The sequence below is a fragment of the Chiloscyllium plagiosum genome, unplaced genomic scaffold (assembly GCF_037043375.1).
Source record: "Chiloscyllium plagiosum isolate Xiang-an unplaced genomic scaffold, Cpla_swu_hap1 HiC_scaffold_37, whole genome shotgun sequence".
Taxonomy (NCBI): Eukaryota; Metazoa; Chordata; class Chondrichthyes; order Orectolobiformes; family Hemiscylliidae; genus Chiloscyllium; species Chiloscyllium plagiosum.
Window position 1 is genome coordinate 60,135,514 of NW_028270175.1, and position 141,447 is coordinate 60,276,960.

Here is a 141,447-nt window from a genome sequence, read left to right on the forward strand (position 1 = left end):
GGTGCAGTTTATATACCCATTTAGTTTTTCGAGCAACTTCTCCTAATAAGCTCTGCCCCCATACTATCTTGAATTTGTGCGATTCTATTTGTGTCTTTCACTGTGAAAACTGACGTGAAATAATTGCTCAGTTTCTCAGCCATTATTTGTTCCCCATTACTATATCACCAGCGTCGATTTCCGCGTCTCAATGTTCATTTTTGCCACTCTTCTGCCCTTTATATATCTAAAGAACTCTGAGAGTCTTGTTTTATATTACTGGCTAGCTTACCCTCATATTTAATCCTCTTCCTCCTATTTCTTATTTTGTTGCCCTGTATTGATATTTGTAAGCTTCCAAATCCTCTGGTTTCGCACTGGCATTTATCATGTTATTTGATTTCTCTTTTGCTTTTACGCTAACCCTGATTTCCGCTGTCATCCATTATTGCCTCATCCTCCCTAAATCATGTTTCTTTTAGCTTGGGACGAATCTCTGCTGTGTCTCCTGACTTACTCCCAAAATCTCCCCCCATTGCTGTCTTTCCTGCTAGCCTACTCTCCCAGTCAATTCAACCCAGTTCCTCCCTCTTGCCTTTGTAGTTGCTTTTATTCACCGGTAATATTGTGAACTCTAATTTTATCTTCACCCTATCAAATTGAAGAGTAGGTTGAATGATATAATGCACACTGCATCATAAAGCTTTCTTTACCTTAAGCTCCATTATCAAGTCTGCTTCATTGCACAACTCTAAATCTAGTATTGCCCGTTCCCTCGTTGCCTGCACGATAAGCTGCTCCAAAAAGCCACCTCGTAGACATACCACAAATTCCATTTCTTGCAAACCACTACCAACCTGATTTTCCCAGTCCACCTGCATATTGAAATCCCCCCAATCACTGTAACTTTGCCTTTCCTACACATCTTTTCTATCTCCTGATGTGTCCTCCGTCCCAGCTCCTGACTACGATTTGTAGGCCTGCACATAATTCCAATCTGTTTTCTTCACTTTTTCCGTTCCTCAATTGTAACCACACAGATTCTGCAACAGCTGTCCCTACTTTGAGTTTTGGAAACTAAGTGATGGGAATATAAAATATTTTAGCGTTGTCACAAGTTCATAGTTTTGACATTGATGAAAAATATTAAATTGTCAACTCCATTGGCCACAATCTATTTATTAGGCCAAATATTCTGTCTGTATTAGGGAAGAATGCAGACATTTGAAACTGTTCGAAAGGCAAGGTATGAAAAGGACATAAGTCTATAAATAGATTAAAGTGAGTCAAGTGGACAGACAAATATTGTTGTATATAGCATCGTAAGAAAAACTGCCTGTACGCTCAAAGATGATTAGATTAGATAACTTACAGCGTGGAAACAGGCCCTTAGGCCCAACAAGTCCACACCAAAGCACAACCACCCAGACCCATGTGCATACATTTACCCCTGCACCTAACACTACGGCCAATTTAGCATAGCCAATTCACCTCACCGGCACATTTTTGGACTGTGGGAGGAAACGGGAGCACCCGGAGGAAACCCATACAGATGCAGGGAAAATGTGCAAACATTACACAGAGTCAGTCACCTGAGGCGGGAATTGAACCGGGGTCTCTGGCGCTGTGAGGTAGTAGCGCTAACCAATGTGCCACCGTGCCACCCACAAATGAAGTAAAAGGCAGTCTATTATTTCAGTGGAGATATTAGGTTGAGGAAGAAAGGAATCGGGCACTTGAATTACAAAATAAAACATTTAGGTGTGCATAAAGTTTTCAGGGAGGTAAGATAAATGTAGAAACTTGCTCAAACAGAATATATTCAAAATTAGGAAAGATTTTCCACAGTTTTGCAGGGTAGTGGCGAGTCCACATCGAGAGAGTGATGGCCATAATGACATGCAAATCAATTCAGGGAAGATTCACTCAACTAACTCCTGTGATGAACGTTTATTTCAGGAGGAAATCTTGAACTGACTGACTCTGGATCTGCTGGATTTTCGGCGAACAACATGTGATCTTGGTAACCCCAGAATATTCCAAGTAGTTCTTTCAATTTGAACTCTGAAACAATATTTCAGCTTGTGAGAGAGATTACCAGGATTGGATGGACAATAAAACAGAATAATATCTCAATAAAGAAGATGTTGGTTGTTCTAACCCACTCAACGTGTCGTGTCTTTGTGAACTCTCTTCCCAGATAGCAATGAAGGTTAAGACATTGAATATTCCTAAGGCAGAGGCAGGCAGATTCTTGACTAAGAGTGACGCACTAACGTTGTAAGATCAAAGAAGGAATGTGTGATTGAGGTCACAATCAGATCATCCACGATCTTATCGCATGATGGAGCTGTATTGGTGACTTACTCCTGATGCTAGTTTCGACATTTCTGTTGTTTCTTTTAGATACTGAAAAATTATGATACGTTTCTCATGAACATGCAGTCTTCTCCTTTCAGGTTATTAGGCACAACTTTCCACACGGGACTTTTAAACAGCCCTGGAAAATGCACTCAGGAAAGTTTCATGGTTTTGGAGAAAGATCATGGGAACAGGGCAAAGTGAAAGCCTCCCTTGAAACTGCTTTAGAAATCAGATTGGGTCGAATGGATATCTTTAATAGTACAGATTCCTTTCAGTTATTCTTGGGAAGTGAGTTTCGTTTGCAAGGCCGGCATTATGTGGCCTATGTCTAATTTCTGTTCAGAATATGGTGATAAACCCCAGGGTTTTTCGCGGTGCAGGGACAGGAACAGGTATGTTACAAAGAGAGAAACTGTGTTCTGAACCATTTGATAGTGAAGGGAGAATGATTCAAGTCGATGTGCTGTGTGACCTTGGAAATTGAAATCTTCACCATTTGATGCTCACAATCTATGGAAATAGTGAGACTACATTCTCTGTTTTCAACAATTTAAGTGATAGTCACACAGCATACAAACAGGCCATTCAGCCCAATGCATCTACGCCAGCCAGAAAACACCAACCTATATTAATCCCAGTTACCTGAAGATCAATAGCCTATTATGCCCTGGCATTTGTGCTTAAATGCTGCGTTATCTTATAATATCCATGACTTGAGCTTTTTTGTCCTTTCAATATGTGTACGAAATGGTTTCATGGAAATAGATCACACAATTCCAAAGGCAGCGACAAACCCATAAGATCAATAAAATGTCTACATTGTTCAATAATTATTGGAAAGACGGATTGTCTTTTCAATTCCTTTGGGATTTTAACGGAGCTCGATCAGCATTAATTGCCCTTGAGGCGTTCCAGTTGGTGTTTGTCCATCTAAGTAGCTGTTGAGAGGGAGTGCCAGCTATACATCTCATGTGCTGGTTTAGCTGGGATTAAATATTACTGGTGGTGGATGAAGTGTTAACCAAGCCGCCATGCTGTGATGAACAGCTCGCAGGAAAACAGGAAAACTGACTCATTGTCAAAGCGAACGTATGGGATGGAATTTATTATTTTTCAGAAAAGTAGCAACCTTACAGATACTAGTATGTGTAACAATGAATGAAAGTTGTCTCTATATTATTGGTTTCCTTAGAATAATGATGTCAAACAGCTGGAATAACGTTAGTGCTTTTGATGGACGATGCTTGCACTGAGCATGTGAATTATCCTGAATGTTTTCAGAGATGGCTGGGCTTTTCTAGGCTGAGTAAGTGCTGATACTCCATGGGATCAGGCTGGTTTGTAATCTCGCCACTTACTGAGCACAGTTCTATGGAACAAATCAACATGTCCCATTGGCTCGTGCTTCACAATATATCAAAGCTTTCATGGCTGCCACCACATGGAATCATGTAAGAAAGTAAAGGCCCATCGAAACTGCACCATCCAGTGCTCATACAAGTGCTTTATAAAGTTTGTGAGGTTGCATTCCCAGGCAAAGCATTCTTGACACATATCATCCTCTGGGTTCAAAACAGATTCACCAAAACCTCTCTTGGTATCTTCTTTTTCATTTCAAACGTAAGTTACCTTGTTTTTTAACCTTTTACTAAGGGGAACAGCTGTTGTCTGTTCACTCTGCCCATACCGCTCATGCTCTTATATACCTCTGTTAGGTTCACCCCCCACCCTTCTCTGCTCCAAAAGCAAATCTAGCCTATCTTCGTGGTTTAACTTCTCTCTTGTCTTGTTACATCTTCCAAAGTGCAGCATCTCTCATATTTCAGTGTTACCTTTTAACAGCCTTGATCTGGCCATCTGAACCATCCGTTTGTACCCTCCTGTACCCTAACACGTTCCTGCTCACTGTGATCCACCCGGTTAATCACTGTGTCATCCATAACATTGTTTATCATCCTCCAATATCCCCACCATCTCCCACATTCTGATCATCAACACTTATGATTTTCAGAAACAAACCTTGATATTCTTCCTGTTCTACAGATGTTGTTACAGAATTGGGAATTCCAGTCTCTTGTTTTTCCTATTTTGGTGAATTTACAGCGTGATGCAGTTGTGGTCTTTTGTGAGGGAGTCACAAATAGTATTTTGGACATGCAGCTGAATTCTGCTTTAATACCCCGCCCCTCCGCATGTATTATTCATAAGGTTTGGAAATCATTAACCTTGCACTAACTTTAGGCACCTTGCCCTGCAAATTTCCAATTGAAGTGGGCCTGGAGCTTGTTGTTTACAATATTTGCTGCAGTAGTCAGAGCTGAAAGATCTTTTTCATCTGCAGGATGGACATAGCTCATTTGTTAACTTTGTTTGAAAGAGCTAAGACAATGATGATAGAGATTGATTTAAATTCTGGATTATAAACACACGACAGAAGATCAATTCACGTTCTCATTTCTACGTTGAATTGCAAATTAAAAGAACAAACACCCACCGATTTGAACATTGTTTAAAAAGTGATGTCATGTTGAAGTAATGCATTAAGGAAGACCAAGCATCAATTTTCTTTTGAATATTGTGAGGGCATTGTTCAACCAAACAGTCTTTTGCTCCTTGTTCTTTCAATTGATCTTCCAATATAATTTGAGGTGAGATCAGAGTGACTTCCCTTTCAGTTGAAACAGGACTTGACTGAGAGTGGACTCAAGGACCCTGAGCAAAACTGTGATTAATGGGAATTAGAGAACATTTTGCACTGGGAATGGGAACAATGGGAAATGCAGCCTCTTCAAGGTATCTTCCAAGTTGCATGTCATCAAAACCAGGGAATAATTTGCTGTTCCTTCACAAGTATATGTTAAAAAGTTCGGAATGCTCCTACAAACAGCTCTGTGTGGATCTGCATCACTTTGGATTGAAGAGGTAAAACAGGACAACTCTGTTTTGCTTAGTTCAGAGCCACTGGGGATGACAAATAAACTCTGCCCTTGCTAGTGACTTCCCATACCCTAGATGAATATACCCTGCGACATCAGGAGCATGATAAGACATTGACAACAATTGGGATCAGTATTTCAACCAGTTACTTTCAGAGGATTGATCGTATGATGTCATGACCACCGAGTTCAACATTTCCAAAATGCATTATCACAGTAGCAATGCATTTAGGGACCTTTCACGCGAATAGTTTTTGATTTTTCATTCAAAAACCATACCCAAATACTTGAGAGTCAACAGAAATGGCAGCTTCACTGTTCCCTTTCAGATCAGACAATTATCCACAGTCCAAAAGAGTAACTACGTTGAAAGTGCTGGAAAACCATAACAGGTTCTGAGCAGAAAGAAACACAATTAACCTTTTGAGTCCAATATGAGTTTTTCAGAAAAGGATCATATCAGACTCAATATGCTCCCTATGCTTCTCCCTCCAGATCCTGAGGCATATGTGAGGTTTTGTTAACCTTTACTGTTTGAATTTTAGGTTTACATTTTGCACAGTATTCCCGAGCACAGTGACTTGTTTGTGGGGGGGGAAGGGGAGGGGGAGGAAGAGGGGCAAGTTTTCTCAGGCGATAGCACGGCTGTCTCACAGTGCCAGGGACCCAGTTTGGGTGGGAGGGGAGGGGGAGGGAGGCATGGTTTCTCAGTGGTTAGCACGGCTGTCTCACAGTCCCAGGGACGCCGGATGGAGGGTGTGGGGGAGGGGGGTATGGTGTCTCAGTGGTTAGGACGACTGTCTATCAGGACCAGAGACCTGGTTTTGGAGGGAGTGGGAGGGGGGCATGGTGTCTCAGTTGTTAGTACGGCTGTCTCACAGTACCAGCGACCCGGTTTGAGGGGGAGGGGGAGGGGGGTATGGTGTCTCAGTGATTAGCACGGCTGTCTCACTGTACCAGGGACCCGGTTTGGGGGGAGGGGCAGGTGACATGTTGTGTCAGTAGTTAACACGGCTGTCTCACAGTACTAGGAACCTGGTTTTGGGGGGGAGGGGCAGGGGACATGTTGTGTCAGTGGTTATCACGGCTCTCTCACTGTATCAGGGTCCCGGTTTGGGGGGTAGGGGGAGGGGGCATGGTGTCTCAGTGCTTAGCACGGCTGTCTCAAGGTAACAGGGACACGGTTTGGGGGGAAGGGGGGCGTGGTGTCTCAGTGGCTCGCACGGCTGACTCACAGTACCTGGGACCCGGTTTGAGGGGAGGGGAAGAGGGCATGGTGTCTCAGCGGTTAGCACGGCTGTCTCACAGTACCAGGGACCCGGTTTGGGGTTGAGGGGGAGGGGTCACGGTGTCTCAGTAGTTAGCACGGCAGTCTCACAGTACTAGGGACCCGGTTTGGGGTGGAGGGGGAGGGAGCATGGTGTCTCATTGGTTAGCGTGGCTGACTCAATGTACCAGGGATCCGGTTTGTGAGGGAGGGGAGGTGGAGCATGGTTTCTCAGTGGTTAGCATGGCTGTCTCACCGTACCAGGGATGTGGTTTTGGGGGGAGGGGGATATGGTGTCTCATTGGTTAGCATGGCTGACTCACAGTACCAGGGACCCGATTTGTGGGGGAGGGGTTGGGGGAGCATGGTATCTCAGTGGTTAGCACGGCTGTCTCACAGTACCAGTTACCGGGTTTGGCGGAGGGGGTAGCGGGACATGGTGTCTCAGTGGTTAGCACGGCTGTCTCACAGTACCAGGGACCCGGTTTGGGGGGAGGGAGAGGGGAGCATGGTGTCTCAGTGGTTAGCACGGATGTCTCACAGTAAAAGGGACCCGGTTTGGTGGGGAGGGAGAGGGGACATGGCGTCTCAGTGGTTAGCACAGCTGTCTCACGGTACAAGGAACACAGTGTGCGTCCACCTTCAGGACTGTCTGTATTGCGTTTTCACAGTCTCCCCGGGTCTGCTAGTGTTTCCTCCAGGTGGTCCAGGTTCCTCCCACAGTCCAAACAGGTTCAGTGCATTGACCATACTAAATTACCCATCATGTGCAGCTAGGTATGTTAGCTATTGGAAATGCCGGGATATGGTAGGAAATGGCTTAGAGAATGGAAGTACAGAAGTAGGGTATGAGGTGGTTCATAGTGCAATGCTCTGCAGAGGGTCAGTGTGAACTCGATGGACCAATGTCCCGTAAAATAAAAAATGGTTAAATCAAACAAAGTAAGTTTTTGGTCGATCTGAACCAAAAAGAAACAGAGTGCTGGGGAAACAGAGCAATTTTGTCAGCCTCTGTCGAGAGAAAAACAGAGTTCGCATTTTAAATCCACTCACCATGTGTCAGATCTGAAAGTAGCTGGGAAATAGTATAATGTGTGTTGCTGGAATGATTGGAATTTGTGGAGAAATAGAAGGATAAAAAAGGGATTATTGATAATCAGCTGCGATGGAAATAAAATGTGAGATTATCTTCATATATGTTTCCCTTTTTCCATATTCATGCACATGTAGGTATATATCCAAGTCACTGTTTTAAGTAAGGTCTAAACCCTCTATCTCTCTTTACTGAGTGTGGACATCTTACATTCATTAATGGGACATGGGCGTTGGTGGCTGGGCCAGCATTTATTCCCCTTACCGAGTTGGTCTCAAGAAGCTGTTGGGGAACTGCCGTTCTGAACCCGTGCACTTCGATGTGCTGTCGGCTGCCAGTTCTCAGGTCTGTCTGGTTTCACTTCTTTGAGAACTTGTAGTGTTATATCTGAATGACTGTCTTGGCCATTGCAAAGGGCATTTGAGAGTCTGCCATTCCTGAGAGTCTAGAGTAACATGTAAGTCAGACCAGTGAAGATAGCAAGTTTCCTTCTCTGGAGGACACTAGTGAGCCAGGCTTTTTCTTTAGTTTTGACATCATAAATATTTCATTAGATTGCTAATTCCAAATATTTTATTGAATTCAAATTCTACCATCTGCTGTGGTGCGTTTGAAATCCGGGTTTGGGTCATTGTATGATGTACTTAGCAGGCTGAATCACATCAACCTCTTCCTGTGTAAACCTTTAGAGGGCAGAATGGTCTCCTCCTGTCTCACTATAATGATGCTGACTGGCTGAATGGGATCCTCCTTTATCTCTGTAATATTACTGAGTGCATGAGAGAACAACACATGAGGCAGGAGCAGCAGCTGGCCATTCAGCCCGTCGTGCCTGCTGCACCATTCAGAATGTGTATTGTTGATGTGATTGTAACTAAACACCCCTTTTCTCTCTGTTCCCAATAAACATAGATTCTCTTGTTCATCAAAGTTCTATGATACCCAACCTTGAGTGTTTTCAGTAACCCAGTCTTCACTATTACATCGGCACGAGAATACCACAGATCACAGAACCTTAAAGAGAAAGGAACATCCCTGTCTCAGTCTGAAATAGGAAGGCCCTTAGTCTCAAAATGTGTTACCCTCAAACCAATCGCCAATCTTGAGATAAAAATGGATGATAATTAGGAACAGATATTGACCATTGTCCCTGAAACCTGTCCATATTCCCATTAATTCTCCTAAATCACATACTCACCAATTTGAGTCTCCACTGAACTTGCGGGAAGACAATCCCAAGCACCGAAAGATCATATCAGCAAGAGACACTGCAGCAGAATTAGGTCATTCATCCCATCTAATCTGCCATGGCATTTGATCACAGATGAAATATTTCTCAACTCCATTCTCCTGCCATCTCCGACTGTCCATCGATCACTTATTAATAAAAATTATATATCTCTGTATTAAAGACATTGTCTGTGCCTGTACGTGGGGGGTGTGTTCGTGTGTTTGTGTGTAAATGTCCATATCCACGTGCATATGTCTTGTACATGTGTTATGTGTGTTAGTGGCAGAATCTAAGTTCGTGTGCACCATTTTCTACATTTTGTTTTGCAATGTTATTTTTGAAGAAAATACATTGAAATTGGAATCAGTCCCTTTCCTGCTCTCTCTCTGTCTGTCCCTGTTGTTCATAGAGTTCATAGAATCCCTACAGTGTGGAAACAGGCCCTTCGGCCCAACACATCCTTACTTACCCTTCGAAGAGGAACACTGACCCTTCGAAGAGTAACACATCCAGACTCATTCCCTTATTATCCTACGTTTACTCATGACTAATGCCCCTAATCTACACATCCCCGGGCACTGTGGGCAACTTTGTTTGGCCAATTCACCTAAACTGTACATCTTTGGACTGCGGGTGGAAACCGAAGCACCCGGAGGAATCCCCTGTAGACACAGGGAGAATGAGCAAACTCCACGCAGTCAGTTCCCGAGGGTGACATTGAACCCGGGTGCCTCGTGCTGTGAGGCAGCAATGAGAACCACTGAGTTTTCTGAACAGATTCATATAATACTACACTCTGCTAGTCTCCCCACGCCATTGCATCAGTGGCAGAGTTTTTTTTACTCTCTGAGAAGGGAACAAATCCTTTACTGTTGATCTCTGATATTGCATGGCTGGTGGTTTTTCAAATCATATCATTGAACACACAGACCAGTTTCGTCAATATTGAGCAATATTACAACCATTGCTAGGCCTTTCTCAGGACTTTCCAATACTTTCTCACATAATTTTTAAGCATTGGAAGACACAGAAGGAGAATTACATTCTTCTCATCTCCTGACAAAATGGTTCACTCGGAGGTGAGCATTTCCATTCTGACAGGCCCAAGTATATTTATAAACCTCCATCTACCAGCATTTTGTGTGTGTGTGGGGGGGGGGGGGGGGAGTGGGAGGGGTGTTAAGTTGTGTGTGTTGATGGTGCTGTCAAGTTGGATGTTGCTGTGAGCTGCTTCCCTCCCTCTCTCCCTCCCAGACTGAATCCTCAACGGTTATCATACTCTGCCACCGTCGCTGCAGTAGGATGGGGAGGCCAGCTGCGGGAGAGACTGTGTCATTTTAAGCAACACAGAGACTGTCAGACCAGCACCCACATGTAGATACTCACAGAGTTGGGTGTGTGTTGCTGGAAAAGCACAGCTGGTCGGGCAGTATCCAAAGTGCAAGAAAATCAATGTTCCAGGTCAGAGCCCTTCATCAGGAAGTGTAAATCCTGGAAATCTGGTCTGACCAGACCCTTAGAAAGCCTCAAAATTCCCACTTTTATATTGTAGTCCTCTCGAGATGAATGATAACATCGTATTAGCCTTCTTAACTAATGACTCAACCTGCAAGTTTATCTTCGGTACATCCTGGCTTGGAATCCGAAGTCCCTTTGAACTTCAGATTTCTGAATTTTCTTCCCATTTGGTAAATATTCCATGCCTGTATTCTTCATACCAAAGTGCAAGACCTCACACTCTCCCACATTGTATTCCATCTGCTACTCCTTTTCCCACTCTCCTATACTGTCTAAATCTTTCTGCAGGCTCCCTACCTCCTCAATACTACCTGCCCATCCACCTATCTTTGCATCATCTGCAAACGTAGCCAAAATGCCCACAGTTCTGCCGTCCAAATCATTAACCTATAAAGTGAAATATTGTGGTCGCAGCACTGATCCTTGTGAAAAACTACTGGTCACCGGCTGCAATCCTGAGGACTATTGTATCCCCGTCCTGCCTCCTGCAAGACAGCCAACACTTTATCCATGTTAATACCTGGCCTCTAACACCATGCGACCTTGTCTTACTCAGCAACCTCCTGTGCGGCACCTTATCAGAGGCCTTCTGGAAGTCCACACAGATAACTCCCAGTGGCTCTCCTTGATCTAACCTGCTTGTTACCTCCTCCAAGAATTCTCATTAGCTTGAGGGCAAGGTATTTATTGAAATGGAGAGAAATCAGAAGGTCTGGGTCATTCCTACAGACAGAGTGGGAATGTTCCTCAAGGCAGTCTCTGGTCTCCCCAATGTAAAGGGGACTGCATTGTGAGCAGCAATGACAGGAGACTGGATTGAAAGAGTACAAGTGAAATGTTGCTTCATCTGGAAGGTATGATTGGGGCCATGGACAGTGAGGAGGGAAGAGGGGAATGGGCAAGTGTTACAGCTTCTGCATTTGCATGCGAAGGTGCCATGGGGGAGTGGGGACGTGCTAGGGGTGATGGAGGGTGTCACAGAGGGGATAGTCCCTGTGAAATACTGACAGTGGACGGGAGGGGAAGATGTGTTTGATGGTGCTGTCCTGCTGGAGGTGGTAGAAGTGGCGGAGGATGATTCTGTGAATGTGGATTCGAGTGCAGTAAGAAGTGAGGACAAGGGGAGGTCTATAATTGTTCTGGGAAGGAGGCGACGGAGTGAGGATGATGCCGCGAGAGATGGGGCAGTCACAGCTGAAGGCCCTGTCCACCGGAGTTAGGGGGTTTCTTTTATGAGAAAAAAGCTGGTCATGTCGGGGGCTTTCCAAAGGAATGTGGCATCATCGAACAGAAGTGGCAGAGCCAGAGAAACTGGGAGAACGAAGTCATTTTCAACTGATCATGTGTTCAGCTGTATACAGGGGTTCCCCCTGAATGATTGAAAAGAGCCAGGCATTTCAATTGCAGATTTCTGTCTTATATCTGATCTAAAACGGGATGTGAAATTAGTCAGGTAAAGGTCAGTAGATGTGTGGGGGAGACATTTCAGTAGATACTTCATAACCCTCATCAATCATTGACTCTGGTCAAAAGGAAGATGATATGAAGATGTGAAGATAACACCCTCCCCCCTCCCCTCCCCATGATGCACAAAGGCTGTAAAAGATAACTAATCAATCACAAACTAAAGAATTCAGGTTGGTGAGATCTAGCATTGGCCACATTTGGGAAGTTTATTTTATTTTCGGAATCAGAAGCAGATTTGATAAAGTAAAATAGAAAGGAAAATATGCCAAAACTGGCAAGAAATATAAAAAAAATAAAATTATCCGCAAGAGTTTTTCCATATCAATTATAAAACGTTCATGATGTGTGTGTGAGACCCTTGGAAGAAAGGCAGGAAAGTATATGTGGAACACCTAGAGGATGTGACTGGGGAACTGGTTTCATGGAACAGGCAGAGAATGTAAAATAATATTTTACATCGTTCCTCACAGGGGAAGGCACAAAGTAATTCAACAATATAAACAAAACTGTAGTCGGATGGAAGTTCTTGAACTGTCTCTAACAAAAAAAACTTTTTTTTACCAAACAGGTAAGAATAAGGGTAGACAGATTAGCAGTAATTCATAGCTGGTTTTAGAAGAAGTGGTTACACAGTGACTGGTGGCACTGTGTGAAATATTCCATAACTCTCTCGATTACAGGAGAGTTCCAGCGAAACTGGAGAAACTCTAATGTGGCGCCTTTATTCAAGAAAGGAGTGAGTCTTCAACTGTTTCGGTGCTTCCTTTGTCTGAATGGTGCAGTATATTTGAGAGGCTGAATGGTCTCATGATATACTTTCATCGCGAATGATTTAAAAAAAACCGTCTTCTCCCTCCACTGATGTGTTACAAACTGGGGGACAAACATTTGCCTGAACCTGAGCATTCCAGTTGCAGCATTTTCCAGAAGAACTTATAACCATGTCGGGGTATTGAATAGGCGAGGGAGCGAGTAGGTGCTGTTGTGAGAGTGGTGGAGCATGAACCTTGTTCAGGGATCGGTGCTATAACAGATATACAGTGAGTGTGAGGGAGCAGAGAGAATATGGTGACCTTTATCCTGACAGACCGGGAAGGTTATTGAGGCTTGTCCTGTGTTGCCGAACATTTCTTTAGATTGCAGATACTGCACTGCGCTGGGTGGTGAGCTCAGGCCAAGTTCGCTGGTTGTGGTTGTGCGGCTCCTCTGGGAAGAGAATGGTCCTCTTCTGCAACAGCGGATCCACCGTGTCCCTGTTGACAATCCGTGGTATAATTGTCCCTTATCTGCCATGCTCAGTGTAAATTGTGCAGGACAGCTCTGAACTGAGAAAGCTCAACCGTGTGCCCATGGGCCATTTAAAAATGGCACCAGTGCTCAATTTGTAAGCCCTGAACATTGTTCGATCCTGGATTGATTTCTGGCAGTACACTAGCAGTACACTTGTCTACGCAGTGTTTCATGATGAACAGATATCTCGTCTTGCCTTATATGTGTCTGGGCTGGAATTGTGAGGAGGAATGAGTATCCGATATAACTCCTGACATAACTGTCACTCCACCAGGTCGGCCCATTCTGCTGCCAAACTCCATATTTCTGCAACATGTTGTCCATTAAGTAATTACCCAAGCGAACAATGAATATCTGTCCCTCTGTTATGGACCAGAGCAGATCCCCTCAAAGTACACGGAGAAGGTAATCTCGACCCGAGCGTTTTCTTATTTTAAAGGTAAATGTGGGGTGCTGTGTTTCAGATACAATTCGATTGGTCAAAATATTCAATATTAAGCAAACCACAATCTATTCAAAAACAGTAGACAAAATATAATGAAAGCAGGAGGATCTTGGAATAACTTAATTCTTTTGGAAAACTTAACAGAATAATAGATTATTCAACTAACAGTAACTGCTCCAATATAGTAACATCCTAGAAATACTCACATGTCGAAAAACAAAATCAGGTAACAGATTGTCTCACATGCAGTTCTCCAATCCAGGAGGAAAGAACACCAAAAAGCATTCTGAGAGAAAATTTCTGAAAGAGAGAGAGTAGCAGTCGGGAGAGATTTACTGCCTTCCAACCCCACTGAGACCCCAGCAATAACTGACAAAAGGTAAAACTAAGAATCCTGGTTCTGGGAGAATTTGACCATCACTCCACAGGACCAGGCCGTGGCTGCAAGGGCCAGAAGGAATGGACTGTATCTACACCATCTGTGGCATTGTAGTCGCCTCTCAAAAATGCCTAACCCCACCAAAGCCATTAAATGATGGTCAGATATATGTCAAATTTAAATATAGCTACATAAACCGAAAGAGTGCAGCAAGCCTGGTGATCAGACACAGATGGCGTCAGGTGCCCAGCAATTCCTACTCTGCCAAAACACAGTAGAATCATCGAGCATGTGAAGAAAAAAAATTATCTCCCTCCTTCACCTCTAACTTTACAATTGAAGATGTGCCATTCACCCAATAGTCAGCGATGTCAACATTCCATCCAGTCCAAGTATTATTGGAATATGTCAGGGTGGTTGTGAAAGGGGTTAATTGGAGCTTTTTGTTCAGTGACTGATTAATATCAGTCTTCCTGGACCTAACTGTATCACTGTATGGTTTCCCTCTTCCCTAATTAGGGGCTTCTATCAACTTGTTGTGCCATCGTATTCGGGACAGCGTCATCCTCAACACGATTGGGATCAGCAGCTACAGGGAGATGGAGAGATCAGAATCTGAGAACATTAGACTGGCACGTTCCAACAATGGATCAGAATCTGAGAACATTAGACTGGAATGTTCCAACAATGGATCAGAATCTGAGAACATTAGACTGGAATGTTCCAACAATGGATCAGAATCTGAGAACATTAGACTGGAATGTTCCAACAATGGACTAGTATCTGATAACATTAGACTGATATGCTCCAATAATGGATCAGAATCTGCAAACAATAGACTGGAATGTTCCAACAATGGACAGGAGTTTATCCGATGGTCTTTACTATCTTTCTGTGGATTGGGCATGGTTAGAGTTGCAGATAGAAGTCGGACTGATGATTATTCAGGCAGGTTACTACCCCATCCTCGCTACCCATGGTGGTCCTGATAAGCCTATCTCTGTCAATTCTATAAATGATGCTGAAGGTTATTGCTACTTCGGTTATTTATATTTAGCAAAAGCATAAACTTCCAGTCATAAACTCCAATTTGTGTCCCCTTTTTACCTTAAACCGTTTTACAATTCTGGATTGTCTCTGTCTTTAATACGGTCAAAATCCGCCTCTAAAATATCCCCAGTCTCCGCTTCTGCCTCAGTGCTGTTGCTGAATGAGCTTGTCACCTACCCCTTTGTTAACTTCAAATTTTATGGCTTCACTTCTCTTCTGACCTCTGTTCCCCGTTACAAATATTTTGTCCGCAAACTTGTTCTTGTCTCTACAGTTACTTCACAGCAGGGGCACTGTATCAGAGTAATAATATCACTGACTGTGTAATTCAGAGGCACAGGCGATGACTCTGAAAGCATTGTTTCAAATCCTATCACAGCCGATGACAGATCAGAAATTCGAATGATAAAAATTGGAATGAAACCTAAATTCACTCGTGGCAACCATAACGTACCAGATTTATTTTTCCTTATTTTACTGATAACCTTTTGTAAAGATCCTTAACATTTTTGCCCAGTCTGGACGAAGTGTGAATTCTGACCCACAACAATATGATTGGCTCCATATTTTCTTGACAAATGGCCTCACAGTGAAGAGCAATTAGTGATGGACAACAAATGTTGGCATCCTGGGAAACAACAACATTAAAAGTGAATTAAACGAAGGAACTGTGGATACTTGAGATCTGACATAAAATTCTTCAGCATCGAGAAGTGTTAGAGAATCTCAGCAGGCATGTCTCTCTGTCTGGAGAAACACAGATAGCGTTTCGAGTTCAGGGACACTATCAAAACTTAATGCAACTGGGAAATAATATTATTTATATCAGGGATGGTTAGAAGGGTGAGTGGGAGGTTTGAGTTGAATGGATGGAGAAACGTTTAGCAAAAGAGAGACAGAGCAAGAGAGAGGCAAAGCAAGCAGAAGGATTGCTGATGATGAACTGGAATGAACATAGATTGGGAAGTTAATCTAACATTTTCCCTTTTCCGATATTCCTGAATATCACGGCATTATTGGTATGTCCATGTTTAAAGTGAGTTATGTTCCCTCTATCTCTCTTCTCTAAGTGCAGTGATCAATTTCATCGGCAATACTGGTGCCCCCCGTCTCGTGGCTGAGATACAGAGAAATATAATGTTACATTGTCAACAGCTTCTTTAGACAGATGAACTGTTCCTGTGGGACTGTGTGGAGACGTAACATCTTTCTTAGCTAGGAAGAGAAACTGAGGAGAGGGAGGCATTTACAACCCTGATTGGGTGCACCATGGATGTCGGGGATTTGACTTGCTGGTGTCATCAGAACGTCAGTGACGTTTCTTTGGAAGGTGTTTCCGGCTTTGTATTGTCAACTGCTCGGTCCATTCAGGGATCCCAGAGGGTCTGGGGACGCCAGCCTGCATACTGCAATTACAGAGTGACTGGATCCATGGGAAACTAATGGAAGTGAGACTACACAGAAGGGAAGCTCTGTACACGAGGAGGAGCAGGGCACTGCACTATCATCCCTGGGATTTCCAGGGTCATTTGCCTAAGCGTAAAGTGTGAAATCAGCTTGTTTCAAAAATGAGATGTTCACTGAGCTGTGTCTCCTTCTTCAGTATAACCTGTAGCTTCACACCAGGGATAGGACTGCGCTGACACTTACCATGAAGAGAAATGTTTCGATTCTGGAGCTTTCCACGCAGGAGTGGCTAATATATCCACCACCTCTGTAGTGTAGCCCTCTGATGTATTGCTAGCTGACAGAAGCCAAATGCCTGCTGAGACGAATACATTGGTTCCATCTCTGTACGAGAACGTACAGAAAGTAACTTTCAGAAAAAAACAAGGAAACAGAGTGACTGGTAAAATGATGGACTACAGGAAATTAGAATTAATGAAAAGTATGTTTTGAAAATCAAATTGAGTTGAAGTTTCATAAGTTGCTGCATCTGATGAGCTCCATCCCAGAGTATTGAGGAGGTGGCAACAGAACTAATAAAAGAATGGCTGATTATTCTTCAAAGCTGGTTAGATTCTGTAAAAGATGCTGCAGTCTGGAAAGCAGTTATTGTTGCACTAAATATTTAAAACAGGATGGAGAGGGAAAACAGAAAATTAAATAGCTGGATGTCAGCTGTGAGAAAAAGATTGTAACCTTTTATGAGGAATGTGACAACTAGACACATGGAGAATAATGATACGATTTGGTGCATTCGGACTAGATTCAGGAAAGGGAAATGATCGTTGCTAAACCTGCTGGGGGTAGTGGAGATTGTCCGCTGTGAAATCGACAATTAAGAAGCAGTGGGAGTGGAGTATTTGACTTTTCATAATACGTTTGACATGTTTGAATACGGGTGAGTGGAGAATGTTAGAGTCCATGGGTAGGTAGGGTTGGAATATATACCATATTGATTAAAGATTGGGTATTGGAGATATGAGAAGAGTAGTGTTTTTTTTTCAGGTCTGAAGGCTTGTTGGGTGGCAGAAGGAATAGTGTTTTTGCAATAGCTGTTCACAAGGTATATAAATGATTCAGATGTGAACAACAAATACCATCATTCACTTCATGTTTATTAAATGGCGAGAGGTTGGGAAGGACTTGGATGTCCTTGGTCATAAGTCACTAACAGAATTCTTGTGGGGCAGGAAGTAAGTGTATATGGCTCTTCATGCAAAATGATTGAAGTACCAGAGTTGGTATATCTTTCCCAATGGTAGTGTTTTATTGAGAGAGTATTTGGTGAATTGTTTACAGATTTGGTCTGTTTTATAAATAATGATCTTTTTGTCACCGAGACAGTGCAAAGTAGTTTCACCAGACTAAACCCTGGCATGATGGTACCATGATGAGAGAGAGCAATAACTATATGCTTAATCTGTTGCGCTGTGAGAGAATAAGAAGTTGAAACTTGATGGTTTTGGACGGACACTCATTACGTCCCAAATAGCTGAATAGGGTGAAAATTCTATATTTTTAACTGGACGATTGACTCCGAATAGTTTACATGCCTCTGCAGTGCCCTCATGTTGATTAACAGAGAGGTACAGACTCTGAACACGTTAATGCACTTTAATATATGAAACTGTATTGAATGTCACTTTGTACACAATCCTGTCAGCAGTCAGAATACCTTCATTCTAAAACAGTTAACAATTCCGCACCGCCTTATGACCTCCATGGAGACAATGGGTCAGCTATATTGGCACCTTGGAGAATGGGTAAAAAAGTTGGCTTCATTCCTACTGCCAGAAAACCATGTTAAAGTTAAGCATATGTACAATGAGTAATTAAGCCACAAGGGATAAGATGGTGCAGTCTATCTGTTGGGTTGCTGCTACATTTGTTTGTGAATTTGGAGCATCTCTGTCACCTTCCTGTTCCTGGGTTAGTTACTTGAGAAACTGAATGACTGTTTCCTGTTCCTCAGTAAGTAAATCCAGATGCAAAACACTCTCTTTCTGATCCCGTGTGAGGGAGTGAGCAGATTCCGTCTCTTACTGCATAATTGGCAAGAGGGACTGAACGAGCTATCATACGTCTTGTCCAATATTTTGATGGATTGAATGACTTCCACATATTCTTGTGAAAACAGATTGAAGTGCCGAATGAGCTGCGCCTTTGACTCTGGAAATGTACAGTGCTGTTACATGAGTGTTACCCAGACATTACCAGCACGATATTGAATGTTGTCCAGTTCTTGATGTACATGGTCAAAGACTGCTTTAAGAGCTGGGGAGAGTCAACTTGTTCTGAACATCAGTGAATATCCCCAATTCTGCTCAGTTTGCACTCAATTGACTGAATGGCCTCCTTCCACTCTGTAAGGACTCTATGATGACAAACTGGGGATGCCTGGGCTGAGGGAGCTACTCTGAAGATCTCTTGCATAGATGCCCCACGGTTGAGATGATTGATGCCCACCGATGATAAACATCTCCCTTGTGTTGTGACTGACTCCAAACAGTGGAGAGGTCCCAAACAATTCACATTCAGTGCAATTTTCCTCAGATTTCTTGATATCATCCTCGGTCTAATTCTGCCTTGAGTTCAGGGCCAGTCTCTCTGTCTAATCCCCCGTGTTTCCTCTTTTTTGTCATATCAATGGGTTACGGTGTAGAAGCAGAGAATGTTTTCTTCAAACTGAGGGTAGTGAATGTCAGGAATTCTCTTCCACAGAGAGTTAGGGGATCTAGATTATTGAAAGGGACCAGTGGTGTCCTGCAGGGATCCGTTCTGAGACCTCTGCACTTGGTGATTTTTATAGCTGACTTGGGTGAGGAAGTGGAAGGATGGGTTAGTAAGCTTGCAGATGACACGAAGGTTTCTGAAGTGGTACATGGGTCTTTGGAGGGCTGTTGTAGGTTGCAACGGGGCATTGACATAATGCAGAGCTGGGCTGAGAAGTGGCAGATGATATTCAAACTGGTAAAGTGTGAAGTAATCCCCTTTGCAAGCTCAAATTTGAATGCAGAATACAGGGTTATAGGCAGGGTTCTTGGCAGTGTGGAAGAACAGAGGGATTTTGGCGTCAGTGTCCCTAGATCACTCAAAGTTAATACTCAAATTGGTCGGGTTATTAAGAAGGCGAATGGTGTGTATGCTTTCATTAGCAGGAAGATTGATTTTAAGAGACGTGATGTTATGCTGCAGGTCTCTCGAGCCCTGGTTAGTCCGCACCTGTAATATTGTGTTCAGATCTGGTAACCCCATTATAGGAAGGATGTGGAAGCTTTAAAGGGGTGCAGAATAAATTTACTCGGATGCTGCCTGTACTGGAGGGTAGGTCTTATGAAAAAAGGTTGAGGGAGCTAGAGCTTTTATCATTTGCGTAAAGAAGTATGAGAGGTGACTTGATAGAGGTGTAAAAGATGATGAGAGGCAAAGAGAGAATGAATAGCCAGGGACCTTTTCCCCAGGGCAGAAATGTCTACCACGAGGGGTCATAATTTTAAGATAATTAAAGGAAGGTTTGGGGGAGATATCAGCTATAGGCTTTTTTTAACACAGAGAGTGGTGGGTGTGTGGAATGCACTGCCAGCAGTGGAAGTAGAGTCAAATACGTGAGGAAACTTAAGAGACTCTTGGATAGGTACATGGAAGAGAATTCTCTGGGGAAAGGAATTTCCACTTGAAAGGCCCTTTTTAGAATTTCTCCTCATCCGTCTTATATGATCAGAGATTCATACAGCATGCAAACAGATCCTTTATTCCAGGTTGCCCACGCCGACCAGATATCCCAATCTGATCAAGTACCATTTGCCCATATCGCTCTGAACCATTCCTATTGACGTACCTGTCCAGATATAATTAAACATGTAATTGTACCCGCTTTCATCACATTCTCTGAAAGCACTTTCCGTACATACACCACCCTCTGCATGAAAACGTTACCCCTAAGGTCCATTCTAAATCCTTCCCCCGTCACCTTCAACCTGTACAGTCTAGTACTGGACTATGAAAAAAAGACGAAGTAAAATGACCTTCGCCATTCAGACTATCCATACACCTTATGATTTTATAAACCTTTGCCATGTCTCCCCTCAGCATCCGATAGTCCAGCGGAGAAAAGCCTCAAACTGCTCATCCTCTCCCTGTAGATGAAACCTTCAGGTTCCAGAAAACCATTGTAAATCTTTCCTGCACCCTCTCCATCTTAACAACATCCATCCTTTAGCAGAGCCAACCAAATTGTACGCAGTATTCTTAAAGTGTGTTCTTACAGCATCCTGTACAAACGCAACATGTTACCCCAACTCCTATACTCAATGTTCTTCGCAAATCAGGCAAGTATGCCAACCGCGTTCTTCACCACCCTTTCTATCTCAACTCCAATTTCAAGGAACTTTGAATCTGCACCCGTAGGTCTCTATGTTCAGTGACATACCCCAGGGCACGACCTTGATTTAACTTAACAAAATGCAAAACCTCACAAATATCTAGATTATCTGCCAGTCTGTGGCCCTTTCATGATCAACGGTGCTGTTGTACTCTGAAATAATCTTCTTCACTGTCCACTGCACCATTTTTTTGATTTTATCTGTAAACTTACTAACCATGCCTCCAATATTTACATCCAAGTCGTTTATATATATATATATATATATATATATATGATGAAAAGCAGTGAGATCAGCACTGATTTTATTTAGTACACCGCTGGCGACAGGCCTCCAGTCTGGAAAACAATCTGTTACCTTCAAGACAATTTTGTATCCAATTGGTTAGCTTTCCCTGGATTCCATGTGACCTAACATTAATAATTTGTCTACTATAGGGAACCTTATTAAACGCCTTGCTCAAGTCTGTGAAAACAATATATACGACAGCACATTCTTCAATGTTCTTTGTCACCGCTTCAAAATACTCAATCACATTAATGAGACATGATTTCCATCACACAAAGCCATGTTCACTATCCCCAATTAGTCCTTATCTTTCTAAATGGATGTAAGTCCTATCCCTCAGAACTCCCTCCAACAAACACCTCTACACTGACGTTAGGCTGACTGAGTCGATAATTTCCTGTGTTTTTTGGATCGCTGTTCCCTTTTGTAGTCCGACTCCTCCACTGGCCACAAAAAAAAATAATTATAACTAGGATGGTGATAAAGCCAATGATATAGTTCTCAGAGTGTGTCAGGGTCAGTGTTAGGAACAAGTCAGCCAGATTTCTTTAATCTGTCAAAATAACATGTTTATGACCAAACAAAAGTTACTCAAACTATGATGGAAAGAGGAATGACGAGAGGATATTGCAAATATTTCCCTTTGAAAAATACAGTGGAACACACGAACTCTCTCTTTCTCTCTCTCTCTCTCTCGCTCTCTCTCACACACACACACACACACACAGACAGACACACTCACACTCACACACACACACACACACACACACACACACACACACACACACACACACACACACACACACACACACACACACACACACAAACATACGTTTGGTAACAAACTGAAAAGCAAAATATCTGCAGCGTTATCTTGACAGAACTTTGTCCAAATGGTCGTCGAACTCATTACAAAAGGAAATATGGGAGTTTGGCCCAAATGTTGTTCTATTTGTAGAGTCATCAGGTCCTACAGCATGGAGAGAGGCCCTTTTGCCCAAACTGGTCCATGCTGACCCAAATGTCCATCCACACTAAGTTCATTTCCCAGCACTTGGCCCATAGCCTGCTTGCCCTTTCCTGTCCATGCACTTGTCCAAATGCCGTTTAAATATTGTTAACATAAATGATTCAACCACTTACGCTGGCAGCTCATTCTTTTTGTGTATCATTCTCTGCGTAAAACAGTTTCCTTCAGTTTCCCTTTTATTCTTTCCCCTCTCACCTTAAACTGATGATCCCTCGACCTCAATTCTCCAACTCTGGGAAAAAAAGGCTGAATCAATTCACCCTATCCATACGTCTCATAATCTTGTACACTTCTCTAAGATCCCCCTGAGTCTCCTACGCTCTAAAGTAAATAGTCCTCTCTTGTCCAACCCCTCCCTATATACCATATTGTTGAGTCCTGGCAACATCTTTGTAAATTCCGTCTGCACGCATTCCAGTTTAGAAGCATCCTTCTGATCGCAATGTGACCAAAACTGAACACAACACTACAAGTGCAGCCTCACCAACATCCTGTATGACTGCAACATAACTTCCCAACATCTCTCCTCCATGTCCTGACCGATGAATGCTAGTGTGCCAAAAGCGTTCTTCACTGTCATGTCTACCTGTGACTCCACTTTCAGAGAATGGTGAACCTGAACTCCATGGTCCCTCTGCTCAACTACACTCCTTAAGACCTGACCATTCACCATGAAACTCCTACCTTGGTCTGACTTTATAAACATATTCTTCGGCCCAATTCTCCAGTTTGATGAAGGTCCTGCTGCAATTTCTGATATACTTCCTCACTATCCACGATGCCACCTGTTTTAATATCACCTTCACATTTACTAATCATGCCTTTTACATTCTCAAAATTACCATTGATATCGATAATAAACAACAATGGGCCCAGCAGCGACCCCTGAGGTACTTCATGTGTCACAGGCCTCCAGTCCGAGAGCAACCTTCCACTATTACCCTCTGCTTACTACCATCAAGCCTTTTGTGTGTCCAATTTGCCAGCTCCCTCTGGATCCCATGCGATTCTCACCTTCTAGACCAGCCTATCAAGGGTAACCGTGTCGAAGGTCTTACTGAAAATGATATAGACTGCGTCTATCGCCCTGCACTCATCAACATTCCTGGTCGCTTCATCAAAGAACTCAAACAAATTTGTGAGGCATGATCTCCCACTCACAAAGCTATGCAATATTTACAGTCTAAAAACAACTATTAATAATGATTATTTAAATTAATAATAAAAAACAATAATAAGTAATATTAAAATGAATTTTCAGTGGAGAATAAATAGCACGGTATGTGGTATTGGAACTTGCATCATAGGTGAAGGGCAGAATAGATTTTGCACCTGTGTCATTGAACTATGTTGACAAAAAGCAAGGGTGGAATGGTGGCTTAGTAGTTAGCACTGCTGCCTCATAGTGCCAATAGACAATAGACAATAGACAATAGGTGCAGAAGTAGGCCATTCAGCCCTTCGAGCCTGCACCGTCATTCAATATAATCATGGCTGATCATTCCTAATCAGTATCCTGTTCCTGCCTTATCTCCATAACCCTTGATTCCACTATCTTTGAGAGCTCTATCCAACTCTTTCTTAAATGAATCCAGAGAGTGGGCCTCCACTGCCCTCTGGGGCAGAGCATTCCACACAGCCACCACTCTCTGGGTGAAGAAGTTTCTCCTGAGCTCTGTCCTAAATGGTCTACCCCGTATTTTTAAGCTGTGTCCTCTGGTTCGGCACTCACCCATCAGTGGAAATATGTTTCCTACTGCCAGAGTGTCCAATTCCTTTATAATCTTATGCGTCTCAATCAGATCCCCTCTCAATCTTCGAAACTCAAGGGTATACAAGCCCAGTCGCTTCAGTCTTTCAGTATAAGGTAATCCTGCCATTCCAGGAATTGACCTCGTGAACCTACGCTGCACTCCCTCAATAGCCAGAATGTCTTTTCTCAAATTTGGAGACCAGAACTGCACACAGTACTCCAGGTGTGGTCTCACCAGGGCCCTGTACAGCTGCAGAAGCACCTCTTTGCTTCTATACTCAATTCCTCTTGTTATGAAGGCCAGCATGCTATTCGCCTTCTTCACTACCTGCTGTACCTGCATGCTTGCCTTCATTGACTGGTGTACAAGACGACCCAGATCTCTCTGTACTGCCCCTTTACATAAATTGATTCCATTGAGGTAGTAGTCTGCCTTCCTGTTCTTGCTACCAAAGTGGATAACCATACATTTATCCACATTAAACTGCATCTGCCATGCATCTGCCCATACATTTATCCACATTAAACTGCATCTGCCACCGATTGGGCTTGATTCCAGCTGCGGGTAACTCTCTGTGTGGAGTTAGCACATTCTCCCTGTGTTTGTGTGGGTTTACTCTGGTGCTCCATTTCCCTCCCACAATCCAAAGATTCACAGGTCAGATGAATTAGCCATGCTAATTTACCCACAGTGTTATGTGCATTAGTCAGGGGTAAATATAGGGTAGGGGAATGGGACTGGGTGGGTCACTGTTTGGAGGGTTGCTGTGGCCTTCTTGGGCGAAGTGGCCTGTTTCCATACTGTAGGAAATCTGAAAAAAAAGTATTATAATCAAACGCTGTCTTTCCAAATACACATAAATCTTATCCCTTGGAGTCTTCTCAAGTAACCTACCTACCACAGATGTTAGGCTTCCTGGATTATAGTTTCCAGATTTTTCTTTGCTTCCCTTCTTGAATAATGGCACAACATTTGCTCCCCTCCAAAATTCTGAACCCTAACCTGTGGCTAACGTTGATGCAAAAATATCAACCAGGTCCCCGTAGTTTCTTCTGTCGTCTCTTGCAGTATTCTTGGAAGCATCTGTTTAGGACCAAGAGATTTATCCTCATTCATACATTCTAATGCATCCAACAAGTCATCTCCTATGATATTGACTAACCCAAGATATCACCACGACCTTTGTTAAGCTCCCAAGTCTTCATTTATTTCTCCACGGTAAAGACAGAGGAGAAATATTCATTGAGAATCTCACACATCTCCTACGATTCTAGACAAGCATGTCCACTTTGGACCTTGAGGGGTCATATTCTCATTTAGTTATTCTTGTTTTCTTAAAGAACCTCTTTAATATAATATACTTAAAGAACCTCTTTGGATTCACCCAAACCTTTTCGCCCACCTGATTTCCTTCTTCAGTAAACTCCTGTATTCCCCTACATACCTCCAGGGATTCCCTTGATCCCAGCTGCATGGACTGAGCCACGCCTTCTTTTTGCTGGTCAAAGGCTCAATACCTCCTGACATCCAGGGTTCGCTATACCTGCTAACCTTGCCTTTTACCCTCACAGGAACATATAGACCTTGAACTGTAGACATTTCACTTTTAAAGGCTTCCCACATGGAGGAGGTCCCTTCGCCTGCAAATAAACTCCTCCAACCAACACTTACAAGCTCTTGTCTCATTCCACCAAAATTCGCCTTGCCCCAAATTTGAACTTGAACATATGGACCAATTTTGTCCTTCTGCATAACTATTTAAAACTAATACAACTATGATCACTGTTCCCAGTATGCTCCCCCACTGTCACCTCAGTCACCTGTCCTGCCCTGGTTCTTAGAGTATGTCAAGTTTTACCCCTTCCCAAGTTGCACCCTCTACATACTGCTTGGGGAAACCTTCCTGAACACACTTAATAGATGCACCCCATCTTAGTCCTTAATTCTATGTCATTTTCAGTCTATGTTAGGAACATTAAAATCTCCTACTATGGCAATGCCATTGGCCCTGCAAGTCTCCCCAATTGCTCTACATATTTGTGTTCCACTAATTCCTCGTTTACTATTTGAGGGCCTATGGAACAACCCAAATAATATCACCATTCCCTTCTTATTTCTAATCTCCCGCACAAATCTTCACTGGATGATACATCAGTTATTTTATCTCTGATTACTGCTGTAATACTCGCCTTAATCAAAAATGAAACTCCCCACATCTCCTTCCACCATCTCTGTCCCGCATTAAGCATCTGTACCCTGGTACATTAAGCTGCTAGTCCTGTCCCTCGCTTAGCTATGTTTCTGTAATGTCCACGTACCTATCCACACACTGCGTTCATCGGCCTTACCTCTCAACCATCTTACATGGAAACAGATGCAATTTAATCCAACAGGCATTCCTTGCTCCCTGTCGTGTTCCTGCCTAACCTATCTCTGCACTTTACTGTTTGTGATTACGGTATCTCCTTCCAGCCGTGCACTTGCCTCGCTGCTGTTGAGGATCCCACGCAGTCCCCCACGCCAGCCAATCTAGTTGAAACACTCCCTTGTAGCACTAGCAAACCTGCCTGCAAGGATATTGCTCTCCTTCCAGTTCAGGTACAACCTGTCCTTCCTGAACAGGTCACTTCTGCCCCACAAAAGGTCCGACTGATCTAAAACTCTGAATCCCTGCCTCCTGAACCAATGTAGCCATGCATTCATCTGCCATGTCCTCCTGTTCTTACCCTCACCAGCACAGAATACTGGAACTAAACCGGATATTTCTACTGTCGTGGTCCTGGCTTTTACCCTTTTTCTTCGCTCTCTATCATCACTCTGCAGGACCTCATTACTATTTCTACCTGTGTCATTTGTACCAATGTGCACAGTGACTTCTGTCTGCTCCCCCACCCCGTGAGAACGTTCTGCAGCCGCTCTGAGACATCCTGGGTCCTGGCACGTAGGAGGCTATACATCATCTTGGATTCCCATTTGCAACCACAGAATCTCTTGTCTGTTCCCCTCATTATCGAGTCTGAATAATTGCTTCAGAATTTATTCGTCTCGCATAACCTTCTGACAATGGGATTTCTTCCTGAAACAGTTGGATGTGGTTGAATTGCTTTGTTTCAGGAAGTGGGGAGATTCCAATGAATCATCATCAGGAATCCTCACTGAGTGGAAAAGACGACTCGGCTTTGTTTTCACTCCCTCACATTGCTGTGTTGAGCGGCAGGGAAACAGAAAAGGAGCAATCGACTATTCCTTCACAGTTCAGCTACACTTTTCCATCTGTAAGTTAAATCAGTAACGTTATCAGACCCCAAGCTGGACCATGTGAGCTCCCCTTGAATATTGTCTGAACTATGTGACTCCATCACATTTTCGACTCCAGGTCAGTGCATAATAGCTGTTGTCGTATACAGAATCAATTCATTAACAATAAATGGCCCGACCTGTTTTGAAGATGTATTAATGCGTGCCTGCATAATGTAAAAAATAAGTGTTTGATGACTTCACAATATCTGTGTTAAGATGAATATGTTTTATTTTAAAACTAATACAGAAATTGCAGGAAAAGCTCAGCCTGTCTGGCATCAGATATGAAGAGAAATCAGAGTCCCTTTTTACGGTCCAATGACCTTTCCTTTGAACCTGACTTATTCTTAAATTATTTCCCCAATTTTATTCTCCCACACAAGAAGAAATATCCATCCGTTATTCACGAACTGCACTCTTCTTAAGATGTTATGCGGTCAATAAAACATCTCTCATTCTCAGGTCGAACTCTTCCTTCTTTGTAACGTCATGCCTTCATCCCAAGAATGAGTAAAGAGAAAAATCTTTGCAACGTTTCGAAAGCAATTTTGATTTTATCAGTTAAGGCAATTAAAACTACACAGAATACATCAGGTGTGATCTCAGCAATGCCCGGTACTGATGCAAAAAAATTCGCTAACATCAAACACAACACCCCTTACACGAAACAGAACAATTCCATTAACTTCCAAATCACCAGCTGCATCTTCAGAGTAATTTGATGTGATTCATGTACTAAGACACACAGATCACTCTGTAACACTGAGTTCTGCATTCTCTTTGCATTTAAATAATTTTCTACTGTTTTGTCTTTTCCCCAAAACAGAAAATTCCCATCTCTCTCTCTCTCACACACACACACACACACACACACACACACACACACACACACACACACACACACACACACACACACACACACACACACACACACACACACACACACACACACACACACACACACACACACACACACACACACACACATATATATAGTATTTTCTTTCTGCTGAAGGTTTGCTCAAATCTGTCCTCTGTCTGGATACCAGATGTTATGCCCCTCCCCGTCTGTATCCCATTGCAGACGCTCTGCCCTCCCCTGTTTATATCCCATTGCAGACGCTCTACCTCCCCCATCTGTATCCATTTGCAGAGGCTTGCCCTCCCCCTGTCTGTGTCCCATTGCAGACGATCTGCCCTTCCCCTGTATGTATCCCATTGCAGACATTCTGCCGCCCCTTCTGTATCCCTTTGCAGGCGATCTGCCCTCCCCCTGTCTGTACCCCATTGCAGACGCTCTAACTCCCGTCTGCATCCCATTGCAGATGCTCTGCCCTGCCTCTGTCTGTGTCCCATTGCAGACGCCCTACCCTCCCCCTGTATGTATCCCATTGCAGACACTCTGCCGCCCCTTCTGTATCCCTTTGCAGACGATCTGCCCTCCCCCTGTCTGTACCCCATTGCAGACGCTCTAACTCCCGTCTGCATCCCATTGCAGATGCTCTGCCCTGCCTCTGTCTGTGTCCCATTGCAGACGCTCTGCCCTCCACTGTCTGTGTCCCATTGCAGACGATCTGCCCTTCCCCTGTATGTATCCCATTGCAGACATTCTGCCGCCCCTTCTGTATCCCTTTGCAGGCGATCTGCCCTCCCCCTGTCTGTACCCCATTGCAGACGCTCTAACTCCCGTCTGCATCCCATTGCAGATGCTCTGCCCTGCCTCTGTCTGTGTCCCATTGCAGACGCTCTGCCCTCCACTGTCTGTGTCCCAGTGCAAATGCTCTGCCGCCACTGTCTATATCCCATTAAAGACGCTCTTCCCTCTCCCTGTCTCTATCCCATTGCAGACGCTCTGCCGCCTCTGTCTGTATCCAATTGCAGACGCTCGTCCCGCCCCCTGTCTGTATCCTATTGCAGACGCTCGTCCCGCTCCTGTCACTATCCCATTGTAGACGCTCTGCCCTCCCCATCTCTATCCCATTGCAGACGCTCTGCCCTCCCCCGTCTGTCCCATTGCAGACGCACTGCCCTCCCCCTGTCTGTCCCATTGTAGACGCTCTGCCATACTCCGTCTGCATCCCATTGCAGACGGTCTGCCCTCCCCCGTCTGTATCCCATTGCAGACGCTCTGCCCTCCCTCTGTCTGTATCTGAATGCAGATGCTCTGCCCTCCCTTTGTCTGCATCCCATTTGCAGACTATCTGCTCTCCCCATGTCTGTCCAATTGCAGACGCTCTGCCCCTCCCCTGTCAGTTTCCCATTGCATACGCTCTGCCCTCCCCCGTCTGTATCCCATTGCATAAGCTCTGCACTCCTCCTGTATGTATTCCACTACAGACGCTCTGCCCTCCCCTGTCTGTACCACATTGCAGACGCTCTAACCCCCGTCTGCATCCCATTGCAGATGCTCTGCCCTCCCCCGTCTGTATCCCATTGCAGACATTCGGCCCTTCCCCTGTCTGTATCCCATTGCAGACGCTCGGCCCTATCCCCATCTGTATCCCATTGCAGACGCTCTTCCGTCCCCCTGTGTCTATCCCATTGCAGACGCTCTGCTGTCTCCCCCTGTCTGCGACCCATTGCAGACACACTGCCCTCCCCTGTCTGTATCCCATTGCAGACGCTCTGCCCTCCCTCTGTCTGTATCTCATTGCAGACGCTCTGCCCTCTCCATGTCTGTCCCATTGCAGACTCTCTGCACTCCCCTGTCTCTATTCCATTGCAGACGCTCTGCCGCCTCCACCTGTCTGCATCCCATAACAGACGCTCTGCCGCCTCCCCCTGTCTGTATCCCATTGCAGACGCTCTGCTGCCTCCCCCTTTCTGTATCCCATTGCAGACGCTCTGCTGCCTCCCCCTTTCTGTATCCCATTGCAGACGCTCCGTCCCGCCCCTGTCTGTATCCCATTGCAGGCGCTCGTCCCGCCCCTGTCTCGATCCCATTGTAGACGCCCTTCCCACCACGTCTCTATCCTATTGTAGACGCTCTGCCCTCCCCCGTCTGCGTCCCATTGCAGACACACTGCCGTCCACTGTCTGTATCCCATTGCAGACGCTCTGCCCTCCCTCTGTCTGTATCCCATTGCAGACGCTCTGCCCTCCCCTGTATCTATCACATTGCAGACGCTCTGCCCTACCCCATCTGTGTCCCATTGCAGACGCCCTGCCCTCCCCATCTGCATCCCATTGCAGATACTCTGCCCTCCCCTGTCTGTATCCCATTGCAGATGTTCTGCCTTCCCCTGTCTGTATCCCATTGTAGACGCTCTGCCCTAACCCATCTGCGTCCCATTGCAGATGCTCTGCCCTCCCCCTGCCTGTATCCCATTGCAGATACTCTGCCCTCCCCCTGTCTGTATCCCATTGCAGACGATCTGCCCTCCCCCTGTCTGTATCCCATTGCAGATGCGCTGCCCTCCCCCTGTCTGTATCCCATTGCAGTCGCTCTGCCCTCCCCCTGTCTGCATCCCATTGCAGACGCTCTGCCCTCCCCATATCTGTCCCATTGCAGATTCTCTGCCCCTCTCCTGTCAGTGTCTCATTGCATACGCTCTGCCCTCCTCCTCTCTGTATTCCACTGCAGACGCTATGTCCTCCCCGTCTGTATCCCATTGCAGACGCTCTTCCCTCCCCCATCTGCATCCTATTGCAGACACACTGCCCTCCCCTGTCTGTATCCCATTGCAGATACTCTGCCCTCCCTGTCTGCATCCCATTGCAGACGCTCTGCCCTCCCCTGTCTCTATCCCATTGCAGATGCTCTGCCCTCCCCGTGTCTGTATCATATTGCAGACGCTATGCCTTCCCCATGTCTGTATCCCATTGCAGACGCTCTGCACTCCCCCTGTCTGTGTCCCATTGCAGACGCTCTGCACTCCCCCTGTCTGTGTCCCATTGCAGACGTTTGGCCCTTCCCTTGTCTGTATCCCATTGCAGACGCTCAACCCCTCCCCCGTCTGTATCCCATTGCAGACACTATGCCCTCCCCCGTCTGTATCCCATTGCAGACACTCTGCCCTGCCCCGTCTGGATCCCATTGCAGACACTCTTCTCTTCCCCTGTCTGTGTCCCAGTGCAGACCCTCTTCCCTCCCCGTGTCTGTATCCCATTGCAGACGCTCTGCCACCTCTGTCTGTATCCCATTGCAGACGCTCTTCCCGCCCCTGTCTGTATCCCATTGCAGACGCTCTGCCCTCCCCCGCCTCTATCCCATTGTAGGCGTTCTGCCCTCCCCCTGTCTGCGTCCCATTGCAGACACACTGCCCTCTCCTGTCTGTATCCCATTGCAGACGCTCTGCCCTCCCTCTGTCGGTATCCCATTGCAGACGCTCAGCCCTCCCCATGTCTGTCCCATTGCAGACGCTCTGCCCTCCCCTGTCTCTATCCCATTGCAGACGCTCTGCCTTCCCCGTGTCTGTATCCCATTGCAGACGATCTGCCTTCCCCATCTGCATCCCATTGCAGATGCTCTGCCCTCCCCTGCCTGTATCCCATTGCAGATTATCTGCCCTCCCCCTGCCTGTATCCCATTGCAGACGCTCTGCCCTCTCATGTCTGCTTCCCATTGCAGATGCTCTCCCCTCCCCATGTCTGTCCCATTGCAGACACCCTGCTCCTCCCCTGTTAGTGTCGCATTGCATACGCTCTGCCCTCCCCCCTGTCTGTATCCCATTGCAGATGCTCTGTCCCTCCTGTCTGTATCCCATTGCAGACGCACTGCCCTCTCCTGTCTGTATTCCATTGCAGACGCTCTGCCCTCCCCCATCTGTATCCTACGGCAGACGCTCTGCTCCTCCCTTGTTAGTGTCCCATTGCATGCGCTCTGCTCTCCCCTGTCTTTATCCCATTGCAGATGCTCTACCCCTCCCCTGTCTGTATCCCATTGCAGACACTCTGCCGCCCCGTCTGCATCCCATTGTAGACACACTGCCCTCTCCTGTCTGTATTCCATTGCAGACGCTCTGCCCTCCCCCATCTGTATCCTACTGCAGACGCTCTGCTCCTCCCCTGTTAGTGTCCCATTGCATGCGCTCTGCCCTCCCCAGTCTGTATCCCATTGCAGACACTCTGCCGCGCCGTCTGCATCCCATTGTAGACACACTGCCCTCCCCGTCTGTATCCCATTAAATACACACTGCCCTCCCCCTGCCTGTACCCCATTGCAAACGCTGTAACTCCCGTTGCATCCCATTGCAGATGCTCTGCCCTCCCCTGTCTGTGTCCCATTGCAGACGTTCAGCCCTCCCTCTGTCAATATCGCATTATAGATACTCTCCCCCTCTCCTGTCTGTATCCCATTGCAGACACTCTGCCTTCCCCCTGTCTGTGTCCCAGTGCACATGCTCTGCCACCCCGTCTGTATCCCGTTGCAGACGCTCTTCCCTCCCCCTTTCTCTATCCCATTGCAGACGCTCTGCCGCCTCTGTCTGTATCCCATTGCAGACGCTCTGCCCTCCCTCTGTCTGTATCCCATTGCAGACGCTCTGCCCTCCACATGTCTGTCCCATTGCAGACGCTCTGCCCTCCCCTATCTGTATCCCATTGCAGACGCTCTGCCCTCCCACTGTCTCTATCCCATTGTAGAAGCTCTGCCCTACCCCGTTTGCGTCCCATTGCAGAAACACTACCTTCCCCTGTCTGTATCCCATTGCAGACACACTGCCCTCCCCTGTATGTATCCCATTGCAGACGCTCTGCCCTCCCTCTGTCTGTATCCCATTGCAGACGCTCTGCCCCTCCCCTGTCTGTATCTCATTGGAGACGATCTGTCTCCATTTGACATCTTATTGATTGACTATCCTGATGTATGAGCAAACTGAGCTCCATCCCCTTCATCCAATTCATTGGTATGGATTGTAATTTGTTGGTGACTTCACACAGATTCCTGCTTTCGAAACACAAAATGAGTAATGATCTCTTCTCTGTATTTCCTGACGCTACCCAAGGTGCCCCTGCTCCTGCGTAACAGTCTGGGATGATTATATGGCGTCCTCCTGTGCTGTGTAATTTACTGAAATGACTTGAATACTTCATTCTGTTCCGATCTAACCCATGGAGGTGCATTATGGCCTGCCCCTGCTGTATTGTCACGATGCTGACTGGCTGAATGGTCTCTTTCTCTCCCTCTGTAACAGCCTCGGGACGGAATTGACAGAACAATGGGTGAGGTAGGAGCAGCAGTTGGCCATTCGTCCCCTCCAACTTGCTGCTCAGTTTAAAAACATCATGGCTGGTCTGATTGTAGCTGACCACCTCCTCTCCAGTCTGTTCCCAATAAACATTGACTCCCCTGTCCATCAAAGTTCAGTCAAGGTCAGCCTTGAATATCCTCAATGACCCAGACTTCACTGTTCTCGGGGGATGAGAACGCCACAGATCGCATAATCCAAAGGAGAAAGGAACAACGTTGTCTCAAATGGAAATGGGAGACCCTTTTCATATAAAAGCATGTTAACCTCATAGCAAGTCACCTACTCTTCAGAAACAAGGGCACAGCAAATAGGAACAAACATATACCATTCAGCCCCTCAAACGTATCCCACAGTCTGATTGACTGTTCAGTCAAGTATTTATCAAACTTAGCTTCTCCTGCACCCTTGGAAAATAATCCTGACACCTTAAAACCACAGAGCATAGGAAATTGGAATTAGGCCATTTGGCCCATCAAGTCTACTTTGTTATTTGATGCTGTCGTGTGTGTTTCTCAACACAACGTTCCCGCCTTCTCACTGTAACTCTTGCTCGTTGTTTTAATCGAACCTTTGTCTTCAAGACATAGTTGTGTCGGTGTCTCTGTCTGTGTGTGTGATTGCGTGTGTGTTTCTGTGTATATCTGTTTAATGGCAGGAGACAGGGTGGTGGTGGAGGGTTGTTTTTTGAACTGGAAGCCTCTGGGAAGCGATGATCCAGAGGCAAAATTGTTGGGTCCACTTTTGTTTGCCATTTATATAAATGATTTAGATGAGAGTTATAGAAGGTATATATCGCAAATTTGCGGATAACATCAAGTTTTGGTGTACAGTGGGCAGTGATTGTATCATGGTGAACAACTGAAGATTACAAAGAGACCTTCATTAATTAAATCAATGATTCACAGAGATGTACAAAGGGAAAGAGACCCGTCAACTCGTTCATGCCATCCGATTATTCTAAATTAATCCACTCCCTTTTGCCAGCATTTGGCCCATATCCCACTAATCGTAAAGCCATCCAGTTGCCTTTTAAATGCTGTAATTGTTCCAGCCTCTACCAGTTTCTCTGGCAGCTTATTCCACAGAAGCACCACCCTCTGCAGGAAAAAAATTGTTTTTCATTGTCTTTCAAATATTTCTCTTCCCACCTTAAACCTATGCCTTCTAGTTTTTGACTCTCCTACCTTGGGGGCAAGAAACCTTGACCACTCATCCATGCCCTACATAATTTTATAAACTTCTAGAAAGTGTAAATGTTACTCCAGTCAAAACGATTGGCTGTGTTTTCAGTCATCCTGGGTCTAAATTCTCAAATTCAGTAGTCGTACCTCTTCCTTCTCTATCAAGGCACGATTCCAAAAATGTATAATCAACATGTTCAGACATATTATGGAACAGCTCTGTGGGATTTGAAACTGGAATTTTTGGCACTGAGATAGGGCCACTACCATCATTCATTCATTAGTCCCTAAAGCTGCAACATGATGCTTCTGTGTGTTTGTTCTTCAGCCTGTTTTAGCACGCTGTGACACACTTCCACAGGAATACACACCACCTTCTCCAGAGATAGGAGCAGTACCGCACGTTCATGGACTGGAATCGAATCCAGAGTTTCGGCTCAGAACTGTGGGCCTAAACCATGCGCAGAATTTCGGTCTTATTTTAAGTATATGGATTTATTAAATTCTGGTTAACATTACCAAAGTATACAGGGGACATTTTCATTGAAAAATAAGGACAATTTATTAGCCTCAACTATAGAATGTTGAGTGCATTCGCTGTGCCATTGAGATAAACAATGAGCTTGGCTATGATTTCCGGTTTAAATGGCGATTATCAGTAATGTGCTATATCAGAGAATTAAATCCTGCAAACACACTGCACTATGAAGGATCTTGAGTAGATATCAATACTGAACACCAGAGACGAGGAAAGAGCACAATTCTGGGCCCAAAGAACCGGTCACTCTTTAAAATATCTACCATGTGGCTTCCCTCTTCCTAAAATCATTCATTAATACAAGGCAACTGTTTCCTTTCCAGACATCCTTACCCACTCTTCCATCTGCCTGCGCAAGGCAAACCAAGCTCTGCGTCTTTGGGAAAGTCAAGGTTGTTGTTTATGGACATACTGGAGAGGGGGGTGTCGTTTTAGCCCGAAGGGGGAATGTAGAGGGGGTAGCATTATCGCTCACTGGGCTGATGCGTGGCAGATGGAGTTTAACTTGGATACATGCGAGGTATTGCATTTTGGTAAATCAAACAAGGGGAGGGCTTGTACAATTAATGCTGGGCTTTGGTAGTTATGTAGAAAAGAGGGACCCTTGGCACAGGTATGATTCTTTGAAGTTTGTGCTGCAGCGTGTTTAAGGTTACTTCATTGCTCAGACCTTTGAGATTAGAAGTTGAGAAGTCATGCTGAGGTTGTGCAGGACATTGATGAAGCCTCTTCTGTTGTACAGTGTGCACTTCTAGCCGTTATGTTATAGGACGGATATTATTAAACTGGAGAGGGTTGGGAAGAAATTTACCAGGTTGTTACCATGAACACTTCATCTTCTGCCTGGGGAGCCTACAAACACAAGTCATGAACATTGAATTGCCCAGTTTCCAAACCACCCTCACCCACCCAGATCCCAAATCCAACTCTCCGACTCAGGTCCGCCCTCTCGAGGGGACCTACCTGTCCATGTTCCTTCCCACCGACCGCTCCACACTCCCCATCGACCTATCACTATCACCTCCCACCTTCATCCACGTATCGCCTACCTTTCTACAGCCTCACCTCACCACCCATTTCCTCTCAGCCCTCTTCCCCCTCCCCAGTCATGAAGAAGGGTCCTGACTGAAACGTTGACTCACTTGCTCCTCGGTTGTTGGCTGACCAGCCGTGCCTTTTCCACCACCACACTTTATCTACACTGAATTTTCCTGCATCTGCAGTCCCTACTGTCTCTTCGGTACAATTCTCTGTTAACATAATGTCATTGCCTGTTGTAAACGCACATAGTCTAAAGGACATTTTCTTCAAGCTCATGGATGATGGAAGTTCTCTCAATGTTTTATTGATAATGTAATGCCTGAACAGCAATTACAAGATTTCTAAACATTTATAAACATGGAAACATATTCATGTTCCGAAAAATCTCCAGCATTACTCCCATATCCAAGGCAGATTGAATTGAGTTGACCTATCAGCCCCAACATTCGTTCCCTCAGTCACCTTCACATATCCCTATCAGAATGTGTAAATATTAATCATTATTTTGAATTTTAATAAGATAGTATTGAATTGAAACGGTTAACTGGAGCTATAAGTTCAGTGAATGTTACTGATGTCAGTCTCCGTGGATCCTAACTGTGTCACGGGAGGATTTGCCACTTCTATTAATTAAGGATTCGGTTCAATGTTTTATCCCGTAGTATGAGCAGGAGCTCACCGACAGCACTAACAGGGATCAGCTGCTCCAGAGAGAGGGGGAGGAGAGATCATAATCTGAGAACATAAGACTGGAATGTTCTAACAATGGATCAGAATCTGAGAATATTAGACTGGAATATTGCATCAATGGATCAGAATCTGAGAACATTAGACTAGAATGTCCCAACAATGGATCAGAATCTGACAACATTAGACTGGAATGTTCCAACAATGGACAGGAGTTTATCGGATGGTCTTTACTGGATTTCCCAGCCTGGGATATCATTAGCATGGTGGATCTATAATTTTCTGCTGGTTATTCAAGTTGGTTACTATCCCATTCTCGCTATAGTTGGTGTTCCTGGTAAGTCATTCTATCTGTTCATAAAGCCAGGTTAATCTGAACTGCGGCTCATATTATTTAAAATTTAGAAAGGTGGACGTCAACGTTTTCAATTCCAATGAAATATTCCATTTCACCCAAATTAAAACGAGCAAAAAACTCATGACAAATTACTCACCAATATGCGGGGAGGAATCAGACTGTTCTCAAACTCCATAATCCTTCTAGCCCTTCACAAATGTACATTTCCATATCCTCCCCACTCACTAATACTGTCTAATCCCACCATCGTGATATCCCCGTCTCCTCCTCAGCCTCAGTGCATCTTCTGAATAAACCATCAATTGTGCCTTTGGTAAATCTGGATACACGTTATCAAGTCCCTTCTAACCACATGTGAATAACAGAATAATTGCGCTTGAGTATGTCGAACTTGTTCACTGCACAGAATCCATCAGACGGGCAGACACTGCATGCTGCTTACATCACTGCACATAATCTAGAGGCACAGAATAATAATCTGCTGATATCTCATGAAGGAAATTGGTGTAATTGAAATGAAACTATCATCATTTGTGAGAGAAAGCCCATCTGCTTACTTCATGTCCTTCAAAGAAATCAATGGGTTATCCTTCCCCAGTCAGGTCTGTGCAAATCCACAGCAATGTGTTTTACTCTTCACTGTCCTGTGGAACAGCTGAACCAGTCACTCAGTTCAAGATCCGTATAACATGCTCGTCTGGACAGGGCTGCCCACATCCCGTGAGGGAAGAACAAAAGTAAAGTTAGCTCCCTTCCTGTGCCTGTTTTCCTTATTCCTACACGTCATTTCCATTGAGGTAGGTGACCATTCCTCATTTCAAGTGCAATCTTTCTGATTGAGACTCTCCCTAAGAGTGATGGTCATCTCCTCTTGTGCTGGTTTTACTGATGCCGACATACAGATGTAAGAAACTTTTCAATTCCACGTCTGTGGCTGTGCATAGAGAAGAAATGGGTTCTTACATCATGATAAAAAATGGAGAAAAGTGAGGAAAAGGAATTATTATGATCATCGCTGAGATTGTTGTTGAGGCAGTATTTGGGATAATGTGGATAAATTTTCTCTCCTTTAATAGGAATGATCTCATTCTAACAGAGACAGTGTAAAGGAATTTAACCAGAGTAATCCCTGGGTTGTTGGTAAAAAAGGAATGAGTGAACGTTCATCTATAGCACTGCGAGAGAATAAGAGGTCATTGCATTGAATCTTGATAGTGATGGACAATCACTCGTTATGTTCTACACAGACACTGAGAAAATAATAAATTCCATGGCTTGTATTTTTTTTTATTGTATTGGGATGCATGATTCTGGATATTTAAGTGCCACAGAGGATAAAATCTTCAATCAAATCCTGCCTTGATATCCGTCTCAATCCCTCATCCCCGAGCAAATCAGTTAAGCCCTTTTGTTAATCTTAATAAGATGGTGTCTATCTGGAGAGTGTTTTCTTCTCACAGAGAGTAGTGAATGTCAGCAATTCTCATGTCTAGAAAGTGAGGGGAAGTAGATCACTGCAAGTATTTAACGAGGAGATAGATGGATTTTTGACCTGTCACAGAGCTGAGGGGTGTGAAGAATTGGCCATTAAAAAGGAATTAATGCCAACAGTCGGTCAGACATAATCGCATACAATGGCGTGAGCATTCGAATTACCTACTCCTGTTTCTGATGTTCTCATATTCTGTCTTTGGAAAGTGAATGGTTGCAATTTTCCTGGAATACTGTTATTGAATGCTGAGGACAGTGAGAGACATGTATTATGTGAGCCATCTCTGGGAGAGATATGAGCCAAATATTTACAGTGAGTCTGGGTCTACAACATGACCAATAAATGAAACCCCAGTTACAGAGAGGAGGCACTCTGTAAAAAGATGGGAGGCTACTTTCGTAACCAGCCTGGATTTCCCATCACATTTTCCAACCCACACCAAACCACGCAGTGTTGATGACTGAATGGTATCCTGTGTTACTGCGGACCAGGTATTTGGAGCAAGTGGTCTCTATCGGCTCCTGTTTAGGTGGTTTTAAGGACTGAATGGAACATAAGAACAGAGACCTGAGGAGCAGGAGTTGGTCATTAGACACGTTGTCATTGTTCGGCCAGACAGTAAGATCATGGCTGATCTGAGTGTGGTCTCCGCAGCACTTTTCTGTCTGTCCACAATGTCCCTCTATTCACATGGCTGTCAGATGTTGCAAAACACAACTTGGAATAAATAGAAGGAAACTGCACAAAGTTATAGTGCACAGGCAGCACAATTCTGGAAGGCAACAGGCATTTATCTATCTGTCTTTTTCCAATTCAATTTATTCTGCTGCAGTTTATCATTTTTGATTTGTTCATGGAATGTGGCAGTTGTTGATAGGCCAACATTTATGGACAATGTGTAATTACGCTGGAAGTGGTGGTGCTGAGCTGCCATTTTTGGATGAAACTTCGGGGGAAGAGAATTCCCATTTGAACAACCTCGTGAGAATTTCTCATTCCTGCTCCGACCACTGTTGGAGGGTCACTGTTTCAATTACTAGCCCCACTTCTCCACTGGTTACAACAGATTTGAAGTATAACCTAGGTCATTTTCTCGAACAATGTGAGACACAGAGTCACACATGTACAGACACATACACAAATGCACATTTGTTAAGACGAAAATGAATAAGGAAAGTTTTCCAGAGTTTCATAGGAGTTGAACTCATATTAAATGGAAAAGTGATAAAATGTCCCAACTGCTATTCTGTCTCTGATATTATTCTACTCAAACAAACTGCAGGTATGAGACTTTTTCCTGGAACAGCTGGATTTGGCAGAATTTCCTTTCCTTTGAGCAGTGGATCGATTCCCATGAATCCTCAACAGGAATCTTCCCTGTTTGATAAAGATGACTCGGGGATTTTTTACTCTCGCACTTTGCTGTCGGGAGGGTCAAAATGATAGAGAGGAAACAATTGGCTGCGGCTTACGGCCATACGATCATCGGACATCGGAACAGAAATTAGAACATTCAGCCCAACGAGTCTGATCCACCATTCAATTATGGCTGACATGTTTCTGAATCACATTCTCCTGCTTTCTCCCTGTAACCCTTGATAGCTTTGATACTCAAGAAACGATCTATCTCTGTCTTAAATATATTCAATGACCTAACATCCACTGCCTTCAGTGAAAATGAATTCCATAGATTCTTCACTTTCTGGCTGAAGACGTTTCTTCATATCTCCATTCTAAAAGGATTTACCTTTACTCTAAGGCTGTGTCCTTGGATCTTCGAGTCTCCTACCAATGGAAGTCTTCTCAACATCCACACTATCCAGGCCATTCAGTATTCTGTATGTTTCAATTAGATCCTACCCCCCCCCCCCCCCCATCCTTTTGAACTCCATCAAGAACGGTCCCAGAGTCCTCCAACGTTCTCATATGTTAAGCTTTTCATTCCTGGGACTCGTGAACCTCCTTTGAACCCATTCCAAGGCCAGCACATTCGGGCTCAAAACAGCGCACAATATTCCAAATACGGTCTGAGAAGAGCCTTATAGAGCCTCAGAAGTACGTCTTTGCTTTTACATTCAAATCCTTTAAAATAAACGCCATCATTGCATTTGCCTTCCTAGCTACAACCTGCACGTTAACGTTGAGTGAATCCTGGTGTAGAACTCCCAAGTCTCTTTGCACTCCAGATATCTGAACTTTCTCCCCATTTAGAAAGAAGGCCATGTTTGTATTTTTCCTACCAAAATGCATGTTCTCACAATTCCCTACTTTGTACTCCACCTACCACTTCGTTGCCCATTATCCTAACCTGTCCAAATCCTTCCTGAACCTTCCTGTCTCTTCGACATTACCTGTCCCTATACCGATCATCTTCAAACGTAGCCAGAATGCCTTCAGTTCCTTCACCTGGATCGTTAATGTATAAAGTGAAAACTTGTGGTTCCAACACTGAGACTTATGGAACACCACTTGTCACCGACTGTCAACCTGAGAAGGACACTTTTATCGACATTCTTTGCTTCCTGCCAGACAGCCAAACTTCTATCCATGCTGGTACCTTGCCTCTAACACAATGCCCCTTGCCTTAGTCAATAGCCTCCTGTCGGCACATTGTCAAATACCTTCTGGAAATCCAGGTGGATGACATCCATTTGCTTTCCTTGTTCGAAGCTGCTCATTACGTCCTCAAGGTTTTCTTGCAGATTTTTCCAGGCATGACCTCCCCTTGATGAAACCATGCTAACTTTATCCTAATTTACCATCCACCTCCAAGTATTCAGAAATCTCATACTTCACAATGGATTCCAGGATCTTACGCACAGCCAAGTTTAGATTAGTCAGTCTGTAAGTTTCCGTATTTTGCTTTACTCCTTTTTTAAACAGGTGTATTACGTTAGCGATTTTCCAGTCCTTTTGGGAATCTCCCTGATTCGTGCGACTCCTGAAAGATCACGACCAATGCCTTCACTGTGTTATCAGCTATCGACCTCAGAACTTTGGATTGTAGTCCATCTGTTCCAGGTGATTCACTTACCTTCAAGCCATTCAGTTTTTTCCAGTACTTTCTCCTTGGTGATGGCCACTATACCTACCTCTGTCCACTCACTCTTTTCAATTTTTGGGATATTACTCGTGTCTTCCACCGTGAAGACTGACACCAAATAATTATTCAGCTCCTCAGCCATTTCGTTGTTCCACACTGGTATCTCTCTTGTGTTAATTTCTTGCGATCAAATGCCAATGTTTGCCTCTAATTTGCCTTTTATGTGTTGAAAGAAGATCTTACAGTCTTTCTTTACATGATTGGCTCACTTACTCCCATATTTAATCTTCTCAACCCTTATTTCTTTTTTCGTTGCTCTCTGTTGGCGTTTGCACCTGTTAAGACATGGCAGTGAAACTCTCTGTTAATTATACCAAACACCCAGGAAAGCTGACCTCACCTCGTAGTCTATTAGAATATGAGTGACAGAGAACTCTCAAATTTCAATATTTAAAGAAAATAATGTGAATTTATTTTTTAAACTCTAAAAGTGAACATTACACAACAACTACTCACAAATCTAGCCCCGACACAACTGATTATTATCTGCCTCCAACTCAATAAATATATGCTGTTTCAATGATAATTTCAAAACCACACAGCCACTGCCATCCTCTGTGACGTCACTCTTCTGGCTGTTGAATTCCCTGGTTCGTCATATTTCTGTTTACTGTGAATATGTTTCATATGAAAAAATATCTTTGATAGTGAGTATTTCCTAATGTCTTTCAGAGCCAGATGGTTGATCCTCAGGCTTTTTCCGTCTCAATGGCATCTGCTCTCTCTCCAATTTTCAAGATGTCTGCATTTTTATATCGTCTTACTGGTTCAATGTTGGCAAAACAGTAAATTCAACCTCAATTTGCTTTCAGTGACAGAAAGAGTGAAGGAAAAAGAGTGTTGCTTGCAATAGTGAAAGTGGTGGAGCAAGCGCCTTGTTAGGGGCTAGGTGGTATAACAGATATGGAAAAAGTGAGGACAGTAGATGCTGGAAACAAGATTTACATCAAAGTGGTGCTGTAAAAGCACAGCAGGTCAGACAGCATCCGAGGAGCAGGAAAATCGACGTTTCGGGCAAAAGCTCTTCATCAGGAATATAACAGATATACAGTGAGTGTGAGGGAGAAGAGACAATACGGAGACACTTGCCCTGGCAAACCGGGGAAGGTTATTGATGGTTGTCCTGTATTGATGGCCATTTCTTCGGATCATCTCAGCGTCGGGTTATGCCTCCCCAGTGTCTTGTCCACGTCTATCACTAATAACACCACAGACCACATCCCACAGCTTCTTCAGAATCAGTTTGCGTCGATCTTGGAAACAACAAGGAGGAACACACATACCGAAACCAAAACTGTTGTGCAAATTTTGAGCATCCTATACTCTGGAAATTAGACACGCAAATATTGTCGGTGTTTGCAGTAAAACTGGATGATCTAAAATTGCATCTTAACTGCGTTAGCTAAATGATTGCTAATGGTGTGAAAAGTAAATTTCATAGATGTATATGAGGTAGGTTGAAGAGTATGTTGTAAATCAAACTAGAGAGCAGGTTATTTCCGGCGTGGTGTTGTGTGGTCGCAAGGGCTAGTTAATAAACTTGCTCTTAAGCAGCTTTTGAGGAATAGTGACATTAATATGTTGCATTATACACGGCATCTGCATGTAATATACAATTTTTGAACTTTACTCTCAAAAATCATGGACGCCCGGGGATGAGAGGGTCAAGTGAATTGGAAAAATACAATATGACATTTAGCGTGAGCCAAATAATGGTTGCTATTGATAGAAATACTGCAATGCCTGAAATATACCTACATATCACTAAGTTACAAACATCAAAGGAAGGGAAGATGACTCAATGATGGTTAATGTAAGAAACTAAAGATTGCATTAAATCAAAGGAAGCAGTTTCAGGAGAATTTCAGATATTGTGGAAATCTGAACATTTTGAGAGATTTACTTTTCCGAAAATAAGGATGGAGAAAGTGTTAATGAAATAAAAAAAAACATGAATACAAACCAACAGGAATCACAAAGACTGCTTACATCTACAATCCATATACTAAAGAAAACAAAAGCAAGGTCAAATGAGAAAATTTGTAAGGTATTAGAGAATTTAATGTGGTGAAAAAGGAAAAGGACAGAGAAACTACCCAGTTACTTCACATCTGTCTTCATGGAGAAAACTCCATGAAATCTCGGAGGTATAGCAAGTGGTCACATGGGCCTTGTGGAACTAAAGACTAAAGTCAATGCGTTTCAGCAACGAGGTAGTACTTGAAAGTAGCTAGATTGATCATTGATAAGTCTGATGGGCCAGATGTACTTCATATCAAAATGTCAGAAATAAATCAGCACATTAATTGAACTGTCGGGTGACTGTGGTTTATTTTCCTGTAGATCCTGTAAAGGCCATACGCCATCGTAGATAACAGGGCCGTTGTAAACATGATTCAACTATATACGCAGGCAAGAAGAGATAATGCAGAGGACTGCAAACCAATTAATTTGACACCTGTAGGGAAACAGTTGGAATCTATTATATAAGATGTGATATTGGGCATTTAGAAATGAACAGCAACATTGCAGAGAATCACTATTTATTTCTGACAGAGAAATCATACCTGAAAATTTTCGGAATTGTTTGATGTTGTTTCTTGCAGCATAGACAATGGACAACCAGTGGAAGTGGTGCATTTGGATTTTCAGAAGTTTTTCTGGAAGAACTCACACAGTGAGTTCGTAAATACAATTAACGTGAATAGTATTTGGAAGAATACATGTAATTGGAAAGTTAAAGTTAGGTTGGTCTTCCTTTAAGGGAATCTGAATATAGATGTAAAGACATCATTAAGCAGTTTCAGAGAGTGTTGGTGAGAGTATACTTGGACAATTGTGTACAGTGTTGTGGACCCAATGTAAGAAAGAGTATACTGTTCACAGAGGACTTGCCATGGACATTCTCCAAATTAATCCCTCAGATGACAAGATTTCCTGATGGGGGGACTTGTCTTGTGACATCTCCAGTTTCAAAGAACGAGAGGTGGTCACAATGAAATTTAGAAAATCTACAAAACATGTGACAAGGTGGAAATAAACAGAATGCTTCTCTGGCTGTCTACTCTACATTTAAGGAAAAGAATGGCAAGATAAGTGAGAGGGCATTTAAGACCGCAATAAGGAGAACATTCTTCACTCAGAGGGGACTGACGCATACAGGGCCATAGAAACCTGCTGGCAGGGCAAGATTAGGGAAAATCCCCAGATATTCTACAGGTATGTCATCTGGAACCGAATAAGCAGGGAAAAGGTAGGACCTATTAGTGACTTACCAAGTTGCATCCAAACTTAACTTCGTGGTAGAAGGCTGTTTGTGTGTCTGGAGACCAATGTCCCCTGGTGTACCGCAGAGATCAGTGCTGTTTCCTTATTAATTGTGGTATCCATAAGTGATGTGAATGTGAAGTGGGTAGGGGGAGTGTGATAAGCAAGTTTGTGTTGAAAACATAGATTGACTGGCTGGTTGGCAGCGAGGAGGAAGGCCTTATGTTACAGGAATATACTGGCGGATTGGTCAGATGGTAACGGCAGATGGAATGTAACCCTGATAAATATGAAGTGTTGCATTTGGAAGAACAGTGGAGTATTCAATGAATGGCTGCACACTAGGAAGCTCAGAGGGTGCTTCCCCACACATCCTTGAACGTAACTGGATATGATCATTGATGAGTTAAGCAGAACCGTAGCCTTTGATCGTTGACGCAATGATTATAAGAGTTATATAGCACTTTGATAAGGCCAAATTAAACACTGTGTGCAGGTCTGGGAGAACATTACAAGAAGGATGTGATTGTATTAGATGAGGTGCAGAGGAAATTCACGGAGATGTTCCCTGGGATGGAGGATATGATCTGTGGAGAGGGGCTGGATAAGCTCGGGTTGTTTCCATTGGAGCAGGGAAAGTTGAGTGGGTAAGTAATTCAGGTTTAAGATTACAAGGGGCATGGACAGGGTGAACAGACAACATCTGTTCTTTTTAGTCAAAGTGTCAACTTCCTTACAGTCAGAAACCAGGGAATGGAAACTGGTGAACAGAGAAACATGACACAACTACTTCACTTCTGTCGTCACAGAAAAATACATAAACAAAGCTTTCGCAGCAATAGGAGAAAACCTGAGACTGAGGAGAAAAGTACATTGTATGACATTAGTAAATAAACTAATTTGGGGAAGTTTTGGGAACTGAAAATAATGGGCATAGAAAAAAAATCAACACACATGTATGAAATGGGAAACATATTTGAGAAACTGAATGGTAGATTAATTACAGAAAAGCAATAGAGGAACCGAACTTGGATTTTCAGCAAGATTTTTAATATTGTCTCTTTTGGCTAAGATCAAGTGTCTGTTCATATCAGGACGGGTGTCGAGTTGCGAGTCATCACAGCAAGTCAAGATCATTGCTGAATCGTGATTGGACGTTGAAGAATCATTTGGTTGTGCTGCCCTGCTCTTTGTGGATCTTCATGCTGGCTTCGGTCTGACACCAATTCAGTGACCAGCCAAGCAAGGAGCAACGGCCTCAGCAGCAGCACGCAGCCCAGGTCAGTACATTTTCAACACAGTCGGGGTAACTGTGAAGGAGGTGGAGGATCGTACACCTGTCAATCGGATTGTGTTTGTGAAGAAGATTTTGCTCGAGTGCTGTGGGTTTGAAGCAGCCGATGAGCGCTGCATGCACAGATGTGTGCGAAGGATGGGCCTGGCCTCGCTGCTGCAGAGTACTCTGAGCAGTTGGACCGTTCCGTATCACCTGCCCTTTGTGGAGAAGTTTACGAAGAAAAACACGTTTGACCACAAGTCCATCAGGAAGTGGTCAGCACGTAGTGTCCTTGAGACCCTTCGGGGAAAGGAGAGGGCGCATCCTATGGAGCGGTTCCCTGAGCAGACTGTTAAAGCCATTTGGCAGAATGGCTCATCGCCAGAACGTTCCAACAAGCATCAAGACATGGCGTGGCTGGTGGTGAGAAGGGCTCTGCCTGTGAGATCCTTTATGCACGCCCGGACTCTCACCCGCACCACACTCTGCCCTCGAAGCGGCAGTGGGGGGACGAGACTGTCACACACCTCCTTCTGGAATGTGCCTACTCAGAAGAAGTCTGGAGAGGAATGCAGTGGCGTTTGTCGAGGTTCTTCCCGAGCAGCGCCATGACGCGGGACTCCGTACTTTATGGTCTGTTCCCCGGGATACACACCGAGACGGACATCAACTGTGCCTGGAGGATTATCATCTCGGTGAAGGACACTCTCTGGGCAGTCCGAAACCTGTTGACCTTCCAGCTGAAGGAGTTGATCCCGACTGAGTGTTGCAGACTGGCACATTCCAAGGTACAGGACTACGTGTTGAGGTACGCGCTGAAGCTTGGGGCAGCTGCCGCCAAGGCGTGGTGGGGAAAGACCAACGTGTAACATCTGCCTGCCAAAGAAGAACAGGGGGCCCACGTAGTCATTTGGGTTCTGCTAATGCCTCAGCTAAATATATGGACATATGATTGATAAACCTACAAACCTGTATATAAAAATGATAAATTCTGATCTCTGTATGTAAATGTTTACGTATGTATGGCATGACCAACTGTACAGACCATCAAATTATTCCATGAATAAAGTATATTTTTGAAATAAAAAAAAGATGCGTGTTGCATGCAGGATTTTCCTGGGTCAGGCTATTTCGATGTGACCTTCAGGAGCGTGAAGCAGTGCGAGCAGCTCCTGAAGGTCTTCAAGGAGAAGGAAGGGGAGCCTCTGTTCTCCATCTTGTCAGCTGTTGTGTGTGCGTCCTTCACAGAGCAGTCGGGTTGTTACGATTCATATGTACAGCTCCCACATTCCAGCTGCTGATGTCCTCACCTTCCTGAGAAGATACGTCCAGGTTGAGGCAGAAGGCACTGATGTGGTTGACCCTTTCAGAATCTGGACCAGCAAGCGTCAGGTCAGGGTAACCCTGAGGGTCAATGACATGGGAACATCCTCCACCCACCCTCCAGCTTTGTAATCGGAGGGAGCAGACGGTACCTGACATATGGAGCACAGCCAAAAGTGTGCCAAACCTGCGGGAGGTCAGGCCACATTGCAGCTGACTGTAAGGTCACTATCTGTTGGAACTGCAAACAGGAGGGTCACCCAACCGAGGAATGCAGAGAGGCCAAGAACTGTAATCTGTGTGAAGAGGCGGATCACGTGTACATGGCCTGCCCAAGACGAGCGTCAGCCACCTACGCACAGATGGCCAGATGTGGACGGCAAAAGATCAGCAAGACACCACAAACCAGCAAGGGAACGGTGTATGGTAGGACCCAGAAGGAAGGACAGGCTGGAGCGGAGCAGAGAGCAGCCAGCAGGTGGGTACAGCAGTTGATTCAAGCTCCAACAGGACAGACAGAGGCAATGGAGGAGGAGGGAACCAAGGAGGCAGAGGAGTGGGTTCCTATAAAAAAACAGGAGGGAAACACGCCAGGCCACCAAAACCTCATAGCAAAGGGGGAAACGGCAGCTGCACGGTGAGGATACAGGCAGCTCTACGGATGATGAAGATGGGAGTCACGTGGCAGACTGGTTAGCACTGTTGCTTCACAGCGCCAGAGAGCCGGTTTCAAGTCCCGCCTCAGGTGACTCTGTGTGGAGTTTACACATTCTCCCCGTGTCTTCGTGGGTTTCCACCGGGTGCTCCGGTTTCCTCCCACAATCCAAAAATGTGCAGGTTGGGTGAATTGGCCATTCTAAATTACCCGTAATGTTAGTTGATGGGGTAAAATGTAGGGGGGTGAGTCTGGGTGTGTTGCGCTTCGGCGGGTCTGTGTGGACTTGTTGGGCGAAAGGGCCTGTTTCCACACTGTAAGTAATCTAAGTTAATCAAAGATGGGCTCAAGGAGGGTCATCATCAGAAGAAGAGACAGAGCGCTGTGGGGAGAAAGGAGGGCAGAACCTCTCAAACAGGAAACGACGAACCCTCTGAGGTGACTGGTAAAGGCCACCCACCACCAGATGAAAAACAGGAGGTACTCACCACCCCATAGGTAACTGGGAGCAGCGACCCTCTTCTGATCTGAGCTGAGGAAGAAGGAAGCCATGTCTTCTCATGTCAAAACCAGATTTGAGGAAGATCCTTTGGTACTCTCCCTGCAATAAACAGTTTTTGCTTGAATTAAATTCCACTCCCTGCCTGTGTCCTGTCTGCCTCCAGAGTCATTGTCCCTAGCTGGGAAATCTCGGTCCTACAATAAGCAAGGACATGCAGGTCAGAGGGTAAACTAAAAACAGACTGAGGCATACAGGCTACACCACAAATGGCATGCAATAGGCAAGATCAACGTGATGAAGATCAGCACTATTTGAAGTCAGAGATTCCATTCCTCAATTTAACAATGGTTGGGAAGGTGCTGTTCATGAGCCGCTGGTTTGTATGTTTAAGCTTCTGCACAGTCTGCCTGATGGAATAGATTGTAGGTTACCCAGTCATGATTTGGAGATACTGGTGTTGGACTGGGGTGTACAAAGTTAAAAATCACACAACAGCAGGTTATAGTCCAACAGTTTTAATTGGAAGCACTAGCTTTCGGAGCGACGCTCCTTCATCAGGTGATTTTTAACTTTGTCGGTAATCCAGAGTGCGATGGGTATTTGGTTAGCAGTCTTTCCGCGGGCAACGAGCCGTGTAAATGGAGTCAATGGACGGGAGGTTGGCTTCCTTCATGGCATGGGCTGTGCATACAACCTTCTGTCATTTCTCTTACTGTTCTGGGATGGGCTGTTGCCACACCAGGCCATTATGCACCCGGATGGTTTGCTTTCGGTGGTGCATTTGTAGAAATTGGTGAGGATCCTTGTGGGCATACCAAATGTCCAGAGCTGCCGGAGAATGAAGAGGCGTTGTTGTGCCATCTCGTCTGTCACATCTAACTGGGAAGTCCAGGACAGGATGTCGGTTATAATCACTCCGAGAATCTTAATGCTGTCCACCATTTCAACTTCCGTTCCATTGATGTAGATGGATGCATTTACCTCCTTTCTTTCTGAAGTCATTGATCAGTTGGTTCGTTCTGCCGACGTTGAAAGAGAGGATGGTCTCAGTCAGCACATCACAAAGTCCTCTCTTTCCGTTCTGCATTTTGACTTGCCATCATTACATATCTGTCCTACTATGATGGTGTCATCAGTGAACATGTAGATGGCATTCGTTTAAAATTTGGCAATACAGCCGTGGGTGTACAGGGGGTATAGTAGGACACATTCTTTGGGATTTCAGTGTTGAATGTTATCATGGAAGAGACACGCTTACTTATTTTCACTGATTGTGGACTGTGAGTCAGAAAGCTGAGGATCCAATTTCAGAGGGCGGAGCCGAGAGTAAGGTCAGGTAATTTTGTGATCAGTCTGAAGGGAATAATGGTGTTGAAGGTGAACCTATAGTCAATGAACAGGAATCTGACGTGGGTGTCCTTGTTGTCCAGATGTTCCAGGGATACAGCACCCGCTATGGCCCCATTCTATAGGAGATCGAGGCAGGCTGGGAGACTGGAACTGATGCGGACCATGACTAGCCTCTCGAAGCACTTCATGCCGCCCCTCAGTCTCCTGCACTCTAAAGAAAAATGTCCCAGCTTATCCAACCTCTCCCTATGACTCAGACCCTTGAGTCCTGGCAACATCCTTGTAAGGTTCCAGTTTAATACCATCCTTCCTATGGCAAGGTGATCAAAACTGAATACAATGTTGAACTTGGAACTATTTACATCTGTACGTTTTACTCTGCTGCCAACGTTTATGCTGCTGTGATATTATTTTATTATTTGTGTTATTCTGAAATCTTATTATTCATTAAATTCTCTGATGGTAATCCTCTCGGGTGAACATCCTCCTGACGGCTTGAATTTGAATCAATCTATTTTGTTTGGGCAGATATTTTGAGGCCGCTGCATATCAGAGAACAGGAAGAGATGATGGATATTTGTGCAGTGTGTATCCTTTACTGGACAAGCTTGTCTCTCCAGGCACCTAAAACTTCTATTGTGGGCTAGAGTACCTCAGAATTGTTACATCATAGAAGGAAGCTATCCAGCCCATTGTAGGTCCATGAACATAGAACATTACAGCTCAGTACCTGCAACATCCTTCAGCACTGCCCACAGCTCCACCGACCTTACTGCGAACCGTAAATTTACGAACTCATCCCTCCATTCCCTCATTAAGGCCATTTTCAAAAAGACAAACAACAGTCGCCCGAAAACAGATTTTTACAGTATACCACTAGCGACTGAACTCGAGGATGAGCATTCCCCATCAACTACCACCCTCTGTCTTCTTTCAGCTAACCAATTTCTGGTCGAAACCGCTAAATCAACCTCAATTCCACGTCTCCGGATTTTCTGGGAGAAAGTAAGGACTACAGATGTTTGAGATCAGAGTCCAAAGTATGGTGCTGGAAAAGCACAGCAGGTCAGGCAGCATCCGAGGAGCTAGGAGAAAGTGAAGACTGCAGATGCTGGAGACCAGAACACTGAATCCTGATGAAGGGCTCACAAATGTAACATCGACTCTCCTGCTCCTTGTACGCTGCCTCATCTGTTCTGCTTTTCCAACACCACACTCTCCATATATTCTGCAATAGCCTAACATGGGGGAACTTATCAAATGTTTTACTGAAATCCATATACCCCACTTTACCCTCATCCACCTGTTTGGTCACCTTCTCAATGAACTCAGTAAGATTTGTGAAACATGACATACCTTGTTGACTATCTATAATCAAATGATTCTTTTCTAGATGATAATAAATCCTATCTCTTATAATTCTTTCCAACACTTTACCCATAAACAAAGTAAGCCTGATATATGATTACCAGGGTTGTTTCCTCTCCATTTCTTGAACAAAGGGACAATAATTGCTGTCGTCCAGTCTTCTGGCACTATTCCTGTAGACAATGGCGATGTAAAGATTCGAACCAATGGTTGTGTAACTCCTCCCTAATTTCTCAGAGAATCCTAGGATTAATCCCATCTGGCCATGAGGACTTATCTATTTCCACTCTCTCCAGAATTGCTAACATCTCCATCTTACGAATCTCACTCCTATCTAGTGTAATAGCCTTTACTCCATATAGGCCTCGACAGCATTTTCTTTCCATTGTGAATACTGATTCAAATATTTACTTCGTGTCTGTCTTATCTCCTTGAACTACACACACAACTTAACACTACTGTCCTTGATTGGCCCTAATCTTAATTTGGTCATTCTTTTATTCATGACATACTGATAGAAAGCTTGAGAGTTTTCTTGGATCCTACTTGCCAAAGACTTCTCATGCTCTCTCTTGGCTATTCTTATCTCTTTCTTTAAGTCCTTCCAGGATAACTTGCAACTCTCAAGCATCCGAACTGAGCCTTCAAGTTTCATCTTTACATAAGCCTCCTTCTTCCTCTTGACAAGAGATTCAACTGCTTCAGTAAACCACAGCACCCTCACTCGACCACTTCCTTCTTTCCTGACAGGAATAAACTTATCAAGGACACACAGTAGCTGTTGTTTTAAAAAGCTCCACATTTGAATTGTGCCCATCCCCTGAAGTTTCCTTCCCCATCCTATGCATCCTAAAATCTTGCCTAATCGCATCATAATTGCCTTTCCCCAGCTATGACACTTGCTCTGCTGTATACACCTGTCACTTTCCATCACTAGGGTAAAAATAACTGAATTGTGGTGACTATCAGCCAAGTGTTCACCTACCTCCAAACCTAATACCTGGTCTGGTTCATTACCCAGTACCAAATCCAATTTGGCCTTGTCCCTTCTTGGCCTATCGACATACTGTGTCAGGAAACCATTCTGCACAGATAGGTCAAAACTGACCCATATAAAATAATTGAACAGTCGCTTTTCCAGTCAATATTTGGTAAGTTAAAGTCCTCCATAACAACTACTCTGTTATTTTCGCTCATATCCAGTATCATCTTTGTAATCCTTACTGTACATCTCTGGGAAATTTTCATAGGGCTATAGAGAACTGACAATAGGGTGATCTCTCCATTTTTGTATCTAACCTCTTCCCATACTAACTCAGTAGACGAGTCCTTACCAAACATACTTTTTTGCCAACGTAATATTGTCTTTGATTAACAATGCCACTCGCCCCCCAACTACTTTTAGTACCTTCCTTGTTGTTAATGAATCATCTAAACCCCGGACCCTCCAACGATCAGTCCTGTCCCTACCCTATACATTTTTCCAACATGGCCACAACATTTGAGAGATTTGTAGCTCGGGTGCTCGTTGTTGTGGTTCTGTTCGCTGAGCTGGGAATTTGTGTTGTAGACAATTCATCCCCTGTCTAGGTTACATCCTCAGTGCTTGGGAGCCTGCTGTGAAGCGCTTCTGTGATGTTTCCTCCGCCATTTGTAATGGTTTGTCTCTGCCACTTCCGGTTGTCAGTTCCAGCTGTCCGCTGCAATGGCCGGTATATTGGGTCCAGGTCGATGTGTTTGTTGATTGAATCTGTGGATAAGTGCCATGCCTCTAGGAATTCCCTGGCTGTTCTCTGTTTTGCTTGTTCTATAATAGTAGTGTTATCCCAGTCGAACATCAAGCTGTACAACTGCACAGTTGGAAACAGGGAGTGATTGGTTGGTTAAACGAGGGTGATTTGGATAGATCAGAAGACAGCATGAGGGGAGATAGACAGGAACAGACAGAAAATTGAAGTTTTGTTTAGAAATTCTCACGGACTGCAAGGCCTTTATCTAGTGCCATATCCTGTGAACACTGTGCAGATATTAGCTGTGGTCCCAAAGCATTTATTTTCAATAATATCACAGAGCTGAGTTGCTGATAGTTAAACAGAGTCCAAAAGGACGAGTGATTTTTTTTTTTACAGTGAGAAGGTGGTTTAATTTATATAGACTGGGAGAACAACCACTGTGGGCGGCACGGTAGCACAGTGGTTAGCACTGCTGCCTCAGAGCGCCTGAGACACGGGTACAATTCCCGCCTCAGGCGACTAACTGTGTGGAGTCTGCACGTTCTCCCCGTGTCTGCGTGGGTTTCCGCCGGGTGCTCCGGTTTCCTCCCAAAGATGTGCAGGTCAGGTGAATTGCCCATAATGTTAGGTAAGGGGTAAATGTAAGGGTATGGGTGGGTTGCGCTTCGGCGGGTCGGTGTGGACTTGTTGGACCGAACAAGCCCACACTGTAATGTAATCTAATCTAAAACAACAGCAGGATCTGAGAATCCTGCTCGATACTGAGATACTGCGCCAGAGAATCTCAATGAGGTGGATCACTGACAGAAGGGAAATCAGCATCTCAGCTGTGGGCCAAATAATGATTGGGAAAGATTGCACACCATTTCTGTAGTTTTGATATACACATTTCAAATTATGTAGCTCAATATCATGAGTGTATCTTATCTCTTTGTACTTTCCATAGTTTAGTATGGACAGAAAATCATTTTGTCCTGTATTTTGTGTTCAATAGATTTTACTCCTCTTTCCTCACTTTAAATGTATCCTTGAATCTGTTCTTCGTATGAGTTATAAAGAGTAACATTCCAATACTGATGACTGGGGAATATTATTGCCCCTCCCTCCAGTTTGAACTGCCATGTCCCCCAATTCTCTCTGTTTTCTGTCTCCTCCACAATGCCATAATCACACTATAATTGAAGTCCAGTAAATGACTTCATCACAGTTCACTAACTTCGATAACATCAATAGCACAGGCCTTATCTGCCCTCTCTGATCCTGGAATAAAAACCTGAATTGCATTTGTCACGTTCAATTCTCTGTTAACATATCCATGCCATTTGTCTGTTCTCACCCCACGTTTCTCAGACGCACATTCCCCTCAGATCATGAACTATAAAAATTGTCTCAATGTTTTATTGAAATTATGATGCTTGATCACGAGTTCCAGGATATATGTTTCCATTTATATAGAGAGAAATATGATCATGGAGTTTAAGAACAGTCTGGTTTCTCCTCGCGGGCCTCGAGATTTGTTCCATCAGTCACCCTCGCAGACCCCATCCACAATGCGAAAGTTTGAATCATTGTTTTGAATTTTAATAGAAAAATATTGAATTGGAAGGCGTTGGCTGGACCTATTTGTTCAGTGACTGTGATTGATGTCCGTCTCTGTGTATCGGACAAGTGTCACTGGAGGGTTTGCCTCTTCTATTAATTAAGGACTCGGTTCAATGTGTTATGCCAGTATGGGCGGGAGCATCAATGACTGGACTAACAGGGATCAGACAGGGGAGGAGAGATCAGAATCTGAGAACACGAGACTGGAATATTCCAATAATGGATCAGAATCTGAGAACATTAGACTGGAATATTACAACAGACGGGAGTTTATCCTTGTGTATTTACTACCTTTGTCAGCCTTGGATATCATTAGCATCATGGATCGAAGATATCTTTTGGATTATTCAAGGTGTGTACTATCCCAACCTCGCTATAGTTGGTGGTCCTGGTAAGTCATTCCATCTGACCATTACACTGACCATTTGAACTGAATTCAAATTTTAGAGTTTGGAATCATCATTTTCAGATCCAGTCAAAACTTTTATTCCTTAGAAGTTGTAACTAGCAAATTACTATTGACAACTTACTCAACAATACGTGAGGAGAAACCAGACGTTCTTAAACTGAATTATCTTTTTTCTCCATTCATATTTACATTTCTACATGTTCTCCCCACTCACCAATCCTGCCCAGGACCACTATCAGGATATTTTAGTCTCATTCTCAGCCTCAATGCAACTGCTGAATAAACCATCGTTTGTGCCTTTGGTAAATCCAGATATTATCGTTTCAAGTCGCTTCTAACTATGCGTCCGTCACAAAATATTTGCATTTGAGATGGGTAATTTGTCCTCTCCACAGAATCTGTCAGATGGACAGACAGTGCATGGTGGTCAAGTCATTGACCCATAATCGAGCGGCACAGAATAATAATCTTTTGGTGTCTCATGAAGAAAGTTGATGGAATGCAAATGAAATCATCACCATTTGTTTTAAACGAAGCCTATCTATTTGTCACATGTCCTGCAGAGATGTTATTGGGTCATCCTTCCCTGGTCAGGTCTCTGTGTGACTGCAAACACAACTCTGTGTTGTCCTGTGGAACGGCTGAACTAACTACTCAGTTCAGGATCGGCATAACACACTGCTCTGAACAGGGCTGCACACATCCGGTGAGGGCAGAACAAAAGAAAAGATCTCTCCCTTCCTCTGCCTGATTTCCATGTTCCTGAAAGTCATTTCCATTCAGGTAGGTGACCATTCCCTGTTTCGAGTGAAGTCTTCCTCATTGAGTCTTCCTCCGAGAGTGATATTCATCTCCATCAGCACCTCTGGTGATGACTTTATTGATGCTGATGGACAGAGTAAGGAACTTCTAAATTCCACATCATTTGCAGTGTAGAAAGAAGTAATGGCTTTTTACGGCACAGGAAGAAGCTGAGACACTTAATTGAGGAAACAGAATTATTGCGATCAGCCCTGAGAGTGTTGTTGAGATAGTATCTGGGGTGTTATGGACAGATGTTCTCTCTTTTATAAAGAATACTCCTCTTGGCAGAAAGAGTGTAAATGAGTTTCACCAGACTAATTGCTGGGATGATTGTACCATTGAGAATGCATGAAGATTAATCTGTAGCGCTTTGAGGGAATAAGAGGTGATTGCATTGAACCTTAAGGGTAAGGACAGTCATTGATTATATTCCAAACAGATACTGATACGGTGATAAATTGCATGGCTTGTTTATTACTTGGTGTACATGATTCTCGACGTTTAAAAACCTCTGGGAACGTCGCTCTCACCCCACGCTACTCCCCATTTCGATTGAGAGAGAGAGACAAAGGGTCAGTGTTTGATTAACCTCTCCCCACATTATGAACGTAATCCACAATCCCGACAGGAACCTCAATACTTTCATGCTAACACAGTCATCAATTCCCATCTGCTTCTGACCTCCATGGAGAACAGGTGTCTGTCTTCAGAGATAGAAGATGCCTGTTTGAGACTCGGTACACAATATGTGGCTACCTTTCTCACTACTGGCAAAACATGTTAAAGTATCATGTGTTGCACAGGTAATGGAGCCACGAGAAACATCGTGAGCCGTCTCTGAGTGCATTCTCTGCTCCATTGGTTTTTCAGGTTGGAGCATCAATGACACCCTCCTGTTCCCGTATACGTGTCTCGAGGGGCAGAATGGCCTCCTTCTGCTCCCATGGAGCAGTATCAAGGGTCTGATTGGGCTCTGCCTGTTCTTGTTTAACAGCTCGATGTACTGACCAGAGGGTTCCTCTTCCTGCGGAACAGGCAGCACGATTGAATGGGTTGTACCTCTTATTGTTCAGTCGTTTCGATATGCTGATTGGCTTCCACATATCCATGTAACCAGCTTGAGGTGCTGTATGAGCTCCTCTTTTAACTGTGGAAATGTACAGTGTCTGGCCTTGCTGTTACATGAATGTTACCGACACTTTAACAGTACAAACCTGACTGCTATCCAGTTCATGCTGCACATGGACACAGAGACTGGTTCAAGAGCTGAGGGGGGACAAAATGTTCTGAACATTGTGTGATCTTCAGTGGTCACCCCGCTTCTGATCTTATGATGGATGTGGGGAGTGGTGCCAGGGGTGTGGGCACGTAGACGTTGACGAAGGAGTTGAAGATGTTTTTGCTAAGGAAGTTAACCTGAGGATCTCCTGAACAGATGTCCTGGGACTGAGAGGATTGTCAGCCACCGCCTACAATTATCTTTCTTTGTGCTCTGAAAGACCCCAACCAGTAGGGAGGGAACACCTGATTCCCATTAAGGTCAAATAAGTAGATGGTCCCGATGACACCCTCAGTCAAATACTGCCTTGATATCAAGGCCATTCATTCTGTCCTGAGCCCCCGTGTTCACCTCTTGTTCATATCAATAGGTGACGATGTCTGTGTGGGGAGTCTTTTCCTCTCACAGAGGGAAATCCATGTCTGAAATTATCTGGGCTAGAGAGTTAAGGTAGCTTAATCACTGAAAGTATTTAAAGAGGAGGTAGATGTATTTTTGACCTGTCAGAAAGTTTGCGGGTGTGATGGATTGGGTATTAAAGAAGAGTTAATGCAAACAGTAGATCAGCCATGATCGTATACAATGGCTTAACCGTCCGAATTACGTGCTCCTGTTCCTTATGTTCATATTTTCTATAATTACAAAGTTAATGGTTGTAATGTTCCTCGACGTTCTGTTATTGAATGTTGCAATCAGAGAGAGCAAAGCAGTTTTGAATCACCTCTGGGTGAGGTATGGGGCTTCATTCATAATGGATCTTGGTCTAGACCATGACCAACAAATGAAACACAAGTTGCAGAGAGGAGGCACTTTGTGAAGAGATCAGAGGCGTCTTTCGAAGCCAGACTGGATTTCCAAATAACATTTTACAACACTCAGCAAACCGTGTGTGACAGTCTGGAGGGATTGAATGAGATCCTGTGTTACTGTGGACCAGGTATTTGGAGCAAGTGGCCTCCATCTGCTCCTGTGCAACAGCTTTGAGGTACTGAATGCAACATAGTAACATGGAAATCTGGAACAAGAGTAGGTCATCAGACACTGTGTCACTGTTCCACCATGCGCAATGATCTGATTATGGTCTCAGCAGCAGTTTTCTGTCTGTGTACCATTTTCTTACTCTCATTTGTCTTGCAAATGTTTAACATGCAGTTTTGAATAAATGGAAATATCCAGTCATCACAAACTTTAACAGCCCTTTGAGAATCTCTTGATCATGTACTGACCAATGTTCGAGGGTCACTGATGCATTTTCCCACTCCTCTACTGATGAAAGCAAATTTTAAATGCAGCCCATTGAGTGCTTTGGCCAATGAAATAGATATCAGACTGGGTAAGTTTCTAGAAAAATGTGGGATACAGAAAATTGAACTCTGAACGACTGGTAAGATAATAGAGTGTCCCAAATATTTTTCTGCTTTTGAAGTTATTCTGCTCACACCCATGTCCGGGAATGCGGATTTGGCTGAACTCCCTTTGCTTCCGGTTGTGGAGAGATTCCTATGATTCCTCATCAGGAATCCTCCACGAGTCGTAAAGATGACTCAAGGATTTTTTGCTGTTACACCTTGTTTTCAGGCAGAGCAAAGTAAGAGGGAGAGACCAATTGGCAGCTGCTTCTGAGGCAGGCAATAGTTTTCTCCCTCTCAGTGTGGAAAAATACTATAATGTCAACTGAACACCGAAGTGGACCATGTGCGAACTCCATGAACATTCTCTGGAATGGATGATAATAGACAATATGCTGTATGCAGGTGCATCATTGCTGTTGTGCACAGTGCCTTTCATTAGCAAAAGAAAATGTGCCCGCTTTATAATTTGATGACATGTTTATATGTGTCTGCGTACATTTTATAAAAGGGTTGATATTTTCATAGTATTTGTGTTTATATGAACAACTCACATTCATTAAAACTTCTCTGACTTTAGTCTCCTTAACAAGAGAAAATATGTATCCAGCTGAAACACTTTTTCTGAAAATCGTGGTTCAATAAGATTTCTCATCTAAGAGTTTAACAAATAATCCTCGATAACAAAATGCCTTCGTTTCACGAATGAGTAAAGGGAAGCATCTTTGAAAATCTTCGAAAGGAATTATATCTTTTTTTTTACTTTAGAGGATCAAAACTGCACCCAGTGTGTCTGATGTGGTCTCAGCAATGCCCTGTACAGATGCTGTAAAACATTCCTGATTAAACCCAATACACGCGCAATGCACTCAACGAGCTGAATTACTTCATTCTATGTTCCTGTGTAACTTCTTCGAGGGGCAGAATGGTCTCCTTCCATCTCATTGCAACGATCCTGTGTGGCTGAATGGGGTGGTCCCTGAGGCTGTAACAGACTCGAGGGGTGGAGTGAGGGAACAATACTGCGGGTAGGGGCAACAGTATATCTCTGTAACAGCATAGAGGGCTGGATTGAAGCAATAACACATTGGATCGGGGTGGAAGTTGACCATTCGGCTGCACCATTCAGAATGTTTATGGCTGATCCGATTGTGTTTGCCCATCCTGTCTTTTCCCAATAAATATGATCAGCCAAAGCTCAGTCAAGCAAAGATCAGTCAAGCTCAGCCTTGAATATCTTCAATAACTGAGTCTTCACTGCTCCCTGAGAATGAGGATACCACAGGTAGCACAACACTAAAGGGAAAGGGACATTCTTATTTCATTGTGGGACCCATTATTTTAAAACTATGTTAACGTCACATCAAATCACTGCCCCTTTTCGGGTATAAGGATACAATAACTAGGAATAGACATAAACCATGCCGCCCTCCAACTCTGTTCCACATTACCACTGACTATTTCCAATCAAATCTGTATCAAACCCAGTCTCTGCTGCTGTCTCAGGAAAAGAATACCTGATAGCATAACACCACACGAGCATTAAAAAAAGGAACAGAATTAGGCCATTCGGTCCATCAAATCTGACGTGCCATTCTATAATTTCTTATATGTTCCTCAACATCATTCTCCTACCTTCTCCCTCGAATCCTTGATCTCCTTATAAATCAAAAACTTATTTATTTATGTCTTAATGACACTAGTGTCTGTGCCTTTGTGTGTATTTATATGTGTGTGTGTGTCCATGTGCTTGTGATCTGTGTATTTTCGTGACTACATCTATCTGTCTGTGAATCAGCCTGTATGGTTCTATGTGTGTTTCAGTTTTTGTGTGTGTGAGACTGTGTATGTCTCTATATGTGTGCATGCCAATATCCTTGTATGCATTGTGCATGTAAGTATTTGTGGTGTTTACCAATATTTCTGTGTATTTCAATGCTTGCATCTCTGTGCAATGGGGTTTCTGTTCTTTTGCGAGTGAGAGAGGTGAGGTTGGAACTGACAGTGGGTTTAAATTGAGAATTGTTCTTTACTGAATATTGCACCTTACTCAGTTGGTGGGACGTGGATGTTTCAGAATCTCCACACAAGGTCTCCTGGTCCTCTCTGGCTCTCTCCAGGATCCTCCCCACAAGTTAGGGTAGGGGGATGAGGGAACGGATATCGGGCACTCCACCACCCGGCTTGTCACTTGCTGTCCAATTTCAGGCTGTTTCTCTTGGAATGGGAGAAAGGGAGGGTAGGAATAAGGGTGTAGGGCGTAAGGATGAGGTGTCTGGAGGGGGTGTGACCACAGTGTTGTATCCATGCAGTGTTATTAGTGTGCGGCACTGATGTGAAGTGACAGAGAAAGTAGGGGAGGGAAGGTGCTGAATTCAGTAGTGAGTGTGGTCGTGCTTGAGCGTTATCTGGAGATAGAGTGTGAACCTTGTTCGGGGGTAGGTGCTGTAACAGATATACAGTGAGTGTGAGGGAGCAGAGAGTGACCCTTATCCTGACAGAGTGGGGAGGATATTGATGCTTGTCCTGTATTGCTGACCAATTCTTCAGATCACCTTAGCGTCGAGGTGAGCCTCCCCAATCGTATTTTCCAAGTCTATCGCTAATAACGTCATGACCCTGTCCCTCGGATTCCACAGAATCAGTTTGGGTGGATCTTACAAATATCAAGAAGAAGCAAACATTGCTGTGTTATATATCGAGACAAAAACTCGCGCAAATATTTTGCATCATATGCTCTGGAAATTGGTTATGCAAGTATATGCAAGAGGAAGCAATGACATAGTGATATTATCGCTGGTATCTTAGCCCAGAGACACAGGGAATGTTCTGAGTACCAGAGATCGTATCCTGCCATGGCAGATGGTGGAATGTGAATTCAATAAGCATGTAGAATCAATGGGTTATGATGACCAGGAATCCATTGTCGATAGTTGGAAAAACTCATCTGGTTCACTGATGTCCTTTAGGGAAGGAAACTGCTGTCCTTCCCTGGTCTTGCCTGCATGTGACTCCAGATCCAAGGCAATGCTATTGACTCTTAACTGCCCTCTGCCATGGGGATTTAAATGCTGGTTATAAATGCGACGCCCTCATCCTGTGAATGAGCAACAAATAATCGTGGGTGCTGCAGTGATACTGGATGGTGTCAAGTTGTATCGAAACTACATTAACGAAATGACTGCTCATGTTGTGAAAAATAAATTCCATAAGTGTATGTCAGGCAGGTTGGAGAGTATGTTGTGAACCAAACTAGAGAGCAGGTTATTTCGCATTTCGTGTTGTGTGGTCAGGAGGACTAATTACTAACAAATTACAAAGCAGCTTTGTGACATTAATATGTTGCATTTTATATTCCGTCTGCATGCAGTATAGAAATTTTGAACATTATAGCCAAACGTCGTGGAAGCCTGGAGGCTAGAGGGTCAAGTGAGTTCCAGTGAATTGGAAAAGTACAATATAACATTCAGTGACAGACAAGTAATGGTCATTCAAGTCATAGAGTCCTACAGCACAAAGATATTCCCTTCGGCCCAAAGGGGTCCATTCCGAATAAAATGTCCATCCACACTAATCCCATTTCTCTGCTATTCCCCGTATCCTTCTAATCCTTTCCTATTCAAGTAATTGTCCAAATGCCTTTTACATGTTGTTAATGCACCCGCCTCAACCACTTCCGCTGGCAGCTCATTCCATATGCATACTACCCTGTGTGTAAACAAATTGCTCCTCAGGTTCACTTTTATTCTTTCCCCTCTGACCTTAAACTCATGACCTCTAGTCCGGGATTGCCCAACCCTGGGGAAAAAAGACTGAGTGCATTCACTCTATCCATGCCTCCCATGATCTTATACACTTCCATCAGATCCCCCAACAGTCTCATACACTCTAAAGTAAAAAGTCCTAGCTTGTCGAAACTCTCCTTCAAATCCAGACCAAAGAGTCCTTGACAATATCCTTGTACATTTCTTGTGCACTCTTTCCAGTTTCATAACATCCTTCCCAGAGTAAAGTGAACGAAACTAAACATAACGCTACAAGTATGGCCTCACCATCATCCTGTATAACTGTAACATAACTCCCCAACTTCGACATTCAATGCCCTGACTGATGAAAGTCAGTGTGCCAAAAACCTTCTTCACTGCCCTGTCTATCTCGGAATCAACTTTCAGAGAACCATGCACCTGAATTCCAGGGTCCATCTGTTCCACTGCAACTCTTAAAGATCAACCATTCACCATGAAACTCTAACCTTGAATTGACTTTGCAAAATACAAGAACTCACATTTATCCACAGTCAACACCATTTGCCATTTCTTGGCCCATGTCCCCAGCTGATCAAGGTCCTGCTGCAATTTCTGAGAACCTTACTGATTATACACGAGATCACATTATTGAAAGTCACCTACAATCTTACTAATCATGCCTTGAACATTATAAACTAAATCGTTATATATGAAGCAAATAGTAATAGTCCCAGCACCGACCACTGAGGCACTCCGTTAGTGGTAGGCCTCCAGTCCGACAAGCATCCTTCCACTATTACACTCTGCTTCCTACCATCAAGACAATTTTGTATCTAATTTTCCATGTTCCCACTCCATCCCATGCAATCTAACATTACAGAGCAGCGTACCATGTGAACACTTATTGAAGGTCTTACTAAAATGAATTGGACTACGTATACCATCCTGCCCTCGTCAATGTTCTTGTCACTTCATCAAAGAACTCTAATAACTTTGTCAGCCATGATCTCCCATAAACAAAACCGTGCTGACTGCTCCTAATCACACCCTGCCTTTCCAAATGTATGAATATCTTATCTCAGAATCTCCTCAAGTATCTTACCTCCTACAGATGTCCCTTTTTCTATAGCCCTTCTTGAATAAAGGCACAGCATTCCCAGTCGTCCAGTCATCTGGGACCTCACCCATGGCCAGCGATGATGTAAAAATATCAACCAGGCCCCCTCAATCTGTTCTCTGTCTTCTTGAAATGTTCTTGGATATATCTGGTTTATTGAAATACTGCAAAGTGTGAAGCAAAAGTCCATTTCTTTAAGGTAAAAACACCCAAGAGTGAGAAAGTGACTTAACGATGGTTAACATCGCAAATTAAAGATTATATTAATCATAATAAGTGTCTTCCGAAGAAATCCAGACATTGCGGAAACCTGAGAAATGTCAGAAATTTATAATCCGGAAAAGGAGGGCCATGAAACTGATAAGGAAATCAACAAGGGAGCCTGCATGCTTACAAACAGGAACACAAAGATTGCATCAATCTACACATGTATTTCAAAGGAAACAAAATGAACGCATGGCCAAATGTGGAAATTTGTAATCTGGAGAGGATTATTGTGAAGAACAGGGAAATGGCCGAGAAAATAACCAGTTGCTTTGTATCTGTCTTCATGGAGGAAGATCCAGAAAATCACCCAGTAATAACAAGTGATCATATAGGACTTGTGGAACTAAAGACACAAAGTCAATTCATATCAGTAACAAGGTAGTACTTGAACATGTAGCTGGATGGAGCATTGCCATGTCTAACGAAACAGATGTAATTCATTTCAAAATGTCAGAAATAAATTAGCAATAGAATTATTAATTGCACTGCCGATTGCTGTGTTTTATTTTCCTGTACATTCCCGAGGCTGGAAAGGCATTGCAGATAAATGGAAGGTAATAAACGTTATCAAAGCATGGTAAGTAAATGAATGGAATGGATCCAAGCATCTAGACAGTGAAACAGTGATAGCGTGGATAAATGCAGACCAATGAACTTGACATCTGGAGAGAAACTTTTGGAATATATGAGACAGGATGCGATATTGGATATTTAGAAATTAACAGTAACATTGGAGAGAATCAGTATGCATTTTTGAAAGGGAAATCATACTTGATAACTTCGGAATTTTTGAAGGGTAATTGGAAGAATATATTTAAGTCGAAAGTTATAGTTGCGTTCACCTTCAATTAAAGGCGTCAGAATATCGATGCAATAAAATGTTGAAATAGTTTCAGAGAGTGTTGGTGACACTGTACCTGGAGTATTGTGTACAGGGTTGATGAGACTGCACCTGGAGTATTGTGTACAGGATTGGTGAGGCTGAACATGGAGTATTGTGTACAGGATTGGTGAGACTGTACCTGGAGTATTGTGTACAGGGTTGGTGAGACTGTACCTGGAGTATTGTGTACAGGGCTGGTGAGGCTGTACCTGGAGTATTGTGTACAGGGTTGGTGAGACTGTACCTGGAGTATTGTGTACAGGGTTGGTGAGACCGTACCTGGAGTATTGTGTACAGGGTTGGTGAGACTGTACCTGGAGTATTGTGTACAGGGTTGGTGAGGCTGTACCTGGAGTATTGTGTACAAGGTTGGTGAGCCTGTACCTGGAGTATTGTGTACAGTGTTGGTGAGGCTGTACCTGGACAATTGTGTACAGGTTTGGTGAGACTGTACCTGGAGTATTGTGTACAGGGTTGGTGAGGCTGTACTTGGAGTATTGTGTACAGGGTTGGTGAGATTGTACCTGGAGTATTGTGTACAGGGTTGGTGAGACTGTACCTGGAGTATTGTGTGCAGGGTTGGTGAGACTGTACCTGGAGTATTGTGTACAGGGTTGGTGAGGCTGTACTTGGAGTATTGTGTACAGGGTTGGTGAGATTGTACCTGGAGTATTGTGTACAGGGTTGGTGAGACTGTACCTGGAGTATTGTGTGCAGGGTTGGTGAGACTGTACCTGGAGTATTGTGTACAGGTTTGGTGAGACTGTACCTGGAGTATTGTGTACAGGGTTGGTGAGGCTGTACTTGGAGTATTGTGTACAGGGTTGGTGAGATTGTACCTGGAGTATTGTGTACAGGGTTGGTGAGACTGTACCTGGAGTATTGTGTGCAGGGTTGGTGAGACTGTACCTGTAGCATTGTGTACAGGGTTGCTGAGACTGTACCTGGAGTATTGCGTACAGTTTTGGTGGCCTAATCTGAGAAAAAATATTCTGACCATAGAGGAAGTGCCATGGACATTCTCCAGATTCGTCCCTCAGATGGCGAGATTTTCTGATGCAGAAACTCGGCCTGTGTTGTCTAGGGTTTCAAAGAATGCGAGGTAATCGCGGTGAAATTTAGAAAATTCACTAAACATATGACAAGATGGAAATAAACAGGATGTTTCTCTGGCTGTCTACTCTACATTTAATGCAAATAATGGCAGGCTAAGGGACAGACCATTTAAGACTGCAATGAGGAGGAAATTCTTCAATCGGAGAGGACTGACTAATGCAGGGGCATCGAAACCTGCTTGCAGGCAGGTTTACGGAGAATCCCCAGGTATTCAATAAGTGTGTCAAGTGGAACAGAATAACCAGGGAATAGTAGGACTCATTAGTGACTTGCCAAGTTGCATCTAAATCAACTTTAGTGGTAGGAGTCAGAGGGTGGTGGTAGAACGCTGTTGGTGTGACTGGAGGCCGGTGTCTAATGGTGCACCATAGGGATCAATGTTGTGTCCCTTATTATTTGTGATTCGGAAGTGGCAGTGTTGGACTGGGGTGGACAAAATTAAAAATCACATAACACCAGGTTTATTCGGAGGCATAAGCTTTCAAAGCGCACAACCACCTGGTGAAGAAGCAGCGCTTTGAAAGTTAGTCCCTCCGAGTAAACCTGTTGGACTATAACCTGGCGTTGTGTGATCTATAACCTTATGTTTTGTGGTACTCATAAATGGTGTATCTGTGAATATGGACAAGGGGGGAGGAAAGTGTGATAACTAAGTTTGCGTTTGATACAACGATTGACCCGGGTGGTTGGCAGTGAGGAGGAAGGTCTTATGTTACAGGAAGATGCAGATGGAATGGTCAGATCAATAGCAGATGAAATGGAACCCTGATAAAAATGAGGTGATGCACTTTGGAAGAAGGAAGCAGACAGCGGAATACTCCGTGAATGGCAGCACACGAGGGAACTCAGAGGGACCTTCTCCACACATCCCTAAAATTGACTGGACAGGTTAATACATAAGTTGAGAAAGCAAAGGGGAGCGTAAGCATAGCCTTTATTCATCGAGGCACAGATTATAAGAGTTATGCGCAGCTTTGGTGAGGCCAAAATGGAATACTGTGTGTAGTTCTGGAAACCACATTACAGGAAGGATATCATTGCACTGGAGGGGGTGCAGAGGAGATTCACTAGGATATTCCCTGGGCTGGAGCATATCAGCTATGGAGGGAGGCTGGATAAGCTCGTGTTGTTCAGTTTGGAGCAGAAAAGGTTGAGGGGGATGTGATTCAGAAGGATACGATTATGAGGGATGTGGAGATATTGGACAGACACCAGCTGTTCCTTTTCGTCAGGGGGTGAAGGAAAAGGGAGAGAACACAGTTAAAGCGAAGGGTTTGAGATTTTGAGAGGACTTGAGGATCGTTTTGCACCCAGAGGGTTTTGGGGTCTGGAATGCACTACCGAAGAGGGAATTGTCACGGGTAACCTCACAGCTGTTACAAAGTACTTGGACGACTTCTGGAAGTGTCATAACATTCCCAGCAATGGGGCACATGTCGAAAAATGCGACTAATGTAGACCATGCTGTATTTCTGACAGTGAAGGGTCTATGCTTCTATGTGTGCATGGTTGTGCAAGATCAATCGTTGAGAAGCTTAAAACAGGAATTGATGGGTTTCAGAACACTCGATAGGCACAAGGGTAAGAAGAGTGAACTTGTAATAGCTTCAAAAAGTACGCCAATGGCAAAATTAAAGGAAAAGAATGTGCAGCTTCTTTACAGTCTGAAACCAGAGAATGGAGATTGGAGAACAGGGAAATGGCAGAACGATGCAGCAGATGTTTCAGTTATGTCTTCACAGAAGAAAACAAAACAAAATACAATCTTCCCAGAAATACTAGGAAACTTTAATCTGGTGAGAGAGAAAAATGAAATAGAATGAAATTAGCAAATACTCGTTATGGAGAGAGTATTTTAACTGAAAGTAATGGGCTGAGACAAAGTCAAAAGAGATTTATAAAATGGGAATCATAATTGAGAAACTGACTTTTTGCAAAATTATGGAGAAGCAATCAGTGCGATGCGATTGGATTTTCAGAAAGATTTTCGATAAATCCCCAAGCCTACTATGCAAATTCGAAATATATGGGACTAGGGCTAATGGAAGGGCATGGCATTAGAATGGGAGAGCTAACAGGAAACAGTGAGCATGAATAAATCAATGTTTTTTTTAGAATGGAGAATTCGGGGGTATAGCAGGATTCAATGCTTGGGCCCTAGCTATTTCAAATGCACACCAAACATTTGTTAGAGGGAATCAAATGCAATATTTCCAGGCCTGAAGATGGCACTAATCTATGTCGGATTGTGAGTGGGTGAGGAGGATCTAAAAAAGTTCCAATGTGACTGGGGCAAGTGGAGTGTCTGTGCAAACATGTAGCGGATGGAGATAAATGTGGGTAAATGTGATGTTGTGCCCTTTGATGGGAAAAGTTAACGGCAGTCTACCATTTGAAAAGATTGGAAAATGTTATTCTATAAAGGGACTTATGCTACTATTTGTTTCATTTTTTCGCCGACCTCCAAGGTCCATGGCAGTGAGGTCTGAAGCTAGAAGACAGTACTCGGAATGACATTGAGACACTGACATAGACCCACCAGTTGGGTAGTTGTAACATTGAAAAGGATCTGGATCTCCCTGTACACTAGTCAATGTAAATATTTTTTTGCAGGAACAGAAAGCAGTTAGGAAGGTAAATGGTTGAGTTGACCACAATGTCAGGGGGATTTGTTTCCAGGAGTAAGGGTGTCTTACTGCAGCTGTACAGGGCCTTGGTGAGAGCCCATCTAAAACATTGTGCAGTATTGTGTGCAGTTTTGGTCGCCTTACCTAATAAAGGTCAAACCTGACATTGAGGGAGAGCAGCGAAGGATGACCAGACTGATCGCTAGGATTTTAAAAATCACACAACACCAGGTTATAGTCCAACAGGTTTAATTGGAAGCACACATAGTTTTCGGAGCGACGCTCCTTCATCACAATCACCTGATGAAGGAGCGTCGCTCCAAAAGCTAGTGTGCTTCCAATTAAATCTGTTGGACTATAACCTGGTATTGTGTGATTTTTAACTTTGTACACCCCAGTCCAACACCGGCATCTCCGAATCATGATCTCTCGGATGACAGGCTTGTTGTGGGAGCAGAGTTTGGGTCGACTGAACCTATATTCCATGTGCTTTAGCAAAATGAGTGGATACCTCTGTGCAATATATAAAAGTCTGACAGGGCGAGACAAATTATAAACAGGGATGATGATTTGGAGCCATTTCAGAGACCATTGAAGAAGTTAGCACATGTCTGTGCGTCTTGAGACACTTTTATACCAGACCAGGAAAGCACAGGAGATTTATTTCCTGAAAGTACATTGGAGAAGCAAACTGCTGTTCACAATCGACATTAGCTTCAGGGTAACTCATAGTGACACCAGATTTTAGATCTCGATATTTTATTAATTGTTTTTAACTTTCACCAGCTGCCAGACCATTAGCCTGGTCTGGATTAGTAATCCAATGAAATTTCCACAACAGCACCATCTCCACATGGGGACCTGTCAAAAACCACACTAAGCAGGTTATTTCTGTGCTGTTTGACTGCTCCGTCAAAAAGAATCCCACCAATTTGACTATTGTGATGGGTATGAGGGGATGATAATTCGTCAGATTGTAATTATTCCCCTCATAGGGGACTGGACATAGTTCAGTAAATTTCCACATTGCCAGGGAGATGTCAGAGTTGGAACTGGAATGAAAGAGCTTCCCCAGGGACACGGCTTGTTGTGCAGCACAAGTCTTCTTTCCTATCGTAGGAATGGTGTCAGGGCCCAATGCCTTTGCCGTATCTACTGTGTTCAGCTGTTTCTTCATGTCACGTGCAGCGAATCGAATTGTTTGAAGACTGACGTCCGTGATTCTCTGGGTATCATGGCGTGGGTGAGGTTGATCATCCACTCAACACTTCTGGCTGAGAATGGTGCAGATACTACATCCTTGTCTTTTACTCTGATGTGCACGGCTGTTCCGTTATTTAGGATGGGGATATTTGTGGAGCCCTCCCCTCCGTCATTTGTTTAATTGTCCATCACCATTTATGACTGAATGTGGCAGGACTGCAGAGCTTCAATCAGATATGTTGGTCAAGTGCGGCAGCTTTAATGGGCTAGCATCAGGTTTAGGTTCACGCGGTTCTGACCCTGACATGTTCACCCACACTCGTCACTGAGCCATAGATCGTGTTGATGGTAATGGCAGACTGAAGGATTATCCCTGGGCAAAAATGTTGCAGGTTGTGGTTGATTGCAGGTCTGCTTCTCCTGCTGCTGTGGTCTACAGCATTACATTAATACGCAGTTTTGAGCTGCAATATGTGAAATGCAATTCTGCTGTCTGTCCCCTAGTTCACACTGAGACCCATTCACCCATCAGCCCTCAGCTCAGTGACCTACATTGGTTTCTGATGGGGAAATATTTCCATTTTCAAATTCTCATTCTGCTTAGGTTCTCTCCCCGGGTCATGCTTTCAGTTTGACACATTCCACAAAAGCATTTAACTGATTTTAATACAACTGTTTAATTCATCAGATTTTTTTTCCTTGAGTAATGCCATCTTTTCTGTTTAAAGTGAATGTGTTTCCCTTTGTTTCTGTTCCTGACCATGATTAAGAGCTCTGTAATGTCAGTGATTCCAGCCTTATGTCATTCCAGAGCCAATGAATTCTCTGGATTCCCAACAATCTTCACCGCATTGTATGTATTCTCTTTTGGTTTGATGCTGTCCCATACTTACCTTATCGCTCATGTCCTCTCATGATTATGTTTCATATTCTTTGGGATGAATTTCTGATATTATCTTCCGAATTAGCACCAGAAACTCCTGCCATTGCTGTTTCATGGTCTTCCCTGTTTGGCTCCCCTTCCAATTAACTCTGGCCAGATCCTCCCGCATGCCTTTGTGGTTGCATTGCTCAATTATAATCACATTACATCAAAGTTTGGGAGAAGATTTATAGATCGGGTGCTCGTTGTTGTGGTTATGCTCGTTGAGCTGGGAATTTTTGATGCGGACGTTTCATCCCCTGTCTAGGTGACACCCTCAGTGCTTGGGAGCCTCCTGTGAAGCGCTTCTGTGATGTTACTCCGGCATTTATAGTGATTTGTATCTGCCACTTCCGCTTGTCAGTTCCAGCTGTCCACTGCAGTGGCCGGTATATTGGGTCCAGGTCGATGTGCTTATTGATTGAATCAGTGGATGAGTGTCATGCCTCTAGAAATTCCTGGCTGTTCTCTGTGTGGCTTGTCCTATAATAGTAGTGTTGTCCCAGTCGAACTCATGTTGCTTGTCGTCTGAATGCGTGGCTACTGAGGATAGTTGGTCATGTTGTTTCGTGGCTAGTTGGTGTTCATGGATGCAGATCGTTAGCTGTCTTCCTGTTTGTCGTATGTAGTGTTTTGTACAGTCCTTGCATGGGATTTTATACACTGCATTGGTTTTGCTCATGCTGGATATCGGATCCTTCGTCCTGGTGAGTTGTTGTCTGAGAGTGGTTGTTGGTTTGTGTGCTGTTATGAGTCCTAGTGGTCGAAGTAGTCTGGCTGACAGTTCAGAAATGCTTTTGATGAATGGTAGTGTGGCTAGTCTTCTCAACCCAAAGGACTAGCATTCGAGAAACTGGTAAAGGAGACCCCGTGTAGAGCCGATGAGCTGCAGGAGCGTGCACAGCTGAAGCCGGGGCTGGGTATGGAGGCAGTGCCTGATCTCTATAAAGAATTCGCCTCTGTGGATAAACTGTATTCAGAAAGAACGGGGTGGGGTGTGGGGGAGGACAAGAGATTACAATTTGCGAGATATGGGATCTGCTCAGTCTCTAATAGTTGAGTAGTGAGGCGCAGGAAAAGCAATCCAGATCAGGCAGCATCTGAAGTGCAGGACAATCGACTATCAGGCATAAACCTATCATCAGGAATATGGCTTGGGGACAAGGGGATGAAAGATAAATAGGACGGTAGGAGCTGGGCTGGCGGGAGGGTCACTGGGAGGGCGATAGGAAGACGTAGGTGGGAGTGATAGTGATACGTCGGAGGGGAGGTTGGAGTGGGTCGGTGGGAAGGAAGATGTACAATTAAGACAGTTGAAGAGGGCGGTGCTAATTTGAATGGTTGGATATGGGATGAGGTTGGGGAGGGGAGATTTGGAAATTGGTGAAGGCGATGCTGATGCTGTATAGTTTGAGGGTTCCAGCTGTCCTACCAACTGTCCACTTCACCCTCCTCTCCAACCTATCACCATCAGACCCCCCTGCATCTACCTATCTCCTTACAAGCTGCATTCCACCCAGCTCCACCCCCTCCTTTCTTTTCTCAGCCCCCTTCCCCTTCCCTTACTACCCACTTTCCTGATGAAGGACTTGTGTCTGAAATGTCAACTCTCCTGTCTTTCGGATGTTGCCTGACCTACAGTGGTTTTCCAGCCCCACACTTTTCAACTCGGATCACCAGCTTCTGCAGCCCACACATTCCCTCGGCCTCTAATAGTTAGAGATGGAAGTATTTTCACTCTTTCTGACATGTTACTCAACAGCATGATAATTTGTGGAATACGGACCGAAATTAAGCATTCCCTAGTATAACATCAATTTGGAGTGCCACATCAAGGTTGGGGAAGTAACAATGAGATTGAGTGATTGAGTGCCAGTTCCAGGAATACAGTTTGTTTTGGGGATCGACTTAGCAGGATTCAAGGTGGGAGAAACACCCTTTGTGGTGGAGAAGGCAAAGGAAGACGAGGTAACTAGGGAGTTAAAAGAAAAATACCCAGGAATTTTTCCAGACTGTGTAGTAACAAGATCCCACTGTCATAAGTTAAAAGCAGGAAGGAAAAAATACGAAGAAAAAGCCAAAGGAGTTGATGTGCAGTTAACTGACACCCTGTTTGATGTCACGGTGCAGAAAACAAAACGTGAACAGGCAGAGGGTCAGGCAATGGTGTTTAGTCCTGAAAGGCTAATAGACTTACAACAGAGAATTTTACACACACATACACATGCACACACACAGAAAAGGAATCAGAATGTATTATCGAACGTTATCAATTTACAGAAAGAATCCTAAATTTAAAATGGAGACAACAGTAGGTTACTGCAGAAGGAAAATTGGCCGAAGTGCACCAGATTGTGTTACCGGTAGCATACAGTGTTACGGGTAGCACATGAACTAACTGCAGACTGTCACCTAGGTGTACGGAAAACTCAGGCTAAGGTACAGTAGAAATTCTAGCGGTCTGGAATGCACAAGGACGTGGTTATTTTTTGTAACATGCCAAATGGTAGGTAAGTCACAGGCTGTAAAAAAAAAAACACCTTTGTTGGCAATTCCTGCATTTGAAGAATCTTTCACGTAGCTTAGGATCAATTGTTAAGCTCCCCTTTCGAAACTAAAAGTGGAAACCAATATTTGCTGACCATAATGGATGTGTCCACCAGAATTCCAGAGGCAATTCCATTACGGAGTGTTAAGGTAAAAAGGGAGATGGAGGGGTTGTTAGCTTTCTTTACTCGCTGTGGACTGCCAGGAGAGATTCAGTCAGACCAACGGTCTATATTTTACTGCACAGTTGTTTTAGGATAGCTTAGGCATACAGCACTTCAAATCAAGTGCGACCCATCCTGAATCCCAGGGAACCTTGGAAAGTTAGCATCAGACACTGAAGACCATGTTAACAGCATACTGTCAGGATTACCAGAATGATTGCGATAAAGTTGTCCCATTAAATTGTTTGCCATTAGAGATGTCCCAAATAAATCTATCCCGTTTACTTCCTTTAAGTTAACATTCGTACATGAAGTGAGAGGTAATTTGAAACTAATTAAATATGAATTGACAAGACCGACTTCGGAGATCTCACAGTTGGATTATGTACGTGAAGTGAGGGAGAGATTAGATGGAGTCAGTGAGTTAGCTAAACAGCTGTGGTTCTGTTCGCCGAGCTGAAAGTTTTTGTTGCAAACGTTTCGTCCCCTGTTCAGGTGACATCCTCAGTGCTTGGGAGCCTCCTGTGAAGCGCTTCTGTGGTGTTTCCTCCAGCATTTATAGTGGCCTGTCCCTGCCGCTTCCGGTTGTCAGTTTCAGCTGTCCGCTGTCGTGGCCGGTACATTGGGTCCAGGTCTATGTGTCTGTTGATGGAGTTTGTGGATGAGTGCCATGCTTCTAGGAATTCCCTGGCTGTTCTTTGTTTCACTTGCCCTATAATGGTAGTGTTGTCCCAGTCAAATTCATGTTGCTTGTCGTCTGCGTGTGTGGCTACTAGGGATAGCTGGTCATGTCGTTTCGTGGCGAGTTGATGTTCGTGGATGCGGATCGTTAGCTGTCTTCCTGTTTGTCCTATATAGTGTTTTGTGCAGTCCTTGCATGGGATTTTGTACACTACATTAGTTTTGCTCATGCTGGGTATGGGTCCTTCGTTTTGGTGAGTTGTTGTTTGAGAGTGGCTGTTGGTTTGTGTGCTGTTATAAGTCCTCGTGGTCGCAGTAGTGTGGCTGTCACCTAGACAGGGGACGAAACGTTTGCAACAAAATCTTCCAGCTCGGCGAACAGAACCACAGCAACGAGCACCCGAGCTACAAATCTTCTCACAAACTTTGAATTAGCTAAACAGCACCTGAAGAGGGCACAGCATAGAATGAAGCAAGTGGCAGATAAAACCTCTGAACCTTTGACGATATCCCGTGGGGACGACGTATTAGTGTTGCCACCAATGGTAGGAAATCCATTCAAAGCCAGGTTTAGTGGCGCCTTTCAAAAAAAAAAAGTTAAGTCAGTTAAACTATTTGGTAAAGATACCGGAGATGACAAAAGCGTTATCGAGTATGTCACGTGAATGAATAATGCCACATTTAAGACTCAGAAACAGAGTTGTGGTCAGATGAACAAATTGTACATGTTATCTGTATGATGTAGTGATCTTTAGCAAGTGATTGAAAACTCACATGTTACAGTTGCCAGAGCATGTTGAATGATTACAAGAAGCAAACTTGGTAATAAAATTAAAGAAAACAGAATTTGCAAAGGCAGAGGTGACGTTCTTGGGGCATTTCATTGGACATGGAAGGTTGATCCCAGGGAACACAAAGACGAAGGGCTTTGAGGAATTTCCACGACCATCCTCGAAGAAATAGGTGCTTCGATTTTTGGAACTGAGCGGATTCTATCAGAAGTTTGTTGCAAACCTCAGCAGTGTATTGGCACCACTGATGGGTTTATTAAAGAAGATCATAGAATTGTGGTGGACAGAACAATGCCAGGAGGCATTTGAGAATTTTAAAGCAGGATTAATCACCGCACCAGTTTCAGCTACACCAAATATTTTGAAACCCTTTGAAAATTGTGTTTGATACTCGGGGTATAGTGGTCGGAGATGTCTTGATACAGAAAGTCGATGATGGAATTGAATGGCCAATTGGCTACTTGTCGAAAAAACTCAATGTCCACCAGAAAAGAAAATGCAAAATCTCCATTATTGAAAAAGAATGATTGAGTTTTGTACTGGCCTGACAATATTTTCATGATTACATATTTCGTATTTTTGAAATATTTAAAGACCAGAATATGAGACTATTTCATTGGAGTCTCATGTTACCAACTTTGAACTTTAAATGCACATGCTGTGGGTCCTAAAAATGTGATAGCAGATGTGTTATCGCGGCTATAAAGGAAAAAGTGTTCATAACATTTGACTTATTCCAGTGTTATATATGTGTGCAAAATTAATATGAATGGTATAACTGAGATAAATACTTTTGTATTTCATAATAATGGGATGAAGAATCAGAGGAAAAATGTTCTTTTTTTTTCTGAAGGGGGAAAGTGTTCTGAAGCCGAAAGCATGTCTGGTCACTTTAAGACAGAACGGGTTTTGCTGAATAGAAAGTATAGCCATAGATGCCAGCTAAAGATATATTAGCTGGGAAAATGGAAACCTGAGTTTTGGTTGCTGTTTTGATAACAGTTCAAACACAACCAAAGAATGGGTTAAATAATGCTCAGGATACCAGAAGCCATTAGAATGTGAATATTATTGTTTGGACACCTTGAAAGCAATCAAATTAAGAGAATTGTTGTATCATGGGGAGTATATAAACCCAGCATTTTGAACAATAGAGGGAGAGCCACTGCCATCCAACAGCAGAGTATCTGCTGTAGAGAAGGAGTGCTAACTGGCCATGTCAAACACTCTCTATCAAAGATACATGTTCATGTAAAAGCTACTTGCAGTAAAAAAAAAGTGACCCAGGGAGATCAGCAGCTGGAAGAGTGAATACAGCGGGGAAGATAGAGACTGTGTGGTCTTGAGATTGTAAGTTTAATATGTGGGTTTTTGGAACAACATATTTTTACAGAGTTGGGGTCAGATAATAAATAGTTAAGAAACAGAGGGGCTTGTATTTGCGAATAGTCGTTGTTTAGTGCTCAGTATTAAAGTCAAGAACCTAACTTACTCTTTTTTTAAAATAGTGGAATGAAGGAGATCTGTGTCACTCATATATTAAGAGACTACGAGGTGAAGCGAGCTTTTCTGGGTGTTTGGTATTAATTAACAGAGGGGTTCGGCTCTACCTTGTAAATGTCCATCCATGCTAACCCCATTTCCCTGCAGTTGGCCCATATCCTTCTGGTCCGTTCCTATCCACATGTTTATCCAAATGCTTTTGAAATGTTGTTAATGTACCCCATCAACTTCATCTGCTGGCAGCACATCCACGTACCAGCCCTCTATGTAAAGAAATGGCCCCTCAGTTTCCCTTTTATTCCTTCCCCTCTAACCTTTAACTCATCCCCTCTAGTTCTCGATTCTCTAAACCTTGGAAAAAGACTGGGAGCATTCACCCTATCCATATCTCTCATGATCTTATACAGCTCTATAAGGTCCCCCCGCAGTCTCCTACACTCTAAAGAAAAAGTCCCAGTTTGTTCAATCTCTCCCATTAACTCAGACCACTGGGTCCTGTAAACCTCTTATGCACTCTTTCTAATTTAATAACATGCTCTCTATAACAAGATGACAAAACTGAACACAATACTCCAAGTGCGTCCTTACCAATGTCCTGTGTAATTGCAACATAAATTCCCAACTTCTATACACAATGTCCTGCCTGATGAAGGCCAGTGTGCCAAAAGCCTTTTCCCTGACCTGTCTACCTGTGATTCCACTCTCAGAGAACCGTGTGCACCTGAACACAAAGGTCTTTCTGCCCACGACACCCCTTACGGCACTCCCTTTCAACATGAAACTCCAACCTTGGTTTAAGCTTCCAAAAGGCAAGACATAACACATCTACACGACATTCCATTTTCCATTTCTCGGCCCACTTTCCCACCTGATTAAGATCCTAGTGCAATTTCTGATAAACTTCCTCACTGATCACGATACTACCTATTATAGTGTCATCGGCAAAGTTACCAATCATGCCTTGTCCATTGTCAAACAAATCGTAGACAACAAGCACCAATGGGCCCTGCCTCCAGTCTGTTAAGTATCCTTCCACTAAACCCTCTGCTTCCTACCATCAAGCCAACTGTGTATCCAATTGGCTAGTTCCCCCAGCATTCCACGCGATATAACCTTCCAGAGCAGCCTGCCATATGGAAGCTTTTCAAAGACCTTACTGAAATCCATGGAGTCTACGTCTAACGCTCTGTCCTCATCAATCTTCCTGGTCACTTCATCAAAGAACTCTAACAAATTTAGGAAGCGTGATCTTCCACTCACAAATCTATGCTGACTGCTCCGAATCAAACCCTGTGTAAGTAATGGGTGCAGTCAATGGTATGCTGTCTTTCATTGTAAGATGATTCGAGTACATAAGTAAAACCATTTTCCTGCTGTTGTAGAGCCTTGCTGAGAGAGTATTTGGGGCACTCTCTACAGAATTGATCACCTTTGTAAGGAATGATCTACTTACCACAGACACGGGTGATGGTATCATGAGAATAGAGTGAAGAAGCTGAGTGTTTAAACTGTCGAGCTGTGAGAGATGAATAAATAGTGATGCTGAAACACGAGGAGTGGCAGAGATCACTTATTTCCAAACAGACATTGACAGGGAGAGAAATTCCATACTTTACCCAGGATTGATTGGTTTGATTTATTGTCACGTGTACCTCAGTACAGAGAAACGCTTTATTTATGAGCAGTGGAGGCAGATCATAGTAAGCGTGGCCAGGCAGATCATAGGTTAGAAATAGACTGGGACAGAGTAAGGCATACAGGTTACGCTGAACAGGACGTGCACGAGACAAGATCAACATGAACAAGATCAGCATTGTTTGAACTTAGAGAGTCCATTCATCAGTCTAACGTGACTTTCCTAATAGTTTATATGACTAAATGAACTCTCCCCACGTTATTGTGCAGTCGGCGTGTAAACCTGAACTGAATGTCAGGTTGCTCACAATCCCCAACAGCAGCCACAATACCGTCCACCTGAAACAGGTATCCATTCCCATCAGCTTCCATCCTACATAGAGAACACTAGGCTAGCTTCTCGGAGTTGGAAGATGCCTTCTTGAGACTTCATATATGGCTTCCCTCCTCACCGTGAGAAAACTAAATTAAAGTCCCACGTGCGTATCGTGAGCAACGGAGCCACGAGGAACAACGTGGAGCAGTCTGTCTGTGCAGACTCTGCTCCACTTGTTCATCATGTTAGAGCATCAATTCGGAGACAGTGAGGACTGCCGATGCTGGAGATCAGAGTAGAGAGTCGATTGCTGGAAAAGCACAGCAGGAGAATCGACGTTTCGGGCATAAGACATTCATCAGGAATCAGCATCAATTACCTCATTCTGCCCCCGTGTTAGTGCATTGAGGTGGGAATGGCCTCCTACTGTTCCTGTACAAGTGACTCAAGGAACTGATTGGCTTCTTCCTCGTCCGATTGGACAGGGCCAAGGGCCTGATTGGGTTACCCTTGGTTCCTGTTTGATAGCTCGATGTGCTGACAAGTGTGATGAAGCTGCAGCTTTAAGAGTTGATTTTGTCTTGGTTTCTTTTCAGAGAGAGATTGAATGACCGTTATCAAGCTGGCGAGTTAAGACCACTTGAGTAAACAGCGAGGGAGGCCTTGTGTTTATTTTAATGCAGCCTGAATGGGTGTGGCCAGCTGTCACAGATTAGGATCACTGAGTTTTAATTTCTCAGTAACATCAAAAACTATAGGGGTCTCCACAGAGTTGGAAGCTTCAGGGAATGTCTCCTGGCTGCTACTCTCTCTGAATTTTCTCTTGATGCTGTTTTCTATTCCTGAATTTTCTTTTTTGCCAAGGGCTGTGCTTACGGGAAGTTCCTATGTTGGACTAGTTCATTAGTAATAGTTCCGAGTTCTATTATTCTGTTAAGTTACCCAGTAGAAATACGTTATTTTAAATTCCCCTTTCTTTGGTTTTATTTCATCTTTGGTTTAAATAAATGGTGTTTTGCTTCACACCGAGTAGTTTGACCAGTCACACTGCATCTGGAACAGACACTTTACATTTCCTTTAAAATAAGAAAACGATAGCGTCTAGGCTACTGCCTTCCAATATTTTCGAGAGGCTCTGGTGTGGTCCATCAAACTAAACCCCTTCTCTTCCTGAGTAATAGGCTGGATGCACTGAGTGGGCTGTCCCTGTTCTTCTCCATTGGTGTCAATGGGCTGAATGGTTTCCTCATATTCCTTTGAAACCAGCGTGAGGTGCTGAATGAACTCTTGTTTTACTGTGGCAATAGGCAGTTCTGTTACATGAATGTTACAGACACGTTAACAGCACAAGTCTCAATGGAGTCTGTGTCTTGCTGCACATGGACACAGACCAGTTCAGGAGCTGACGGGGGACAAAATGTTCTGAACATTGTGGAATCTTCAGTGACCATCCCCACTTCTGATCTTATGGTCGGGAGGGTGGGGGGTGGGGGCTGGGAGACATTGATGAAGCAGCTGAAGACGTTTGTGAAGAGGAAGCTACCCTGAAGATCTCCCACAGAGTTGACCCAAAACGGAGATGATGAACATCCCCTTTGTGCCATGTCTAATTCCAAATACTGGAGAGTTTACTCTGATTCCCATTAAGTCCAGCTTTGTTAACTCCTTGATGTCAACAAAAGTCAACCACTGCCTTGATATCAGGGCCAGTCATTATTGCCTGAACCCTTGTGTCAACCCCTTTTGTTCATTTCAATAAGCCATGATATAGGAGCAGCAAGCTTTTTCTTCAACAGGTGGTATTGAATGTCAGGATTCCTCTCCGCAAGAGTGTTGAGGAGCGAGATGACTGAAAGTACTTGAAGAGGAGGTAGATGGATATTGATCTGTCAGAGAGTTGAGGGCTATGAAGAATTGGGCATTAAAGAGGATTTCAGACCGACAGCGGATCAGCCACAATCTTAGTGGAGGACAAGGCTGGCTTGGGGAGTGAACGACCTGCCACTGTTTCTGATGTTCTCACATTCTGTTATTGGAAAGTTAGTGGGTGTTATTTTCATGAATGCTCTGTTATTGCATATTGCAGTCAGGGAGACCAGAGGATTTTCTGAGCCATCTCTGGGTGAAGTATGGGGGCTGTCTTCTCAGTGAATTTAGGTCTACAACATGACCAACAAATAGAGCATAAGTTGGGGAGAGGGGAAGCTCTGTAAAGAGAGACGACGGGCCTCTTTCATACCCAGCCTGGGTTTTCCAACTACATTTCCCAAATCATTTCAAAGTGTGTGTGACAGTCTTGAAGGGCCGAATTGTCTCCTCTGTTTCTGTGCACCAGGTTTTTGCAGTAAGTAGCCTCCAACTGCTCCTGTCTAGCAGGTATGAGGGGCTGAATGGAACACAGAAACATGGGACTGAGAAACAGGAATTGGCCATTAGACACTTTGAGCCTTCTCCACCAGGCACTAAGATTGTGACTGATTAGGTTGGGTTCTCAGCTCCACTTTCCTATCTATATAGCATTATGCATGAGTCGCTTCTCTGTCAAATATTTAACTAATGCAGCTTTCAATCAATGTGAACAGAGAGCACGATAAAGTTCCAGTGAAGAGAATTCCCACTTGAAAGGTCCATTCAGAATTTTTCATCATCACTCTCATAAAATCAGAGAGTCATGCAGAACGGAAACAGACCCGTTCGTCCAATCTGTTCACTCCGATCAGATATCAAATCTGATCCAGTCCCATTTGCCAGCATTTGGCCAATATCCGTCCTCTTTCAGACACTTCTTAAATGTGCGATTGTAGCCGCCTTCACCACTTCCTCTGACAGCTCTTTCTGTACACACATCCACTCTCTGTGTGAAACATTTATCTTCTGGTCCCTTCTAAATCATCTGCCCTCTCTCCTCCAACCTATGCTCTCCTGTTCTGGACTCCTCTACCCTAGGGAGCAGAACGTGGCTGTTCAGAATATCCATGCTCCTGATGATTTTATAAACCACTATAATGTCGCCCCTCAACCTCTGACACTCCGGGGGAAACACCTCAACCTAATCAGCCTCTCCCTAAAGCTCAAACTTCCAGACCTGGAACCTCTGTGTAAGTCATTTCTGCAGAAAACCGAGTTATACGCAGTATTCTTAAAGTGGCCTCACCAACATCCTGTACAGATACAACATGCCACCACAAACCCTATACTCAATGCTCTGACTGATTAAGGCAAATGTGCCAAATGTGTTCTGCACCACACTGTCTACCTGCGACTCCACTTTCAAGGAACAATGTACCTGCAGCCCCACGTCCGTTTGTTCCACAACATTCCCCAGGACCTTACCATTACGTGTACAATTTCTGCCCTAATTTGCCATGCCAAAATACAAAATCACGTCTTTATCTAAATTAAACTTCATCTGTCACTCGTTGCCCCTTTGTCCACCTAATTGTGGTCTTTTTGTACTCTGAGATAATCTACTACACCACCTTTCTGATGTCATCTGTAAACTTACTAACTATGGCCCCAATATTCACATCTAAATCCTTTACATAAATGATGAAATGCAGTGAACTCAGTACTGAATCTTGCAGCACACTGCTGCTGACAAGCCTCCAGTCTGAAAAATATCACTCTTCCTACAAGCCAGTTGTGACTAGCTTCCTCTGCATCCCAGGGTAAAAACAATGACTGCAGATGCTGGAAACCAGATTATGGATTCGTGGTGCTGGAAGAGCACAGCAGTTCAGGCAGCATCCGAGAAGCTTCAGCAAAATCGACGTTTCGGGCAAAAGCCCTTCATCAGGAGCATCTTCTGTATCCCATGTGACCAAACTTTCTAATCTGTCTACCAATCGGAATGAAGTACTAGCTATGAAGAGAGACTGAGTAGGTTAGCATTATTTTCACTAGAAAAAAAGAGATTGAGAGGGGACTTGATTGAGGTTTGCAAAATCATGAAGGGTATAGACAGGGTGGATAGAGACAAGATTTTTCCCAGGGTGAAGGATTCAATAACGAGAGGTCGTGCTTTCAAAGTGAGAGGTGGAAAGTTTAAGGGGGATACACGCGGTAAGTACTTCACACAGAGGGTGGTGGGCGTTTGGAACGATTTGCTAGCAGAGGTGGTAGAGTCAGGCAGGTAGATTCATTAAGTTGCGTCTGGACAGCTGCATGAGTAGGTGGGGAGCAGAGGGAGACATATGCTTAGGAATTGATCGACATATTTAGACAGTACATTTGGATCGTCTCAGGCTAGGAGGGCGAAGGGCCTGTTCCTGGGCTGTAAATTTACTTTGCTCTTTGTTCTTTAAATGAACACCATGCTGAAGTCCATATAGACAATGTCTACCAAATTGACTTCATCAATCTTCTTTATCACCTCTTCAAAAAACTCAACCAAATTAATGAGACATGATTTGCCATGCAGAAAGCCACGTTTTCTACCCCGATTAGCCTTTGCCTTCCCAAATGTATGTAAATGCTATCCCTCAAAATCTCCTCCAACAACTTACCCACCACTGACATCAGGCTCACCGGTCTATAGTTCCCCGGCTTTTGGGGTCACTCTGTTTCCTTATCCTCCACTGCTCACAACTAATGTTAAATGTAACCAGGTCGGTGATATGGCCGATCATATCCGTCTCAAACTGGGTCAGGGTCAGTTTTAGGAACAAGTCAGGCTAGTTTCCTTAATCTGCTAAAACAACACGTTATGATCCAGAGCAATGTTACTCAAACTATGATGGAAAAATGAATGGCATACTGTTTGGGTATTGCAATTATATAATCAATATTTCCCTTTGTAAAAACACTGACACACACACTCTCTCTCTCTGCAATTTTAACTTGAAAGAACTTTGTCCAGATAATATTGGAACTCATGACAAAGGAAAAATTGCAAGATTGTCCAAAACGTTATTCTGCTTCTAAAGATATTGTACTCACATAGCTCCTAGCAATGGGATTTCATCCTGGGAGAGTTGGATTTGGATGAATTCACTTTGCTTTAGGCAGTGAGGAGATTCCAGTGGATTCTGGTAAGGGATCACGCAAAGGGTAGCACGGTGGTTAGCACTGCTGCCTCACAGCACCAGGGACTTGGGCTCAATTCCAGCCTTGGGTGCCTGTCTGTATGGAGTTTGCACATTCTCCACTTTTCTATGTGAGCTTCTAAATGGGTGATCTAGTTTCTGACCACAGCTCAAACTGTGTAGGTTCGTTGGATTGGTCATGCTAAATTGTCCGTCGTTTTCAGGGATTTCTAGGTTAGATGCATTAGTCAGGGGTAAATATAGGGAAATGGGTTGGGAAGGTTGGTATGGATTTTTTGGGTCGAAGGGCCTGTTTCAACACTGCAGGGATTCCTTAAAAATAAGAATGGTCACGAGACTTTAGAGGTTTTTTTTTAGCTCGCACACATTGCTGTGATGAGGAACAATGAAGCAGAGAGAGTGCAAGAGGCAATTCTTTCTCAGGCAGATGACATTTTCTCCCTCTCTGAGCTGAATCACACAGGAATGTCATCCTCTCCCAAACTGGACCATGTGAGGTCCCTTGTACATTGTCCAAACTATGTCTCCATCACATTCCCTGTTCCATGTAGGTGCATCATTGCTGCTGTCATATATAGAGCCATAACCTTAGCAGAAAATGGTCTTGGTCGATTTGAAGATATGTTAATATGTCCCTGCGTCATTAAAAAATAAAAATGCTTAATTTATTCAGAATACCTGTGTTAAAATAAATGCATTTTTTTAAAGAAATACAGAAATTGCTGGAAAAGGTCGGCAGGTCTGTCAGTACCCAGATGCCTTTTACATGCTGTATTTGTACCAGCCTCCACCACTTCCTCTGGCAGCTCATTCCATATGCACACCACCCTCTGTGTGAAATGATGCACGTTAGGCCCCATCAAAACCTTTCCCCTCTCACTTTCAACCAATGCCCTCTAGTTTTGGACGCCCCTAACCTGGGGAATAACCCTGACTACTCACCCTATCCATGACCATTCTGATTTTATAAACCTTTACTGCTGCGAAATGTGACTCCAATCAACACGAATAGCTGTACTTTCAGTCACCCTCGGCCGAAATTCTGAAATTCAACACTGACACCTCTTCCTTCTCCAAAAAGTCACAATTCTAAATCCATTTTAATCAGTTTGTTCAGATGTATCATGAGACACTTCTGTGGGCTTTACACCTAGACCGTTGTGCCCAGAAGTAGGAATACTAGCATCACTCAGCAATACCCATAAAGCTGTAACATTATTCTCCTGTGTGTTTGTTCATCAGACTGTCCTGACATGATGTGACATACCTCTGCAACAGGCAGGACTTAAATCCACGCCTTCTAGTCCAGAGCTAGGAACACTACCACACAAGTTCAGGAATTGGAATCAAACCCAGAACTCTGGCTCAGAGACAGGGACACTACAACTACCATACTCAGATTTTGGGTCATATTTTAATTGCCCGCTTTCGGCTTGGTGTGGATTTATTATAATCAGGTTACCATTACTGAGTTACAAAAAAAACCTTTGTATTATTAAACAAATGCAAGATATTTGTCGCAACTGTAGAATGTTGACTGCGCGTGCTGTGCCATCGAAATTAACTATAAACGTCTTTAATTGCTATTATCTGTAGTCTGCAATATTAAGGAAAGAAGTCCTGCAGACGCACTCTGCCCAATGAAGGGTCTCAAATAGATATTTATTACTGAACACCAGAGATGGAGGAAGAATTTTCTGGTCCCAAAACACTGATCACTCTTACCCACCTCTAACGTGCGACTGCCCTCTTCCTAAAACCATGAAATGATTCCAAGCCACTGATTACTGTCCAGCCTCTCATCCCCACTGACTGTGTCTGACATCTGTCCCTCCTCCCCCTAACCACGCAAGGCAAACCAAAGTCAGGGTCTTTGCAAAAATCAAGGCCGGAGTGTGCAGGCATCCTGGAGAGGGATGGGCATTTTAAAATTGAAGGGTGAGGGTGAGGAGGCAGTAATATCACACACTGGGCTGAGGGGTGGCAGATGGAGTTTAGTTTGGATTCATGTGAGGCATTGGATTTGGTAAATCAAACAAGAACAGGACCTATACAATTAAAGGTAGAGCCTTTGGCAGTGGTGTAGTACAGAGACCTAGGCCGTCAGGTTTAATTCTTTAAAATTTGCATCTCATATCGATAGTGTGTTTAAGAAGGTGTTTAGCACACTTTTCTTCATCGGTCAGACCTTTGAATATCGGAATTGGGACGTCATGTTGTACAGGACATTGGTGAGGCCCCTTCTGGAATACTGTGTCCAGCCTGGTCATCCTGCCCGCTCATTCCATAGGCACACCACCCTCTGGGTGAAAAAGCTGCCACTTCGGTCACTGTTAAATGTTCTCCTCTCACCTTAAGCCTATATCCTCTAGTTTTGGACTCCCCGTCCCCTTGGAAAATACCTTGACTATTCACTTTGATATAATTGACCTTGATATTATTAAGCTGGAGAGGGTTCAGAAGAGCTTAACCTGGATGTTGCTGGGAAAGGAGGGATTGAGCTACAAGGAGAGGCTGGATAGACTGGGATTTTTTTCACTGAAGAATATGAGATTAAGCGGTAACTTTACACAGATTTATGAAATAATGAGGGGTACAGATAAGCTGAAAGGCTGATGTCTTTTCCCTAGAGTTGGGGTTCAAAACTGAGGGATATTTTAAGGTGTGAGAAAACGATTTACAAAAGTCATGAGAGGTAAATATGTTAGACAGAAGCTGACTTGTGTGTGGAATGAACTTCCAGAGGAAGTGGTGAAAGCAGGGACAGTTACAACGTTTAAAGGACATTTCGATCAGTCCATTGATAAGGCATCAGTTTGGATGGTGCTGTGAGCAGCTGCCCTCTCCCTCCCCCTCTCTTAATGTTTCCCTGTTGGTTTTCACCCTCTGCCAATGTCTGTGCAGTGACGTGGAGAGGCCAGCAGAGGGTGGCATTGCATCACTTTAAGCACCACAGAGACTGCCAGACCTGCCCCACACAGCGACACACAGATGTACACACAGCAATTGTTAGGACACAACATTGAGCTCATCTGGTAATTTAAACTAAACGTAAAGAAATACGCAATTCACCTCGTAAACTGTTAAAATATGAGTGACAGAGAACTCCCAAATTCCACTGTTTAAACAAAAACATCAATTTTTTTTCACTCTGAAAGTGAACATTTTACATCAACTATTCACAATTCTGGGACCCCATTTCTCTTAACTGCTTATTACCTGACTTCAACTCTACAGCAATATACTGTTTCAAAAAGTCACTTATTAAAATTACATAAACATAATTTGAAAACCAAGCAGCACATGTCGTTTCATCTGGCCTCACACCAAAATGCGTTTTTCCTATCTTTCCTGGGAAGACAGGCTGAGGGGTTACAGGATGTTATCAAAGTGTCGATATTTCAGCATTCTGAAACCTGGGAACACATCCTTCCATGACACTGTCTCTCAGTCTCCCCATCTCTGTCTATACCCCAACCCCTCCCATGTGGTGATATTCAAACTGATTCCCCCGCCATCTCTCTCTGGCAGTGATGTTCACACCCACAGCGCCCCTTTCTCAGGGCACAATGAAGAGATGGAGCTGTAAATGGGTGGGAGCTGCGCATCCCGTCACTTCCAGCATGGGCTGCACGTTTCCCCACACTGGGCAGGGATCTAACACAGTTCTGCTGAGAAATGCACTGGGGTGGTGTACACAGTCCTACATGCTGGGAGGGTAACTGCTCCTGGTTTACAGATCAATGCACTGGGGTGGTGTACACAGTCCTACATGCTGGGAGGGTAACTGCTCCTGGTTTACAGATCAATGCACTGGGGTGGTGTACATAGTCCTACATGCTGGGAGGGTAACTGCTCCTGGTTTACAGATGAATTCATGGGTGATCATTACAAAGGTTGCTGTGCTGGTCAGACTATCTGGTTGAGGTTTATAGATACAGCAATGATGTGGTCAGTGCAGCTCCCGGTGCTGGATGGATATTTGTTTCAGGTTTACACATTAGTGCTCTGTTGTGGTCTGTACAGCTCTCCGTGTTGGACAGATAGCTAGTCCGGGTTTATAGATCAATGCACTGCTGTGTTCCGCACAACTCCCCGTGCAGGACAGATATCTTGTCCGGGTTTTTAGATCAATGCCCTGTTGTGGTCTGCACAGCTCCCAGTGCTGGACAGATATCTAGTCTGGGCTTATAGATCTATGCGTGGGTGTGGTCTGCATTGCTTCCCATGTTGAATACTTGCTGGATAAACACAGCAATCCAGGCAGCATCAGGAGGTGTAGAATTTGATGTTTCAGGCATAGCCCTCATTGAGGACACATACAGAACGGTTACACCCGAAATGTCGACTTCTCCACCTCCTGATGCTGTCTGGATTGCTGTGTTCTCGCAGATTCCTGCCTGTCTACTTCGGACTCCAGCATCTGCAGCTTTTCTGTCTCTATCCCAGCTTCCCAAACTGAACAGATGTCTAGTCTGCCTTTGCAGATAAGTGCTGTGATATGATCCGTGCAGTGTTTCACTCTGGACAGATTGCTGGATTGTATTGACCAATGTAATGGATTAATCTGGACAGATTGCTGGATTGTGTTGACCAGTGCAATGGATGAATGTGGACATATTGCTGGGTTGTAAGGAGCAGTACACTGGCCTGGTCTGTACAGTGTTCCACAGTGAACAGATATCTCCTCTGGGTTGATGGTGTCTGGGCTGGTTCTGTGAGGTGGATTGAGAATGTGGTATATCTAACCATTTCAGCTGATCTGGCAATGCCTTTAGTTCCCATTCCTGTGATTGGACCCTCCGTCTCACACCCTATTAATGTTACAGTGTTCCCACGCACAGTACAACATGTTGGTGGGGGGGGTAGGGGGGAAAGGGGATGGACAGGTCAAGGGGTTCCCCGGAACGTTCTGTCCCTGACATTCTATAACTGACATTCCCCGGAACGTTCTGCCCCCAACATTCTATAACTGACATTCCCCGGAACGTTCTGTCCCTGACATGCTATAACTGACATTCCCTGGAACGTTCAGTCCCTGACATTCTATAACTGACATTCCCTGGAACGTGCTGTCCCTGACCTTCTATAACTGACATTCCCTGGAAAGTTCTGTCCCTGACATTCTATAAATGACATTCCCCGGAACGTTCTGTCCCTGACATTCTATAACTGACATTCCCCGGAAGTTTCTGTCCCCAACATTCTATAACTGACATTTGCCGGAACGTTCTGTCCCTGACATTGTTTGTGAACGGCCGGACGTCAGTACATTGAACAAACGATAAGATCCCGAGGGAAGAGATCCCGTTCCAAGGAGAAGGAGACACTGTTCCGAAGGCCCCTCAGGCAGTTAAAGGGGTGAATACGTTCTCCCTGCGTTTCCATTTCTCCACAACAGAGGATCGACCACAACTTAGACCAAAACACAGAAATTCCCAAACTCAGTTTGTCTTTAGGAAACTGGGAGAGAATCCTTCAGGACAGCAACGTTTCCACCCTCCGTATTAGGAACTGGGAAGGAGTGACCTGTGTCTGCTCTCGAGTGACCGAGTGTGTGGGAATGTTCTAGAAACCATCTGTCCTTATGGATGTGTCTCTGTGTGTTGGGGAGGGGGGTTTCTTGTGGTTTATGTCAAATTTTATGTCAGTAATTCCGACCTTGCCATTTTGAAAATCTCACTGGGTCCCCGATCAAACGGGTCCCTTTGCCTCCAGGCTGATGGATAATGGGTTTGTTTTCCTTCCTTACAGTTAACGTAGTGACCATCTACGTCCTGCTTTATAAAGATTGTGGATTGTCTCCATGTGTCAGACGTTACCTGGGGGCCATGGCAGCAGCGGATCTCCTGGTCATTATCCTCGACTTGATACTGAGGCACATTCCCATTGTTTATTGGGAACAGTTTTTTTTCCTGAGGGACTCCGTTCCCGTGTGTAATATCCACGCCGTCCTGCTTTATGCAGCCACTGACTGTTCTGTCTGGTTCACCGTCACTTTCACCTTTGATCGGTTTGTGGCCATTTGCTGCCACAAGCTGAAAAGTAAATATTGCAGTGAGAAAACGGCGGCTGTGGTTCTGGGAGCAGTGACTGTGCTGAGCTGTTTAAAGAACATCTCCTGGTATTTTATTCTCTCGGCTTGGTATCGGCTGGGGAACGCCCCCTGGTTTTGTGATGTAACAAACGCTGTTCTATTCTCCCCTGTCTGGGCCACAATCGAGTTCCTCCACAACATTCTAACCCCGTGTGTCCCATTTCTCCTGATTCTGCTGCTCAATGTTCTCACCGTCAGACACATTTTAATGACCAGCAGAGCCCGCAGGAGACTCCGCGCTCACACCAATGGGAACGCTCAGTCTGACACTGAAATGAGAAACCGAAAAAAATCCATCATTTTACTGTTTGTGATCTCGGCCAATTTCGTCCTGTTATGGTCAACGTTAATGCTGTATTCTATATGGTTACGGATGTGGGATATTGGGTATTACTCTGTGTTTCTCGATGGCTTTGTGCAGGAATTGGGTTTCATGCTGCAGCTCCTCAGTTGCTGCACAAACACCGCGATTTACGCCGTGACCCAGACTAAGTTCAGGCAGCAGCTGAAGAATGTGCTGAAATATCCCTTCACACAAATCCATCCATCCATCAAATTCCATCATTAATCAATCCATCCGGGATTTTCTCATTTCAGTTCAGTGGTTCAGCAATGGAGCAGCCTGTCGCTATGGTAACAGACTGAGGGGAGTGCTGGTTTGTCCATCCTTATCGCCCAGTGCGGTTACAGGGACACATTTCAATGTTTCTCACAACTCATCGGCAGTGAGAAAATGCACCATCCCACTGACTGCATCCATCACTTCCATTTGTAAACAATAAAAATGTTGATTAAAGTGTGCTGAGCAGCAGAGTGACCGATGTTGTTGTGTGTCTTTGTGTTGGAGAAAATGAGCTGGAGAGAGACAGACTCAGCCCCAAGTCCTGGTCCTCAGGGAAGGGGAGGTCACAGTGCCCTGAGCTCAGGAGCTGGGTTTAACTCTCTCTGTCCCCCCACTGCAGCCTGGCCTCCCAATTACCTCTTCCCTACTCTTTCTCCTCAATTCTCACTCTTTCTCTCTCTTTCAGCACACACTCTCTTTCTCAACACTCTCCCTCATCTCCCGTTCTCTCTCTCTCACACACACACTCCCACAATCCCGGTTTCTCCACCTGCCTCCACTCTTCCCTCTCCCTCTCTCTCTCTCATGCCGTCTCTGTCTCCATCCCACAAGTCCACCTCTACCCCATTTTCCCGACCGCCCACATATCACCCTCACCCCCCACACGCAGTCTCACCCCCAAACACCCCCAGTCTCTGGGTCAGAGAGAGAGAGAAGGACCAGGGAGACAGTGTGTGTCAGAGAGAGAGGGAGGGAGGGACAGGAGGGAGAGAGATTCTGTCAGAGGGAAAGAGAGGGAGGTGGGAAGAGAGTCACACCGAGGGAGATGGAGAGCGAGAAGAGGGAGATAGAGAGAGACACGGGATGAGATAATGAGAGAGAGGGGCGAGAGAGAAAGTGAGGCTGAGAGGGGGCGAGGGACGGGCAAGAGAGAGAAAGAGACAGAGAGAGGGAGGGCCGACAAGAGAGAGAAAGAGGGCAAGAGAGATGGGGAGACGAGAGACAGAGAAAAAGTCAGGACAGAGAGAGAGAATGAGGGGGCGAGAGAGAGACGGGTGTTGTGAGATGGGGGCAAGAGAAATCAGGATGGCTGGAGAGAGATAGAGGAGGGAAGAGAGAAAGATAGAAGTCCGAAGGGCAAGAGGGTCAAGAGAGGGAGGTGAGAGAGAGAGGGAGAGAGAGAGAGACTGGATGAGAGAGAGCAAGGGCGATAGAGAGAGAGAGATGGTGAGAGAGAGGAAGGACACAAAGGGGAGAGGGGTGAGTGACAGGGCGAGAGAGAGAGGGAGGGGCGAGAGAGAGAGAGGCAGGGGGGTGAGAGAGGGGGGAGGAGGCGTGCGAGAGAGAGAGGAAGGAGGCGGGCGAGAGAGAGAGAGGGAGGGGCGGACGAGAGAGAGGGAGGGGGCGCGAGAGAGAGAGAGAGGGTGCGAGAGAGAGGAAGGGGGTGAGAGAGAGGGAGGGGACGAGAGAGAGAGAGGTGGGGCCGAGAGAGAGAGAGTGAGTGGGCGAGAGAGAGGGAGGGGATGAGAGAGAGAAGGGAGGGTGAGAGAGAGAGGGAGGGGGCGAGAGAGAGAGAGGGAGGGGGTCCGAGAGAGAGAGCGAGAGGGGCGAGAGAGAGAGGGAGGGCGGGCGAGACAGAGGGAGGGGGCGCGAGAGAGAGAGGGAGGGGGCGAGAGAGAGGAAGGGGGTGAGAGAGAGGGAGGGGACGAGAGAGAGAGAGGTGGGGCCGAGAGAGAGAGAGTGAGTGGGCGAGAGAGAGGGAGGGGATGAGAGAGAGAAGGGAGGGTGAGAGAGAGAGGGAGGGGGCGAGCGAGAGAGGGAAGGGCGAGAGAGAGGGAGGGGCGGGCGAGAGAGAGAGGGAGGGGGAGAGAGAGCGATGGAGGGGCGAGAGAGAGGAAGGGAGGGGTCGAGAGAGAGAGAGGATGGTGAGATAGAGAGAGGGAGGGTCGAGAGAGAGAGAGGGAGGGAGGCGAGACAGAGAGGGAGGGTGGGCGGGCGAGAGAGACAGAGGAAGGGGGCGAGAGAGACGGAGGGGACGAGAGAGAGACAGGGAGAGGGCAACAGAGAGAGGGAGGGGGTGAGAGAGAGGGAGGGGCGAGCGAAAGGTGTGAGAGAAAAAGAAAGAGTGCGAGAGAGAGAGCGAGGGGGCGAGAGTGAGAGAGGGAGGGGGCGCGAGAGAGAGGGAGGGTGCAAGAGAGAGAGGGAGGGGCAAGAGAGAGAGGGAGGGCGTGAGAGAAAGAGAAAGGTGGCGAGAGAAGGTGGGAGGGGGTGCGAGAGATAATGAAGAAGGGGCGAGAGAGACAGAGGAAGGGGCGAGAGAGAGGGAGGGCGACGAGAGAGAGAGGAGGGGTGAGAGAGAGGGGGGCGAGAGAGAGAGAGGGAAGAGGCGAGAGAGAGGGAGGGGTGAGAGAGCGAGAGGGAGGGGGTGAGAGAGTGAGAGTGGGGGCGAGAGAGAGAGGAAGGGGGCGAGTGAGAGAGAGGGAGGGGGGCGAGAGAGACGGAGGGTGGCGAGAGAAAGAGGGAGGGGGCGAGAGAGAAACGGAGGGGGCGAGAGAGCGAGGGGGGTGAGAGAGTGAGAGTAACTGGCGAGAGTAAGGAAGGGGGTGAGAGAGAGAGAGAGGGAGGGGCGAGCGAGAGAGGAAAGGAGGCGAGAGAGAGAGGGAAGGGGCGAGAGAGAGGGAGGGAGGCGAGAGAGGGAGGGGGCGAAAGAGAGGGAGGGGGCGAGAGAGAGAGGGATGGGGTGAGAGAAAGAGAAATGGTGCGAGAGAGAGAGCGAGGGGGGCGAGAGTAAGAGAGGGAGGGCGTGTGAGAGAGAGGGAGGGAGGGGCGAGAGAGATGGAGGGAGGCGAGAGAGAGGGAGGGGGCGAAAGAGACAGGGAGGGGGCGAGAGACAGAGGGAGGGGGCCAGAGAGAGAGGGAGGGGACGAGAGAGATTGGGAGGGGGCGAGAGAGAGAGGCAAGGGTGAGAGAGAGAGAGAGGGAGGCGGCAAGAGTGAGAGAAGGGGCGAAAGAGAGAGAAAGAGACAGAGAGAGGGAGGGCCGACAAGAGAGAGAAAGAGGACAAGAGAGATGGGGAGACGAGAGACAGAGAAAAAGTCAGGACAGAGAGAGAGAATGAGGGGGCGAGAGAGAGACGGGAGTTGTGAGATGGGGACAAGAGAAATCAGGATGGCTAGAGAGAGATAGAGGAGGGAAGAGAGAAAGATAGAAGTCCGAAGGGCAAGAGGGTCGAGAGAGGGAGGTGAGAGAGTGAGGGAGAGAGAGAGAGAGACTGGATGAGAGAGAGCAAGGTCGATAGAGAGAGAGAGATGGTGAGAGAGAGGAAGGACACAAAGGGGAGAGGGGTGAGTGAGGGGGCGAGAGAGAGAAGGAGGGGCGAGAGAGAGAGGGAGGGGGGTGAGAGAGAGAGGGAGGAGGCGGGCGAGAGAGAGAGGGAGGAGGCGGGCGAGAGAGAGAGGGAGGAGCGGGCAAGAGAGAGGGAGGGGGCGCGAGAGAGAGAGAGTGGTGGCGAGAGAGAGAAAGGGGGTGAGAGAGAGGGAGGGATGGGGCGAGAGAGAGAGGGAGGGGCGAGAGAGAGAGGGTGGGGGTCCGAGAGAGAGAGCGAGAGGGGCGAGAGAGAGAGGGAGGGCGGGCGAGACAGAGGGAGGGGGCGCGAGAGAGAGAGGGAGGGGGCGAGAGAGAGGAAGGGGGTGAGAGAGAGGGAGGGGACGAGAGAGAGAGAGGTGGGGCCGAGAGAGAGAGAGTGAGTGGGCGAGAGAGAGGGAGGGGATGAGAGAGAGAAGGGAGGGTGAGAGAGAGAGGGAGGGGGCGAGCGAGAGAGGGACGGACGCGAGAGAGGGAGGGGTGGGCGAGAGAGAGAGGTAGGGGGAGAGAGAGCGATGGAGGGGCGAGAGAGAGGAAGGGAGGGGTCGAGAGAGAGAGAGGATGGTGAGATAGAGAGAGGGAGGGGCGAGAGAGAGAGAGGGAGGGAGGCGAGACAGAGAGGGAGGGTGGGCGGGCGAGAGAGACAGAGGAAGGGGGCGAGAGAGACGGAGGGGACGAGAGAGAGAGACAGGGAGAGGGCAACAGAGAGAGGGAGAGGGTGAGAGAGAGGGAGCGGCGAGAGAAAGGGGGTGAGAGAAAAAGAAATGGTGCGAGAGAGAGAGCGAGGGGTGCGAGAGTGAGAGAGGGAGAGGGCGCGAGAGAGAGGGAGGGTGCGAGAGAGAGAGGGAGGGGCAAGAGAGAGGGAGGGCGTGAGAGAAAGAGAAAGGGGCGAGAGAAAGTGGGAGGGGGTGCGAGAGATAATGATGAAGGGGCGAGAGAGACAGAGGAAGGGGCGAGAGAGAGGGAGGGCGACGAGAGAGAGAGGAGGGGTGAGAGAGAGGGGGGCGAGAGAGAGAGGGAAGGGGCAAGAGAGAGGGAGGGGTGAGAGAGCGAGAGGGAGGGGTTGAGAGAGTGAGAGTGGGGGCGAGAGAGAGAGGGAGGAGGGTGAGAGAGAGAGAGCGATGGAGGGGAAGAGAGAGGAAGGGAGGGGTCGAGAGAGAGAGAGGATGGTGAGATAGAGAGAGGGAGGGGCGAGAGAGAGAGGGGGAGGGAGGCGAGACAGAGAGGGAGGGTGGGCGGGCGAGAGAGACAGAGGAAGGGGGCGAGAGAGACGGAGGGGACGAGAGAGAGACAGGGAGAGGGCAACAGAGAGAGGGAGAGGGTGAGAGAGAGGGAGCGGCGAGAGAAAGGGGGTGAGAGAAAAAGAAATGGTGCGAGAGAGAGCGAGGGGGGCGAGAGTAAGAGAGGGAGGGGGCGCGAGAGAGAGGGAGGGTGCGAGAGAGAGAGGGAGGGGCATGAGAGAGAGAGGGAGGGCGTGAGAGAAAGAGAAAAGGGGCGAGAGAAAGTGGGAGGGGGTGCGAGAGATAATGAAGAAGGGGCGAGAGAGACAGAGGGAGGGGCGAGAGAGAGGGAGGGCGACGAGAGAGAGAGGAGGGGTGAGAGAGAGGGGGGCGAGAGAGAGGGAGCGAAGGGGCAAGAGAGAGGGAGGGGTGAGAGAGCGAGAGGGAGGGGGTGAGAGAGTGAGAGTGGGGACGAGAGAGAGAGGAAGGGGGCGAGTGAGAGAGAGGGAAGGGGCGAGAGAGACGGAGGGTGGCGAGAGAATGAGGGAGGGGACGAGAGAGAAAGGAGGGGTGAGAGAGTGTGACTGGCGAGAGAGAGGGGGGGCGAGAGAGAGAGGGAGGGGGCGAGAGAGCGAGAGGGAGGGGGTGAGAGAGAGAGAGTGACTGGCGAGAGAAAGGAAGGGGGTGAGAGAGAGAGAGAGAGGGAGGGGGCGAGCGAGAGAGGAAAGGAGGCGAGAGAGAGAGGGAAGGGGCGAGAGAGAGGGAGTGAGGCGAGAGAGAGGGAGGGGGCGAAAGAGAGGGAGGGGGCGAGAGAGAGAGGGATGGGGTGAGAGAAAGAGAAAGGGTGCGAGAGAGAGAGCGAGGGGGGCGAGAGTAAGAGAGGGAGGGTGTGAGAGAGAGAGAAGGAGGGGGCGAGAGAGATGGAGGGAGGCGAGAGAGAGGGAGGGGGGCGAAAGAGACAGGGAGGGGGCGAGAGACAGAGGGTGGGGACCAGAGAGAGAGGGAGGGAGCGAGAGAGAGTGGGAGGGGGCGAGAGAGAGAGGCAAGGGTGAGAGAGAGAGGGAGGCGGCGAGAGTAAGAGAAGGGGCGAAAGAGAGAGGGGGCGAGAGAAAGGAAGGGGGTGAGAGAGAGAGGGAGGGGGCGAGAGAGAGACGGAGGGGGCGAGAGAGAGAAGGAAGGGGCGAGAGAGTGCGGGAGGGGTGGGGCGAGAGAGAGATGGAGGGGGCGAGAGAGAGAGGGAGGAGGGTGAGAGAGAGAGAGAGGTCGGGGCGAGAGAGAGAGGGAGGGAGGCGAGACAGAGAGGGAGGGCGGGCTAGAGAGACAGAGGAAAGGGGCGAGAGAGAGGGAGGAGGTCGAGAGAGAGGGAGGGGTCGAGAAGAAGGAGGGGCAAGAGAGAGAGGGAGAGTGCAAGAGAGAGAGGGAGGGGTCGATAGTGAGGGAGGGGGCGAGAGAGAGAGAGGGAGGGGGCGAGAGAGCGAGAGGGAGGGGGTGAGTGAGAGAGAGTGACTGGCGAGAGAAAGGAAGGGGGTGAGAGAGAGAGAGAGAGGGAGGGGGCGAGCGAGAGAGGAAAGGAGGCGAGAGAGAGAGTGAAGGGGCGAGAGAGAGGAAGTGAGGCGAGAGAGAGGGAGGGGGCGAAAGAGAGGGAGGGGGCGAGAGAGAGAGGGATGGGGTGAGAGAAAGAGAAAGGGTGCGAGAGAGAGAGCGAGGGGGGCGAGAGAGAGAGAGCGAGGGTGTGAAAGAAAGAGAAAGAGTGCGAGAGAGAGGGAGGGAGGGGGCACGAAACATAGGGAGGGGGGCGAGAGAGAGGGGGAGAGGGAGAGAGAGAGAGGGTGGACGTGAAAGAAAGAGAAAGGGGGCGAGAGAGCGTGTGTGGGGGCGAGAGAGAGAGATGGGTCGAGAGAGAGAAAGGGAGGGGGCGAGAGAGCGAGTGATGGGGCGAGAGAGAGAGAGGGAGGGGGCGAGAGAGAGAGGGGGCAAGAGAGAGAGGGACGGAGGGAGAGAGAAAAAGAGGGGCGAGAGAGAGGGAGGGGAGAGAGAGAGGGGAGGGGGCGAAGAGAGAGAGTCAGGCGCGCGAGAGAGAGGGAGGGGGCGAGGAAGAGAGGGAAGGGACTAGAGAGAGGGAGGGGGCGAGAGAGAGAGGGAGGGTGAGAGAGAGAGAGGAGGTCTGAGAGAGAGGGGGGCAAGAGAGAGAGAGGGAGAGCGCGAGAGAGAGAGAGTCAGGGGCAAGAGAGAGAGGGAGGGGGCGAGAAAGAGAGGGAGGGGCAAGAGAGAGAGGGAGGGCGTGAGAGAAAGAGAAAGGGGGCGAAAGAGAGTGGGAGAGGGTGCGAGAGAGAATGAAGAAGGGGAGAAAGAGACAGAGGTAGGGGCGAGAGAGAGGGAGGGCGACGAGAGAGAGAGGGGGGTAAGAGAGAGGGGGGCGAGAGAGAGAGAGGGAGGGGGCGAGAGAGAGAAAGGGAAGGGGCAAGAGAGAGAGGAAGGGGTCGAGAGGGAGAGGGAAGGGGCGAGAGAGAGGGAGGGAGGCGAGAGAGAGGGAGGGGCGAAAGAGAGGGAGGGGGCGAAAGAGAGAGGGATGGGGTGAGAGAAAGAGAAAGGGTGCGAGAGAGAGAGCGAGGGGGGCGAGAGTAAGAGAGGGAGGGTGTGAGAGAGAGAGGGAGGGGCGAGAGAGATGGAGGGAGGCGAGAGAGAGGGAGGGGGGCGAAAGAGACAGGGAGGGGGCGAGAGACAGAGGGAGGGGGCCAGAGAGAGAGGGTGGGGGGCGAGAGAGTGTGGGAGGGGGCGAGAGAGAGAGGGAAGGGTGAGAGAGAGAGAGAGGGAGGCGGCGAGAGTGAGAGAAGGGGCGAAAGAGAGAGGGGGCGAGAGAAAGGAAGGGGGTGAGAGAGAGAGAGGGAGGGGGGAGAGAGAGAGAAGGAAGGGGCGAGAGAGTGGGGGAGGGGTGGGGCGATAGAGAGATGGAGGGGCAAGAGAGAGAGGGAGGAGGGTGAGAGAGAGAGAGGTGGGGGAGAGAGAGAGGGAGGGAGGCGAGACAGAGAGGGAGGGCGGGCTAGAGAGACAGAGGAAAGGGGCGAGAGAGAGGGAGGAGGACGAGAGAGAGGGAGGGGTCGAGAGTGAGGGGGGAGAGAGAGAGGGAGGGGGTGAGAGAAAGAGAAAGGGTGCGAGAGAGAGAGCGAGGGGGCAAGAGAGAGAGGGAGGGGGCGAGAGAGAGGGGGAGCGAGAGAGAGAGAGGGTGGACGTGAGAGAAAGAGAAAGGGGGCGAGAGAGCGTGTGTGGGGCGAGAGAGAGGGATGGGTCGAGAGAGAGAGGGAGGGGGCGAGAGAGAGAGGGATGGGGCGAGAGAGAGAGGGGGTGAGAGAGAGGGAGGGGGAGAGAGAGGGGGAGGGGGCGAAGAGGGAGAGTCGGGGCGAGAGAGAGAGGGAGGGGGCGAGGAAGACAGGGAGGGGACTAGAGAGAGGGAGGGAGAGAGAGAGAGGGAGGGTGTGAGAGAGAGAGGAGGGCTGAGGGGGGGGGCAAGAGAGAGAGGGAGGGAGAGGGTGAGAGAGAGAGAGTCAGGGGCAAGAGAGAGAGTGAGGGGGCGAGAAAGAGAGGGAGGGGGCGAGAGATAGGGAGGGGGCGAGAGAGAGAGGGAGGGTGCGAGAGAGAGGGAGGGGGCGAGAGAGAGAGAGCAGGAGGGGGCAAGAGAAGAGGAAGGGGTGAGAGAGAGAGGGAGGGTGAGAGCGAGAGAGGGGGAAGGGGGCGAGAGAGAAGGAAGGGACGTGAGAGGGAGGGGCCGGGCAAGAGAGAGGGGGAGGGGTGTGAGAGAGAGAGGGAGGGAGGCGAGAGAGGGAGGTGGGGTGGGCGAGAGAGACAGAGGATGGGGGCAAGACAGTGGGAGGCGGCGAGAGAGAGAGGGAGGGGCGAGAGAGAGAGGGAGGGGATGAGAGAGAGATGGGAGCGAGAGAGAGAGAGGGAGAGGGCGAGAGAGAGGTAGGGGCGAGAGAGAGAGGGGGGTAAGAGAAAGAATAAGGGGGCGAGAGAGAGAGCAAGGGGGGCGAGAGTGAGATATGGACGGTCGAGAGAGAGAGGGAGGGGGCGAGAGAGAGAGAGAGGGCGCGAGAGAAAGAGGGAGAGGGGCGGGAGAGAGAGGGAGGGGGCGACAGAGAGGGGGAGCGAGAGAGAGAGAGGGAGGGGGTGAGAGAAAGAGAAACGGGGCGAGACAGTGTGGGAGGGGGACGATAGAGAGCGAGAGAGGGTGGCGGGAGAGAGAGGGAGGGGGCGAGAGAAAGGGCAAGAGTGCGAGAGAGAGTGGGAGGAGTGCGAGAGAGAGAAGGAGGAGTATGAGAGAGAGAGAGGGAGGGGGCGAGAGTGAGGGAAGGGGCGAGAGAGAGAGAGGGAGGGGGCGAGAGAGCGAGAGGTAGGGATGAGGGGGGCCAGAGACAGAGAGAGGGGGTGAGAGAGTGAGGGAGGGGCCTCGAGAGAGAGGGATGGGGCAAGAGAGAGAGGAGGGGTGAGAGAGATGGGTCGAGAGAGAGAGGGGGGCGAGAGAGAGGGAGGATGGCGAGAGAGAGGGAGGGGTCGAGAGAGATAGAGGGAGGGGTCGAGAGAGAGAGGGAGGAAGACGAGAGAGAGGTGGAGAGGGCGACAGAGAGAGAGCGGGAGGGGTGAGAGAGAGGTGGAGAGGGCAAGAGAGAGAGAGCGGGAGGGGGCGAGAGAAAAAGAGGGGGCGAGAGAGAGACAGACGGGGCAAGAGAGAGAGGGAGGGGGGGCGAGAGAGAGGGAGGATGGCGAGAGAGAGGGAGGGGTCGAGAGAGATAGAGGGAGGGGGCGAGAGAGAGAGGGAGAGGGCGAGAGAGAGGTGGAGAGGGCGAGAGAGAGAGCGCGGGAGGGGGCGAGAGAAAAAGAGGGGGCGAGAGAGACAGTCGGGGCAAGAGAGAGAGGGGGGGCGAGAGAGAGAGAGGGAGGAGCGAGACAGAGAGGGGTGAAAGAGAAAGGGAGGGGGCGCGATGAGAGAGTGAAAGAGGGGGCGAGAGAGAGAGGGAGTGTGCAAGAGGGAGAGGGGGAGGGTGGTGAGAGTGAGAGGGAGGGGGTGATAGAGAGAACGGGAGGGGGCGAGAGAGAGAAGAAGGGGGCGAGAGAGAGAGGGAAAGAGGACGAGGGAGAGTGAGGGAGGGGGGCGAGAGATAGGGAGAGAGGGGGTGAGAGAGAGAGGGGGGACGAGAGTGAGAGGGAGGGGCAAAAGAGAGATGGGGCGAGAGAGGGAGGGGCGAGAGAGAAATGGAGGGGGCAAGATAGAGAGGGAGGTGGTGAGAGGAAGAGGCAAGGGGCGAGAAAGAGGGAGGGAGCGAGAGAGAGATGGATGGGGATGAGAGAGGGGGCGGGTGATAGAGAGAGGGAGAGGGTGGGAGAGAGAGGGAGGGGACGAGAGAGAGAGGGATGGGGGCAAGAGAGAGAGGCATCGGCCGAGAGAGGGAGAGGGAGGGTGCGAGAGACAGAGGGAGGCCGGCGAGAGAGAGAGGGAGTGTGCGAGATCGGGAGGGAGGGGGGCAAGAGAGAGAGGGAGGGGGCAAGACAGAGAGGGATGGGGTGAGAGAGAGAGGGAGAGGGGCGAGAGAGAGATGAAGGGGGTGTGAGAGAGAGAGGGAGGGGCAAGAGGGAGAGGGAGGGGGTCGAGAGAGAGAGCGGGAGGGGGCGAGAGAAAAAGATGGGGCGAGAGAGAGACAGACGGGGCAAGAGAGAGGGGGGGCGAGAGAGAGAGAGGGCGGGGCGAGACAGAGAGGGGTGAGAGAGAAAGGGAGGGGGGCCGATGAGAGAGGGAGGGAGGGGGCGAGAGAGAGAGGGAGTGTGCGAGAGGGAGAGGGGGAGGGTGGTGAGAGTGAGAGGGAGGGGGCGATAGAGAGAACGGGAGGGGGCGAGAGAGAGAAGGAGGGGCGAGAGAGAGAGGGAAAGAGGACGAGGCAGAGTGAGGGAGGGGGGCGAGAGATAGGGAGAGAGGGATGTGTGAGAGAGAGGGGGGACGAGCGAGAGAGGGAGGGGCAAAAGAGAGATGGGGCGAGAGAGGGAGGGGCGAGAGAGAGAGGAAGGGCGTGGGCGAGAGAGCAAAGGAGGGGCTGAGAGAGAAAGAGGGAGGGGGTGAGAGAGAGAGGCAAGGGGCGAGAAAGAGGGAGGGAGCGAGAGAGAGAGGAAGGGCGTGGGCGAGAGAGCAAAGGAGGGGGTGAGAGAGAAAGAGGGAGGGGGTGAGAGAGAAAGAGGGAGGGGAGAGAGAGAGGGAGGGGGCGAGAGAGTAAGAGGGAGGGGAGCGAGAGAGAGGGAGGAGGCGAGAGAGTGAGAGGGAGGGGAGCGAGAGAGAGCGAGGGAGGGAAGCGAGAGAGAGGGAGGGGGCGACAGAGAGAGGGAGCGGAGTGAGAGAGAGATGGAGGGGCGGGTGAGAGAGGGAGGGGGCGTTAGATAGAGAGAGGGGGTGAGCACGAAAGGGAGTGAGGTGATGGAGAGTGAGGGAGGGGGCGAGAGAGAGGGGGTGCGAGAGAGAGGGAGAAGGGCTAGAGTGAGAGTGAGGGGGGCGTGAGAGAGCGGGAGGGGGTCGAGAGAGAGAGAGGGAGGGGGTGAGAGAGAGAGAGAGATGGGGCGAGAGAGAGAGAGGGTGGGGGCGAGAGAGAGGGAGGGGGCGAGAGAGAGAGAGGGAGGGTGAAACAGAGGGGGAGAATCGAGAGAGAGAGCCACGGTGAGAGAGAGAGAGGGAGTTGACGAGAGAGAGAGAGAGTGTGGGAGGCGAGAGAGAGAGAGAGAGGGTGAGAGAGAGGGAGGGGGCGAGAGAGACAGGGAGAGATACGAGAGGGAGAGGGAGGGCGTGGACGAGAGAGAGAAAGGGAGGGGGTGAGAGAGTAAGAGGGATAGGGTGAGAGAGAAAGAGGGAGGTGGCGAGAGGGAGAGGGTGGGTGTGAGAGAGAGAGGGAGGGGCGAGAGCGAGAGGGAGGGGCGAGAGAGAGAGATCAGGAGGGGGCAAGAGAAAGGGAAGGGGTGAGAGAGAGAGGGAGGGTGAGAGCGAGAGAGGGGGAAGGGGGCGAGAGAGAAGGAAGGGACGTGAGAGGGAGGGGCCGGGCAAGAGAGAGGGGGAGGGGTGTGAGAGAGAGAGGGAGGGAGGCGAGAGAGGGAGGTGGGGTGGGCGAGAGAGACAGAGGATGGGGGCAAGACAGTGGGAGGCGGCGAGAGAGAGAGGGAGGTGCGAGAGAGAGAGGGAGGGGATGAGAGAGAGATGGGAGCGAGAGAGAGAGAGGGAGAGGGCGAGAGAGAGGTAGGGGGCGAGAGAGAGAGGGGGGTAAGAGAAAGAATAAGGGGGCGAGAGAGAGAGCAAGGGGGGCGAGAGTGAGATATGGACGGTCGAGAGAGAGAGGGAGGGGGCGAGAGAGAGAGAGAGGGCGCGAGAGAAAGAGGGAGAGGGGCGAGAGAGAGAGGGAGGGGGCGACAGAGAGGGGGAGCGAGAAAGAGAGAGGGAGGGGGTGAGAGAAAGAGAAACGGGGCGAGACAGTGTGGGAGGGGGACGATAGAGAGCGAGAGAGGGTGGCGGGAGAGAGAGGGAGGGGGCGAGAGAAAGGGCAAGAGTGCGAGAGAGAGTGGGAGGAGTGCGAGAGAGAGAAGGAGGAGTATGAGAGAGAGAGAGGGAGGGGGCGAGAGTGAGGGAAGGGGCGAGAGAGAGAGAGGGAGGGGGCGAGAGAGCGAGAGGTAGGGATGAGGGGGGCCAGAGACAGAGAGAGGGGGTGAGAGAGTGAGGGAGGGGCCTAGAGAGAGAGGGATGGGGCAAGAGAGAGAGGAGGGGTGAGAGAGATGGGTCGAGAGAGAGAGGGGGGCGAGAGAGAGGGAGGATGGCGAGAGAGAGGGAGGGGTCGAGAGAGATAGAGGGAGGGGTCGAGAGAGAGAGGGAGGAAGACGAGAGAGAGGTGGAGAGGGCGACAGAGAGAGAGCGGGAGGGGTGAGAGAGAGGTGGAGAGGGCAAGAGAGAGAGAGCGGGAGGGGGCGAGAGAAAAAGAGGGGGCGAGAGAGAGACAGACGGGGCAAGAGAGAGAGGGAGGGGGGGCGAGAGAGAGGGAGGATGGCGAGAGAGAGGGAGGGGTCGAGAGAGATAGAGGGAGGGGGCGAGAGAGAGAGGGAGAGGGCGAGAGAGAGGTGGAGAGGGCGAGAGAGAGAGCGCGGGAGGGGGCGAGAGAAAAAGAGGGGGCGAGAGAGACAGTCGGGGCAAGAGAGAGAGGGGGGGCGAGAGAGAGAGAGGGAGGGGCGAGACAGAGAGGGGTGAAAGAGAAAGGGAGGGGGCGCGATGAGAGAGTGAAAGAGGGGGCGAGAGAGAGAGGGAGTGTGCAAGAGGGAGAGGGGGAGGGTGGTGAGAGTGAGAGGGAGGGGGTGATAGAGAGAACGGGAGGGGGCGAGAGAGAGAAGAAGGGGGCGAGAGAGAGAGGGAAAGAGGACGAGGGAGAGTGAGGGAGGGGGGCGAGAGATAGGGAGAGAGGGGGTGAGAGAGAGAGGGGGGACGAGAGTGAGAGGGAGGGGCAAAAGAGAGATGGGGCGAGAGAGGGAGGGGCGAGAGAGAAAGGGAGGGGGCAAGATAGAGAGGGAGGTGGTGAGAGGAAGAGGCAAGGGGCGAGAAAGAGGGAGGGAGCGAGAGAGAGATGGATGGGGATGAGAGAGGGGGCGGGTGATAGAGAGAGGGAGAGGGTGGGAGAGAGAGGGAGGGGACGAGAGAGAGAGGGATGGGGGCAAGAGAGAGAGGCATCGGCCGAGAGAGGGAGAGGGAGGGTGCGAGAGACAGAGGGAGGCCGGCGAGAGAGAGAGGGAGTGTGCGAGATCGGGAGGGAGGGGGACAAGAGAGAGAGGGAGGGGGCAAGACAGAGAGGGATGGGGTGAGAGAGAGAGGGAGAGGGGCGAGAGAGAGATGAAGGGGGTGTGAGAGAGAGAGGGAGGGGCAAGAGGGAGAGGGAGGGGGTCGAGAGAGAGAGCGGGAGGGGGAGAGGGAAAAAGATGGGGCGAGAGAGAGACAGACGGGGCAAGAGAGAGGGGGGGGGCGAGAGAGAGAGAGGGAGGGGCGAGACAGAGAGGGGTGAGAGAGAAAGGGAGGGGGGCCGATGAGAGAGGGAGGGAGGGGGCGAGAGAGAGAGGGAGTGTGCGAGAGGGAGAGGGGGAGGGTGGTGAGAGTGAGAGGGAGGGGGCGATAGAGAGAACGGGAGGGGGCGAGAGAGAGAAGGAGGGGCGAGAGAGAGAGGGAAAGAGGACGAGGCAGAGTGAGGGAGGGGGGCGAGAGATAGGGAGAGAGGGATGTGTGAGAGAGAGGGGGGACGAGCGAGAGAGGGAGGGGCAAAAGAGAGATGGGGCGAGAGAGGGAGGGGCGAGAGAGAGAGGAAGGGCGTGGGCGAGAGAGCAAAGGAGGGGGTGAGAGAGAAAGAGGGAGGGGGTGAGAGAGAGAGGCAAGGGGCGAGAAAGAGGGAGGGAGCGAGAGAGAGAGGAAGGGCGTGGGCGAGAGAGCAAAGGAGGGGGTGAGAGAGAAAGAGGGAGGGGGTGAGAGAGAAAGAGGGAGGGGAGAGAGAGAGGGAGGGGGCGAGAGAGTAAGAGGGAGGGGAGCGAGAGAGAGGGAGGAGGCGAGAGAGTGAGAGGGAGGGGAGCGAGAGAGAGCGAGGGAGGGAAGCGAGAGAGAGGGAGGGGGCGACAGAGAGAGGGAGCGGAGTGAGAGAGAGATGGAGGGGCGGGTGAGAGAGGGAGGGGGCGTTAGATAGAGAGAGGGGGTGAGAGCGAAAGGGAGTGAGGTGATGGAGAGTGAGGGAGGGGGCGAGAGAGAGGGGGTGCGAGAGAGAGGGAGAAGGGCTAGAGTGAGAGTGAGGGGGGCGTGAGAGAGCGGGAGGGGGTCGAGAGAGAGAGAGGGAGGGGGTGAGAGAGAGAGAGAGATGGGGCGAGAGAGAGAGAGGGTGGGGGCGAGAGAGAGAGAGGGAGGGCGAAACAGAGGGGGAGAATCGAGAGAGAGAGCCACGGTGAGAGAGAGAGAGGGAGTTGACGAGAGAGAGAGAGAGTGTGGGAGGCGAGAGAGAGAGAGAGAGGGTGAGAGAGAGGGAGGGGGCGAGAGAGACAGGGAGAGATACGAGAGGGAGAGGGAGGGCGTGGACGAGAGAGAGAAAGGGAGGGGGTGAGAGATTAAGAGGGATAGGGTGAGAGAGAAAGAGGGAGGTGGCGAGAGGGAGAGGGTGGGTGTGAGAGAGAGAGGGAGGGGCGAGAGCGAGAGGGAGGGGCGAGAGAGAGAGGGAGAGGGCGAGAGAGGGGAGTGCGAGAGAGAGAGGGATGGTGGTGAGAGAGAGACAGCGGGTGAGAGAGAGAGGGAGGGGGAGAGAGAGAGGGAGGGGGCGAGAGAGTGAGAGGGAGGGGAGCGAGACAGAGCGAGGGGCGTAGCGAGAGAGAGAGGGGGGGCGCGAGAGAGAGAGGGAGGAGGCGGGTGAGAGAAGGAGGGGGCGATAGCGAGAGGGAGGGGTCGAGAGAGACAGGGTGGGAGGGGTTGAGAGAGAGTGTGAGGGAGGCGAGAGAAAGAGGGAGGGGTCGAGAGAGAGGGAGGGTGGGCGAGGGAGAGTGAGGGAGGGGGACGAGAGAGAGGGGGCAAGAGAGAGATGAGAGGAGGCGAGAGAGGGAGGGGGTGAGAGGGAGAGGGCGGGTGACGGAGAGTGAGGGGAACGAGATGGAGCGAGAGAGAGAGGGAGGAGGGCGAGACTGAGAGTGAGGGGGATGTGAGAGATAGGGAGGGTGTCGAGAGAGAGGGTGGGAGGGGGCGATAGAGAGAGAGAGTGAGGGAGGCGAGAGAGAGAGGGAGGGGGTGAGAGAGAGGGAGGGGTCGAGAGAGAGAGGGGCCGAGAGAAAGAGGGAGGATGGTTGAGGGAGAGTGAGGGAGGGGGACGAGAGAGAGGGGGCAAGAGAGAGATGAAAGGGGGCGAGAGAGGGAGGCATCGACAGAGAGAGAGGGGGCTAGAGAGAGAGGGAGGGGCGAGAGAGAGAGGGAGGGGCGAGGGAGAGAGGGAGGGGGCGAGAGCGAGAGGGAGTGGGGTGATAGTGAGAGAGGGAGGGAGCAAGAGAGGGAGGCGCAAGAGAGAGCGGGAGGGGGACGAGAGAGAAAAAAGCGAAAGAGAGAGAGGGAGGCGTCGAGAGATAGAGAGGGAGGGGCGAGATAGAGAGGGAGGGGCGAGAGAGAGGGAATGGACGTTAGAGAGAAGAAGGGGGTGAGAGAGGGAGGGAGGGGTCGAGAAAGAGGTGGGGTGAGAGAGAGAGGTAGTTGGACGAGTGAGAGAGGGGGTGCGAGAGAGAGAAGGAGTGGGTGAGAGAGAGAGCGGGAGATGTCGAGAGAGAGAGGTAGGGCTCGAGAGAACGTGAGAGACAGTCAAAAGACAGAGGGAGGGTGTCGGGATAGAGAGGGCGGGGAGAGAGAGGGCGGGGGGCGAGATAGAGAGGGAGGGGACGAGAGAGAAAGGGAGGGGGCGAGAGAGAGGGATGGAGGGGGCGAGAGAGAGAGACGGAGGGAGGCAAGAGAGAGGGAGGTGAGAGAGTGATAGGGGCAAGAGAGGGAGGGAGGGAGCGAGAGGGAGGGTGTGTGAGAGAGAGAGGCATGGGGCGAGAGAGTGAGGGAGGGTGCGAGAGGGAGAGGGAGGGGCCTAATAGAGAGAGGGGGATGAGAGAGAGAGGGAGGGGGCGGTTGTTAGAGAGAGGGAGGGGGCGAGAGAGAGAGAGAGAGAGAGGGAGGGTGTGAGAGAGTGATGGGGGCGATAGAGGGAGGGAGAGGGAGAGACGGAGAGGGAGGGGGATGAGAGAGAGGGGCATGGGGCGAGAGTGAGAGGGAGGCTGCGAGAGAGAGAGGGAGGGGGATAATAGAGAGGGGGAGGGGATTGAGAGAGAAAAGGAGGGGGCGGGTGATGGAGAGAGGGAGGGGGCGAGAGAGAGCGGCAGCAGGTGAGAGAGAGACGAAGGGTACGAGAGAGAGTGGGAGGGGGCGAGAGAGAGGGAGAGCGGCGAGAGAGAGGGAGGAGGGCGAGCGAGAGAGCGTCCGGGCGAGAGAGAGAGAGGGAGGGGGTCTAGAGAGAGATGGAGGGGATGAGAGAGAGAGAGGGAGGGGGCGAGTGCGAGAGGGAGTGGACAAGAGAGAGAGAGAGAGGGTGTGTGAGAGAGAGAGGAATGGGGCGATGGAGAGAGGGAGGGGGCGAGACAGAGAGGGAGGGGACGGGCGAGAAAGGGAGCGGGGAGAGAGAGAGAGGGAGGCGGCGAGTTAGAGACGAAGGAGGCGAGAGAGAGAGTGGGAGGGGCGAGAGAGAGAGGAGGCGGGCGAGAGAGAGGGAGTGGGGCAAGAGAGAGAGAGGGGGTGGGTGGTAGAGAGAGGGAGGGGTCGAGAGAGAGAGGGAGGGGGCGAGAGAGAGGGAGATGGGGGTGAGCTTGAGAGGCAGCGGGCGAGAGAGAGGGAGGGAGTTGTGAGAGAGAGGGAGGGGGCGAGAGAGAGAGGGAGGGGGCGAGAGAGAGATGGAGGGCGGCGAGAGAGAGGGGGAGGGCGGTGAGAGAGAGTGGCAGGTGGTGAGAGAGACCGAGAGACGGGTGAGAGAGAGAGCGAGGGTGTGTGTGAGAGAGGGAGGGGGCGCGAGAGAGAGGTAGGTGGGCGAGAGAGAGAGGGAGGGGACGAGAGAGAGAGAGAGGAAGGGAGCGAGAGAGAGAGGATCGGGATGGGCGTGAGAGATACTGTGGGGGTGAGAGAGAGAGAGGTAGGGGAGCGAGAGAGTGAGAGAGGGAGGGGGCGAGAGAGAGAGGCATGGGGCGAGAGAGAGGGAGGGGGTCGAGTGAAAGAGGGTGGGAGGGGGTGAGAGAGAGAGAGAGTGAGGGAGGCGAGAGAGAGAGGGAGGGGTTGAGAGAGAGGGAGGGTGAGCGAGGGAGAGTGAGGGAGGGCGGCGAGAGAGAGGGGGAGGGCGGTGAGAGAGAGTGGCAGGTGGCGAGAGAGAGCGAGAGACGGGTGAGAGAGAGAGCGAGGGTGTGTGTGAGAGAGGGAGGGGGCGAGTGAGAGAGGTAGGTGTGCGAGAGAGAGAGGGAGGGGACGAGAGAGAGATAGAGGAAGGGAGCGAGAGAGAGAGGATCGGGATGGGCGTGAGAGATACTGTGGGGGTGAGAGAGAGAGAGGTAGGGGAACGAGAGAGTGAGAGAGCGAGGGGGCGAGAGAGAGAGGCATGGGGCGAGAGAGAGGGAGGGTGTCGAGTGAAAGAGGGTGGGAGGGGGTGAGAGAGAGAGAGAGTGAGGGAGGCGAGAGAGAGGGGGAGGGGTTGAGAGAGAGGGAGGGTGAGCGAGGGAGAGTGAGGGAGGGGGACGAGAGAGAGGGGGCAAGAGAGAGATGAGAGGGGGCGAGAGAGGGAGGGGGTGAGAGGGAGAGGGGGCAAGAGCGAGAGGGAAAGGCGAGAGAGAGAGGGAGGGGTCGAGAGAGAGAGTGGGCAAGAGAAAGTGGGAGGGTGGGCGAGGGAGAGTGAGGGAGGGGTCGAGAGAGAGGGGGCAAGAGAGAGATGAGGGGGCTAGAGAGAGAGAGAGGCATCGACAGAGAGAGAGGGAGGGGGTGAGAGAGAGAGGGAGGGGCGAGAGAGAGAGAGGGAGGGGCGAGTGAGAGAGAGGGAGTGGGGTGATATTGAGAGAGGCAGGGAGCGAGAGGGGGGTGCTAGAGTGAGAGGGAGGGGGACGAGAGAGAAAGGGGCGAGCGAGAGAGGGAGGCTGCGAGAGATAGAGAGGGAGGGGGCGAGAGAGAGAGGGAGGGGCGAGAGAGAAAGGGAGAGGGGCGAGAGAGAGATGAAGGGGGTGTGAGAGAGAGAGGGAGGGGCAAGAGGGAGAGGGAGAGGGAGGTGGTCGAGAGAGAGAGCGGGAAGGGGCGAGAGAAAAAGTTGGGGCGAGAGAGAGACAGACGGGGCAAGAGAGAGAGGGGGGCGAGAGAGAGAGGGCGGGGCGAGACAGAGAGGGGTGAGAGAGAAAGGGAGGGGTGCCGCTGAGAGAGGGAGGGAGGGGGCGAGAGAGAGAGGGAGTGTGCGAGAGGGAGAGGGGGTGGGTGGTGAGAGTGAGTGGGAGGGGGTGATAGAGAGAACGGGAGGGGGCGAGAGAGAGAAGGAGGGGGCGAGAGAGAGAGGGAAAGAGGACGAGGGCGAGTGCGGGAGGGGGGCGAGAGATAGGGAGAGAGGGATGTGAGAGAGAGAGGGGGGACGAGAGAGAGAGGGAGGGGCAAAAGAGAGATGGGGCGAGAGAGGGAGGGGCGAGAGAGAAAGGGAGGAGGCAAGATAGAGAGGGAGGGGGTGAGAGAGAGAGGCAAGGGGCGAGAAAAAGGGAGGGAGCGAGAGAGAGATGGACAGGGATGAGAGAGGCGGCGGGTGATAGAGAGAGGGAGAGGGTGAGAGAGAGAGGGAGGGGACGAGAGAGAGAGGGATGGGGCCAAGAGAGAGAGGCTGCTGGCGAGAGAGAGAGAGGGAGGGGGCGAGAGACAGAGGGAGGCCGGAGAGAGAGAGAGGGAGTGTGCGAGATCGAGAGGGAGGGGGGCAAGAGAAAGAGGGAGGGGGGCAAGAGAGAGAGGGACGGGGTGAGAGATGGAGGGGGGGCGAGAGAGAGGGGGAGAGGGGCAAGAGAGAGATGAAGGGGGTGTGAGAGAGAGAGGGAGGGGCAAGAGGGAGAGGGAGGGGGTCGAGAGAGAGAGGGAGGGCGTGGGCGAGAGAGAGAAGGAGGGAGTGAGAGAGAAAGAGGGAGGCGGTGAGAGAGAAAGAGGGAGGGGAGAGAGAGAGGGAGGGGGCGAGAGAGTGAGAGGGAGGGGAGCGAGAGAGAGGGAGGAGGCGAGAGAGTGAGAGGGAGGGGAGCGAGAGAGAGCGAGGGAGGGAAGCGAGAGAGAGGGAGGGGGCAACAGAGAGAGGGAGCGGAGTGAGAGAGAGATGGAGGGGCGGGTGAGAGAGGGAGGGGGCGATAGATAGAGAGAGGGGGTGAGAGCGAAAGGGAGTGAGGTGATGGAGAGTGAGGGAGGGGGCGAGAGAGAGGGGGTGCGAGAGAGAGGGAGGAGGGCTAGAGTGAGAGTGAGGGGAGCGTGAGTGAGCGGGAGGGGGTCGAGAGAGAGAGAGGGAGGGGGTGAGAGAGTGAGAGGGATGTGGTGAGAGAGAGAGAGGGTGGGGGCGAGAGAGAGGGAGGGGGCGAGAGAGAGAGAGGGAGGGCGAAACAGAGGGGGAGAATCGAGAGAGAGAGCCACGGTGAGAGAGAGAGAGGGAGTTGACGAGAGAGAGAGTGTGGGAGGCTAGAGAGAGAGAGGGTGAGAGAGAGGGAGGGGGCGAGAGAGACAGGGAGAGATGCGAGAGGGAGAGGGAGGGCGTGGACGAGAGAGAGAAAGGGAGGGGGTGAGAGAGAAAGAGGGATAGGGTGAGAGAGAAAGAGGGAGGTGGCGAGAGGGAGAGGGTGGGTGTGAGAGAGAGAGGGAGGGGCGAGAGCGAGAGGGAGGTGCGAGAGAGAGAGGGAGAGGGCGAGAGAGGGGAGTGCGAGAGAGAGAGGGATGGTGGTGATAGAGAGACAGCGGGTGAGAGAGAGAGGGAGGGGGAGAGAGAGAGGGAGGGGGCGAGAGAGTGAGAGGGAGGGGAGCAAGACAGAGCGAGGGGCGTAGCGAGAGAGAGAGGGAGGGGGCGCGAGAGAGAGAGGGAGGAGGCGGGTGAGAGAAGGAGGGGGCGATAGCGAGAGGGAGGGGTCGAGAGACACAGGGTGGGAGTGGTTGAGAGAGAGTGTGAGGGAGGCGAGAGAAAGAGGGAGGGGTTGAGAGAGAGGGAGGGTGGGCGAGGGAGAGTGAGGGAGGGGGACGAGAGAGAGGGGGCAAGAGAGAGATGAGAGGAGGCGAGAGAGGGAGATGGCGAGAGGGAGAGGGAGGGGGTGAGAGAGAGAGGGGATGGAGGTGAGAGAGAGAGAGGGTGGGGGCGAGAGAGAGGGAGGGGGAGAGAGAGAGAGAGGGCGAAACAGAGGCGGAGAATCGAGAGAGAGGGCCACGGTGAGAGAGAGAGAGGGAGTTGGCGAGAGAGAGAGAGTGTGGGAGGCGAGAGAGAGAGAGAGAGAGAGGGTGAGAGAGAGGGAGGGGGCGAGAGAGAGAGGGAGAGGGGCGAGAGAGAGAGGGGGCGTAGGCGAGAGAGAGAGGGAGGGGGTGAGAGAGGAAGAGGGATAGGGTGAGAGAGAAAGAGGGAGGTGGCAAGAGGGAGAGTGTGGGGGTGAGAGAGAGGGAGGTGGCGAGAGAGAGAGTGAGGGGAGAGAGAGAGAGCGAGAGGGCGAGAGTGGGGTGGCGAGAGAGAGAGGGATGGTGGTGAGAGAGAGAGGCAGGGAGGCGGAGAGAGAGAGGGGGCGAGAGAGTGAGAGGGAGGGGAGCGAGCGAGAGCGAGGGGGTAGCGAGAGAAAGAGGGAGGGGGCGAGATGGTGAGGGAGGAGGCGGCTGAGAGAAGGAGGGGGTGATAGAGAGAGGGAGGGGATCGAGAGAAAGAGGGTGGGAGGGGGTGAGAGAGAGAGAGTGAGGGAGGCGAGAGAGAGAGGGAGGGGTTGAGGGAGAGAGAGGGTGGGCGAGGGAGAGTGAGGGAAGGGGACGAGAGAGGGGGGCAAGAGAGAGATGAGGGGGGCGAGAGAGGGAGGCATCGACAGAGAGAGGAAGGGGCGAGAGAGAGGGAGGGGCGAGGGAGAGAGGGAGGGGCGAGAGAGAGGGGGAGGTGGTGAGAGAGAGAGGGAGTGGGGTGATAGTGAGAGAGGGAGGGAGCGGGGGGGTCGAGAGAGAGAGGGAGGGGGAAAGGAGGGAAAGGGGCGAGAGAGAGAGATGGAGGCTTCGAGAGATAGGGGGGGTGAGTGAGAGAGAAAGAGGGAGGGTGGGCGAGGGATAGTGAGGGAGGGGGACGAGAGAGAGAGGGGGCAAGAGAAAGAGGGAGGGTGGGCGAGGGAGAGTGAGGGGTGGGGACGAGAGAGAGGGGGCGAGAGAGATGAGGGGGGCCAGAGAGGGAGGCATCGACAGAGAGAGAGGGAGGGGGCGAGAGAGAGAGAGGGGGGCGAGAGAGAGAGGGAGGGGGGAGAGAGAGAGGGAGGGGCGAGAGAGAGAGGGAGGTGGTGAGAGAGAGAGGGAGTGGGGTGATAGTGAGAGAGGGAGGGAGCGAGAGAGGCGGGGCGAGAGAGAGAGAGGAATGGGGAAGAGAGGGAAAGGGGCGAAAGAGAGAGATGGAGGATTCGAGAGATAGAGAGGGAGCGGGCGAGAGAGAGAGGGAGGGGCGAGAGAGAGGGAGGGGGCGATAGAGAGAGGGACTGGGCGAGAGAGAGAGTGGGAGATGTCGAGAGAGAGAGGGAGGGCTCGAGAGAGCGAGGAAGACAGTCAAAAGACAGAGGGAGGGTGTCGGGAGAGGGAGGGTGTCGGAAGAGAGAGGGCGGGGGGGAGATAGAGGGGGGGCAAGATAGAGAGGGAGGGGCGAGAGAGAGGGAGGGGGCGAGAGAGAGGAATAGAGCGGGCGAGAGACAGAGACGGAGGGAGGCAAGAGAGAGGGGGGTGAGAGAGTGATAGGGTCGAGAGAGGGAGGGAGGGGGCGAGAGGGAGGGTGTGTGAGAGAGAGAGGCATGGGGCGAGAGAGTGAGGGAGGGTGCGAGAGAGAGAGGGAGGGGACTAATAGAGAGAGGGGGATGAGAGAGAGAGGGAGGGGGCGGTTGTTAGAGAGAGGGAGGGGGCGAGAGAGAGAGAGAGAGAGAGAGGGAGGGTGTGAGAGAGTGATAGGGGGCGATAGAGGGAGGGAGGGGGAGAGACGGAGAGGGAGGGGGATGAGAGAGAGGGGCATGTGGCGAGAGTGAGAGGGAGGCTGCGAGAGAGAGAGGGAGGGGGATAATAGAGAGGGGGAGGGGGATGAGAGAGAAAAGGAGGGGGCGGGTGATGGAGAGAGGGAGGGGGCGAGAGAGAGCGGCAGCAGGTGAGAGAGAGACGAAGGGGACGCGAGAGAGTGGAAGGGGGCGAGAGAGAGAGGGAGAGCGGCGAGAGAGAGGGAGGAGGGTGAGCGAGAGAGCGTCCGGGCGAGAGAGAGAGAGGGAGGGGGTCTAGAGAGAGATGGAGGGGATGAGAGAGAGAGAGGGAGGGGGCGAGTGCGAGAGGGAGTGGACAAGAGAGAGAGAGAGGGGTGTGTGAGAAAGAGAGGAATGGGGCGATGGAGAGAGGGAGGGGGCGAGAGAGAGAGGAAGGGGACGGGCGAGAAAGGGAGCGGTGAGAGAGAGAGAGGGAGGCGGCGAGTTAGAGACGAAGGAGGCGAGGGAGAGAGTGGGAGGGGCGAGAGAGAGAGGAGGCGGGCGAGAGAGAGGGAGTGAGGCAAGAGAGAGAGAGGGGGTGGGTGGTAGAGAGAGGGAGGGGTCGAGAGAGAGAGGGAGGGGGCGAGAGAGAGGGAGTTGGGGGTGAGATTGAGAGGCAGCGGGCGAGAGAGAGGGAGGGAGTTGTGAGAGAGAGGGAGGGGGCGAGAGAGAGAGGGAGGGGGCGAGAGAGAGATGGAGGGCGGCGAGAGAGAGGGGAGGGCGGTGAGAGAGAGTGGCAGGTGGCGAGAGAGTGAGAGACGGGTGAGAGAGAGAGCGAGGGTGTGTGTGAGAGAGGGAGGGGGCGAGAGAGAGAGGTATCTGGGCGAGAGTGAGGGAGGGGACGAGAGAGAGAGAGAGGAAGGGAGCGAGAGAGAGAGGATCGGGATGGGCGTGAGAGATACTATGGGGGTGAGAGAGAGAGAGGTAGGGGAGCGAGAGAGTGAGAGAGGGAGGGGGCGAGAGAGAGAGGCATGGGGCGAGAGAGAGAGGGAGGGGGTCGAGTGAAAGAGGGTGGGAGGAGGTGAGAGAGAGAGAGAGTGAGGGAGGTGAGAGAGAGTTGGAGGGTTTGAGAGAGAGGGAAGGTGAGCGAGGGAGAGTGAGGGAGGGGGACGAGAGAGAGGGGGCAAGAGCGAGAGGGAGGGGCGAGAGAGAGAGGGAGGGGTCGAGAGAGTGAGAGTGGGCAAGAGAAAGTGGGAGGGTGGGCGAGGGAGAGTGAGGGAGGGGTCGAGAGAGAGGGGGCAAGAGAGAGATGAGGGGGGCTAGAGAGAGAGAGAGGCATCGACAGAGAGAGAGGGAGAGGGCGAGAGAGAGAGGGAGGAGCGAGAGAGAGAGGGAGGGACGAGAGAGAGGGAGGGGGTGAGAGAGAGAGGGAGTGGGGTGATAGTGAGAGAGGGAGGGAGCGAGAGGGGGTTGCGAGAGAGAGAGAGGGAGGGGGACGAGAGAGAAAGGGGCGAGAGAGAGAGGGAGGCTGCGAGAGATAGAGTGGGAGGGGGCGAGAGAGAGAGGGAGGGGCGAGAGAGAGGGAGGGGGCGATAGAGAGAGGGAGGGGTGAGAGAGAGAGGGAGGGGGACGAGTGAGGTAGGGAGTGCGAGAGAGCAAGGGAGTGGCCGAGAGAGAGAGCGGGAGATGTCGAGAGAGAGAGGGAGGGCTCGAGAGAGCGAGGGAGACAGTCAAAAGACAGAGGGAGGGTGTCGGGAGAGGGAGGGTGTCGGGAGAGAGAGGGCGGGGGTGAGAGAGAGAGAGACGGAGGGAGGCAAGAGAGGGGGGGTGTGAGAGAGTGATAGTGGCGAGAGAGGGAGGGAGGGGGGGAGAGGGAGGGGGGTTGAGAGAGATAGGCTAGGGGCGAGAGAGTGAGGGAGGGTGCGAGAGAGAGAAGGAGGGGGCTAATAGAGAGAGGGGGATGAGAGAGAGAGGGAGAGGGCGGTTGTTAGAGAGAGGGAGGAGACGAGAGAGAGAGACGGAGGGTGTGAGAGAGTGAAAGGAGCGATAGAGGGAGGGAGGGGGAGAGACGGAGAGGGAGGGGGATGAGAGAGAGAGGCATGGGGCGAGAGACGGAGAGGGAGGCTGCGAGAGAGAGAGGGAGAGGGATAATAGAGAGAGGATGGGGGATGAGAGAGAAAGGGAGGGGGCGGGTGATAGAGAGAGGGAGGGGGCGAGAGAGAGTCGGGGGGCGAGAGAGAGAGGGAGACTGGCGAGAGAGAGGGAGGAGGGCGAGCGAGAGAGCGTCCGGGCGAGAGAGGGAGAGGGAGGGGGTCTAGAGAGAGATGGAGGGGATGAGAGAGAGAGGGTGGGGGCGAGTGAGAGAGGGAGGGGACAAGAGGGAGGGGGGGTGTGAGGGAGAGAGGAATGGGGTGAGAGAGAGGGAGGGGGCGAGAGAGAGAGGGAGGGGACGGGCGAGAAAGGGAGCGGGGGGAGAGAGAGGGAGGCGGCACTTAGAGATGAAGGGGGCGAGAGAGAGAGTGGGGGGGCGAGAGAGAGAGGAAGCAGGCGAGATAGAGGGAGTGGGGCAAGAGAGAGAGAGGGGGTGGTAGAGAGAGGGAGGGGTCGAGAGAGAGGGAGGGGGCGAGAGAGAGGGAGATGGGGGTGAGATAGAGAGGCAGCGGGCGAGAGAGTGGGAGGGAGTTGAGAGAGAGAGGGAGGGGAGAGAGAGAGTGGGAGGGGGCGAGAGAGAGATGTAGGGCGGCGAGAGAGAGGGGGACGGCGGTGAGAGAGAATGGCAGGAGGCGAGAGAGAGGGACGGGTGAGAGAGAGAGCAACGGTGTTTGAGAGAGAGAGGGAGGGTGCGAGTGAGAGAGGGAGGGGGCGAGAGAGAGAGGTAGTGGGCGTGAGAGAGAGAGGGAGGGGACGAGAGAGAGAGAGAGGAAGGGAGCGAGAGAGAGAGGAGAGAGATGGGGAGGGGTCTAGAGCGAGAGGTAGAGGCGAGAGAGAGAGGGAGGGGGCGAGAGAGAGTGGGAGGGCGCGAGAGAGAGAGGGAGAGCGGCGAGAGAGAGGGAGGACGGCGAGCGAGAGAGCGTCCGGGCGTGAGAGAGAGAGGGAGGGGGTCTAGAGAAAGATGGAGGGGATGAGAGAGAGAGAGGGAGGGGGCGAGTGAGAGAGGGAGTGGACAAGAGAGAGAGAGAGGAGGGAGTTGGGAGAGAGAGGGAGTGGGCGAGAGAGAGAGGGAGGGGGCGAGAGAGAGGGAGGGGACGGGCGAGAAAGTGAGTGGGGACAGAGAGGGAGGCGGCGAGTTAGAGACGAAGGGGGCGAGAGAGAGAGTGAGAGGGGCGAGAGAGAGAGGAGGCGGGCAGAGAGAGGGAGTGGGGCAAGAGAGAGAGAGAGGGGGTGGGTGGTAGAGAGAGGGAGGGGTCGAGAGAGAGTGGGAGGGGGCGAGAGACAGGGAGATGGGGGTGAGATTGAGATGCAGCGGGCGAGAGAGAGGGAGAGAGTTGAGAGACAGAGGGAGGGGCCGAGAGAGAGAGGGAGGGTGCGAGAGAGAGATGGAGGGCGGCGAGAGAGAGGGGGAGGGCGGTGAGAGAGAGTGGCAGGTGGCGAGAGAGCGAGGGACGGGTTGAGAGAGAGGGAGGGTGAGCGAGGGAGAGTGAGGGAGGGGGACGAGAGAGAGGGGGCAAGAGAGAGATGAGAGGGGGCGAGAGGGGGAGGGGGTGAGAGGGAGAGGGGGCAAGAGCGAGAGGGAGGGGTGGAGAGAGAGAGAGAGGGGGCAAGAGAAAGAGGGAGGGTGGGCGAGGGAGAGTGAGGGAGGGAAACGAGAGAGATGGGGCAATGGAGAGATGAGGGGGGCTAGAGAGAGAGAGGCATCGACAGAGAGAGTGGGAGGGGGCGAGAGAGAGTGGGTGGGTCGAGAGAGAGAGAGGGAGCGAGTGAGAGAGAGAGGGAGCGGGGCGGGCGTGAGAGAGAGTGTGGCGGTGAGAGAGATAGTGAAGGAGGCGAGAGAGAGAGAGAGGGAGGGGGTGAGAGAGCGAGTGAGTGGGGTGATAGCGAGAGAGCGAGGGTGCAAGAGAGGGGGGTGCGAGAGAGAGTGAGGAAGGAGGGTGAGAGTGATAGTGAGGGGGCGTGAGAGAGAGGGAGGGAGGGGGCGAGAGAGAGAGGGAGGGCGGGCGAGGGATGGTGTGGAAGGGGGATGAGAGAGGGGGTGGGCGACAGAGAGGGAGGGTGGCGAGAGTGAGAGTGAGGGGGCGTGAGAGTGAGGGAGGGGGTCGAGAGAGAGAGGGTGGAAGTGAGCGAGAGAGAGAGTGAGGGGTCGAGAGAGATTGGGAGGGGCAAGAGAGAGAGTGGGAGAGGGCGAGAAATAGAGGGAGGGGGCGATAGAGAGTGGGAGGTGGCCCGAGTGAGAGGGAGGGGCGAGAGAGAGAGGGAGGGGCGAGAGAGTAAGGGAGGGGTCAGGAGAGAGTGAGGGTGGGAGCGAGAGAGAGAGAGAAGGAGGGGGCGAGAGAGAGAGAGTGAGGCGGGCGAGGGAGAGTGAGGAAGGAGGACTAGAGAGTTGGGGCGACAGTGAGAGAGGGAAAGTGGCGAGAGTGAGAGTGAGGGGGGCGTGAAAGAGAGGGAGGGTGTCGAGAGAGAGGGTGGAAGGGGGCGAGAGAGAGAGAGTGAGGGGTCGAGAGAGAGAGAGTGGGAGGGGGCGAGAGAGAGAGAGGGAGGGGGTGAGAGAGAGAGGGAGGGGCCGATAGAGAGAGGGAGCGCGGGTGAGGGAGAGTGAGGGAGGGGGACGAGAGAGAGGTGGCAAGAGAGAGATGAGAGGGGGCGAGAGAGGGAGGGGGCGAGAGGGAGAGAGGGAGGGGTCTAGAGCGAGAGGTAGGGGCGAGAGAGAGAGGGAGGGGGCGAGAGAGAGTGAGGGATGCGTCGAGAGAGCGAGTGGGAAGGTGCGAGAGAGAGAAGGAGGGGCGAGAGATAGAGGGAGGGGACGAGAGAGAAAGGGAGGTTGCGAGAGATGGATGGAGGGCGGCGAGAGTGAGAGGGAGGGCAGCGAAAGAGAGTGGGATGTGGCGCGAGAGAGAGGGACGGGGTGAGAGAGAGAGGGAGGGTGAAAGAGAGAGAGGTAGGTTGCAAGTGAGAGAGGGAGGGGGCGAGAGAGAGAGGGGGAGGGGGCGAGAGAGAGAGGGAGGGGATGAGAGAGAGAGGGAGGAGGCGAGAGAGAGAGAGGGAGGGAACGAGAGAGCGAGGGAGCAGGACGGGCGAGAGGGAGAGTGTGGGGGTGAGAGAGAGAGAGGGAGGGGAGCGAGAGAGAGAGAGGGGGCGAGAGAGAGAGACATAGGGCGAGAGAGAGAGAGAGGGAGGGGTTGAGAGAGAGGGAGGGACGAGAGAGTGAGAGGGAGGGGAGCGAGAGAGAGCGAGCGAGGGGAGCGAGAGAGAGAGCGAGGGGACGAGAGAGTGAGAGGGAGGGGCGATAGAGAGAGGGAGGGGGTGAGAGAGAGAGGGAGTTGGGCAATAGAGACCGAGGGAGGGTGCGAGAGAGAGAGGGATGGCGGGTGAGGGAGAGGGAGGGAGGGGGCCGAGAGAGAGAGGGGGTGCGAGAGAGAGCGAGTGAGGAGGGCGAGAGAGAGAGGGAGGGAGGTAGGGAGTGAGAGAGAGAGGGAGCGGGGCGGGCGTGAGAGAGAGTGTCGGGGTGAGAGAGAGAGGGAGGGGAGCGAGAGAGAGAGAGAGAGGGAGGGGGCGAGAGAGAGAGAGGCATGGGGCGAGAGAGGGAGGGAGGGGGCGAGAGAGAGAGGGAGAGGGTGAGAGAGGGGGTGGCCAAGAGAGAGAGAGGGATGGTGGTGAGAGAGACAGGCAGCGGGCGAGAGAGAGAACGAGGGAGGGGGTGAGAAAGAGAGGGAGGGCCTTGAGAGAGAGAGGGAGGGGGCGGGTGTGTGAGAGAGGGAGGGGAGCGAGAGAGAGAGGGAGGGAGCGAGACAGAGAGGGAGGGGGCGATAGAGAGAGGGATTGTGGTGAGAGAGAGAGGGAGTGGGGTGGTAGAGAGAGAGGGAGGGTACGAGAGAGCGAGGGAGGGGGCAGGAGAGGGAGAGTGAGGGAGGGAGCGAGAGAGAGTGGGTGAAGAGAGAGCGAGGGAGGAGGGCGAGAGTGAGAGTGAGGGGGCGTGAAAGAGAGGGAGGGAGTCGAGAGAGAGAGGGATGGAAGGGGCGAGAGAGAGAGAGTGAGGCAGGAGAGAGAGAGAGGGACGGGGTGAGACAGAGAGAGGGAGGGGTCGGGAGTGGGGGGGCGAGAGAGAGGGGGAGGGGGCGAGAGAGAAATGGAGGGGGCGAGAGAGAGAGAGAGAGAGAGGGCGGGCGAGGGTGAGTGAGGAAGGGGACGAGAGAGAGGGGGGCGACAGAGAGAGGGAGGTTGGCGAGAGAGAAAGGGTGGGAGGGGGCGAGAGATAGAGAGTGAGGGAGGCGAGAGAGAGAGGGAGGGGGTGAGAGAGAGAGAGAGAGTTGTCGAGAGAGAGTGGGAGGGTCGGTAGAGCCAGAGGGAGGGGTCGGGAGAGAGAGAGGGAGGGCGGGCAAGGAAGAGTGAGGGAGGGGGACGTGAGAGAGGGGGCAAGAGAGAGATGAGAGGGGGCGATAGAAAGAGGGAGAGGGTGAGAGAGAGGGAGTGGGGTGATCGAGAGAGACGGAGGGGGCGAGGGAGGGGCGCGAGAGAGAGAGAGATGGAGGGGGACGAGAGAGAAAGGGAGGGGCGAGAGAGAGAGGGAGGCGTCGAGAGATAGAGAGGGAGGGGGCGAGAGAGAGAGGGAGGGGCGATAGAGAGATGGAGGGGGCGATAGAGATAGGAAGGGGGATGAGAGAGAGAGGGAGTAGGGGATAGAGAGAGAGGTAGGGGGCGAGAAAGAGGGGCGGCGAGAGATAGAGTGAGGGGGTCGAGAGAGAGGGAGAGGGGGCGAGAGAGAGGGTGATGGGGTGAGATAGAGAGGCAGCGGGCAAGAGAGAGAGGGGGTTGAGAGAGAGAGACTGAGAGGGCGAGAGAGAGAGGGAGGGGGAGAGAGAGAGAGAGGTAGGGTACAAGTGAGAGAGGGAGGGGGCGAGAGAGAGGGGGCGGGGGCGAGCGAGAGAGGGAGGGGACGAGAGAGTGAGAGGGAGGGGAGCGAGAGAGAGGGAGGGGCTGAGAGAGAGTGAGGGAGGGGGCGAGAGAGAGAGAGAGGAGTGAGAGAGAGAGAGGGAGGGGAGCGAGAGAGAGAGAGGAGCGAGAGAGAGAGAAGGAGGTGGCGAGAGAGAGAGAGGGAGGTGCGAGAGAGCAAGAGGGCGCTAGAGCGAGAAATGGAGGGCGGGTGAGGGAGACTGAGGGAGGGGGCGAGAGAGAGGAGAGGGAATGGGATGAGAGAGAGGGAGGGAGCAAGAGAGAGATGGGAGGGGGCGTGAGAGGGAGGGGGCGAGAGAGAGAGGGGGTGAGAGCGAGAGATGGAGGGCAGCGAGAGAGAGGGAGTGGGGTGATAGTGAGAGAGGGAGGGAGCGAGAGGGGGCGAGAGAGAGAGAGGGAGGGGGACGAGAGAAAAAAAAGCGAGAGAGAGAGAGGGAGGCGTCGAGAGATAGAGAGGGAGGGGCGAGATAGAGAGGGAGGGGCGAGAGAGAGAGGGAGGGGCGAGAGATAGTGAGGGGGCGATAGAGAGAGGGGGGGTTGAGAGAGAGAGGGAGGGGGTGAGAAAGATGTGGGGTGAGAGAGAGGTAGTTGGACGAGTGAGGGAGTGGGCGAGAGAGAGAGCGGGAGATGTCGAGAGAGAGAGGGAGGGCTCGAGAGAGCAAGGGAGACAGTCAAAAGAGGGAGGGTGTCGGGATAGAGAGGGCGTGGAAGAGAGAGAGAGGGCGGGGGTGAGAGAGAGAGAGAGGGGCGAGAGAGAGAGGGAGGGGGCGAGAGAGAGAGACGGAGGGAGGCAAGAGAGAGGGGGGTGAGAGAGTGATAGGGACAAGAGACGAGGGGGGGCGAGAGGGAGGGGGTGAGAGAGAGAGGCATGGGGCGAGAGAGTGAGGGAGGGTGCGAGAGGGAGAGGGAAGGGGATAATAGAGAGAGGGGGAATGAGAGAGAGAGGGAGGGGGCGTGTGATCGCGAGGGAGGGGGAGAGAGAGAGAGAGAGAGGGAGGGGGAGAGAGAGTGATAGGGGGCGATAGAGGGAGGGAGGGGTGAGACGGAGAGGGAGGGGGATGAGAGAACGGGGGAGAGGGGCGAGAGGGAGAGGGAGGGCGTGGGCGAGAGAGAGAGAGGGGGGTGAGAGAGAAAGAGGGATAGAGTGGGAGAGAAAGAGGGAGGTGGCGAAAGGTAGAGGGTGGGGGTGAGAGAGAGAGGGAGGGTGAGAGAGAGGGAGGAGGGCGAGAGTGAGAGTGAAGGGGGCGTGAGAGAGCGGGAGGGGGCTGAGAGAGAGAGGGCGGGTGAGAGAGAGAGAGGGAGGGAGGCGAGAGAGAGGGGAGGGGGTGAGAGAGAGAGTGATGGGGGCGAGAGAGAGAGATGGTGGGTACGAGAGAGAGGGAGGAGGCGAGAGAGAGAGAGAGGGGTGAGAGAGAGAGAGAGGGAGGGGGTGAGAGAGTGATAGGGGCTGATAGAGGGAGGGAATGGGAGAGACGGAGAGGGCGGGGATGAGAGAGAGAGGGAGAGGGGCGAGAGGGAGAGGGTGGGCGTGGGCGAGAGAGAGAGGGAGGGGGCGTGTGATAGAGAGAGAGAGGGGGCGAGAGAGAGAGAGAGGGACGGGGTGAGAGAGTGATAGGGGGCGATAGAGGGAGGGAGGGTGAGAGATGGAGAGGGAGGGGAATGAGAGAGAGAGGGAGAGGAGCGAGAGGGAGAGGGAGGGCGTGGGCGAGAGAGAGTGAGGGAGGGGGTGAGAGAGAAAGAGGGATAGGGTGGGAGAGAAAGAGGGAGTTGGCGAGAGGGAGAGGGTGGGGGTGAGAGAGAGAGGGAGGGTGCGAGAGAGAGGGGGAGGAGGGCGAGAGTGAGAGTGAAGGGGCGTGAGAGAGCGGGAGGGGGTCGAGAGAGAGAGGGCGGGTGAGAGAGAGAGAGGGAGGGAGGCGAGAGAGAGGGGAGGGGGTGAGAGAGAGAGTGATGGGGGCGAGAGAGGGAGATGGTGGGTGCGAGAGAGAGGGAGGAGGCGAGAGAGAGAGAGAGGGAGGGCGAAACAGAGGGGGAGAATCGAGAGAGAGAGAGCCACGGTGAGAGAGAGAGAGAGGGAGTTGGTGAGAGAGGGAGTGTGGGAGGCGAGAAAGAGAGAGAGAGAGGGAGGGTGAGAGAGAGGGAGGGGGCGAGAGAGAGGGAGAGGGGCGAGAGGGATGGCGTGGGCGAGAGAGAGAGGGCGGGGGTGAGAGAGAAAGAGGGATAGGTAGAGAGAGATAGAGGGAGGTGGCGAGAGGGAGAGGTTGGGGATGAGAAGAGAGGGAGGGAGCGAGAGAGAGAGGGAGGGGCGAGAGAGAGAGGGAGAGGGCGAGAGAGAGGAGGCGAGAGAGAGGGATGGTGGTGAAAGAGCGAGGCATCGGGTGAGAGAGAGAGAGAGGGAGGGGGAGAGAGAGAGGGAGGGGGCAAGAGACTGAGAGGGAGGGGAGCGAGAGAGAGCGAGAGGGGTAGCGAGAGAAAGAGGGAGGGGGCGAGATGGTGAGGGAGGAGGCGGCTGAGAGAGGGAGGGGTCGATAGAGAGAGGGAGGGGGTCGAGAGAAAGACGGTGGGAGGGGGTGAGAGAGATAGAGTGAGGGAGGTGAGAGAGAGGGAGGGGTTGAGGGAGAGGGAGGGTGGGCGAGGGAGACTGAGGGAGGGGGACGAGAGAGAGGGGGCAAGAGAGAGATGAGAGGGGGCGAGAGAGGGAGTGGTTGAGAGGGAGAGGGGGCAAGAGCGAGATGGAAGGACGAGAGAGAGAGGGATGGGTCGAGAGAGAGGGGGCAAGAGAAAGAGGGAGGGTGGGCGAGGGAGAGTGAGGGAGGGGGACGAGAGAGAGGGGGCAAGAGAGAGATGAGGGGGACGAGAGAGAGAGGCATCGACAGAGAGAGAGGGAGGGGGCGAGAGAGAGAGGGAGGGGCGAGAGTGAGAAGGAGGGGGTGAGAGAGAGAGGGAATGGGGTGATAGTGAGAGAGGGAGGCTTCGAGAGATAGAGAGGGAGGGTGCGAGAGAGAGCGGGACGGGCGAGAGACAGGGAGGGGGCGATAGAGAGAGGGAGGGGGGTGAGAGAGAGAGAGGGGGATGAATGAGGGAGGGGGTGCGAGAGTGAGAGGGAGTGGGCGAGAGAGCGGGAGATGTCGACAGAGAGAGGGAGGGCTCGAGAGCGCGAGGAAGACAGTCAACAGACAGAGGGAGGGTGTCGGGAGAGGGAGGGTGTCGGGAGAGAGAGGGCGGGGGAGAGAGAGAGGGTGGGGGGCGAGATAGAGAGGGAGGGGCGAGAGAGAGAGGGACGGGGGCGAGAGAGAGGGGGCAAGAGAAAGAGGGAGGGTGGGCGAGGGAGAGTGAGGGAGGGGGACGAGAGAGAGGGGGCAAGAGAGAGATGAGGGGGACGAGAGAGGGAGGCATCGACAGAGAGAGAGGGAGGGGGCGAGAGAGAGAGGGAGGGGCGAGGGTGTGTGAGAGAGAGAGAGGGAGGGTGCGAGTAAGAGAGGGAGGGGGCGAGAGAGAGTGGTAGGGGCGAGAGAGAGAGGGAGGGGACGAGAGAGAGGGAGGGAGCGAGAGGGAGCGAGAGTGAGAGGGAGGGGCGAGAGAGAGAGGGACGGGGGCGAGAGAGAGGAATGGAGGGGGCGAGAGAGAGACGGAGGGAAGCAAGAGAGAGGGGGTTTGAGAGAGGGATAGGGGCGAGAGAGGGAGGGAGGGGGCGAGAGGGAGGGTGTGAGAGAGAGAGGCATGGGGCGAGAGAGTGAGGGAGGGTGCGAGAGAGAGAGGGAGGGGGATAATAGAGAGAGGGGGATGAGAGAGAGAGGGATGGGGCGGTTGTTAGAGAGAGGGAGGGGGCGAGAGAGAGAGAGGGAGGGGGTGAGAGAGTGATAGGGGGCGATAGAGGGAGGGAGGGGGAGAGACAGAGAGGGAGGGGGATGAGAGAGAGATGCATGGGGCGAGAGAGAGAGAGAGTGTGCGAGAGAGCGGGGTGATAATAGAGAGATGGAGGGGGGTGAGAGAGAGAGAGGGAGGGGGCGGGTGATAGAGAGAGGGAGGGGGCGAGAGAGAGAGGGAGGGGACAAGAGAGAGAGAAAGAGGGTTGTGAGAGAGAGAGGAATGGGGCGAGAGTGGCAGCAGGTGAGAGAGAGACGAAAGGGGCGAGAGAGAGAGGGAGGGGGCGAGAGAGAGAGGGAGAGCGGCGAGAGAGAGGGAGACGGGCGAGCGAGAGAGGGACCGGGCGAGAGAGAGAGAGGGAGGGGGTCTAGAGAGAGATGGAGGGGATGAGAGAGAGAGGGAGGGGGCGAGTGAGAGAGGGAGGGGACAAGAGAGAGAGAAAGAGGGGTGTGAGAGAGAGAGGAATGGGGTGAAAGAGAAAGGGAGGGGGCGAGAGAGAGGGAGGAAACGGGCGAGACAGGGAGCGGGAAGAGAGAGAGAGAGAGGCGGCGAGTTAGAGACGAAGGGGGCGAGAGAGAGAGAGTGCGAGGGGTGAGAGAGAGAGGAAGCGGGCGAGAGAGAGGGAGTGGGGCAAGTGAGAGAGGGGGTGGGTGGTAGAGAGAGGGAGGGGTGGAGAGAGAGATGGAGGGGGCGAAAGAGTGGGATATGGGGGTGAGATAGAGAGGCAGCGGGCGAGAGAGAAGGAGGGAGTTGAGAGAGAGAGGGAGGGGGCGAGAGAGAGATGGAGGGCGGCGATAGAGCGGGGGAGGGTGGTGAGAGAGAGTCGCAGGTGGCGAGAGTGAGAGGGAGGGGTGAGAGAGAGAGCGAGGGTGTGTGAGAGAGAGAGAGGGAGGGTGCGAGTAAGAGAGGGAGGGGGCGAGAGAGAGTGGTAGGGGCGAGAGAGAGAGGGAGGGGACGAGAGAGAGGGAGGGAGCGAGAGAGAGAGGATCGGGATGGGCGTGAGAGATAGTGTGGGGGTGAGAGAGAGAGGGAGGGGAGCGAGAGAGAGAGAGAGGGAGGGGGCGAGAGAGTGAGAGGGAGGGGAGCGAGAGAGAGCAAGGGAGGGGAGCGAGAGAGAGAAGTAGGGGGCAAGAGAGAGAGAGGGGGCGATAGAGAGAGGAAGGGGGTGGGAGAGCGAGGGATGGGGTGCTAGAGAGAGAGGGAGGGTGCGAGAGAGAGAGGGAAGGCGGGTGAGGTAGAGTGAGTGAGGAGGCAAGAGAGAGGGTGTGCGAGAGAGAGCAAGGGCGAGAGAGAGAGAGTGAGCGAGTGAAAGAGAGAGGGAGCGGGGCGGGAATGAGAGAGAGTGTGGGGGTGAGAGAGAGAGCGAGGGGGTGAGAGAGAGAGGGAGGGGGCGATTGAGAGAGGGAGGGGGTGAGAGAGAGAGGGAGTGGGGTGATTGCGAGAGAGGGAGGGTGCGAGAGAGGGGGGTGCGAGAGAGAGTGAGGAAGGAGGACGAGAGTGAGAGGGAGGAAGGGGGCGAGAGAGAGAGTGAGGGAGGCGAGAGAGAGAGGGAGGGGGTGAGAGTGAGAGAGGGAGGTGTCAGGAGAGAGAAGGAGCGGGCGAGAGAGAGAGAGAGGGAGGGTGCGAGAGAGAGGGAGGGCGGGCGAGGGAGGGTGAGGAAGGGGGATGAGAGAGAGTGTGGGCGACAGAGAGAGAGGGAGGGTGGCGAGAGTGACAGTTAGGGGGCGTGAGAGTGAGGGAGGGGGTCAGAGAGAGAGGGTGGAAGGGAGCGAGAGAGAGAGGGGTCGAGAGAGAGATTGGGAGGGGGCAAGAGAGAGAGTGGGAGGGGGCGAGAGATAGAGGGAGGGTGAGATAGAGAGTGGGAGGGGGCCAGAGCGAGAGGGAGGGGCGAGAGAGAGAGGGAGGGGCGAGAGAGAGAGAGGGAGGCGTCGAGAGAGAGAGAGCGAGGGTGCGAGAGAGAGAGGGAGGGGTGTAGAGAGAGAGGGAGGGGATGAGAGAGAGGGAGGGGCGAGAGAGAGAGAGGGAGGGAACGAGAGCGCGAGGGAGCGGGACGGGCCTGAAAGTGAGAGGGGGCGAGAGAGAGAGACATAGGGCGACGGAGAGAGAGAGAGGGAGAGGTTGAGAGAGCGGGAGGGACGAGAGAGTGAGAGGGAGGGGAGCGAGAGAGAGCGAGCGAGGGGAGCGAGAGAGAGAGGGAGGGGACGAGTGAGTGAGTGGGAGGGGGTGATAGAGAGAGGGAGGGGGTGAGTGTGAGAGGGAGTGGGGTGATAGAGAGCGAGGGAGGGTGCGAGAGAGAGGGAGGGCGGGTGAGGGAGAGGGAGGGAGGGGTCGAGAGAGAGAGGGGGTGCGAGAGAGAGCGAAGGAGGAGGGTGAGAGAGAGAGGGAGGGAGGGAGCGAGAGAGAGAGGGAGCAGGGCGGGCGTGAGAGAAAGTGTCAGGGTGAGAGAGAGAGGGCGGAGAGCGAGAGAGAGAGGGAGGGGACTAGAGAGAGAGGCATGGGGCGAGAGAGAGAGGGAGGGGGCGAGAGAGAGAGGGAGAGGGTAAGAGAGAGGGGTGGCCAAGAGAGAGAGAGGGATGGTGGTGAGAGAGAGGCAGCGGGCGAGAGAGAGAGAGAGGGAGAGGCCGGGTGAGTGAGAGAGGGAGGGGAACGAGAGACAGAGGGAGGGAGCGAGACAGAGAGGGAGGGGGCGATAGAGAGAGGGACTGTGGTGAGAGAGAGAGGGAGTGGGGTGATAGAGAGAGAGGGAGGGTGCGATAGAGCGAGGAAGGGGGCGGGTGAGGGAGAGTGAGGGTGGGAGCGAGAGAGAGTGGGTAAAGAGAGAGCGAGGGAGGAGGGCGAGAGTGAGAGTGAGGGGGCGTGAAAGAGAGGAAGGGAGTCGAGAGAGAGAGGGATGGAAGTGGCGAGAGAGAGAGTGAGGCAGGAGAGAGAGAGAGGGAGGAGGTGAGAGAGAGAGAGGGAGGGGTCGGGAGTGGGGGGGGCGAGAGAGAGTGGGGGAGGGGGCGAGAGAGAAATGGAGGGTGCGAGAGAGAGAGAGAGAGTGCAGGCGAGGGAGAGTGAGGAAGGGGGCGAGAGAGAGGGGGGCGACAGAGATAGAGAGTGAGGGAGGCGAGAGAGAGAGGGAGGGCGTGAAAGAGAGATGGAGTTGTCGAAAGAGAGTGGGAGGGTCAAGACAGACAGAGGGAGGGGTCGAGAGAGAGAGGGAGGGCGGGCAAGGAAGAGTGAGGGAGGGGGACGTGAGAGAGGGGGCAAGAGAGAGAGATGAGAGTGGGCGATAGAAAGAGGGAGGGGGTGAGAGACAGGGAGTGGGGTGATCGAGAGAAACGGAGGGGGTGAGAGAGGGGGGCGTGAGAGAGAGAGATGGAGGGAAGGAGAGATAGAGGGAGGGGTGAGAGAGAGAGAGGGAAGCGTCGAGAGATAGAGAGGGAGGGGGCGAGAGAGAGAGGGAGGGGCGATAGAGAGATGGAGGGGGCAATAGAGAGAGGGAGGGGGATGAGAGAGAGAGGGAGTGTGGGATAGAGAGAGAGAGTGAGGGGGTCGAGAGAGAGGGAGAGGGGACGAGAGAGAGGGTGATGGGGGTGAGATAGAGAGGCAGTGGGCAAGAGAGAGAGAGGGGGGGATGAGAGAGAGACTGAGAGGGCGAGAGAGAGAGGGAGGGGTGTGAGAGAGGGAGGGAGGGGGCGAGAGAGAGAGGGAGGGGGCGAGAGAGGGATGGAGGGCGGGTGAGAGAGAGAGGGAGGGAGAGAGAGAGAGGTAGGGTGCGAGTGAGAGAGGGAGAGGATGAGAGAAAGGGGAAGTGGGCGAGCGAGAGAGGGAGGGGACGAGAGAGTGAGAGGGAGGGGAACGAGAGAGAGGGAGGGGCTGAGAGAGAGTGAGGGAGGGTGCGAGAGAGAGAGGGAGCGGAGCGAGAGAGAGAGAGGAGCGAGAGAGAGAGGGAGGGTGGAAAGAGAGAGTGAGGGGCTGAGAGAGAGTGAGGGAGAGGGCGAGAGAGTGGGAGGGAGGGGAGCGAGAGAGAGAGAGAAGGAGGGGCGAGAGAGAGAGAGGGAGGGCGGGTGAGAGAGAGAGGGAGGTGCGAGAGAGCGGGGGGCGCAAGAGAGAGAAAGGGTGGGCGGTTGAGGGAGACTGAGGGAGGGGGCGAGAGAGAGAGAGGGAAGGGGACGAGAGAGAGGGAGGGAGCAAGAGAGAGATGGGAGGGGGCGTGAGAGGGAGGGGGCGAGAAAGAGGGGGAGGGGGCGAGAGAGAGAGATGGAGTGCAGCGAGAGAGAGAGAGAGGGGGGGAGTAAGAGAGAGAGAGCGAGAGGCTAAGAGAGAGTGAGGGAGCAGGCGAGTGTGAGAGCGAGGGCACGAGAGTGAGAGGGAAGGGGCGAGAGAGTGAGAGGGAGGGGAGTGAGAGAGAGAGGAGAGCGAGAGAGAGAGAGAGAGAGATGGGCGTGAGAGAGGGAGGGCACGAGGGAGAGAGAAGGAGGGGCGGGTGAGGGAGACTGAGGGAGGAGGGCGAGAGAGAGAGGGTGTGGACGAGAGAGAGAGGGAGGAGGCAAGAGAGAGATGGGAGGGGGCGTGAGAGGGAGGTGGCGACAGACAGGGGGAGGGGGCGAGAGAGAGAGGGATGGGGCGAGAGAGAGAGAGGGTGGCTGTCGAGAGAGAGAGGGAGGGTAACGAGAGAGAGAGGGCGGGGGGAGGAGAGAGAGAGGGCAGGGGCGAGAGAGAGATGGAGGGGGCAAGAGAGAGAGGGACGGGTGCGAGAGAGAGGGGCGGGGGTGAGAGAGAGGGAGGGGGATGAGAGAGAGAGGGAGGTGGTGGGTGATGAGAGAGTGGGAGGGGGATGAGAGAGTGGGAGGGGCCGAAAGAGAGACGGAGGGGGCGAGAGAGGGGGGATGGGTTGAGAGAGAGGCAGCGGGCGAGAGAGAGAGAGAGGGATGGGGTGAGAGATAGACTGAGGGGGCGAGAGAGAGAGGGAGGGGGCGAGAGAGAGAGGGAGGGGGCGAGAGAGAGAGGGAGGGGCTGAGAGAGAGTGAGGGAGGGGGCGAGAGAGAGAGGGAGGGGCTGAGAGAGAGTGAGGGAGAGGGCGAGAGAGAGAGGGAGGGGCTGAGAGAGATTGAGGGAGGGGGCGTGAGAATGACAGGGAGGGGGTGAGAGAGAGAGGGAGGGGACGAGAGAGAGAGGGAGGGGGCAAGAGAGAGATGGGAGGGGGCGTGAGAGGGAGGTGGCGAGAGAGAGGGGGAGGGGGCGAGAGAGAGAGGGAGAGAGAGAGAGAGAGAGGGGTAGCAACAGATCGACGGAGGGGCTGAGAGAGAGTGAGGGAGCAGGGGTGTGTGAGAGCGAGGGCACGAGAGAGAGAGGGAGGGGTCGAGAGAGTGAGAGGGAGTGGAGTGAGAGAGAGGAGAGGGAGAGAGAGAGAGAGGGAGGGTGTCAAGAGAGAGCGGGCGGGGGCGAGAGAGAGAGGGAGGGGGCGAGAGAGAGGGGGATGGGGTGAGAGAGAGAGAGGCAGCAGGCGAGAGAGAGAGAGGGATGGGGTGAGAGATAGACTGAGGGGGCGAGAGAGACAGGGAGGGGGCGAGAGAGAGAGGGAGGGGGCTAGAGGGAGGGAGGGGGCGAGAGAGAGAGAGAGGGTGGCGAGAGAGAGGGAGGGGCAAGCGAGTGAGAGACGGGGCGAGAGAGAAAGGTAGGGTGTGAGAGAGAGAGAGGGAGGGGGTGAGAGAGAGAGAGCGAAGGGGTGGGCAAGATCGGGAGGGGACGGGAGAGAGAGAGGGAGGGGGCGAGTGAGAGACTGAGGTGGCGATAGAGAGAGAAGGAGGGAGCGAGAGAGAGAGAGGGAGTGAGGCAGGCATGAGAGAGAGTGAGGGGGCGAGAGAGAGAGAGAAGGAGGGGGTGAGAGAGCGAGAGGGAGGAGGCGAGAGAGAGAGAAGGAGGTGGGCGATAGAGAGAGAAGGAGGGAGCGAGAGAGAGAGAGGGAGTGAGGCAGGCATGAGAGAGAGTGAGCGGGCGAGAGAGAGAGAAGGAGGGGGTGAGAGAGAGATAGAGAGAGGCGAGAGAGCGAGGGACCGGGTGAGAGAGAGGGAGGGGCCGTGAGAGAGAGAGGGAGCTGGTGCGAGAGAGCGAGAGGGAGTGGGGCGAGAGAGAGAGGGAGGGGCGAGAGAGAGAGAGAGGGATGGGGCGAGAGAGAGAGAGAGGGAGGGGGCCTGAGAGAGAGAGAGGGCGTGAGAGAGAGAGAACGACCGGGCAAGAGAGAGGGAGGGGAACGAGAGAGAGAGGGAGTGGGCGAGTGAGAGAGGGAGGGGGCGAGAGAGTGAGAGGGAGGGGAGCGAGAGAGAGAGTGGGAGAGGCCGTGAGAGGGGGCCGGGAGACTGAGAGTGAGAGGGGCGAGAGAGAGAGGGAAGCGGGCTAGAAAGACAGAGGGAGGGGACGAGAGAGAGAGAGAGAGAGGGAGTGTTCGAGAGAGAAAGAGAAAGGAGACGAGAGAGAGAGAGAGGAGGTGAGAGAGAGAGGGAGGAGGCGAGTGAGAGAGAGGGAGGGGGCGAGAGAGATAGGGAGGGGGCAAGAGAGAGGGAGGGTGTGAGAGAGAGAGGGAGGTGGTGAGAGAGAGGGAGTGCGTGAGAGAGAGAGTGAGGGGGTGAGAGAGAGAGGGAGGGGCGGGTGAGAGAGAGAGGGAGGGGGCGAGAGTGGGAGGCAGGGGGCAGGAGAGAGTGGGAGTGGTTTGAGAGGGAGAGGGTGGTGGCGCGAGAGAGTGAGTGAGGGGGTGAGGGAGAGAAGGAGGGGGTCGAGAGAGAGGGCGGTGGGGAGAGAGAGAGGGAGGAGGTCTAGAGAGAGAGGGAGGGGTAAGAGCGTGAGGGAGGGGGGGAGAGAGAGAATGGGGGTGAGAGAGAGAGGGAGGGGGCGGGTGATAGAGGGAAGGAGCTGGGCGAGAGGGTGAGGGAGTGTGTGAGAGAGAGGCATGGGGCGAGAGAGAGATAGAGGAAGTGGGCGAGAGAGAGCGGGAGGGGGATGAGAGAAAGAGGGAGGGTGTCGATAGAGAGAGGGCGGGGCGAGAGAGAGAGAGGGAGGAGGTCTAGAGAGAGAGGGAGGGGTAAGAGCGTGAGGGAGGGGGGAGAGAGAGAATGAGGGGTGAGAGAGAGAGAGGGAGAGGGCGGGTGACAGAGGGAAGGAGCTGGGCGAGAGGGTGAGGGAGGGTGTGAGAGAGAGCCATGGGGCGAGAGAGAGATAGAGGAAGTGGGCGAGAGAGCGCGGGAGGGGGATGAGAGAAAGAGGGAGGGTGTCGATAGAGAGAGGGCGGGGCGAGAGAGAGAGGGAGTGGGGTGAGAGAGAGAGGGAGGTTGCAAGAGAGTGAGGGAGGGTGGGAGTGAGAGAGGGAGGGAGCGAGAGAGAGAGAGGGAGGGGTGAGAGAGAGAGGGGGAGTGGGCGAGAGAGAGAGTGAGGGGGCGAGAGTGAGAGGGAGGGGGCGGGCAAGATATGGAGGGGACGGGAGAGATAGAGGGAGGGGGCGAGTGAGAGACTGAGGGGCAAGAGAGAGAGAGCGAGAGGGAGCGAGAGAGAGAGGGTGCGGGGCGGGCGTGAGAGAGAGTGGGGGTGAGAGAGAGAGAGAGGGGGAGCGAGAGAGAGGGAGGGGGCGAGAGAGAGAGGGAGGGTGCAAGAGAGTGAGAGGGAGGGAAGCGAGAGATAGAGAGGGAGGGGGCGAGTGAGAGAGGGAGGGAGGCGAGAGAGAGAGAGAGCGAGGGGCCGAGAGAGAGAGAGGGAGGGTCTGAGAAAGAGAGAGAGGGGTGCGAGAGAGAGAGAGAGAGGGACGGGGAGAGAGAGAGAGGGAGGGGTGTCGGGAGAGAGAGGGAGGGAGGGGGGCGAGAGTGAGAAGGAGGGGGGTGAGAGAGAGAGGCATGGGGTGAGAGAGACGGAGGGCCGAGAGAGAGAGAGGGAGGGGGCGAGAGAGAGATGGTGGGAGTGGGGCGAGAGAGAGAGAGAGGGTGGGGCCGAGAGTGAGAGGGAGGGACCGCGAGAGAGAGAGGGTGGGCGGCAAGGGAGAGAGGGTGGTGTGTCGAGAGAGAGAGGGAGGGAGTGGGCGAGAGAGAGAGGGGGGAGAAGCCGTGGTGGTGGCTAGAGAGAGAGGGAGGGGGGGTGAGAGAGAGGGAGGGGTCGAGAGAGAGAGAGGGAGGGGGCGAGAGGGAGAATGAGGGGGGTGAGAGAGAGAGAGAGGCATGGGGCGAGAGAGAGAGAGGGAGGGTGCAACAGAGAGACGAGGGGGATGAGAGAGAGGGAGGGTAGCGAGAGTGAGAGAGAGGAGTGAGAGAGGGAGAGAGGGAGGGGAAGAGAGAGAGAGAGAGGGGGGGGCGAGAGAGAGAGGGAAGGGCGAGAGAGAGGGTGGGGGGCGAGTAAGAGAGGGTTGGGGGTGAGAGAGAGGGAGGGTGGGGATGAGAGTGAGAGAGGGAGGGAGGCGAGAGAGATGGGGGCGAGAGAGAGAGAGAGGGAGGGGGCGAGAGAGAGAGAGGGGGTGGCGAGAGAGACGGGGTGAGAGATAGAGAGGGTGGGAGCAAGGGAGAGATAGAGATTGGGAGGGGACGAGAGAGAGAGGTAGGGGTGCGAGAGAGAGAGAAAGGGGGCGAGAGTGATAGAGAGGGTGCGAGAGTAAGAGGGAGTGGTCGATATAGAGAGCAGGAGGTGGCAAGAGAGAGAGAGGGAGTGGGCTGGAGAGGGAGGGAGAGGGTGAGAGAGAGAGGGAGGGAGGCGAGAGAGAGAGAGAGAGGGAGGGGGTGAGAGAGTCATAGGGACGGGCGAGAAAGAGAGGGAGGGGTGAGAGAGAGAGAGGGAGGGGGCGACAGGCAGAGGGAGGGGGAGACAGAGAGGGGCATGGGGCGAGAGAAAGATAGGGAGGGGGCGAGAGATAGAGGGACGGGGATGAGAGAGAGAGGGAGGGTCGGGTGATAGAGGGAGTGGGCGAGAGGGAGAAGGAGGGGGGTGAGAGAGAGAAAGGCATGGGGTGAGAGAGAGAGGGAGGTGGTACGAGACAGAGGGGGGCGAGAGAGAGATGGAGTGAGTGGGGCGAGAGATAGAGGGTGGCGCCGAGAGTGAGAGGGAGGGACCGTGAGAGAGAGAGGGTGGGCGGCACGGCAGAGAGGGTGGTGCGTCGAGAGAGACAGGGAGGGATTGGGGCGAGAGAGAGAGAGAGGGAGAAGCCGTGGTGGTGGCTAGAGAGAGAGGGAGGGGGGCGAGAGAGAGGGAGGGGTCGAGAGAGAGAGAGGGAGGGGGCGAGAGGGAGAAGGAGGGGGGTGAGAGAGAGAGAGGCATGGGGCGAGAGAGAGAGAGGGACGGTGCAACAGAGAGACGAGGGGGATGAGAGAGAGGGAGGGTAGAGAGAGTGTGAGAGAGGAGTGAGAGAGAGAGAGGGAGGGGACGACAGAGGGGGGGCGAGAGAGAGAGGGTGGGGGGCGAGTAAGAGAGGGTTGGGGGCGAGAGAGAGGGAGGGTGGGGGTGAGAGAGAGAGAGGGAGGGAGGCGAGAGAGAGAGGGGGCGAGAGAGAGAGAGGGTGGGAGGAACGGAGCGAGAGAATTGGGAGGGGGCGAGACAGCGAGGGAGGGGGCGAGAGAGAGAGGTAGGGGTGCGAGAGAGAGAGGAAGGGGGCGAGAGTGCGAGAGAGGGTGCGAGAGTAAGAGGGAGTGGTCGAAATAGAGAGCAGGAGGGGGCAATAGAGAGAGAGGGAGTGGGCTGGAGAGGGAGGGAGAGGGTGAGAGAGAGAGGGAGGGAGGCGAGAGAGAGAGAGAGAGGGAGCGAGAGAGAGGGAGGGGGCGAGAGAGAGAGGGAGGGTGCAAGAGAGTGAGAGGGAGGGGAGCGAGAGATAGAGAGGGAGGGGGCGAGTGAGAGAGAGGGAGGGTCCGAGAAAGAGAGAGAGGGGTGAGCGAGAGAGAGAGAGAGAGAGAGAGAGACGGGGAGAGAGAGAGAGGGAGGGGTGTCGGGAGAGAGAGGGAGGGAGGGGGGCGAGAGTGAGGAGGGGGTGAGAGAGAGAGGCATGGGGTGAGAGAGAGAGGGAGGGCCGAGAGAGAGAGAGGGAGGGGGCGAGAGAGAGATGGTGGGAGTGGGGCGAGAGAAAGAGAGGGATGGGGCGAGAGATAGAGGTCCGTTGATGAGAGAGAGAGGGAGGGGGCGGGTGATAGAGGGAGTGGGCGAGAGAGAGGGAGGGGGTGAGAGAGAGGGACGGGGTGAGAGAGAGAGAGGGAGGGGACGAGAGAGACAGGGAGGTGGGCGAGAGAGAGAGGGAGGATGCGAGAGAGAAATGGAGGGCGGCGAGAGATAGTAGGAGGGGGACGAGAGAGAGAGAGTGGGAGGGGGCGGGAGAGAGAGGGAGTGGGCGAGTGAGAGAGGGAGGGGGCGAGAGAGTGAGAGGGAGGGGAGCGAGAGAGAGAGTGGGAGAGGCCGTGAGAGGGGGCCGGGAGACTGAGAGTGAGAGGGGCGAGAGAGAGAGGGAAGCGGGCTAGAAAGACAGAGGGAGGGGACGAGAGAGAGAGAGAGAGAGGGAGTGTTCGAGAGAGAAAGAGAAAGGAGACGAGAGAGAGAGAGAGGAGGTGAGAGAGAGAGGGAGGAGGCGAGTGAGAGAGAGGGAGGGGGCGAGAGAGATAGGGAGGGGGCAAGAGAGAGGGAGGGTGTGAGAGAGAGAGGGAGGTGGTGAGAGAGAGGGAGTGCGTGAGAGAGAGAGTGAGGGGGTGAGAGAGAGAGGGAGGGGCGGGTGAGAGAGAGAGGGAGGGGGCGAGAGTGGGAGGCAGGGGGCAGGAGAGAGTGGGAGTGGTTTGAGAGGGAGAGGGTGGTGGCGCGAGAGAGTGAGTGAGGGGGTGAGGGAGAGAAGGAGGGGGTCGAGAGAGAGGGCGGTGGGGAGAGAGAGAGGGAGGAGGTCTAGAGAGAGAGGGAGGGGTAAGAGCGTGAGGGAGGGGGGGAGAGAGAGAATGGGGGTGAGAGAGAGAGGGAGGGGGCGGGTGATAGAGGGAAGGAGCTGGGCGAGAGGGTGAGGGAGTGTGTGAGAGAGAGGCATGGGGCGAGAGAGAGATAGAGGAAGTGGGCGAGAGAGAGCGGGAGGGGGATGAGAGAAAGAGGGAGGGTGTCGATAGAGAGAGGGCGGGGCGAGAGAGAGAGAGGGAGGAGGTCTAGAGAGAGAGGGAGGGGTAAGAGCGTGAGGGAGGGGGGAGAGAGAGAATGAGGGGTGAGAGAGAGAGAGGGAGAGGGCGGGTGACAGAGGGAAGGAGCTGGGCGAGAGGGTGAGGGAGGGTGTGAGAGAGAGCCATGGGGCGAGAGAGAGATAGAGGAAGTGGGCGAGAGAGCGCGGGAGGGGGATGAGAGAAAGAGGGAGGGTGTCGATAGAGAGAGGGCGGGGCGAGAGAGAGAGGGAGTGGGGTGAGAGAGAGAGGGAGGTTGCAAGAGAGTGAGGGAGGGTGGGAGTGAGAGAGGGAGGGAGCGAGAGAGAGAGAGGGAGGGGTGAGAGAGAGAGGGGGAGTGGGCGAGAGAGAGAGTGAGGGGGCGAGAGTGAGAGGGAGGGGGCGGGCAAGATATGGAGGGGACGGGAGAGATAGAGGGAGGGGGCGAGTGAGAGACTGAGGGGCAAGAGAGAGAGAGCGAGAGGGAGCGAGAGAGAGAGGGTGCGGGGCGGGCGTGAGAGAGAGTGGGGGTGAGAGAGAGAGAGAGGGGGAGCGAGAGAGAGGGAGGGGGCGAGAGAGAGAGGGAGGGTGCAAGAGAGTGAGAGGGAGGGAAGCGAGAGATAGAGAGGGAGGGGCGAGTGAGAGAGGGAGGGAGGCGAGAGAGAGAGAGAGCGAGGGGCCGAGAGAGAGAGAGGGAGGGTCTGAGAAAGAGAGAGAGGGGTGCGAGAGAGAGAGAGAGAGGGACGGGGAGAGAGAGAGAGGGAGGGGTGTCGGGAGAGAGAGGGAGGGAGGGGGGCGAGAGTGAGAAGGAGGGGGGTGAGAGAGAGAGGCATGGGGTGAGAGAGACGGAGGGCCGAGAGAGAGAGAGGGAGGGGGCGAGAGAGAGATGGTGGGAGTGGGGCGAGAGAGAGAGAGAGGGTGGGGCCGAGAGTGAGAGGGAGGGACCGCGAGAGAGAGAGGGTGGGCGGCAAGGGAGAGAGGGTGGTGTGTCGAGAGAGAGAGGGAGGGAGTGGGCGAGAGAGAGAGGGGGAGAAGCCGTGGTGGTGGCTAGAGAGAGAGGGAGGGGGGTGAGAGAGAGGGAGGGGTCGAGAGAGAGAGAGGGAGGGGGCGAGAGGGAGAATGAGGGGGGTGAGAGAGAGAGAGAGGCATGGGGCGAGAGAGAGAGAGGGAGGGTGCAACAGAGAGACGAGGGGGATGAGAGAGAGGGAGGGTAGCGAGAGTGAGAGAGAGGAGTGAGAGAGGGAGAGAGGGAGGGGACGAGAGAGAGAGAGAGGGGGGGGCGAGAGAGAGAGGGAAGGGCGAGAGAGAGGGTGGGGGGCGAGTAAGAGAGGGTTGGGGGTGAGAGAGAGGGAGGGTGGGGATGAGAGTGAGAGAGGGAGGGAGGCGAGAGAGATGGGGGCGAGAGAGAGAGAGAGGGAGGGGGCGAGAGAGAGAGAGGGGGGTGGCGAGAGAGACGGGGTGAGAGATAGAGAGGGTGGGAGCAAGGGAGAGATAGAGATTGGGAGGGGACGAGAGAGAGAGGTAGGGGTGCGAGAGAGAGAGAAAGGGGGCGAGAGTGATAGAGAGGGTGCGAGAGTAAGAGGGAGTGGTCGATATAGAGAGCAGGAGGTGGCAAGAGAGAGAGAGGGAGTGGGCTGGAGAGGGAGGGAGAGGGTGAGAGAGAGAGGGAGGGAGGCGAGAGAGAGAGAGAGAGGGAGGGGGTGAGAGAGTCATAGGGACGGGCGAGAAAGAGAGGGAGGGGTGAGAGAGAGAGAGGGAGGGGGCGACAGGCAGAGGGAGGGGGAGACAGAGAGGGGCATGGGGCGAGAGAAAGATAGGGAGGGGGCGAGAGATAGAGGGACGGGGATGAGAGAGAGAGGGAGGGTCGGGTGATAGAGGGAGTGGGCGAGAGGGAGAAGGAGGGGGGTGAGAGAGAGAAAGGCATGGGGTGAGAGAGAGAGGGAGGTGGTACGAGACAGAGGGGGGCGAGAGAGAGATGGAGTGAGTGGGGCGAGAGATAGAGGGTGGCGCCGAGAGTGAGAGGGAGGGACCGTGAGAGAGAGAGGGTGGGCGGCACGGCAGAGAGGGTGGTGCGTCGAGAGAGACAGGGAGGGATTGGGGCGAGAGAGAGAGAGAGGGAGAAGCCGTGGTGGTGGCTAGAGAGAGAGGGAGGGGGGCGAGAGAGAGGGAGGGGTCGAGAGAGAGAGAGGGAGGGGGCGAGAGGGAGAAGGAGGGGGGTGAGAGAGAGAGAGGCATGGGGCGAGAGAGAGAGAGGGACGGTGCAACAGAGAGACGAGGGGGATGAGAGAGAGGGAGGGTAGAGAGAGTGTGAGAGAGGAGTGAGAGAGAGAGAGGGAGGGGACGACAGAGGGGGGGCGAGAGAGAGAGGGTGGGGGGCGAGTAAGAGAGGGTTGGGGGCGAGAGAGAGGGAGGGTGGGGGTGAGAGAGAGAGAGGGAGGGAGGCGAGAGAGAGAGGGGGCGAGAGAGAGAGAGGGTGGGAGGAACGGAGCGAGAGAATTGGGAGGGGGCGAGACAGCGAGGGAGGGGGCGAGAGAGAGAGGTAGGGGTGCGAGAGAGAGAGGAAGGGGGCGAGAGTGCGAGAGAGGGTGCGAGAGTAAGAGGGAGTGGTCGAAATAGAGAGCAGGAGGGGGCAATAGAGAGAGAGGGAGTGGGCTGGAGAGGGAGGGAGAGGGTGAGAGAGAGAGGGAGGGAGGCGAGAGAGAGAGAGAGAGGGAGCGAGAGAGAGGGAGGGGGCGAGAGAGAGAGGGAGGGTGCAAGAGAGTGAGAGGGAGGGGAGCGAGAGATAGAGAGGGAGGGGGCGAGTGAGAGAGAGAGAGGGTCCGAGAAAGAGAGAGAGGGGTGAGCGAGAGAGAGAGAGAGAGAGAGAGAGACGGGGAGAGAGAGAGAGGGAGGGGTGTCGGGAGAGAGAGGGAGGGAGGGGGGCGAGAGTGAGGAGGGGGTGAGAGAGAGAGGCATGGGGTGAGAGAGAGAGGGAGGGCCGAGAGAGAGAGAGGGAGGGGGCGAGAGAGAGATGGTGGGAGTGGGGCGAGAGAAAGAGAGGGATGGGGCGAGAGATAGAGGTCCGTTGATGAGAGAGAGAGGGAGGGGGCGAGTGATAGAGGGAGTGGGCGAGAGAGAGGGAGGGGGTGAGAGAGAGGGACGGGGTGAGAGAGAGAGAGGGAGGGGACGAGAGAGACAGGGAGGTGGGCGAGAGAGAGAGGGAGGATGCGAGAGAGAAATGGAGGGCGGCGAGAGATAGTAGGAGGGGGACGAGAGAGAGAGAGTGGGAGGGGGCGGGAGAGAGAGCGACGGGGCGAGAGAGAGGGACAGGGCGAGAGAGAGAGAGGGACGGGGAGAGAGAGAGAGAGGGAGGGGGCGAAAGAGAGAGGGAGGGTGTGAGAGAGAGAGATGGAGGGTGCGGGTGAGAGAGGGAGGGTGCGAGAGAGAGAGAGGCGAGAGAGAGAGAGGGGGAGGGCGAGAGAGAGAGCGAGGGGGCCGGACGAGATAAGGAGGGGGTGGGAGAGAGAGAGGGACTTGGCGAGAGAGATAGGGACAGGGCGAGAGAGAGAGAAGGAGGGAGGGAGCGAAGAGAGAGGGAGCCGTCTGGAGGTGAGAGAGAGAGAGAGGGAGGGGAGCGAGAGAGGGGGCGAGACAGAGAGGGAGGGGGTGAGAGAGTGAGAGGGAGGGGAGTGAGAGAGAGAGGGAGGGAGTGGAGCGAGAGAAAGATGGAGGGGGCAAGAGAGTGAGAGTGAGGGGAGTGAGAGAGAGAGGTGAGCGAGAGAGAAAGGGAGGGAACGAGAGAGAGAAGGAGGGCGTGAGAGAGGGGGAGGGCGTGAGAGGGAGCGACTGGATGAGAGAGAGAGAGGAAGGGGGCGAGAAAGAGAGAAAGGGAGGTGGTGCGAGAGAGCGAGAGGGAGTGGGGCGAGAGAGAGAGAGAGAGGGAGGGTGCGAGGGAGAGGGAGGGAGGGCGGCGAGAGAGAGAGAAGGAGGGGGCGAGAGAGAGGGAGGGGCCGAGAGAGAGAGAGAGAGAGAGGGGTGAGGGAGAGAGGAACCGTGTGCGAGAGAAAGAGGGAGGGGCTGAGAGAGAAAGAGGGAGGTGGTGCGAGAGAGCGAGAGGGAGTGGGGCAAGAGAGAGGGGGAGGGGACGAGAGAGAGAGGGAGGTGGTGAGAGAGAGAGAGTGGGAGGGGGTGAGAGAGAGGAAGGGAGGGGGCGAGAGAGGGAGAGAGAGGGGCGAGAGAGAGAGAGGGACCGGGTGAGAGAGATAGAGGGAGGGGCCGAGAGAGATAGAGGGAGGTGGTGCGAGCGAGCGAGAGGGAGTGGGGCGAGAGAGAGGGAGGGGGCGAGAGAGAGAGAGGGAAGGGGGCGAGAGAGAAAGAGAGGGAGGGGCAGGGAGAGAGAGAGGGAGGATCCGAGAGAGAGTGAGGGTGCCAAAAGAGAGAGAGGGAGTAAGGGGGCAAGAGAGAGAGAGGGAGGGGGCGAGAGAGGGGTGGCGGAGAGACAGGGGGTGAGAGATAGATTGGGTGGTAGCAAGAGAGTGGGGGTAGAAGGGGCGAGATAGGCAGGGAGCGGCCGAGAGAGATTGGGGCGGGGGTGAGACAGAGAGGAAGGGAGGTGAGAGAGAGGGAGCTGGTCGAGAGAGATAGGGAGGGGGCTAGAGAGAGAGAGGGATGTGGCGAGAGAGGGAGGGAGGGCACGAGAGAGGCAGGGGGCAAGAGAGAGGGAGTGGGCGTGAGGTAAAGAGAAAGTGGGGTGAGAGAGAGAGGATGGAATCGAGAAAGGGAGGAGGCGAGAGAGAGAAAAAGGGAGGGGGCGTGACAGGGGGGGACTAGAGACAGGGAGGTGAGAGATAGAGGGGTGGGAGCTGGAGAGAGGGGAGGAGGGGCTAGAAAGGGAGCGAGGGGGCCAGATAGAGAGCAGGAGTGGTCGAGAGAGAGAGAGGTGGGGAGAGAGAGAGAGGGAGGGAGGGGGCGAGAGAGAGAGGGAGGGAGGGAGGCGAGAGAGAGAGAGAGAGGGGGCGAGAGGGAGAGAGGGAGGGGTTGAGAGAGGGGGCCGAGAGAGACGGGGTGAGAGATAGAGAGGGTGGGAGCAAGAGAGAGGGGGGAGAAGGGGCGAGAGAGGGAGGGAGGGGGTGAGAGAGGGAGGGAGGGGCGAGAGAGATTGGGAGGGGGCGAGACAGAGAAGGGGGGGCGAGAGATAGAGGGAGGGAGCGAGAGATAGTGGGAGATGGTGAGAGAGAGGGGGTGGGGGCGAAAGAGAGAGTGAGGGGGCAAGAGAGAGAGGGAGGTGGCGAGAGATAGAGAGGGAGGGGGAGAGAGATAGTGGGAGGGGGTGAGAGAGAGGGGGCGAGAGAGAGGGGGGGCGAGAGAGAGAGGGAGGGTGAGAGAGAGAGAGGGAGGAGATCGAGAGAGAGAGGGTGTCAAGAAAGAGAGGGCGGAGGGGCGGGAGAGAGAGGGCGTGTGGCGAGAAAGAGATGGATGGGGCGAGAGAGAGGGAGGGGGCAAGAGAGAGAGAGGGAGGGGGCGAAAGAGAGAGAGGGAGGAGGTGAGATAGGGGGAGGCGGCGAGAGGGCGAGAGAGGGTGTGAGAGAGAGCCATGGGGCGAGAGAGAGAGGGAGGGGGCGAGAGAGAGAGGGAGGGTGTCGAGAGAGAGAGGGCGGGGGGAGAGAGCGAGAGGGAGGAGGTCGAGAGAGAGAGGGAGGGGGCGAGAGAAAGAGAGGCTGGGGGCGAGAGAGAGAGGTCTGTGGCGAGAGAGAGAGGGCGGGTGGTGAGAGAGAGGGGAGGGGGCGAAAGAGAGAGGGGGTTGAGAGAGAGAGAGGGAGGGGGCGAGAGAGAGAGGGAGGGTGCGAGTGAGAGAGAGGGGACGAGATTGAGAGAGAGGGAGGGGGTGTGAGAGAGAGAGGTGAGCTAGGTGATAGAGAGAGGGAGGAGTCGAGAGAGAGGGGAATGGGGGTGAGAGAGAGAGGCAGCGGGCGAGAGAGAGAGAGGGGGTGTGAGAGAGAGACTGAGGGGGCGAGAGAGAGAGGGAGGTGCGAGAGAGAGAGAGGGACTGGGTGAGAGAGATAGAGGGAGTGGCTGAGAGAGAGAGGGAGGTGGTGCGAGCGAGCGAGAGGGAGTGGGGTGAGAGAGAGAGGGAGGGGGCGAGAGAGAGAGAGAGGGAAGGGGGCGAGAGAGAGAGAGGGAGGTGCCGTGAGAGAGAGAGGGAGGGGCCGAGAGAGAGAGAGTGAGGCTGGCGAAAGAGTGAGAGGGAGGGAGGGGGCAAGAGAGAGAGAGGGAGGGGGCGAGAGAGGAGTGATGGAGAGATAGGGGGTGAGAGATAGAGGGGGTGGGAGCAAGAGAGTAGGGGTAGAAGGGGCGAGAGAGGGAAGGAGGGACGAGAGAGATTGGGAGGGGATGAGACAGAGAGGGAGGGAGGCGAGAGAGAGGTAGGGGGCGAGAGAGAGAGGGAGGGGGCGAGAGAGAGAGGGAGGGGGCGAGAGTGCGAGACAGGGTGCGAGAGTGCGAGGGAGGATTCGATATAGAGAGCGGGAGGGGACGAGAGAGAGCGAGGGAGGGAGCAAGAGAGAGAGAGGGAGCTGGTCGAGAGAGATAGGGAGGGGGCTAGAGAGAGAGGGAGGGGCGAGAGAGAGAGAGCGGGATGTGACGAGAGAGGGAGGGAGGTGGTGAGAGAGAGAGGGAGAGGACGAGAGAGAGGGAGGGGGAAAAGAGAGGGGGAGAGAGCAAGAAAGACAGGGAGGAAAGAAAGAGACGGAGGGAGGGGAAAAGAGAGGGGACGGGGCGAGAGAAAGAAGGAGGGGGCAAGAGAGAGGGAGTGGGCGAGAGGTAAAGAGAAAGTGGGGCGAGAGAGTGAGACGGAGGAGTCGAGAGATAGAGAAGGAGGGGGCGAGAGCGAGAGGGAGGAGAGAGAGGGAGGGGGCGATAGAGAGAGGGAGGGGGGTGAGAGAGTGAGAGGGAGGGAGGGGGCAAGAGAGAGAGAGGGAGGGGCGAGAGAGGGGTGGTGGAGAGATAGGTGGTGAGAGATAGAGGGGGTGGGAGCAAGAGAGTAGGAGTAGAAGGGGCGAGAGAGGGAGGGAGGCACGAGAGAGATTCGGAGGGGGTGAGACAGAGAGGGAGGGAGGCGAGAGAGAGGTAGGGGGCGAGAG

General features: G+C 51.0%; 1 protein-coding gene across 1 annotated transcript; it reads left to right on the forward strand.

Moving 5' to 3' along the window:
- Positions 1-36,744: 36,744 nt before the first annotated feature.
- LOC148139821 (putative G protein-coupled receptor 139) lies at positions 36,745-89,955 on the forward strand. The gene is made up of 3 exons (XM_087980181.1): positions 36,745-36,997; positions 37,061-37,194; positions 89,045-89,955. Exons 1-3 carry the CDS (start codon positions 36,936-36,938, stop codon positions 89,953-89,955), a joined length of 1,107 nt encoding a protein of 368 aa, XP_087836307.1. The 5' UTR covers positions 36,745-36,935.
- The last annotated feature ends 51,492 nt before the right edge of the window (positions 89,956-141,447 follow it).

Coding starts and splice junctions, on each gene's coding strand:
- LOC148139821 (XM_087980181.1), top strand. CDS start 36,936: ATGGATCAGAATCTGAGAATATTAGACTGGAATATTGCATCAATGGAT. Junction 36,998..37,060: donor ATGGATCAGAATCTGAGAAC/ATTAGACTAGAA, acceptor GAATGTTCCAAC/AATGGACAGGAGTTTATCGG. Junction 37,195..89,044: donor CGCTATAGTTGGTGTTCCTG/GTAAGTCATTCT, acceptor CCTTCCTTACAG/TTAACGTAGTGACCATCTAC.